At 35.8% G+C, this 144,179-nt stretch overlaps 3 protein-coding genes across 6 annotated transcripts in view; all 3 read right to left on the bottom strand.

The window, feature by feature from the left end:
• Positions 1 to 17,899, bottom strand: part of LOC131435661 (LIM/homeobox protein lim-6) — an 18,284-nt gene extending 385 nt beyond the window's left edge. The window contains exons 1-5 of one of the 2 annotated variants that reach the window (XM_058603784.1): positions 17,352 to 17,899; positions 7,236 to 7,440; positions 518 to 1,218; positions 290 to 460; positions 1 to 231 (exon numbers count right to left, since the gene is read on the bottom strand). The exon at positions 1 to 231 is cut by the window's left edge and continues 385 nt beyond it. In XM_058603784.1, the coding sequence (XP_058459767.1) occupies positions 203 to 231; positions 290 to 460; positions 518 to 1,218; positions 7,236 to 7,440; positions 17,352 to 17,457 (1,212 nt within the window). In that variant the 5' untranslated portion in view covers positions 17,458 to 17,899 and the 3' untranslated portion in view covers positions 1 to 202. Of the gene's footprint in view, positions 461 to 517; positions 1,219 to 7,235; positions 7,441 to 17,351 lie in introns of both variants that reach the window. The other variant, XM_058603783.1, reaches the window with a different exon arrangement.
• Positions 17,900 to 68,653: 50,754 nt separating this feature from the next.
• Positions 68,654 to 126,418, bottom strand: LOC131435659 (LIM/homeobox protein lim-6). 3 transcript variants are annotated; one of them, XM_058603781.1, is made up of 8 exons: positions 126,151 to 126,418; positions 125,698 to 126,046; positions 101,727 to 102,259; positions 88,948 to 89,168; positions 88,702 to 88,892; positions 88,465 to 88,630; positions 86,848 to 87,036; positions 68,654 to 69,668 (listed from the first exon to the last, which is right to left on the bottom strand). In XM_058603781.1, exons 3-8 carry the CDS (start codon positions 102,020 to 102,022, stop codon positions 69,247 to 69,249), a joined length of 1,485 nt encoding a protein of 494 aa, XP_058459764.1. In that variant the 5' UTR covers positions 102,023 to 102,259; positions 125,698 to 126,046; positions 126,151 to 126,418; the 3' UTR covers positions 68,654 to 69,246. The 3 variants fall into 3 exon arrangements, with proteins under 3 accessions (XP_058459764.1, XP_058459763.1, XP_058459765.1); XM_058603780.1 differs by having other exon boundaries at positions 125,698 to 126,418; XM_058603782.1 differs by having other exon boundaries at positions 125,959 to 126,418.
• A 13,875-nt stretch (positions 126,419 to 140,293) lies between these two features.
• The window catches only part of LOC131435560 (inositol polyphosphate 5-phosphatase E), a 17,657-nt gene continuing 13,771 nt past the window's right edge, over positions 140,294 to 144,179 (bottom strand). The window contains exon 5 of the mRNA XM_058603577.1: positions 140,294 to 141,488. Coding sequence (XP_058459560.1) covers positions 141,380 to 141,488 — 109 coding nt within the window. The 3' untranslated portion in view covers positions 140,294 to 141,379. The remainder of the gene's footprint in view (positions 141,489 to 144,179) is intronic.

Below are 144,179 nucleotides of genomic sequence, written 5' to 3'. Positions count from 1 at the left end.
TTGCTGGCGTGTTGATCGTGATCGTCGTATAATTCTAGATTAACTAAATTAAAACGAAAAAATCAATGCCTTAACGCAGTTTGTTGTTGGAGTACGTTCAACTAGATAGAGATGGAACATCGAGAGGGCCGCATACTACTGCCTCGTCACCCGTAGATAAATCATTGCTCGATGGACGTGGCATTAAAATATGAGTTCTGCATCAGATACAGCTTGTCGATGTGCGTAATGCTAGTCCCGGATATCAACCCATTAATGTTATTGTTATTGTGATTGACTAAAGTAGTACCGGTATTGGTGCTGGCACTGGTGTTACTATTACTGCTGCCGTTAAGGTTAGTTTGAAGGTCTAAGTTTTGTAGAGACATAGTGTCCGAAGTGCCTTCATCCAAATTGTCAAAGCTTTCGTCCAATGAAATATCACTGCTGCACATGCTAGCATCAGAGTTTTCAGGAAAATCTGGAATAAATTTGATCAATATTGTTCATTCACGTTGTTTCTGATCAGAAAACGTACCTGGTGAATATGGGAGGTTAGGATTAAGAGGCTGAGTGGACGATCCGTACGACCCATCAACGCCTAGGTAATGACCATGATCACTGCTAGGTGATTCCAATTTGATTGATTTTTCGTCCTTATCAGAGTTATTCTTATCATTATCACTATTATTGTTCTGTCCCGTTTTGTTTTTTCGAGAAATTTTCTTCATTTTCGCTCGCTGGTTTTGAAACCATACCTGTACAACCCGTACTGACAATCCGGTGTCTTTGGCCAATGCTTCTCTAACCTTTCGACATGGCTTTGGAGACACATCAAATGACGCCTTGAATTGACGTCTTTGAGCAGAGGTTAAAATTGTTCGAGGTCGTTTGGGCCCTCGACGCCCATCACGGGAACGTATTCCTTCTTCCAGCAGGTAATCATCCTCACCGTACGGGTGATGAGGGTTATGATGTGGATTAATTGTGTGCAAATTGTTGTATATGTCTTTCTCTAGGTCATGTTGACAGATGAGCTTGCCCGCCCGCAAAGAGAATGGTTCGCCCTTTTGTAGCGGTCTGTTGCAGGTAAAACAGAGAAAACAGTTCAGGTGATAGACTAGATTTTTTGCTCGCATCACCATTTCATTCGGCGCTATTCGTTCGCCACAGCCATAACATTCGCGGGACATGGTTTGGTGGTGGTGTTGTTGTTGCAGTTGAGGGAGACCGTAGATTCTGAAATTAGAAAATATGAACAATGTATGAGTAACCGGTTTGGTTTGCATGTCTGTCGGAAAGTTGGTAAACTACTGCGGCAAGTATATATTGATGATCACATTGAGAACATTCAACATGTAAAGTTGATTCCGACTTGATAAGCAGGGTGGTTTCTTATGGAATATGAACTTGACTTCCTAGGTGTAGGATTTTTAGAGATATTATCGTGTGCTTTGAAGTGAAACCGAAGTCACGAAGCAAAATTAGAAAAACACCCTTCGGTGATGTACCTTCAACAAACTTCCAAAGCTATGTTCTTCCAGTCTGCGTGCTTAGTAGCATGTGATTTGTATTGAATCGATTGTTCGATTCTGAGTAAACGGTAAGGTAATAGAACTAGGGATTATGAATCAAGCTGAAATCAATTCCATTAATAGGTACAGTTTTCCATAAACAGACTTATAAATTTCTTAATTGTTATCTATTTATGTTTATAATTATTTGCTTTACGTGTTTCATCAATAGTTTGTAATGTGAAAACGCCTTAGTTTTTTCTTGTGATTTCATCACGACAAAAATGTGGGCGAGGATGCGATAATTTCGGATCCGGATACATTAAAAAATGAATTCACCTCACAAATTTTATTGTTCCAGTCGGGAAACCATCTTTTAAAACTTACTTCGATGAAGATTGTTCGGAGAACCATCAGGTATCAAGAGTGTACCTGAACGAAAGGGAAATCAATTTCATTTTGATTGAGGAAAAAATATAACTTGTATTTCCTAGACATAAGAACTACGAGTCATTAGAATCGCAAATATACCTTATGATAAAAAAGAACCGGAATTTTATTAAAAAACGCAAAATTTCAATTTTTAATAAATTTCTTTATTATCATTTATAAATTTATTTATTATTCCTCCTGCGGCAATACATGCATGCCAACGCTTGATCCAATTTTCCATACAAGTTTTATAGGCCGCCGAAGGTATGGCCTTTAGTTCACACAGCGAATTCTCTTTTATGGTCTCAAAACGCGTTCCCCGCAAAGGCAATTTGAGTCTGGGGAAGAGGAAAAAGTCACACGGGGCCATATCTGGAGAGTACGGTGCTTGGTTGATGATATTGGTTGAGTTTTTGGCCAAAACTGCGACACAACCAACGCTGTGTTTTTGAATGAAATTCAGCTTTTTTGGCACCAGCCGAGAAGCGAACCGTTTCAAACCCAAAACATCAGTTAAAATGTGTTCGGCTGCTCCATAAGAGATGCCCAACAACACAGCAATCTCGCTAATCGGTACAGAACGATTTTGCAACACGATTTGCTTCACCGATTCAATGTTTTCTTCAGTAACAGATGTTGTTGGGCGGCCAGGGATCTCATCATGATCCAAGCTTGTACGACCACCTTTGAAGCGTTTATACCACTCGTATGCCTGTGTTTTTCCTAGACACGATTCACCAAAGGCCTTTTCTAACATTTTCAACGTTTCGGAACACTTAAATCCATTTGCAACACAAAATTTGATGCACGCACGTTGTTCTAAATTTTCATCCATTATAAAAATCGCCACACGAAAATTTTTCAACTTCTTTGTATAGACGCCAAACAAAAACTAATCGTACGATATGCGTTAAAATTTGACAGAATGTGTATAAAAGTTTTGCCAACGTTTAGAGAATAAAAGTTTACCGATTGGACAAGCGCGGGAATTTTAAAATGAAAATTCCGGTTCTTTTTTGATCATAAGATATGTGATGTGATTAGTTTTTAGTAAGGATTGGTTTATGCTGAAAATATCTACAAAATGTTTTTTAACAGTTGAAATATTTAAAAACAAGTTTTAAATTGAATTGCAGAAGAAAATTTATTATATTACAAAATGATCATAAAACTAACCGATTGAATTCACTCTAATATTTTTGTGAATTTCAAAAGACCATCTTATGAATATTTGAAGTGAAATATTAAAGCATATTGATTATCGTTATGTCTGAAAGCTATAATTTGTTATTTTGTCTGAGTGTATACATTGGCGGCTCAGCGACGCTGGGTAGTCCAGTGAAGAAAAAGTCCACGAAAATTAACTGACAACTGATGTACTATCAATCGGCGTTATCTCATATGAGGTGATTCCAACATGCAGTAATTGATTCTAAAAGAAAAATTGCGGCAAAACTCTTTTTCATTCAAAATAATTAAACTAGAGAACGTGTATCTTAATTTCTATGAAGCGTTTTGGTAAAACTGTGTTGTTGATTTTACAGTTTAGTTCAAATCTATCTTTTTACTATCTTTTTTTGCAAAGTGAGAAACTGCTATCATGAACAGTTTCTCTTATATAAATTGAAAGCAGTTCGAACCGTACGAAAAATATACTTATAATGTATATAATAGCAAAAAGACACATTTTTCATCTCAGCCCCAGCAGTAATCTCATTTTAGGTTTTGCAAGATGACATCACAAATGCACTTGTAATGAATAAAGTTCATGTTTGACGTGTACGAACACGTAAATAAACCACCGATAGCTGTCAAATGATGTTCGTTCAGTGAATTTGGTGTGGTTATCTCATGTAAGATGAAAATAGGTTTTTTTCTGACTTTCTGACATATCAGAGACTCGGATGACTCGTATCGCTAAGATGCCTAAGTTCGACTCCTCTGGTAGACGGTAAAAAGTTTAGATGCGAGTAGCCTTCTGCTTACTTAAATGACCCATGTCACGTCTCACTTTTCCGCACTTTATTCTTCATATCCTTGCTCTTCATTGACTACTATGGCTCTATAATTTCATATTCTTTCTCTACTTATAATCTCTAGTTAGTTTGATATCGTTAAAAACCGAAAAAAGTAAAAATTACTGACTGACCAGAAGTCATAAATAAAAAAGTAAAAAGATGAAAATAGGTGCGTTTAATTCGAGTTTTGGTGTCGCTATAACAGCAGTATTGCACAATTTTCGAACTATTTTTTCGGTGGTATTGGTTCTTAAAGGTTTTTTTCACAATTGATTGAAAGTCGAGTAATCGACAAAATAACATAGCGACTCTACTAATGAGATGACTTTTGGTACAATAGCCCTATATAATTTCATTTTTAACTGGGCCACTGATGGAAATAGATATAAAAACAAAATATCAGATATACTAACTTTAGGTTTCTAGCTATAATGCGTTGTACGAAAATCTTAAAACTGACCGCATTTAATCACTTCTAAAGCTGGAAATGGTACTCGACTTAATTTGAACTTTTAACCAACATTCAAAAATAATTCTTTTATCAACAAAATAAACTGCTATCGATTGAAAGAATAAACAATAAGCAAAATACAGTGTGTGAAGAAACCAGGGGAGGGGGAGGTGTTTCAAAATGCTATGAAAAATTTTGACAAGGGAGGAGGGAGGACGTTACATCACGGAAGTTTAATTTGGAGTACTAAAGTATGTGTTTTTATTCAAATTTCCGGCTCTAATGTGCGACATAGTTTTCGAAAACCTTGAGTTAAGGGAACGGTTATGCTATCTCTTACGAAATTAAATTTTCCTTCTACTACAATTATCCAATCCAATTATTACAATAATCCAATCAAAATATGTCTATTATAGTCATAGCGAAAATAATCGAAAATAACTTTGAATTTTAATCATATTGTTCAGTTCTATGCGTTCAATGCAAAATAGATTGGATTCAATGCTTGTAGCAGCTTTTAGAAGAAAGTAAGTTTTTATGTACGAAATTATCTTTGAAAACCCGATGATTCCATCATGTTACTAGTCTCCGGTTGAAATTCACATTGATTTCTCGGAGATAACCGAACCAATTTTATCAAACTTAGGTTCAAATTGCAGGTAGTCTGGGATAGTATAATAACTGCTATTGACCCAATTTAAATCCTAATAATTTAATTTTAACTCATATTCCAATAAATAGTTATTAAAAAAAAAAAAAAAAAAAAAAAAAAAAAAAAAAAAAACTGCTATTGCATTTTAAAAAAATTTGGCTACGGATTCCGAAGATTCCGATCTGCTAGAAATACCAATTTGATACTCAAAACCTGGTGTGTATACAGAGAGGGTCTTAGGGATTATGTCTTATTGACGAAAACGTTGCTTAAGATCAGAGTAATCATTAAATTAGGTAACTGTGACACTGAACGTAACTCATCCAAACCAAATATCTGCATGCAGTCAATAGTAATAGTTTTACTAACAGATTTTTTTCCATAATTTATGTGAATGAGCATTCGTATTTGTAGTATTTTTGAACATGTTTTGAAATTGACCACATAACGTATCGCTATACATTTTGACAATGAACGATAAACTTTAGAAAGCTTTACAATGTACAACTTGTTGAACGCTTCATTCATAAAATTTCCTTCAATACGTCCTTAGACAAGGTCGAAACATTGGAAAGTAAATAATTTATATTATAAGACTGAGACAGCCGCTTTTTCTGAAAAATTATTGTATCATTTGTTTAACCTTGGTTAGGTTAAAAACGGGGTTTAATAAATTATATAAAAGTCAGCACAATCATCATTATCAATCGAAAATAATCATAATTTCATTCCGAAACATCTGATAATCTAAACTAATCTCGTTTCGTTGACGACTAACCAATGTGTCATTGGTAACTTTGATTTTCACCAAACAAACATAACCTAACAAAGAAGGTTATATGTTTATAAATTGGGATACTTCTGGATTTTTTTGTGTGCCCATACAAATTTTCACAGTTATTTTACGTTTCGTCTTTGACTCATCAGTGCGTAGCAGCTTATGTTACACCGAATTGTAATGTCCAAACTGACTCCTCGGATGAAACAGATTTCGGCTACGCGCTGATGAGTCAAAGACGAAACATAAAATAACTGTGAAATGGGTATGTGCACCTTGCATAAATTTGGCAGTTACAAAATAAGCTTTTTCCCCTTCAAATTATCAAAATCTGTACGGTTAGATAGCCGAAATCTATTTCGTCTGTAGTATAATTGAAACCATAAAATGATTGAAGTATTATTATCACTCAAATGTTCGAAAACTCGAAGATTTTTCTAATGTATCATCGATTACGAGACAGCACATAGCTTGAGTAAATTTTACTCCAAACCTTGGTATTACATTCCTGTAGTGGAATTTAACCTTCTGTTTCAACAGATTTCGCAGCCGATTCAGAGTGTACACCACCCATACTCAAATTTTGTCATATTTTTACAGTTTACGAATTTAAGTAGCCGTAACTTAAAGCATGTCAGTTATTTTATAACATCACCGTTTCCTAAAAAATTACTGAACTTCTGAAGCAAATGATATCTTAATGGTAATAACCAAATCATTGATTGTACATTAATACATATTGATTTCAATTAATACATATTGCTAATATGTCGGAACTCGTTACATTTTATATTTATTTAATTCATGCGCGTATAGTAGTTTAAAAGTAGCGTATTTAAAACAAATGGCATGTTTTAAAATGATCAATCATTTCACTTATTCAAATATGACTATCAATTATTTGGTACCGATATCGTAATGGTAGGCGTTTGAAATGATTCTTGTTCTTAGCAGAATGTTTTTCTATTTAAATTAATATGCCCGCAAACTCGCACCGAAGGCGTGGCTGACGGTGAAAATTACGGTCCAAAAAAAAAACCCGTTCTCCCAACTTCCATTTCTCTCACTGTTCGGTATTCAACTTTTTTACGCTCCCCTCCTATCGCATCGCTAGGCGTGATGTGGTTTTCTTTCACGTTCTTTGGAATGGTGGCGATGTATCTCGACAATAAGGATAATCCATGCTGAGAAACTTTCCGTCTTTCGTTTTTGTGTAACATTTTCCATTGGCATTTTTTTTTTGCTACACAAAAGTTGATGTAAAGATTCACGGAGATTGGTTTTCACCAGAAAGTTAATGTAAACACGTCTTTGTTCCGCCAGAAACTTTTCGGTGTTCGGAACGGTCTGAGAATACGATGTGGATTTTCTTACGTAAAACATTAATTTCACGACGGATTAGTTAGCTTACCGGTAGTAATCATCTTTGCAGTACACTTTGGTGTGTTTTGTGAAGCAGGATTGATTCAGCTGGATGTGGCAGATGCAGCAAAGTAAGCATTGCTCGTGCCAGTACTGATCCGGAGAAATCCTCATAAAGTACCGGTCTTTGATTTTTTGGCCACATCCTTCGCAAATCTCTTGCGTTCTTTCGCTCTTGACTGTCCCGACAATATCTGTAAAAGGGTATGAATTCTTGTTAAAGAAGTACAGAACTATGCCATTATATTTTGTGTGAAGTAAATCAAAATAAAACGAATATTCAATAAACAATAGAGCCGAAGAAATCAAGTCATAAAATTATTGCACAATTTCATAGTATTGAGTATTGTTAAGAATGTGCGGTCACTATAAAAAAGAGTGTTCTAGAGAATAATTCATCTTTTGATCTTCTGATTTAATTTTTAGCCGTTCGGTAACGTATTTATACACAGAAAAAAATAATGAATTTTACATTTGACAGAATTCTACTAACGATACAATTCACAACTACTTAATTTTTCAAATGACGCAATATTCCACTCACATAGAATTTTATATGCTCCAAGTGTAATTTACACTCGGCTACCAAGTGCTGCTGTATGGATTTATATTTATCAATTATTCAATGAACAGATATGAGCTCTGCGGTTCAGTCGAGTAACCGATGTGCTTGTGACCTAATGTTTCTCGGTTCAAGTCGCGTTGCTGCTATCGATCTTTTATTTTTTATTTCATTCGAATTCAAGACATGTAATTTTCAAATCACACAATTTTATTTGTTCTTTAATATAAATTTGTATGAAATACGACGCTGCATTTATGTGCATCTTATACGATGTAAAATCACAAGATTTTTTCGAACTGTGTAATAATACGGTATTAGTATGTAATACAAGGAGGAATTGAACTGATTATATCAATGTTCCAATCAAGAATTCTTACATCATGTACAATTCAATGAAAATTAAAGCTAGAATCCTATCAACTTTTATCGACAAATGGTCATATTTTCTTTTTCGTGATAAGGAAAATTGAAGTGCTGAAAACAGTACCAATATTACGCCAATTTCGACATCCAACTTTTCCAATGTAACTGAAACATTCTCATTTCAAATATTTGAACTGAAAACACTCATTTCCTGTGACAAAGAGCTTTGGCCGCAAAAGAACACTGACTACCATCACGTTTAGGGCGTTGTTCCTCTCCATCACCTCCGCGGTTATCTCCTTCTATTTCAGTTTATCAGCTTGTCGTCGGTTGACAAACACCTTCAGCAGCATGGATGACTACCGTTCTACTCTTCGCACTGAAGTAAACTTGAATTTTAATCACTCCATCTCAGCAGCACTCGATGTACTAGCGAAATCTACCATCTCTAAGGAAAAAATAATCCTTGAACGAACATTCCAAACTTTAATCTAACTTCTCAAGTGTCGTTTCCTTCCAAATATTGAAAATCGGCTGTGTCGGGTTAGTTCTAGTGACAACCAGCAAGAGAACCTAGAGGAGGTGGAATCGATCCTGCTAAAACGATGCAATACCAAAGCGTTCATGGTTCAGACCGATAAACATATAGTTTGATTGCATTTGGAATTCACGATTATTGCAAGAAAGCGATTGAAGTATTTTTACTACTTCCTAGCATTAGATGGTTTTCCACTGATGTTCCTAGTGAGTAACAACCATCACCATTTCAGTGTTGTTGGTTACATCATTTACGTTCTCTTTGTAAATAATCGTGGGTAGAGTATCTATCAAAGATGAGCTGCGAATATTTTTGTTATCGATATCGATACGATGTGTTGGAGGGTTCAACACGCGCGGGAAAACAAACAGATGATATGCATGATAAGGTTCAGGGAAATTAATTATGATTTATGAGCGACATCGGTGGCAGTACGAGTTGAACGGCTTGACTACTGTTGAATGGTACGATGCTCATGAAATTTGGTAAAATTACATATGGAAGGGCTAGTGTTTTGGAATTCTCGTAATTCGTTTTGAATTTGAACATTAATATAAAATGTAGGGTCAACTAAAACGTTACGTTTATCAACCAGATTCACAACACTTGTAACTCCTTTTAAATTAAAAAAAAATATAAATATATTCGTGATAAAAAATCAACGGACACGAACCTAACAATTCCCGTTACAACCTTTCTCTTATAGAAAGGTTATGCATTCACTTTTAAAACCAACTTTTGAGTGTCATATACAATTTGAATCAGTTGTTGAGAATTCAAAATGTTTTGTTCCGGCGAACGACCGCAACTAGATTAAAGCCGGTATAAATAAACAACATTAAAATGTTTTGTGCACTCACTTTACTTGGCGATGACTGAACCGATTATCATTATAGTATTATGGATCCATACAAAAATTCTGAATTTTATTCGGATTAGACTTCTGGTGTCTGAGTTACAAGATAATGATGTTATAAACTTTCAAACTGTTATTTAGAGTAGCGATGCAAAAACGCAAAAATCTTCTAAATTGGGTTCAAACTTAATCCTATTTATGGGTCATACTAGCCATGAAATCTTAATTAAGCTTTACCGATCCACGCATTCCGATTCCGGAAGTACCAGAAATAATGGTCACATACTCTAAAATGAAACTCACGCATTTTTTCAGATGGCTGAACCGATTTTCACAAACTCAAATTTATATGAAAAATCTAGTGGTGTCTGGTGGAATCACAGATTGATGAATGCTTATATTTTCAAACCGTCGTTAAGATCGACGATGCAAAAACTTAAAAAAGGTTTTCAAGTGGTCTCAAAACAAATTCGATGCGTAGATTATGCCAGTTGATGGCCACACGTTGACTGTGACTATAACGGGCTCTGGATTCCGGTTCCAGAATTACCAGAAATTCTCACAGATAGCTTAACTGATCTGAGAACTACTTTTGTTTGTATTTTATGCTAGTTAATACCCAAACAAACGTTTTTGTTTTCTTTCAAGAGTCGGAGATAAGTGCTCTGAATAATACAGCAGTATTATATATGAAAATATAAGTGTCTTGAAAACGACATCATTACAGGGTCCGGCACTCGAAGTGTAACCAATTAAAAAGGCCATAAATTCAGTTTGGAAAATTACTTTTACTTAATTCAAAGTACAAAATGTGTAAAAATAATACAAAATTCAGAATCAATTCACTTTTGCTCGATATGACCACCTTTTGCCTTGACTATGGCCTTGAGACGGTCAAAAAATGAATCGCAAGCTGCCCGAATGTGATTTGCAGGTATTTTGGCCCACTCGCGGACAATAAGTTTTTTCAGCGCCTCGAGACTGGTGTATCTTTTAGTTCGGACTTTGCTCTCCAAAATGGCCCAAAGAGAATAATCCATTTGATTCGCATCTGGTGAATTCGAGAGCCATTGTGTGGACGTGATGATTTTCGAAACGTTGTTTTTCAGCCATTCTTGGTTCACTCGAACTTTGTGAGACGGTGCCGAGTCCTGCTGAAACGTCCATGGTCTGCCACCGAAATGTTTGTCTGCCCACGGCTTCAAAGCAACCTCCAGAATACTTTCCCGATAATATGTCGCATTTACCTTGACGCCAGGCTCGAAGGTCTGAAGTTGGTTACACTTCGAGTGCCGGACCCTGTATAACGCTAGGTGAATTAAAACAGGTTTTTGTTTTATACTCAACTGAGAACATTGTATACCATGAAATGTAGACCTAGAAAGGATACAGGACTGAAACCTACACGGATAAAAATCCATTGCCAGTACCATGATAAAAAATCATGAAATCATGATACATGCTTCTCATGGAATTTCATGAGCAAAATGATATCATGAAAATTCTCAGTCATGTTACTAATGAAATCATAAATAATAAGGCATGATATCATGAGAATACATGTTTCAATATTTCATGATTCTTAAGCATGGTATCGGCAAGGGATTTATATCCTTGTACATCCTTGAACTATTCAGGATGTGGTAAAACACAACCCGAATAAACAATATTCCCTAAATGTTCAGACTTCTCAAAACAAGTGTGATTCAAATTCAAGTTCGTCATCTATATAATTTTTCATTATACTTCCTGCTGATTTTTGTTGTTTTTCGTCGCTTGGTTCTAAAAGAGATACAAACATCTTTTATCAAATATTATACATACTTATATTTGCATATAGAGTAACCGGTTCAGATATACTTTGATATTGGATTCGTTGGTCACCCACCTTGCAATTGTGTCACTCGTCTTGGACTACAAAACTTTAGAGCCCTTTCTCTCATGTTATTAACATTTACTACCCCGTCTGTTTATTAATACATTTATGATAATCTCAGAGTCGCAAGAAATATCTTATCTCTGTTAGGAATAGTATTCACATCCACCTCCTGGAAAATATCATTAGATTTCCACCTCTTCAGCGAAAGAGTTCCAAGTTTCTGTTGCAAGTTTGGTGAAAGACCATCCAACTAATCAAAAGTTCGGATAAAAGGAACTGAGCTAAGCAGCCCGTTTTAAGTAATTATTCACGCTTGAAAGTTCGCGTGACGCAACTGAACGAACTTCTAAGTTACTTCTTGAGTACATTGTTCGGTTTCTATGTAGCGAGAAAATTCACACGGAACTTGTTCTGTACTTCCCAGTTGATAACAAGAATCACGTGTTCACGCGGAACTTGTTCTGTACTTCCCAGTTGTCGAATGTTTCGCGTGTACTTTAAGCAGCAAGAAAGTGGATATTTTCAGTAAATGTGGAACTTTTGGTTGCTTGGGCGCTAAGTTGATTCGGAGTTAGTTTTCATCATTCCCGGATTGGCAATTCAATGCATAGGGCACTGGTTTTTCAAATCAGTTGTCGTATGTTCGAGCCCCGACCTGGAAGGATTCGTAGTGTCAGTAGAATCGTAGCACCAGCCATGCAATGGTTCTGTACACTGTGAATCGGTTGCGAAGTCTATTGAAACAGAAGGTCAAATTCCACTACAGGAAAGTAATGCCAAGGCTTTTTCAACAGTTTTTTTTTCATTTTTTTAAATGTTACTGCGGTTTTAGCTATATTAGTCGATCGCCAAACGCCCTATATCTTAATATTCAGGAAAATGAGCTATCTTGATATTCGGTGTAATATGTTTAATCATAAAACTATGGTTCTTTCCAATTAAGAATTCCGTTACTATCGAGCAAAAGCTGTAGGATGACGGAGGTATTTTGACCACTCTAATATATTTTGGTCTGGCCTGCATATTTTTAGATGTAATTAAAATAAAGTACATCGTGTCTTAGAGTTTAATAGACTATTCTATTCATTACCATATTAGGTATGAATATGTATATCATTTTAATTACAACCAAAAATATTAATATGTTAGAGTGGCGAAAATATCTCCGTTATCCATCCAAATACGTTGTATCGTTGGTCTAACCAACGTCCCATTAATTGTTCAACGGGAGGCCAACACGGGACCTTCGTTTGCTGACTTTGAAACAGACCGTTGAACCGAGTGCCATTTTTTCGTTCAACAAACCCGGCAGACAGAGGTCTATTGTTGAACCATTTTTAATGTGAAGAGTTGGACTAGTTCTACTGAAGAATTTCCGAAGTTTTTTCCACTTATTTTTTTTTAAATTAGCACTACATACCTGTACAATGCTTCCACTTCACGTAAAATAACAACAAGTTTTCTTTCTATATTCTTCCCAAGAAGTGCTCTTATCACCATTTTTGATATAATAAGTATTCATATGGTTCACAGTTATGCTGAACCCTGAAAACATACACAGTATGTATGCACAGGGGCGTTGTAAGCTCCATTGGGAGTATACTGAACTCCACACATGAACAATGTTTGGGTGTGGAATCCAACAGCCAACTTACCACCAACACATTTTCAATTCTCACCTGAGTGAAATCAGTTACACCGCTTCTGTGTATGCACATTACCTTAAAAGATATTGATGATCTTAATTTTAAATAATGCCAATCATCATCAAATTTATTACTATCATCTTTGATCGGTTCTTTTATTATCATTTTAAATTAGCGAAATTGCCAAAAAATGTGTGTGTAAAAACATACCGCGTGGAATATACAGTGTAAATGGTGAACCTAAATCTATCAATGCTCAGGAAAATGCAGTGTGGATGATATTTATACAATAGTTTCATTATCCTTTAAATGATTGCGGTGTACATCACTTAGTGATTAACAAAATAATCACATCAGGCATTAAGGATCAAGAGTAAACCAAGTTAACTTGTGTTGGTAATTTATGTATTACGTACATTTTATTTGGTACGTATACCATAGATCTGTGTATTCATATATGCAGTGCACCGAGTTTATCAAAGTGGATTGCACAATTGAGATTCGAACAATCTTTTTTCACAATAATTTATTCCCAAATGAATGTTAAGCCTTACATCTCGGATGAAATATCAGTTTTGATCAATTTTTCACCAACGTTTGATGGAAAATTGCTTACATTTTATGAATGTAGATTTAATTCCCTAAAAAGTTAGCAACACTGCTTCAATGCATTTGTATTAGATTGCGCTACACAAAATAAACAAAACTAAATATTTTCTGTTACAAAAGCAGTTTGCCGGAAAAATAAATAGTTTTACGACGACATTCCATATCCATTGCTTTTCGCGTGTTAAATTTACGGTTCCTTTTTTGCCGGATTACTAATAGAAGGTACGTAAATCTTTATATCGCAATAATTTCTGCAAGAGGAAATCCATATAGGAATGTGTTTGTTGCTAATAAAATGTGTCAGTGGGAGTAAGCTGATACTGAAATAATTTTTTTCGAGCAGTTTTAAGGAAAACGAAAGAGTTTTAAACTAAGATTTTCGCTGTTCTTGAATTGCAATTTTAAGCAGTATGAACCGATTGGTTTATTTTTCAACCATATGGAAAATTTAATGAGCAAAATCTGGAAAAGAAGCGCCGGAATTTGTTTTTACGCACACATTGTTGGCATTACTCATACGCTTGCAAAGAGTCTTGCTTCTTAAGTGTCCGAAACTGGTCAGTATACTGCATATTCGAAATTGACTCAATAGAACTTCAATTATTCAACCAAATTACATTTTCAATTTCAATAAGTAAAATAGTACGTAATAATAAAGTAATAAAAACATTCTCACTACTATTCAACATAAAATTTTATATAAACTTCGGCGCGTTATCTTGGGCCAGAGATTCCTTTAGCTACACTACAAAAAAGATGCCGTCGGCTCGAATTCAAAGTATTCGTAATTATCTCTGAATGTTTAAATATCCATTCATCAGCATAATTTTAACAATCCAATATGCTGATGAGCGTGGTACACTTGTTGTGCAGCAGTAATGAATAAACTTCGGCTTAACTTTTTAGATACAGTTTTCACTACCCAGAGAACCACAAATCGCATAAGGTTGCAAGAATTAGATCGCTCAAAACACTTTTCATAATCACTATCGTATAATCATATGACTGAAGTTCATATTTTCCCCTATATGATGTTATCGCACAATTCCGACTTTACTGGCTGAATATTTAAAATATTTGGTCGCATTCTAATACGAAGCGTTTTACTGAAAATTCAAAAACACTTGTTTGAAAAATTATCAGTATCATGGAGTATTTATGTAAACAACAAACTTGTACGTGAAATGATACGAAGTTCCTCGTAATAAGGAATTCTATAAACCTTCTCTTCTACGATATACTGTGAATACATATGTGTGAATGTGAATGATAGTTTACATCATGAAACGTAATGAGTTATTTCGCACTGTAAGATCTTACATATGCTCAGATATGCGATGTGACTCAGTCATCTCTAAGATAAAAGAAGAATGTATTCGTCTGGAATTGGGCTTAACAACTGGAAACGATCCACAAGTTTCTGGTTCGAGCCTGGATTCCTTAAAAACTCGTCATTATTTTTGCGTATTAATAGGATGTATGGTTAGAATCGCATAGATTCTTGAATAAACTCTCAATAAATATACTTACGATCGCATACATTTCAAAAGAAAATCACTGAAACTGTTAAACTGAATCACAATAAATGCTTTACTACATCGCATCTAGGTTTTGATTATCCGAAATTGCATGTATATCGCCTCCACTTTTGAACGCATAGGCCTCATTTGCAGTATGCTCTGCGATTTGATTATAACAGATCGGCTGAAAAGTTCGTATCGTTTCTATGAGAGGGCACCACTAGAATTAAATCCATACCATTCTCAGTTAGTACCAACCTTCAAAAGATACATGTATGAATTTGACAGCTGTCTGATTATTAGTTTGTGAGATATTGCATTTTGAGTGAAGCTACTTTTGTTATTGTGAAAAAAATGGAAAAAAAGGAATTTCGTGTGTTGATGAAACACTACTTTTTGATGAAAAAAAGTGTCGCCGTTGCCAAAAAATGGCTTGATGAGTGTTATCCAGACTCTGCACCGGGCGAAGCAACAATTCGTAAGTGGTTTGCAAAATTTCGTACTGGTCATATGAACACCGAAGACGATGAACGCAGTGGACGTCCAAAAGAGGCTGTTACTGATGAAAACGTGAAAAAAATCCACAAAATGATTTTCAATGACCGTAAAGTGAAGTTGATCGAGATAGCTGACACCCTAAAGATATCAAAGGAACGTGTTGGACATATTATTAACGAATATTTGGATATAAGAAAGCTTTGTGCAAAATGGGTGCCGCGTGAGCTCACAATCGATCAAAAACAACAACGAATTTATAATTCTGAGCAGTGTTTGGAGCTGTTATATCGAAATAAAACCATTTTTTTTTGTCGATATATAACAATGGACGAAACATGGCTCCATCACTTCCCTTCGGAGTCCAATCGACAGTCAGCTGAGTGGACTGCATGCGATGAACCGAACCCAAAGCGTGGAAAGACTCAACAATCGGCCGGTAAGGTTATGGCGTCTGTATTTTGGGATTCGCATGGTATAATTTTCATCGACTACCTTGAAAAAGAGAAAAACCATCAACAGTGACTATTATATAGCGTTATTAGAGCGTTTGAAGGACGAAATTTCAAAAAAACGGCCTCATTTGAAAAAGAAAAAAGTTTTGTTTCATCAAGACAATGCACCGTGTCACAAGTCGATGAAAACCATGCTGAAATTGAACGAATTGGGCTTCGAATTGCTCCTTCATCCACCGTATTCTCCAGATTTGGCCCCCAGTGACTTTTCCCTGTTCTCAGACCTCAAGAGGATGCTCACTGGTAAAAAATTTAGAAGCAATGAAGAGGTAATCGCTTATGTAAAAATCGCTTATGGAAACTTATGTATTTGGCTTTCGTAAAATAATAAAATTTCGAAAAGAAATTAAACGGAAGTATTGGAATTTGCTCCATTTTAGAAATGCATATTTCACAAAGTCGTAAACAACACGTTACATTATGAAATGTTACAAAGTACACACTTTTTTTTTTTTTTCGATTATAGAGGTTCTAACCTTGAGGTCATTCACCTCTTCGGGCCAGAAAAACCTTCTGACCCTATGTGCGGGGTTGGGAATCGAACCCAGGTGGGCTGCGTGAAAGGCATTGACTTACCCATCACGCTATACCCGTCCCCTAAAGTACACACTCTTTTCGAATTGAAATTAACAGAAATCCGAAGAATGTGAAGTAATTTCTTTTGAGTTTTATTGAACGCGAGAATAAATGCAATTTGTAATGTCGATTAAATATATGTTCTGATCAATTCAGACTACTGAGTTAAATCACTTGAATAAAAATCTTTATTATTTATATTTTAGTCTTTCATCCTTTCTTCGTGGATGTAATACATCCAGTATATAGGTTTTATACAGGTACAGCAGAACTATCAAACATTCATAACTCATGTATATAATATTCAATTTGAACAGGAAGGTTTTGTGTGTATAACTATGCGTTGAATACTCAATTCTAGGAAGCGTTGCTTGAAAATTACGCACAAGGAACTCATTTGTAGTGTTTTTGTCTACATACGGAAATAGCACCAATGCATTAAACTATTAATAGTTAGTTGGTTAATAGGTCATAGCCTTCAATCAACTATTGATTTGTTTGCACATTATTAAAGCCGATGTTAATTTAGCCTTTTTTCATTACCTGTCCGTTCGCAACCGTCAATTGAACTATCCCGCAAACTAGTATCCGCTGTTTGACCCTGTGTTATTCCAGTGTTGAGGTTTAAGTTATGATAAAATTCCAACATGTTTGGGAACTTATATTTTGTTTTTTTTCTTCTGCCTGGAACACTAACAAAACACTTTGAATTGTTACATTCACCGTTAGCACATATTTTTCCTGTTGTGGGTTTGTTTACAGAAGAAGCACTTTAATCCTTGTTGTTTATTTTTGTTGACAAGTACGAGATTTTTGCCAAACCACCGATTATGCGTGCGCGATCCATATGATGCGTACCAAACACGTCCGAACGCCGCGAAAGGCAAAACACATGTGGGCTATCCGCAGGCGAAATGCTGACTATGCGACTGATCAGCAGATAAAGAATAAAAGAAAAATAAAACATAGAGAATGAATATGTGGAAACGGAGAGTGTCAACAGTCATTGCAGAAGGGAAAGAGGAAGGCCTTGCCGACATCTGCAACGATTCCCTGCCACGTTTTACAGATCGGCCAATATTTACTAGACGAAGCGGGGAAACTGAGTGAAGGGGTAGAATACAGTCACAAATACAAAAAGCGCAACCTGTTACAACAGTGGTGCATCAAAAACCGGGTGTCGCGAGTGTAGCGCTCGATACCAATTCCAAACATTCGTCGTTCCGACGGACACAGGAAGAGACGAAATGATTTAACCATACCATCACCTAACTGACAGAAGTTCGAGAGAATGGGCGCAATGGATTTGAGAGAAGTGTTATGAAAATCGATAAGACTTATACCACGCCACTTCAACACATACCAGCATTTGTTATGTTGTATGATGCAAGTCAACTCAGCATCACGCATGCACCAACGATTAACAAGCTAGCGCCGAGAGGGAAGGAAACGCTTCACTGAAAGAAGACAACGGTAACAAACTGCACGGCCCCGCCTACTTTGTTTGAATCCACAACAATGATTTGAGTATAGTGGGGAAACAGAATCCTGCATGCACTAATACAAGTATAACGACTGAAAACATCGAAAACGGAAAGTCTCATGTACCGCGAAGACATCATTGCACCTCAATTTTGATCTGATTCGTATCGTATGATCATTGTTCATTTGCTATCCTTTTGATGTGTCAACTTTAAATTTATACTAACTAGACCAGATGTGATGTATATCAAGTATTTTCAATTACATTCAGATTTAGCTTCAATCATTTTATTGACACGATTATAAAACTTAGTTCTTGGTTTTACTTAGTTCAATATGTGAAAGCTATATCTACATGTAGTCGTAGTTATATTCTGTTACTACAAGTAATATTCAGGTTTTCCGTTTTTACTACAACATGCTGCGGAATCATACAGTTGCGATGAGATTGGCGCGCTGGGCGCTTCTCCAGTAACTCGACGAAAGAACTTCTTGTGCAACATGGAAGATATGAGCATAATTTTTAATTGAACAGTGGTAGACAATTTGAACACCATCTCCAATACGCAGATAGAACTTCTGAACTCCATTTGATCATCCGTTACTATTGCTGTGCAGCATTACCTAGCAAATGTCTCATCTTTTTCGTTGCAACGATATGGCATTAACGTTAACTTTTGAATAAAATCTGTGAATTAAGTTTTGCAGTAGAAAGATTTTAAGAGACAATTTATCAAGAATTTAATGTTTTTTGGGCTGAAGCAATATTGACAACATTAGCAATGTTTTATATCTCGGTTGATTTTTCATTAAGGCGTATAAGCAAGTGACAGTTTCTCTTTGTTTACTTTCTCTTCTATAAATTACCAAACGGTTTCCACGTTTATCACTCAACTCTTTGCATAAAATGATTTTCGAAACTTTCAACTTTCAAACAGAGTAGTGAAATCAAAGAAAATCTTTTTCATCCCATCACAATAATCGAAAGAGAGAGTGATTGAAGAGAAACTGTCACTTGCTTATACGCCCTAATGAACAATCAACCGAGATATGTGCGAAAAAGTCCTACAATCAGAGGTCGTTGCGTAGATCTGGCAACGAAATGAACAAAACAAAAAACAAGCCTGCTTTTGTATTTGTGCGCGAGGGACTTTTTGAATTTCCGAGTTTGTTTGCTTTCAAAGTATCACACTTGTTGCAAAAAATTAATTGTATCTATACGTTTTGCTCAAATTCAGTGAGAAAGCAGCATGTTTTAACATTTGTAAATAATTTCACGTTTCTTTCAAATGACATATACTCACTTTTTGATATCAATACTCCCCACTGATGGTGAACAACGAGCAACATTATCGCTTACAGTGAAGGATAAATCTGTATAAAATGTTCAAAACGATCAATGTAACAATGAGAGATTCTCTTTGTTTACTTTCTCTTTCGATTATTACGGTATTCTTAGCAATCCATCTCTCCAATTATTTACCGATAATAATAATCAAAGCTATCATCTTTTAATCTGCACTGAAGCAATTACTGAAAAATGCAGGAATATTTTGCTATAATCGAAAGAGAAAGTAAACAAAGAGAATCTGTCATTTTTACATTCGTCGTTTTGAACATTTTATACAAAAATGATAAGGAGAAGAGGGAATGCTTCACTTACTTTACAGATGGACGATGACTATGAGGTGCGCGGAGTGGGTGATTTAGACAGTTATGAGGTTTTGTACTCGCTCTAGGCAAGCGACGCGATCATAGGAAACCTGATGTCTTTCTCATATTACCCACAATGTCATAAGTATTACTGTGGTATTCTTCACAAAACATTTAATTAAATCTTGAATTAGAAACAAAGTTTTTAGAGCGTAAGTTATGCTAATAACTTGCAAATTTAGTAGAAATTTCCTGAATCTCGTTTTGAAATTTTAAACACGTTTCACCCGATAATTCCAGAATCGGAAGTCCGATCCGGATGAAATTATTTAACAGTATATGTAAATTCCATTTTGGTGTTGTTGATAACTACCTCCGGTATTTCCGAAACCGAAAACTGGAAATCGGTATAGTTCGTTTGACCAGCAACTAACATAAAAAAAGAATTGAATAACTAAACAAAACTATCACACTGAAGAAGAATATAAATTGTATTCGAAATGTGCATATGTGATGTGACGTTTATTATACAAGATTTATAGTGTCGTGAGATACATAGTGAATTTGTATAGTGACGTGATATACTTATAACAGAATTAAATGGTAATATTTAAAAAAAAATTATCCTTGTAAAATCATTCTGTTCAAACACTCAAACGAAAAGTTAATTGAAACAGTTTTTAGCAATATTAAGTAGAATTTTTATTTGTTTTTTAAATTTGCTTCACCCTGTAATTCCGGAATCGGAAGTCGAACCCGGATGAAATTCTATAGCAGTTTAGAAAACTATTAGAATTAAGAAAAATCGGTTTGAGACATCTCTGAGAAAATGCTCTGTTTTGGAGTCTATGACTACTATTTCACAATATAAGAATTAACACATCAAGCAATAAGTCGTGTGACTGACATATAGATGGCGCTATCATAGTCAAATCCATATCATGTTTATAAAGTACCGTCTTTCAAAAGACTATGTGTGAAATTTCCTGACATATCGATTAGAAAGTGAAAGCCTTTTAAGAGAACTATTTTTGTCCTTTTCAAAACAATGGAAAATTTCCTGTGTTAATTTATCAGTAAATCATTGCTTCTAGGCGAAAAAAACACTTAACAAGCTCAACAGTGGCTTCAAATATGTTATCCGGACTCTGCTCCATCGAAAACAATGATCAACACTATGGGTCTCCGAGGCTCCATTCGAAAGCCGGTTATTACAGAAACTCTATTACCTTTTTATAGAGAAAATCTGGAAAAGCACTGGGTTCTGCTCAAAGTAAATCATAAACGTGGTCGTGCATTTCATCGTTATGGAAGATCGAAAACTGATCACAAACAACTTATCGTTACGTGTGTCGAAATTTGAATGGCTAACGCGTCCTCCGTATTCGCCAGATTCAGCCACCAGCAACTATTTACTTAGATTAAAAAAAATCGTATCAAGTGATGTGGCCATATCTGAAACTGAAGCGTTTTTAGAGCTATTCTTTAGCGCAGTGATTCTCAAACTGGTCCCTACACCCCACCAGAGAGCGACAATGCATGGGACCCAGCCGCATTGGCTGGGTGAGTTTGAGAACCACTGGCTTAGAGGAAGTAGAAGTAGAATTACGTAGAATTAAGTAGAATACCAATGTATTCTACTTAAAGAGCAATACGATTGTTTGAAATTTGAAAAAAAGTTGTTTTCTTTGACTTTTTGACCGACGGGTTAAATGTTAATAGTTTCGTTCCGATGTCATTTGAAGACAAACACGAGATAAGGTCCTAAGTGCAAAAGAGAGTTTCTTTTTGGATACTTTCTCTTTCGAGTATTACGGCTCAATCAGCAATCTTTCCATCTAACACTTCACATAGGACAATAGCAAAAACCATCTACTTTCGATAGAAACTGTAGAATTTGCTGGAAATTACTGGAATTTACCGTAATAATTGAAAGAGAAAGTAAACCAAGAGAAACTGTCATTTGCACTTGGGACCTTTTCTAATGTTAATCGAGATTTATGATATCTTATTATGCGTGCCAGTTACAGCACATTCACATTTTAACTCAAACACTTCTCGGACTAGTGGAAACTGCATTCTTTCGGAAAGGTACTTCCTTTTTTATTTACTTTTGCGGAACATCTGCACTATTTAGTGGACCATGCAAAGCAAATACCAAATCATCTTTTGCAATACCCGAAACTCAAGTGGCTTCCCGTCGACCCGAAGGAACTATTATAAAATTAATTTTCCATTTCATCTGCTGCAACACGTCCCTTCTTCAAATAGGCTTGCAATTGGAAAAGGCAGCTCGACGGTCTCAATTTCCTTTGTTCAAAGGGTAATCCCTCAACCCTTATTAATTTGTTAACACATCAGCCATTCATGCGGTAAAAAATATGTGTATTGCCTTTGCGCTATAATTACGATTAGCTCACTTTTTATAACGATGGAATATCCCTTTCTACTTTTCAAGTGTATCCTCACGTCAAGAGCCCATGGATGCTGTGTGTGTGGATGAAGTTTTGTTTACGCCATGCTAGCTATTGTTGGACTTTGAAAGTGGCACTACAAATCCTTGAGCAAACAATTGTTATGACTCCTCTTGTTTTGTATGATCTATATGGGTACACGCAATGTCCTGGTGACAGCATCTGATGTACGTATTTTTACATTCATCATTTGAGCATCACATTTCACAATGACGCTAATTATTTTAGGAACTGCGGTAGAACGAGAACAGTCGTTAGAGAGCTGAACCCCATTGACACACTTGACTGGTTGTGTTGTGGTTAGTTATGTTGAATTTCTAGTTGGTTGAGTATTTAGAGTGACACCGTCGAATGAGCTTCCGGCAACTCCACAGTGATTTTAACGTTAACGGTAATTCTCACGAGAACAATTTTTCATTTAGAACAATGTTAGTACACATCGTTTGTTTTTTTTTTCAGCTGTAGCAAAGTCTTTTTCCCGTTCTTTTCTTAGCGAACAAATTCATGTCAATACTATACACTGAGATAAAATCATGTAAACTTTCATTGGAATTCACTAAAAATTTTATCCAAAGTATGGGAAGATGAATAATCCACTCCAAAAATAATATACAACGATTTCGTTTTTCATTGCAATTACTGGAGTTCTCGAAGATCCTCATTTTCTACTTGGTGATCAGTTTTCAACAAGACAGTTAAATTTCCTACACATTCTTCTTTTGGTGGATTTTTGTTGTTGTGATAGCCAGATACGCAGTAGAGTATCAAGACTTACGCCTGTTCAATACTAAATTCATATGGAATATTGACGAACAGATTGAAACGGAGATAACTTCGATGTTCAGATAAATTAACAATTGAATTAAGAGAAATAATTATGGAAACATAAAGTTATGAACGAAGCTCATTCTTTGAATGAATGTGTTCTCAAATTTTGATGTCATCGGACTGGTTATAAATGCGAAGTAAGTCCCATTCAAATTCATTCATTTTCGAAACGGTGTTCTCTTTGGTCACGATATATTTAACGATTTTCATATGAAATAGAAAATAGATAGGTACTGCATTCTGAAGCGTAGCTTAAGGAGAAAGACTCCTTGTAAGTGTATAGGTAATGTCAATAATGTGTGCGTTAAAACAAGTTCCATAATCTTTTTTCCGGATTTGATCAGATAAAACTATCATATAGTAGAAAATGAAACAAATCAGTCGTTTCTGCTTATAATGGCAATTCCAGAAAAGTAGAAACCTTGAACGAAACCTTTTCCATTTTGCAGAAAACTGCCAGTGAAAAATAATTTGGTTTCAGTTTCCTTGCACTACAATGTGTGGTAGTCAGTAACTAACACATTACTGTATGGATTTTTTCTCGCAGATTTTGTTTCAAAATAAAGATTCATATACCTTTTATAAAAATTCCAGTGAAATAGAAACCTTTGCTCGAAGAAGCCGAAGGCAATAAATACGGTATGTATTAGCGATGAACAATCTGACTGCGCTTGTCATAGATTTAAATGAATAGCGTGGAACGGGAATGATTCAAAGCAGGGGCTTTACATAAAAATTCTAGAATTCGCAATTTAATGTTATTGGCAAGGTGAACATTGAAAAAAATTTATCAGTATTTTTTCCAAGAAATAATCTACAATATTCTTTTTTCTTTAGAATAAGATCTACGGCTATTGTTACCTATAACCTTCAACTTCATCACTTAAAAATTTACTTTGATTGTATTCATTGATATCCATAGTACCCATTGTAAGTGCAAGGAATTGTACCATCTTCATTTTTGTGGTGTGGGGTGTAGATCTAGGATATGTATGTAATATACAAATTTCTAAAAATTAAATTAAATTAAATTTATTGAAACAAAAAAAAAATTTCTAACACCAGGAAACTTGGTTTACTCTTGATAGCCTGTTCGCACTATACCGGGACAACCGGGACGGCCCAAGTAGCAATCCGCAACTAGTTCTGATACGACAAAGTCCAAATTATGTTGCAACAAGAGCACGAATAAGTTTTTTATGTTATGCTGTTTAAAACATGGTGACAGCAATGTTTCATCGTAACATAACTAATTACGAAATAGTTATTTAGGTTTCAGGTAGCTACCCGTAACTAGTTTTTAACCACTTAATCCAATTGTGTTGTAACAAGAGCACGAACATGTTTTTTATGTTATACTGGTTAAAACAAGGTGACAGCAGTGTTTCTTTATAACGTAAACATTGAACTAACTATCATTTGTAAATTATCGTTACTTGATTCTAACATATCTTTAGTCACAGCTATGCTTTTAGCTACTAGTTGAAAAAAGGTTTATTTTCCGTTGCGAAACCATTATAAATACGTTAGCGTATATGTGAATCGTTACTGTGAATTGATATGGCAATAACATAGGGTAAGAGCTCCCTATTTCATCTCATTTGTAAGGACGTCGCCTTCAAACCCCGATTTAGCAACTAAAATCACTATAACTATTTCATATTACTGCTTCATTCGCCTTGCTCCATGTTGAGAATTGATTCACATTTCTTGAAAATTTACCTAATATTCATAAAACAGCTAAAAACACTTATGATGTGTTCACTACTCTGCTCCTAATTCCATCTCAATGGATTTTTATCCATCCTATCGTTGATCCTTTATTCATCCTATAAATTAGCAATGGCGACAGCAATCAAAACAAAATATTCCACTATTACACTCTCAGGTTCAAAATGTCAGAATTCTTCTTAAAAACGGCCTAATGCAAACTATGAGACAACACACGATATTTTTAGAACCAGTTTGAAATCATTTCAACGTTTAAAAATTTTTCGGTCGTTTCCGTTACCTTTCGCTTTGAATTTAAAACTTTACTGTAAAGTTAATTTGGTGAACTTTAAACCAAAATGTAATTGTTACTATTTATTCATTAGCCCTTCTTAAAACAAAGTGTAGAGCCAGAGATGCCATTTATACAGATTTATTTGTATTGTATAGATTTTTGCGTTCGCATACTGATTTAAATCAAAGTAATCAACGTAATCAATTTAATCAACGGACAAATCACATGTTAAAGTGGAAATCTTTTATGTAGATAATTGATTATGAACACTGACAAACATTGATATTAAAATTTTGAACCAATTTGAACTGATATATATATATATATATATATATATATATATATATATATATACATATATATATATATATATATATATATATATATATATATTTTTTTTTTTTTTTGTGTATATATTAACTCGTTCAATATTCTCGTGAGCGGGGCAATGACTTACGGAGATATAAAGAACTATCTGTTGACATCATTTCATTAGTGAAAACAGATAGAGCAGATATCGACTTTCTATGCAACGGAATACATATTTTCTATGAAAATATCTGGCATCTCTGTGCACAGCCGATGAAACACACACTTCACAGCGTTATGTTGACGTATAGCGGAATGGAACCAGTGCTACTAGATTTGCCACAATGGTTATTTCATTAGTATTTAACACGCTCTTTCTGGTAATATTCGAAGCAAAAACAATTTTATTGAAGTATTAATATAAATAATATAATTAAACTAATGTCACGGATACCAAAAACATATTTTTTGATAATAATTTGAAGAAGAAAAACAATTTATTTTTTGTTACATTATGAGAAAACTTGGCAACTTTGCGAAACCAAATGAGACGAAAACAAAGCGCAATCAAGTAAACTAAGTGAAAAACTTTCATCTCATATTTTTAAAGACTTTTATTGTTTGTCGGGTAGTTTATGAAGTTTTAAATCGTTAATTAAACAAGTGGCAAGTGAACATTACTAATTATGAAGTCATCCAGCATTCAATGGTAGTGTAATTGTGCGAAAAAGTGATCATGTTTTGAGACGAATCGATTAGTAGATAATCAGAAACATGACAAACTGTAATCTTGAGACGAAAATGTGTCCTAAATTGAAAAGTGAGTTTATTTTAAATGAAAAAAAACGATAAACGAAGAACTTAAAACCATTTCTTTTAATAGGAAAGTGTGACAATAGCTTTTAGATTCATTTTAAAACATTTCACAGTTTGGTTCAGGTAGGTTGTATAATATTACTCATGTTCAAAGTAATGAAATGAAGGGATGAGATGGAAATAGGAGCTCAGATGAAATAGGGAGCCGTTACCCTAGATATTATAAGATTATAACATATAATTTCTTCATTATTTTAGGTAGTTATCGTTAAGTTTTCCTAACGTTATGAAAACTAAAATGCAATCAAAACAACCTTTGTTGGCTTGAATATGACGAGCACAATATGGAGTCTCAAGAAGTGTATGAAACATAAATAAAACCAGGATATTACTTTTTTCAAAACTTCTTTTTGCCGAAAATAGTGAAAGGCAGAATAGTCATTTTTGTTCTATGCACTGTCATAAACACGAAGAAAATAATATAGGGATTGAACATCGATTGTGATAATATTATAATTCTCATGATATATGAATTTAAAATGATGAGAAATCACGCTACTTGGAATAATTTAAAGCATTCTGAACATAGGGTTATTTTGTTGTTTATTTTTATATCTTTATAAACAGATTTTGATTGAACGCGCATGAAAGAACAGTTAAGTAAAATTGAATTCCGTTCGACAGTTTTAGAATCGTTGTGAAATTTGTACCTTGTATCAAGTTTGTGATTTAAAGTACTCTTCTACCTTTTTATTGATGATAGAAAAGTATGCTGGATTTATTCAATGTTTATAATGTCGATGGTGACTAAGTTTGAACTAGTTTACTTGAAAACAAGTTATTTTCAAGTTATGGAAAGATAAGTTATTTCAGTATGGCATTACAACGTAACGACAACTTATCTCCCGGTATAGTGCGAACAGGCTATGATCCTTAATTAGTGCTCAAGAATGACCGAACCAGCTCCTTTATCTCAAACTGTATAAACTAATCGTATGATTGCGTTTAAACTCTTCAATGTGGTTTTAAGTTGTCTTTATTGTATTCAGACTGTTTTTATAACAACCGTCTGTAACATTCCGTGCAATATTCATAGATTAGCATTTTTCATATGATCCTCAATGAATTCGACGTTTAAAATAAAATTGGTCTTATGAGTAAAAGTAACTGTTTAGGTATAAACAACCTTATTCTATTCTTATTATGTAGGAAAGGAAGAGGAAAAAGAAAGAAAAATATAGCTCATTTAAAAGTAATATGCATTGGATACAAATTGGAAAGATAGGAAACCCACTAACATCAGCGGATATGTTCTCCAGCGATTAATACATGTTTGCAGGCCTCACAAAGTACTGCAAGGAGGGATTTTCTAATCCAAGGAAGTCATCGCTGAAATAAACGCATATTATGAGACAAAAGATAAATTGTTCTACGAGAAAGGTACTAAAATGTTAGATAAGCTGGAACGCGCTGTGTTGCTCTTGAAGGAGACTATGTGAGTTTTACCAAAAATGTATATTTCGTTAGTCTCGAGACTTACTGATCCACGTGTTATACCTACCGATTAAGCAAAACAGAAGACGGGTGGGCAATATCAGAGATGTGATTGATCAAAGCAACGATGGATAGAGTGATGTGCTACGTCCGAGTATCTGAGACGCTCTCGAGTCCTTTCGAATCTCGGAGAGGGCTACGTCAAGGTGATGGACTCTCTTGTATCTTGTTCAATATTGCCATGGAAGGTGAGATTCGAAGAGCGAGGATCAACACGAGTGGCACAATCTTCCGAAAGTCCGTACAACTTGTTGGTTTCGCTGACGATATTGATATTGTGTCACGTAACCTGACGGAAACCTACATCGGACTGGTAACTGAAGCTAGGTGTATCGGGTTGGCCATAAATGCGTCAAAAACAAAATACATGAGAGGAAAAGGCTCTAGTGAAGAAACACTGCGCCTCCCACCACGAATATTGATAGACGGTGACGATATCGAGGTGGTTGACGAGTTCGTGTATTTAGGCTCATTGGTGACCGCCGATAATGACACCAGCACATAAAGTCAGAGACGTATTTTGGCAGGGAATCGTGCGTACTATGGACTCAGCAAAACCCTTAGATTGAGAAAAGTCCACCATCGCATAAAATTGACCATTTAGAAAACGCTCAATAGACCGGTTGTTCTCTATGGTCACGAGACCTGAACTATGTTGGCAGAGGACTAAAGCGCTCTCAGTGTTTTCGAAAAAAAGGTACTGAGGACCATCTATGGCGGAGTGCAGATGGAAGACGGAACGTGGAGACGGCGTATGAATCACGAATTGCAACAGCTGCTAGGAGAACCATCCATCGTATGGACAGCTAAAATTGGACGTCTACGATGGGCTGGACATGTCATAAGGATGTCGGACGACAGCCCAGTGAAAATGGTTCTTGAATCTAATCCGACTGGTACAAGAAGAAAAGGAGCGCAGCGAGCAAGGTGGATCGATGAAATGGAGGGTGATCTCAGAAGCATCCGTGCCTTGAGTGGCTGGCGACGAGCAGTCATGGACCGAGTTACGTGGAGACGTATGTTTGATACAGCAAAGGACACCCCAGGACTATAGCTGTTAGGTAAGGTAAGTAACGTCTCAAAACTACACAAATCGATACCAATTACATCGATTAGTAGAGTTTGTACATCATGTTAGCTGGTGACCATATGAACCAACTTCGATTATACCGGTTCTCGGGTTTTGGTGTTGGAAGTACATATAATAGTGAACCAAATTCGTTGTTTAATGGAGGGCCTAACCGATCAGAGAACTGTTTCATTCTCTATGTTATACTAGTTAATGCACAAACATCCCTTGGTTTCTTTCCAAAATCGAAAAGAAACATTTTGAATAGAATAACACAGTATTATTTATGAGAAAGGCATCATTACACCACTAGGTGGATTAAAACAGTTTTTTTTCGTTTTTTGTTTCGCCCCTCTAAGTTACGGTATACAATTATTAACATACATTATCCTATAATTCTGGAATCGGAGGCCGGTCCTGATGAAACTCAGAAGTTTTGCTAAGAACCATAAGTCCATTTATTTGAACTGAAGTTTGTAAAAATTGGTCATGTCATCTCTGAGAAAATTTAAAATTTGAATTTTTACGCTGATCACCATATAATTCGCGAACCGGAAGTTCAGCAGCTTCGCAAAGGACCACAGGACCATTCATTTGAATCTAAGTTTATGGAATTCGGTCCTATCATCTCTGAGAAAAATTAGTACACATATTCTTATTTTTTCGCACATTTTACCCCTTAACTTCGGAACCGGAGGTCAGATCCAAACAAAATTCAAGAATTCAGTATGGGACCTGAAGAGCTATCATTTTAAACTAATTTTGATAAAATCTGTTCAGCCATCTCCAGCAAAAGTTGGTGCACTTATTTTAACATTTTTTTGCACATAATTTCGGAACCGGAAGTCGGATCCGAATATTATTCAGGAATTTGGCATGGGACCACAAGACCTTTCATTTGAATCTAAGTTCGTGAAAATCGGCTCAGCCATCTCCGATAAAAGTTATGCAAAAAAACCTGTTTTAATCCACCTAGTGGTGTAATGATGACTTTCGCATATCAATCATACTATCATATATAATACTGTGGTATTCTTCAAAATAATTTTCTTCAATTCTTAAAAGAATAACCGAAATCGGTTTGTTTGACCGTCTACTGATAAAAACTATCAATTGGAAAATATTTGAGGTCGATTTAGAAATTTTTTAAAGGTTTTTCCCCATTTTCTGTGATGGCATACAATTTTTAACCCACTTTACCCTATATTTCCGGATCCGGAAGTCGGATTCGCATGAAATTTAGGAATCACGTATGGGACCATAGGACCTTTCATTTGAATCTAAGTTTGTGAAAATCGGTCGCGCCATCTATCAGAAAAGTTAGAACACATATTTTCATTTTTTTGCACATTTTACCACATAACTCCCGAACCGGAAGTCGGATCCAAATAACATTCAGGAATGTTGTATGGGACCACAAGACCTTTCATTTGAATCTAAGTTTGTGAAAATCGGTTCAGCCATCTCCGAGAAAACTTAGTGCAAAAAACGTTACATACACACATACGCACATACACACACACAGACATTTTGCGTAATCGACGAACTGAGTCGATTGATATATAACACGCGGCCCTCCGGGCCTCGGTTCAAAAGTCGGTTTTCACAGTGATTGCATAACCTTTCTATATGAGAAAGGCAAAAAAAGCATTTTATGAGATTCATAATAATTAATTGGATTTGTCAACTCATAAAGTTGTAGTGTTATTGTTATGAAATACTCGTATTGTCTATGGGAACTACCATGTATCTCAACATTAAAGAGTTTTTAGGGAATTACATTGATGTTGGAGAACTACTGAAAACTGCAACACTTGGAATGGCATACCTCTACCTGTTCATCGAATATCTCAACTTTCGAGGCTTATATCATAACTCTACCGCGACGAAGTCTAGATAATTTAGTTTAGATACGATTAGCACTAGCATTCTTATATTTTTCTGTGAAACACAGTTTCAATGCGCCCTGCTATCCACGTTAATTTTCTGATAGCGTTCATAAAAATCGTTATAGATTCTTCAATTACTATTAAATCGACATTTTTTTACTGAATGTTAAAGAAAACTTATTTCCAAGGCGACAAATGTGTTTCTAAACAAATAAGTAAAAAGAACTATCAATCTTTATTGCACTAAAAAAGTTTGTGCAAAACGACGTATAGAAAATAGAACACATAATAAATGTGTTATGTGCAACGTCCACAAGGACCTGAAATCGTTTCGTAGAATGCCATAACTAACTATTTATTTTACTATTCTGATAATTAAAGCAATAAATTAAATTACGATATACTAAACCCAACTCTTCTTTTATTTATTTCTAAGAATCATAGGGAAATATATTTCCCATGAAATTATAGGAAACTTAGGCACCCTGCTATGTTTTTCTGGTGATATTCTCTTAATTGGGGGTGCAATAGGTAAAATATTGTCTTGTACTGACATTTTTCGTCCTGCACATCTTATGGTCGTGAAGGGGTTAAACAACATGCACAAATATGTCTCCCTCATATTAGTCGATTAAAAATACTCATAGTTAGTTCCTGTCTTACTAGCAAACAAAACGTGTCGTAAGTCTAGAGAACTAAATCACTGAAAATATTCTGTGTCGGATTCGCTTAGTACGCTTTTTGAGATGATTCGTTCCATTCATGTGTTTGGAATTCCCCGCTCCTCATGTTGGCACTAAACTTAATCCTAACGCTCGTTCACACCAAACATTTCCGAAAACTTTAACTTTTAGTTTAGAAATCTCATACTATTGAAAATTTCACCATAAATTGCTGAACATATTTCCGATTATATGGAAAAGAATCTATGTTGCTGTCTTAAATACTACAAAAGATATTCTTGATTCAGTTTTACACATTCTTGTACAGGATAAATTTTGTAAAGTAAATCGTATTGACGACAAAAAAGTGTTTTTGAAACCGTTCAATAAAGTGTTCTCCTTAAAAAGACGATGCTAAACACGCAAACAATCTCCTAGGCCGAGCTCAAAACTTTGTGGGTCTTGTTAGTTGATGGTCAAATAAATTATCTTTGATTATACCGGTTCCAAAAATTACCGGTAATATACACGCAGAGAAATGGATCATATTTAAAATAACAAAACTGTTAGTAGAATTTTAAATTTAATTTATGATGATTCTAATTTCTCCCTTGAACATCAACCCTGTTCCCTGTTAATTTGAATCAAAATTTTGATCTAGTCAAATGAAACGAAACTTGACTTGATGCTATCGGCAATGTCTATGTTGATTCAATCCTATACCTTTGCATTTAAAAAAATTTTGGTGTAATGATACAACTAAGTTTACTGTTTAAATGAAGCATATTAGCTCCATTTCTTATAAACCAGAGCGCGAAAAAATCAGAGCTTTTTTTTCTCCCGCGGATAAAGTTTGTGCGCTTTTCATAGGTGAAATTTTATCTGCTTCTTTCATTCCCTAGAGAGTTTCCAACAATTAAAGTGTATGTATTTATAATAAATATTATTTATGAACATTGCATAATAATTTAGAATACATTTTCTTTACGAAAAATATTTGTTGCAGAGATCTTGACCGGACTGAAGCAGCGCCAAATCATAGAATACTAATTAAAATACGAGAGCTTGATTGTGGTATGTGAATAATTCGATCGCCTCGTGACAAAGGGGCTAAATATCTTGAAAATTAGAATTTTCAAAAGCTTGGTTTTTAAGAATAATAATACGAATATAAATCGAAACAATAGTAGCTTCAAAAATTACCTTTCAATTTGATTTGAAAGAAATTATTTCATTCTTAAAAATAAATTAAATGTTGTAACAAACAAAAGTGTTAGTTGTAAAAACTGAATCTAAGGTCATTTATTTTAACTAAAAAGTTTGTAAATTTAAAGGGTTACGATTATCAACTTCAATCAACTTGAATGTACTGTGAAATTGTTTGTCAAGAAACTGACAGGAACGTACAAACAAAATATTTGTTATTTTTATCAAAATATTGATTGAAACAAACTAATCCACTAATACAAATCAATTATCATGTTTTGTAGTTGAAAGCAGTGAGATTTGTTATTCTAAGATTTACTTTTGTCACTTTTTCAATTGCGAAACCCAAATTTAGTTATCTTTACTTTTTTATCTGCGTGTAGCTAAAAAAGAATTCCAAATGAAACTTACATCGATATCTCATATAAACGGCAATGAGAAAGGCATCTTTACACCACTAGGTAGATTAAAATAGGTCCATTTTTTCATAGATCTGTGAAAACTACAATTTCAATTTCTCAAAAATATGACAGATCATTTTTGATGAGTTTCCAAAACAGAGCAAAACGTTTATGCTGTTCAAGCCAAGCGAACCAATCACGTGTCAATAAGCCTTGTAGAACTCATCGGCACGTGTCAAAGCTGTTTCGCCACTGACCGTATTTGTTTTCCATGAATAAAACCATGACGATTCACCAGTTTTAAAAAGCAATTCTCTAGCCATTTTATTATCTTTAATCTTTTACCGGTGCTGCTGTCAAGAGGTATTCGCGTTTCCCCCGAACCATTAACTGTGGCTTGGTTTAGAGGAACTCAGTGAATACGTTTTTGTTTAGCGAAACGAACAAAGATGTTTGTTGAACCTTAGGGTTGAGCAGATGAGTTTCGACCGATATGGAAATATCCCTTTTCAGAAATCTTTCCGGAATCCTGATACTGTTATAAAAATATGCTACACATCAAAAGCAAAGCGAAGAATGGAAAAATAGCCGGTGCGCTACTGTGGCGAAAAGGGGCGGAAATCGGTTCCTATTATAAGCCATTTGAGATTTTCTCGGGCTGATACGAGCGGGATGTTTGTAAATTCTGTTCAACCGTTAAACTGTTTGTAGTTTAATATATTAATTCTACTGTTTACAGCAGAGCGGGAAGTCACGTGTCGGCGGAGGTAGTTGGCAAATTGTTGATTCTTGCACCCCGAAGCGACGTGCCGTCAGGTTCGCTTTTATTGATTTGATCGAAGCGCTTGCAGTGGGTGCCCTGTAACATTTATTATATGGGAAAATGCAGGATGCTAAATCTGTCCAGCAGGGTGGAGATCGGTATCAATGCACCGTTTGAGAACGCTAATAGCCGCCAGCCGACTGACGAGTGATATATTATGCCTATGCCTCACAGCCAAAGGAGGTGCTACTCTAGACGGGTGCCGGCTTAGGAAGATGAATATTAAATAATGAAGTCATGAATGTGTGAAATTAAAAATGCGGAGCGTGCCAATGTTTACGATTTTTATCGCTTGCTTTGGTATGTTTGGTTCTTTCCTTATCCGAGATGCACAATTTATATAGCTATGGAAGCATTTAAAAATAATGAAGGTGTAAAACCGTGAGAACAACCAGTGTATTTTCAATTAATGTTAGAATTCTATATTGAACTGAAACATGCTCTGAGTAATGGATCCCCTTGGAACAAGCCTTCCTCATCTTATGAGAATAACCTGTTTTAATCCACCTAGTGGTGTTCCTAGTGGATGATAATGCTTTTCTTGTATTATTTATTTTCTTCTATATAGTACAGCAAGAATTCATCAAAATACTACAACAAAAAGTTTAAGAAATAGTTTGAAGATTTCTGTAATATTATACTACTACATTTGAGTTTGAGTTAGTGAAAATCTATTCAATCATAAGTCCGAAAGTGGAATTTGTTAGGTGAAAAAGGAAATTGTTAATGGTATGGTAACATAATTCTCGGTGCACTTTTTACCGTTTTTTTTTCAATATACACTGGAACTATTCTTTATTGAGTATTAATTAAAATAAATTTGTAACTGTGATCGGGAGAAGGTTATTGTGTTACATTTTTTAACGTTTGCTATCATGCCATTTCAGTCGCACATGTCCAAAATCTTCTAAATGTTCATTTCTAGAGCACGAAAATCCACGAGATTTGTGAAAAGTTTCGAGAGGTGGTCCGAGATGGCTCCCTTACTCCGATTAGTGGAGAACGGAAACATCTTCTAAATTTGTAGGTCATATCAGTTGATGGCCATACAAACTTACTCTGGCTATACAGGTTTCGGTATCAGGTCCAGGAAGTAGCGGTCTAAAATTCCAAAACGAAACATACATCGATTTCTCATAAATGACTTAAGGTTTGAGAACATGACGGTTTAAGCACTGGTGAGCCGAAGGCGAATCGCGATGAAATCGAAACTTAATATGTACTTTACGTACAAACCAAAAACTCCTAAATGTTCAAATTGTGCGGCGGCCAGTAGTCGGTCGTCACTCGTTTTCGTCCGAGACGTTAGATAGGATATGGCACCTAGTGTCATATCCTTAAAGGGTCACATAAATAGTATGGACTTTGCGTCTGCTTAGCGGTTCAAATTGAACTGTTAGGCGGAGATAGCGGTTCAATTTGAACTGCTTTAAGCACTGATGAGCCGAAGACGAAACGCGAAGAAATCGAAACAGATAATAGTACGAAGAGGCCAAATCTGGTGATCAAGGTGGATGGGCAAGTAACTAGTGCCCTAAACCGTTGATTCTAACCGTAGTAGCGATGCTCATGTACTTCATGTAATCCTCCAAAAGTATACCATGACAATAACAGAAACCCAGCCTTTCATGCACTCGTGCCGCTTCGTAGCACGACTTCAGTCCATTGTCGAGTAATCATTTTGTTCTCTAGCGTATAATAATGAATCCATCCAAACATGTACTTTTGAAAAGCACTGTTGAACTGGAACTGCTAGAAAAATTTCCTGATCAATCCCCTATGGCAATTGAGTAAACAGCTAGGTAAATAAAACAAAAAAAAATCATTGGAATATAATTTCTCCTAAATATTGTTTAATTTTTTGTGGACTGTTCAGCTGTTAATACAGAAACATGTTCTATTTGCATAACAAGAAAACACATCCTATCTTGATAAATTAGTGTAACTTCGGAAATCCGCGTAAAAAAACCGTGTAAGAAAATAGCATAAAAAACCGCGTAAAAAAATCTCAGTGTACACTCATTTCGAGAATGGTGCGCTCCTAATTGAAAAAGTAAACTTTTTAAATTGAAAGGAATTACCTTTTTTTTAGAGTGCACATTTTCTGCCAACGAGAGAACCAATGAAGAACCAACATTGATACTTTTACATAGATGTCTATTCTCTGTGACTCGATAAAATTATTCAAATATTACTGAATCAGAAAGTTCATCTGAAACAAAAAGTATACGATCATACGGTTAATGCGTATGACATATGTAGCTTTTACGCCTATGTAAAACAAAATCGAAATTGACGTTGTATTTTTTATATGTTGTACGTCCAATGTATCTCAAAACAAAAATTATAAATCATGACTAACTCACTCTTGGGTTTGATCGTTACGTACAAAGATATTGATTCATATCTGAGGATATTGATTCACATCTAACTGTAGGTTTCAACTATTTTCGAAATATATATTTTCGTAATAATCAGTTTGTGTAATTTGTTTCGAATTTTAATGAATACGTTTTAAAATTATGTGTTTAAATACGTTATATGAAAATTTTAAATTAATAGAATCGAATTTAAAAATATTAGTAATTACTAAAATCGACGAATACAAAGGAATAAGCAGTGCTAGTTATATACATTAATTAATCAAAGGATCTAGAGACACATTTACTCGCTTGGTAGCCGATGCAGTTGATCCGATTTACACGCTTATCACTCTCCCTCTACCGCATCATCGTTTTGCTGTTAAATCGTTTGTATCGAACAATATGCTACTCCTCTTAGCAGAAGTTATGCCTTGTCACCATTTACCAATGTATTTAGGTAAGTCGTGGAACCCCTCTGGATGGACGTACTACCAGAGTGACTCCTCGTACGATTCCGTAAAAACATAATCACTCCAAATGGTTATTTGAGTAGCATAAAATTTACCGGGACCAATTGCTGTACTCGTATCTACAATGTTCACTTTTCGCTAGTCTCTAGTTAAAACATCCGGATTTTGGCGCCTGTATGAACATAGACGGTCCAGGAATTGCGACTAGCGTGCTCAGGTTTTTTTTTCGTGTATTGAGTTTTTCGCTCTACAATTCAGTTAGCGTTTTAAAAGAAAAAGCGTGAGGGATGTCAGATTATGCACGTATAGTTTATATTTTACGATCCGTGCCCTAGCAGACACTTGCTACAATACTTTCCCTTCTGACTTTTACGCTCCTGTGCTATAGAGTCTTAGTTGGGGTGTTGCTGTTCGTCGTTTACCGTAGCATGTGGACATACTGGACAACATAGACCATAGATTTTTGCAATCGATACAAATGTTCTGAAAATCTGAAAAAGATGAAAAACACAAAAAATTTAAAAAAAAAGTCTGTCAGTATGCTTATAATGGAATAAATTCAATTAATGGAAGGAACATTATATTGACATTATTATACTGACTTGAAAATCTGCTGCTCACATATAACAAATACGGTTGAATAGACAATAGTAGACAATCATTTTGTTTTGACATACTCTGATCTCTCTTCAATCGTCGAATAAATTTTGTTTTGACAGTAAATGGAGGCATACGATATATTAGTTAAGCATCAAAAATACATCGTAAGATCATGACGCAAGAACTAACTTATCTTATTATTTCAAATCGATGGTCATGAATATTGTGTCTTGAGTCAATATTGCTATATTGCTTTATAATCTTGAAACAACGTTAGTGATTCTAATCTATAATCGAATACAATGTTCCCTCCCAATACGGTTACAAACAAGAATGTACAACAGAAACGATTCTGTTTGTTTCTGAAAAATTTAGGTTCTGGGCTAGTATCTACACTTGATGTTTGGCAGCTTATAGGGCCGATTGCAACACCGTAGGACGTGGATAAAATTTTATAAGGTCGTAATAAATTCGCTCCGCCATATTACCGTAGAAGACCGTATCCTTGGGTGACGCAAAGGCACCGGAATCGTATCCCATTTCGATGACACGCGAAATTCCGGATTCGTCTCAGCAAAAACAGGTGACGCTGCTGATGCTGATGCTGGGTGGTTGCATGATTTTGCTATTCAGATGTGTATTTGTATACTTCGCTATAGTGAATGCCGGTCCGAATTGCTCACTCTTTGGTATAAAACCTTCGATCGCAAGTGGTTGGTTTGTCCAATGGGACTGTGCTCGGATCCGACATGGTGGTAACACGTGCAAGCAATTGATATGACCCTTCCTGTAGTTTGAACGCCCTGATATGCATTTCTATTCTGGCACAATTATGTCATCAGGCAAACAAGATCAGGACTTGCTATGAGCTATGACACTTACGAGCAAAAAAAAACCTCTCCGTTGAATACGGTTGAAATTAATTGATTTCATACCTTTAATACTTCTCATTCAAAAAATCTTCAGTTGCTGAATTTAGGAGTAAAAAACTGTTCTCCCCTATTCATACAAATGTTACACTCAGATAGTTTCTGTTTAACAGTATAGTTTTCTTTCATCGGTTGTTCAAATTGTGTGCTACCGAATAGTTATTGGTACATTTTCTCCTTCTGAGCGTGTTAATGAGAAATGTGAATAGCCGCAAAATAGCATAATGGGAAACTTCTGACCATCTTCATAAATAAATTCTTAAGAACTTTCATTGAAACAGTTCATCATCTAGCAGATCGTAGGCCCTTAAAAAGAAGCAGAAACAATTAATAAAGTATGCAAATTCTTGACCAATAAAGAATTCCCCTTTTCTAACCGGGAATCTCGTTATCTTTCATACTAAGTAATCCAAAACGTTTAATTGATTTTTTTCGGGCATATCGAATGCGACATCTTGTCTCAATGGACATCTCTCACATCTTTCTCATTACTTCGTATCAATCGGTAGGCATATTCCAAGATATCGCTACTGACTGTCACTATTGGTGTGTGTAAAAATTAATTAAAAAAGAAGTCACCCAAAGCAACTAATAGCAACCAAAATGACACATTAAAATTCTATCTTCTTATTGAGCGCCTTGGTCACGAAAAGGCGTTCTGAGCCAAAGTATTGACACCCCATGAATATTTATAGATGTTTGACACATTTGACTGGGAAGTTAGCATCAAGAGATGTTGAAGGAGACTGGATTTCATTCTATTTCTCCACTGTTCAATTGGAAACAGACTGGGTGGAGAGTTCGTAGATTTTTTTTTCAAATTAATGAAAATTTATACAATTTACGAGGAAAATTCTCCTTGTCTTCATTCTCCTGATTTCAAATACGAAAAAAAATCTATCGAACGTGATTTGCATGAAATTTGACTTTTTTTTCTGAAAGAGCTAATATATATCCAAGAATGGTATTAGGCAAGGAGTAGTTACTCTAGTATCGCTGGAAATTCCGAGTAGCTGTGGCATTAAATTAGTCTAGGTTCAATTAAACATAATGATGATATTTCAATCAATGAATCCGGCGTCGTCGATCTTGCTGTTCAGATTATCAGAAATCAACAAAAAAAACCTGTTTTAATCCACCTAGTGGTGTAAAGATACTTTTAGAAAATAGTTTTGAAGATTTCTGTTGCATAATACTTCTACATTGATATACTAAATTTGAATTTAAGTTAGTGAAAATCTATTCAATAATGTGTGAAGTGAAGTTACTTTTTATTACATTTAATTACTATTGTTGGTACTTCCGTAACCAAAAGCTGGATATCGGCATGGTTACATTCGGTTAATTCAACCACACACTAATATGACCTACCAATTTATTTACGATTCTCTATGAAGATTTGAATTTTGGAAAAAAATGTACTAGTAGTCGAACTTGAATAAAATTCAGCAGATCTTTTATAGGATTATAAATGGTTGGTTTATTTAGTTACAGATCCTCATGGTCGGCAAACTAGAGAAATTAACTAGCAAATATAAAGAGGTAGCTCATGAAAAAAAATTCTTGAAACTGTCATTTTTACACTAAGAACCCTACCTTCGAAAGCATGGGTTTAAGCCGAATGAAAATTGGAAGTTTGAGGAAATCGGTTCGGTTATCTCCAAGAAAAGTGAGTGACATTATATTCACATTTTTTGGTGCATATCACCCTGTAGTTCCGGAACCGGAAGTCGGATCTAAATGAAATTCAGGAACTTTATATGAGGCCATGAACCCTTTCATTTGAATCTAAGTTTGTGAAAATCCACTCAAACCATCTTCGAGAAAAGTGAGTGTCATTTTGTTCACATTTTTAATGCATTATTCCCACATTTTTGGTGCATATCACTCTGTAACTATTGAACCGGAAATTGGATCCAAATGAAATTGTGAAACTTTGTATGAAATCATGAACTCTTTAATTTGAATTTAAGTTTGTGAAAATCGGTTTTGCCATCTCCGAGAAAAGTGAGTGACATTATTTTCACAATTTTGGTACATATCACCCTGTAGTTCCGAAACAGGAAGTCGGATTCAAATGAAATTCAGGAACTTTGTATGGGGCCATGAGACTTTTCATTTGAATCTAAGTTTGTGAAAATCGGTTGCGCCATCTCGTAGAAAAGTGAGTGACAATATTTGTCACACACACAAAGTCGGTTTTTGCATTGATTGTATAGCCTTTCTATATGAGAAAGGCAAAAACATACGCTTTTGAAAAAAGTAATTGATTTTTTAACGCTTCAGAGATCAGGGATCTTGGAAGTGCAAAAAAAAAATAACGCCAAAATTTTGTTTGTTTTAATTCATTTTTATATTATATATGAGCTAAAAATATGCTGTTTAATACCATTTTCGTTTATTAACCTACACGCGGGCAACGCTGACTCCGAGTAAAACGAACACGTGGTACGCGCCCTAAACAACAACTCATATAAAAAAGAAAAAATAAACAAACTCGCATGGATGTGTGGTGCGACCCGAGAAAATTTTCAGAGCGAAACTACGCGATTTGAGTCCGATCTAGAGCGACCCCAGGTTGCTAAAACAAACTCATCAAAAGTTGTTTTGGCGACTCTGGGTCAGCTCTCGGGCTGCTCTGATCAATAAACGAAAACGGTATAAATTTGATTAGAATCAATCCAATTGTATTTAAGAAGAGATTTGAGAAAAACCCGTTTAAAGATTGAATAGACCAGTATGATCCGTTACGCGTGCAACTCATTCGAAAAATCAAAAACTTTTTTGCCTTAAATTCAAATAGAATATTTATTTTACATACATGAAATCGAATTAAAAAATGATAGCTTAAAACAGTTATTCATGCGTTGTGATTGGAGAACGAAGAAGAAAAAAGCATATAAGAAACTATGAATCGGAAAATTTTTGCTACGCTGTAGAATGAAGTTATTTACTGCTATAGGTATGAATACAAATTTGTACAGTAATTTAGTATATTAATTAATTACAGTTTACAAATGTCGGCTAATTTTTATAACAAGTTTGAGTAAAACACTCGACATTTCTGATTGGCGCTCTCAATTATTGTCTGTTGTACATTTTCTCAGTTTTTATTTACACTTTCTCTTCGTTTTCTATTCTTCTTTACTTCTGCTTTGACCCTTGCGTTTCGTCATGACCAAGATATTTTGATCGGACTCAGAACAGTTCAGTGGGTTCTTGATTATGCTAGAGGGTTTATGTTTGTGATTTTTTTTCGTTATATGTGGAAGATTTTAGAATATACGGCCCCTGCCACAAAACGCTTATTATTTTCTAATCATTTGCGGTGAGCACAAGATTACAAATTTAGTGAATCGATTATTTCCAAATGTTCAGGTGTTTAGAAAAAAATACAAATCAATATTTGTATTTTTTTAGGTAAAAAACATTGCCAATCATTCATAAAATGTTTTTTCGCGAAATTCTTTGTTCACGAACTAGCTATAGCTATGACCAGAGGTCAGAACCAAACATAATTCAGGAACCTTGTTTGGGAGTATACGACTTTTCATATGAATCTGAGTTTGTAGAAAACGGTTGAACCATCTCCGAGAAAATCGAGTGAAATTATTTGTCACACACGCATTTGCTGATCTCGACAAACTGATTCGAATGGTGTATGGGTGTTATGTTCTTCCAGCATGTATTGCTGTAAGTAGTTTAAATCAATATAATTATGGAATAGCTTTCAACTCGAAAATTCTGCCATCATCTGGTTTACATGTCATACTCGAACGATTATGTTGCCAAAAACGAACCGTGCTAAAATCGGTCCAAGGCAAAATATCATGCCGCACACAGTCTTTCGGGTACTTAGAAACAAATGTATGTAACAGTATAAAAAATCGTGTTTTATGTTGCTCCCGAGCATTTCTTTGCCAGACAGCGCTCAAAACTTCTACTGCTGGAATAGAGGAAAAAGTCGCTGACACAAAAATTTCGATATCTCCGTTAAAAATGGACGGATTTCAACAATCTATGGCTTGTTGGATAGGTATTACCGTGCGGAATCTAAGTCTGAAAATATATTCTATTTTCAAGGTCAATTGTGACAGATACTGTCACTTTTGAAAATTTTGACATAAAACTTTGTATAACTCAAAAAGTAAACATCCGATCTCAAAACCATTCAATAGCGTTCAGGGCGACGGGGAGACCTTTCATTTGCGACTAGTTTGATCGAAATCAGTCCAGCCATCTATGAGATCTCGACTTCTTAGTTGACAACACACATACAGACACACACGGACATTTGCTCAATTCGAAGAGCTGAATCGATTGGTTCAGCCTCCGGGCCTCGGAAAATTTTTCTAAAGTTTGTGCGAATTTTATACCTATTTTTGCCTTTCTCATATAGAAAGGTTATACAATCACTGTGAAAACCGACTATACAATTCGACTCAGCTCGACGAACTGAGCATATGTCTGTGTGTGTATGTATGTATGTATGTATGTGTGTATGCAGAGATGGCATTTCACTAGAGTGATACACCAGGGCGTAGGTTTCAATTATACACTGCGGATACATTTGCTCCGCTCCACACAAAGAGGAAAGCGCACTTCTTCTCAGTGTCCAGACAGACAGACTTTGAGTGCGTGCTTATGTTGAAAGAAGCTAGTGCGAGAGAATAACATTCTCTTCGCACGAATTGCTCTCACGTGCTCTCGATTAAATACACCCAAGTGATCAAGTGCGCGTGATGGTGAGAGAACACTTAATTGAACTTCAATTATTAGAGAGTAGATCTTGCCTCGCTATGAAAAATTAGCAATGAAACCCGAAAATTTAACGATAAATTGTTTTATTTTGCTTGTCCCACGCTTCTTCTACGCAAACCATACACCAGAGTGCTCACCGGCGTGTACACCTCTGTGAAAGTATCTGCATCCACCTCAGAGAATTTATTAGCTCTGCTCTAGCATTTTGGTGCGATTCAGTGGAGGAGGTAAAAGGAAATAAACAAATGCACTAGAGATGCGTGCACACTTTATACAACAGTGGTGTATATATGTGAAAGAGAAGAGCTCTCGTTGAAGTTGTCAGTGCGAGAGGAGAAATTTTGCTTGCTCTTCGTCACACAGAGGAGATGGACATCTCTGTGTGTATGTGACAAATAATGTCACTCGATTTTCTCAGTGATGGCTGAACCGATTTCCACAAACTCAGATTCAAATGAAATGTCTTACGATCCCATAGATCGCTATTGAATTTTATCCCCATCCGACTTCCGGTTCCAGAATTACAGGGTGACATGCACCAAAAAAATGAAAAAAAATCACTCACTTTTCTCAGTAATGGCGTAACCGATTTTTACAAACTTAGATTCAAACGAAAGGTCTTATGGTCCCATAGATCGCTATTGAATTTTGTCTCGATCCGACTTCCGGTTTCGGAATTACAAGGCCATATGTGCAAATCTATGAGAATATGCGCATTCAATTTTGTCGGAAATTTATCAACCGATTTTTATAAACTAAGATGCAAATGAAAGGTCTTGAAATTCTTTGAAAAGTTTCCGAAAAGTTGATCCAAAGGTGCACCATTTTATAAAATTTACTGGTAAATTCATCTAGTTGGCAGATTTTGTTAGTTGGTGGATATATAAATCTACTTTGGGACTACTAGTGTTCTAGTAAAGAAAAACTCAAAAACTTACTTCGATTTCTCAGCAACGGTTGAACCGATTTTCCGAAATCATGATTCAAATTAAAGCTCTCAGTGTCTTTAATTAGATTAGATTCAATTAGATTCTACTTCCGGTTCCGAAATTATAGGGCAATGAGTATCAAAACTTTCAAACTGTCGTACAAAATGATGGCAAATCGGTGCACATCGGTATGTGCTGGTATGGAAGAAGAAAAAGAAGAAGAAAACGCACCCACCCAGCGTGCTTTGATCAATTTTGTATAGCGTGCAGGCATAAATAAAATGTTTGATTTATGGTGCAGGGTTGCCACATTTAAATCTATATTAACTTGACATAACTGTTTACAAATTGAAAAAGTGATGTCGAGTTTCAAAATTTCCAAGTAATTTCAAAATGGAAAACCAAGTTTGTATGGGACCATAAGTTTATTTTAAGTTTAATTTTTGTTTTGTAAATTCGTGTTTGCCTTCTTTTAGCTTTTCTATTCCCGATACCTTCGAAAACGGAATTAGGGAATCGGTGTAGCCGAAGTCAGGTTAATTCGCCTAACGAATTGTAAACCATTTCATTCGATTCGAAGTTTTTTTAAAATCAGTGTAGCCATCTTAGATAAATCGCAGTGCGTTCCAAATATAATTTTTGGGTACCTTCCGAGATCGAAAACCGAATACCGGTGAAACTGAAATAAGTTTATTTGGTCATCGACTATCAAAATCGGCAAACCGGATAAACCCGATAAATTTATGTGAAATGTTTACACTAATCACCCTGTATCTCTTGAACCGAAAGTCGGATCTGCTTAAAAACAAGCAGTTTTTATGGGACCTTAAGATCTTAAGATTCATTTTCTATCATCTACTAGCAAAATGAGTGACATAACTTTAATTTCATTACATATATCATCCTGCAGTTCCGGAACCAGAAGTCGGATCCAAATGAAATTCAGAAACCTTAATGGAATCACAGGACTGTTTATATGAGTCTAAGTTTGTAGAAATCAGTTAAGCCATCTCCGAGAAAAATGAATGAAATTATTTTCCACATACAAATTTGCTTATCTCGATCAACTTCTTCGAATGGTATAAGGATGTAAGAAGTTGTGTCCTTCCAGCATTTATTGCTGCAAGCAGTATAAACCAATATAAATATGGCATTCTTTTGAATTTGAAAATATTACCATCTTTCTAATACATATGTCATGTTTGAACGATTATGTTGCCAAAAACGAACCGTGCTAAAATCTAAACGTCATGAAAAAGGGTGCTGTGCAGTCTTTTAGGTGTTAAAAACAATTGCATTAAACAGTATTGAAAATTGTGTTTTACTTTGTTCCGTAACATCGTTTATTCGTCAAGCGCGTAAAACTTCTACTACTGGATTAAGGGGAGAAGTCGCTTACAATGACAAGTCGATTTTAACAACCTAAAGTTTGTTGGATAGCTATTACCATGAGGAATCTAAGTCTAAAAACATATTCTGTTTTCAAGTTTCTTTTTCCCAAAAAGTAAACACTCGATCTCAAAAACATTCAGGAGCGTTCAGGGCGACGGGGAGAGCTTTCATTAGTGACAAGTTCGACCAAAATCGGACCAGTCATATGATACTCGACCCTCTGGGCCTTGCAAAACTTTTCTAAAGTTCGAACTCTATAATTACTTTTTGAATTTATAAAAAGGGTAAAAATATATAAGTAAAGTTTAAAATAGAACTCCATCGACAATAGAAAAAATAACAACAATCTGGATGAACGGATTACCTTCTGAGTTTGAAGCACATCTCAGGATCGTTTAATTGGTAGAACATTTTCAGCGATCGCAGAAGGTTAGCAGAATCGAGTATTGTCTCTGCTGTAAATTTTCTCATTTCATCATCTAGCGTTTTCCAATCTGGTTGTCACTGGGTATTCATCAATGGTTAGGCTAAGTGAGTGATGGAAAAAAAGGCGTCGTTGGTTGCACTGTGGTCTAACCCTAAACCTTCAAAAAGTGACTTTAGACTTGGAAATAGATGCTTTCAGAGGCATTTCTTTGTGCATACCTGCTTGTTGATAGTCCCGGTTGTCACGAATGAAGTACTCCGCTTTCCACATGAACAAATTGCTGGCCAAATTATGTATTTTTTATGGCAAACTTTGACTTCTTCTGAAACATTAAATTATTATGAGCAGTGAAAAACAGGTGTCTTGGAAGCTTTTGGAAGTTTGCTTTCACGTACATCTCGTCATCCAGATTGCGACAATGCGGTTTTGTCAACAGCTTCAATGCACGTAATTTTATCACCGTATTCTACCGTTCATTGCGACTCGGTGCCTTTTGAACTTTGTTTTCGCCACATCTCTTACAGAACTGTTTGGATTCCTCTTGAACTATCCGTTTGTGAGTCTTTAGCTATGTGGAAATCCATTTCGGCTACTTTTTCCAACAACAATTGATCAACAATTGATAGTACCGATTTAAGGCAGGAGTTACCGTAGATTACAATATTCTCAGATTCCTGCCGATGGCTTGATGAGAGATCCGGATTTTCGAGATACGTGCACAACATTATTTTACGCCGCTGCTGCCGTCTTCGCAACGATTACAAAACTACTACTGTCACTTATACAATGTAAACATTACACATTGAATTAGTTTCACCCAAAATTTTAAATGAAAATACCCAATGAATAAAAGATCACAGCCATTTGAAAGTGATGCAATTTGATTCTGTAAATCCTTTATCATTTGTGAACTGGAAGCTATAAAAATTACGATAAATCTTCTGTCAAACTCTAATCGATTGCTGGTGCGACGCATACCAACATCATACGAAATCTCAGTTCGGGTTTACATCTCATCCAAGTCAGTCGACAAACAAAACCGCTTGCGTTGGGGACAGAAGAAACCAAGTACAGTATTGTGTAGTGAACAATAGACCTCGAAAGTGAACCAAACGAACAAAAGCTACCGTCGGTACGAAAGAATACAATTATTGTTGACTTCAGACAGTGCAAAATTCGACCTTCGATACGAGAACTTGAAGGTTTGCTTAAGGAGCAAATGCATCTTGACATTAAACGTGTGCATTTGCTTCAATGCAATAAGACCAATAATGTTGTTTATATCCAGTTCTATAAAGAGTTGCATGCAATTCAATTCGCTAAAGACAATAATAATGTGCACTATGTGGAGCATGAAAACATCAAGTACAACATTCCAGTATATATGGAAGATAGTGCTATAGAAGTGCGTGTGCATGATCTTCCCTCAAGCGTCATCGAAAACCATGTCCCAATACGGAGAGGTTCTCTCTATCGAAAAAGAAAAGTGGAAGAATTTTTTCCCCGGTATTCTAAATGGCGTACGTTTGTTACGCATGCGCTTGAGGAGGCCTATACCTTCTTATGTGACATTCGGTCAGGATACAAGAATACCGTGCAAATCACTTGTTACCTATGACAATCAGATGGCCACATGTCAATATTGCCAAAAAGCTGTTCACTACGGTAAGCCATGTGATAAACCGGACAAGGAGACAACTATACCAAAGGACAACGGTGCTTCCTTCACATCAACCCCAAGCAACCCCAGTACACCTGTGACAGTCACCAACAACAGTGAAGCATCCTCTTCAACGAAACCATCCAACGTATCCCCTATAGAAAAAAGTACACCAGCTGCAGTTAACAGCTTACCATCCAACCAACCAGCAACTGCAAACAATGTACAACAAAGCGCATCTACAGCAACTAGCAACGAAATCAACAACAATACCACCGATGCGGCAATGGATGACGAGACGAACCACGAACGAAGTGCCCCTCAATCTTCGCAGGAGGAAAATGGAAGCTCCTCTACCCCTAGAAAAAGGGTGATAACGAGATCCAATACAAAAAAAAAATCTTTTATTTAAAAACTCAGCTAAATCGGCCACCTAAAGCTTGTACGCAAAAAGGCCTGAATAAAATATCTTTTAAATAAAAAAAATCATAAAAAATCTATCTGAGGAGCTCTTATGATATGATGAAGGGACGAAAATTGAGACCAGCTCAAAATTTTCGATTAGAGAAAGAATGAAAAAATGAAGTGACTCTCACTACATAAGCGTAAAACAAATCAGTAGCAAAATATTATAAATCAATCTATAACTAAGAAACGTAATAAGTGGGGTGCAACTGTCTTTGTCGGAATCTTTCACGCGGTACAAAAATCATTCTCCCGAAATAAAAAAAAGATGCATAACTATGAATTACATACAAAGCCGTGATTCCAATAGCTATTTGAATGCAAAGCATTTTATCGTATATTGGATATTTAAGCTCTCCAATTAAACTATAGTGTTTTGAACTTTCGGTAGACAGTCATCGACAAAAGTAAAACAATCGCTATCCGGCTGCAACCAAGCATCTGCAAAAAGTATACGAATCTATAACGATATTATTGCTTCCCAACGGAATGAGACAGACAGCATGCGGCACATACTCATTCCTACTACTGCATATTGTAGGAATACAGACTACAGGGGAATATTGCACAAAATACCTACCACCTAGTGCGTATACAGAATGCGCGCATCTCGACAGTCTTGTCGGGGATTAGAAGCTTATACCTGTGGCGGCGGTAGCATATTAGAGGGGGTGAAACAGACAATAAAACATCGTGATGTTCGCTTTTCGAACTGACTTCAGAGTTGTATCAACAGTGCCAGGGGATGAAGTAAAGCTGATGCAGTATTAAAGGTAGCACCACGTGGAACATTCAGTTCGGTGGTAGCAGTTTAATATAACAGCGCCGGCAAAATAATGCCACGAGGCGGAAAAACGCCATGACACCACTTGAAATTGGATGTTTTTACTCGTTTCAGCACATGTCGTACGATTGCTGACTTGAAGCTCAATTTTTTGACGTACGGTGCCATAAGGTCAGACGAGCTGAATAAAGTGATCTCTGAATTATTTCGGATAATCCGTATCATCGCTAGTCATCGACAATATGCGCATGTTTTCGATTTATTCTGTAAAGGGTACGGACAATACAAAAACATTACTTGAATACAACAGCACGTGTTGTCTTTTTATAATGCTTGTTGCATGATCATTCGACATGGGAATTGGAATATTTTCGAAAGATACTTTACAACAGTTCTGTTTTGCATAAAACAGTAGATTCTTTTAGATTTAATGCATGGCACAAGACTATATACTTACAATTATTAAGTACAGTTTTACTTAAAAGCTTTACCATATTACATGAATTTGGTTCGATTACAACTGCAATTGAAATTTCATGATGGTCAAGTAGATGCGTAAATCATTGTTGGATATACAAGTCGAACATCAAGAATATCAAATGAACTCCTAACATAGCGAAAGAAAGTTGAGAGTTAAATAATTTATGCTTCAAACTCCCGATTCCAGAATCACAGGGTAAAATGTTTAATAAAAATAGAAAATAATTTCATTCAATTTTCCCTGAAATGTCTTAACCGATTTTCACATCTTGATTCCAAATGATAGTTCTTATGATTGCATTAGATTCAATTAAATTGGTCGAACTCATGACCGGAATTGGTAATAAGTGTGAAAACTGTTTTCTAGAGTGCGTTTTATAATTGACACTATTTTTTAGAAAAAAATGGTTTCTCATTTCGGCTATACCGATCACCAATTACCAGTTCCCGCAGCACCAGAAGTAGTGGATAATAGACTCTGGAACATAACTCACAACGATTTCTAAGAGATGACTGGACTGATTAGCACAAGATCAAAATAAAATTTATCATCTTCTCATGGGCTGCCATTCAAGAGCAATACAATCATTCCAATGCTTGTCCATCTTCTTGATGCTGTGCTTGCAGAAGGATTTGTCTTCTGCTTCGAAATAGGCTTCACATTCAGAAACAGCTTCTTCATATGAGTTGATTTTCTTAACGGCGAGCATTTTTTTGATATCAGCGAACAGCGAACAGTGGATGAGGAAGAAATTCGATGTGTAATTTGTTCAATCGAACCATCATCATTTGAGGTCATTTTTTCTGGATTTTTGCAATCTAACAATGCTATGCAGTATTCGGTATTGATTGTTTCTCCTTTCTCAAGATAGTAGATGAAGGTTATACCACGTGCTTCCAAAAATACTAAAGTCATAACCTCACAGCAAAAAATAATGAAATTTACCAGTGATGCAAATCCGAATATGACTCCAATTATAAGAACGTAATTCGAAAAATAACTGAATTCTACAAGAATAATTTACATATGTGTCGAAGATGCACTACTTTTAAAGCTGTAGTCCACTCATATGATGATCGTTTTGATTCCGGAGTGAAGTAATAGATCCACGTTTCATCCATTGTCATTTATCGACGCAAAAAATATGATTTATTCCTTGAGCCAAACACAGCTCAGAATCATCAACATGTTGTTGTTTTTTTTCGACTGCGAGAAAACACGGAACCCACATTGAAAAGAGCTTTCTCATGGTCAAATGATCATGCATAATTGTAAACGCAAATAATCATCGTTCGCTTCCCTTCGTCTTTGTTCGATAATCGCTCTGATATTCGGACTTGTCCGTATATTCGGATGCGAACGAAGTCGACGCTGCTTCGTTGTTCGCATGAAGATCTATTTCTTGCGTTTGTTATTCCCATTGAACATACACGAATGACTTAACGCGAATGTACATGCAGCGATCATCGTCAAAACCTAATTCGCGATGATCACTCGTGCTGTTTTTGAACTATATTAGTACCATAGTCTTATGTGTGTGTGATGAACCATATCCCAGCACTTCCCCATTGCTGCTACCTCACGAGATATGATGAATTTATTAGATGAAGAATGCTTCACAAAGAATGGAATCAAACAATGATCGTAGTGACGCTATTCGAACCAATTCGAAGAGTGAAGTAATGAGCGAATGACAAACGAATGTATTAAACGAACATGCACGATGTATACCAGTAGCGAAGAATATATTAGTAGATTCGGGTTATCTATGATTATTGATTATTCATTTTCACCCATCTCTCTTTCGTGTAGTGAATAGTTCAACGTTGTTCGAGACAGGCGTAAGTAATATAAGGATAGTCGCATCGAAGATGGATTAATGAATTAGTTACACGAAGAATATGTGCAACATTGGTAATTATTTCGATTGGACGACCAGAACGTTCATCATCATCGGTGTCTATACGACCACGTTTAAATTCAGCAAACTAATAACAAATCGTTCTATTATTATCAATTCGCTCTCAGTTTCGCGAAAAAATTGTTGTAGTAGATATTACGCTTCAGGTTGGTCCAGAAATTCTCGATGGGGCGCAGCTGGGGGACGGTGGGCCGGTTCGCCGACTTGGGTATCACAGCGATATTCAGTCGCTGCAACTCCTCCAACGATCGCTTAGTTGGCCGACACCAAATCCGGCCAGAACACCGACTCTTCGCCTTTATGGTATTCCTTGATGAACGACGCAACTTCGGGCAAGCATTTCGTACTATAAATTTCCCCGTTCACGGCCAGTCCGGAGCGAAAGAAGAGCGGCTTTAACATCCCCTTCTGACTGATTGTCAGCCACAGTAGCAAGTTCTTGGAGAGCTTGGTGTGTGAAATGAGTTTCACCTCGGAGCTTACGTTCTTCGTGAGGGAAGTAAAAAACGAAGTACCCTGGCAACTTTTCTCACGATATTCCTCTTTAGCTTCCTTTTAAGCTTCTTATCGCTCATGGTCGTCGGCCGTCCTGAACCGGGCTTTCTTTCCGTCCTCTTATTGCTGTCTGATAGTGCCAAAATGTTGTAGAACGGGCATATCCTACATCCACAAAGTGTCATTTTAGATTTTGAAATTAATAAACATAGAACTAAAACAATGTCATGTCCTGAACCGACGAAGGAATCGAACCAATTTGATGAGACATATTCCGAAAAGAGCACTCTGCATGATTAAAACAAGTGGTAGTCATATGGTGCCAATTCTGAACTTCATAGCGAGTAAAGTGAAATTTCCTATCAAATTTGATCAAAATAGGACCGGGACCCGCCACATGTAACCGAACGTTACCGTTATAAAAATTGCCTCCTGGTTTCATATTCCGCCCGTATTTTATTTAAAATCTGCTTTAGACGATTTTTTGGGTTCGATCTTCTGAAAATTGACCACACGAAATCAACTTGTAATAAAGATTAGAAACAGTACTTTATGCGAATGAGGAGTAAATGGTCAAAACTTAACATTAACTTAATTAACATCTTTTAACGATTTCCCTGGAAAAAATCGTGGCACCTAAAAATATAATACTAGAAATCCTTAAATATAATGTTGTTATCAGAAGATGCCCAAGCTTACAAAAATCACACTTGAAACTCGACATTCTTGCCCAAACAATAATGGATGCACCTTTAGACTTAATATGTCCCGGGTTGGCGGGCACTGGTCTTACAAACCAGTTGTCGTATATTCGAGCCCCGACCTGGAAGGATTCGTAGTGTCAGTAGAATCGTAGCACCAGTCATGCAATGATACACTCTGAATCGGCTGCGAAGTCTGTTGAACTAGAAAGTCAAATTCCACTACAGCAATGTAATACCAAGGTTTTGCTTTTTTTAGACGTAATATAAAAACCATAATAACCATTTTTAGCTGAAACAGTGCCGTTGATATGAAGTATTCTGTCTAAAGACACAGAACTGTAATAATTTGTTTTGGTTCGAATTTGCATAACGTGCGTCCAATAAGGGAAATATTTTCATTTGTCAATATTTTAAAATATTACTATACAAGTAGTTATTCAGTAATTGATATATAGGAAAATCCAAGTGACAACTATGATAAATTCTTTTTAACTTTTCAACAGATAGAATTACCCTTGGGAACGAGATTCATCGTCGTTAAATTAGTACCCCTACCCAGCCCATATACTTCGCTTTGCAAATAAAAAATAATGACACACGCGCACCCAGGAACTTTTATGCGGTGACAATATTTAGTTATAGGCATCCGTTTTCGCAGTACTATCTGCGGCTTGTCCAAAATAAAGCTTTCGGCTGCTCGGTTGTCAGGGAGAGCGGGATGGTTTGTATCATGCACACACGCGACTCACGCCACGCTGTAATCCCGTAGCGATTAACTTTCTTAACCATCTCCCGCCACATGATAAAGGGGCGTCAACACGATTTATGGCACGCTTCCCGAACTTATTAAATATTTATGATTCAGCAATAGCTCAAAATGGGTGGATTAAAGTAGTCAGTAAATTAGACATCAACGATAATGTTTTAATGTGAAATATATGCAAATAGTACCATTATCAATCAGTTACTTTGCATAGCTGTTTTTAAGTTGAGCACGACCGAAAAGCTAGTTTGAAAATTTTACACGTGAGAAAACCTCACGCAGTCATGAATAATTCGTTTATTGCCCATAGGAATCGACTACTGTAGACAAGCGTCGATTTAAACGATACCGCATTTCGAGGGAGAAATTCCCATCGTGTTGAATCGTTGGGTATTTAAAAAAAACTTCGAGTGCAGCAGGTTTGATGTTGCCGTATTTTAACGCAGAAGATTCAGTAAATACAGCGTTTCAATGTATGATTCGTCCGTGGTTAGCTCCTCGTTTCCCAGCAAACGAAAAAATACAAATAGAGATTCAAACGAGAGCAAGAACGTGGTACCGGTTTCTGGCAGCTTGAGTACTCTACCCTTTGAACGGTTTTGATGAACAGCAGCATGGCATTGAAAACCCTTAATGAATCGCAGAATGTGCCTTTTCAGACTCTCTTCAGAGCATTAATATTAGACCGGCTTTTATTGGTTCTGCTCTTCTAAGTACGATCTGGTTCATGTATGTGCAGCATATGAATATTTCGAATGGTGGGATAATAGATGCAGAAGCAAAACCACTTTCAGTACTAATTTAAGATATGCAATAGCAAAATAAATGAGGCTCGGAATATGTAGTTTACTTGGACTATCATTTTGTAAATTGAGAACATTCTTGGCTTAAGTGAAATAGAGGTTTGGTCATTGATTAGCGTGAATCAGTTTTATACTCAGTTGCAACGAAATTCTGATTTTATCGTAAATTCCTGAAAACTCTGTGAAAATTATCTCGAATACCGAAATTGTATTACGAATTTGCTTACTTTGTGATTTGATTGCAACACATTTTTCGATTTTCCTGAAAAATACATACGATATAAACGCTTTAAGAGAAATTAAATTCCATTTAATTACATTATACTAAAAAATCTTTACTATCTTACCACTAATTTCACGAGACATTAACAGACAAAGATACTAGTATTCCGGTGTGCTCTGTGTTTCTTTTTTTCTCATAAAGTTTATAATATTCGGCTCCTTTGCACTTCAGCTTAACGCAGCCTGTTTTTTTTTTGCTAAATCTCGTCGTTATTTTCTTCCTTGGAGGACAGGCGCTTTCATTGCTTGCCAGCGAATGAAGGGGGAACAGTGGTTCGTTATTCACGCTCCAGTCCATTGGTTCGCCATCACTGACGGATTAATCGTTACTTTTTGCTCAGGTGTTGGGTAAGTTGTTAACTGCAGCTGTTGTACATTGTTCTATATGGGATACTGATGGTTTCGTTGAGAAGCATGCTTCATTGTTGTTGATGACTGTCTCCGACTGTACTGGGGTTTTTTTGGGGTTGCTGTGGAGGGAGCGCTGTTGTCCTTTGGTGCAGACGTCTTCTTGTCCAGTTTTTCACATGGCTTACCATAGTGAACAGCTTTTTGGCAATATTTACATGTGGCTATCTGATTGTCATAGGTAACATTGACAGCGATTTTGTTTTATCGTCAGACTTGGATGAGATGTGAAAGGAAACTGACTGTATTTATTTTAAAGCGATTTAGCTCATTCCACTAACCGCTCAAGAAAAATAATTTTTTGACAAATATCACATTTGTGGCCAAATTGGGTGCAATTTTGAAGAGCTTCAATTTTGAATGTCACCTATTACTAAACATAGAAGATAAAAACAATGTTTCGTTTAATTGTTAATTGAAATAATTTCTGGTATTTGGACGGTTAATAAAACTTTAATATTTTCAAGCAACTCTCAACTAAATTATTTTGTAAAACTGGCAAATTAACGATTTCTTATTTGATTTTAAAAGTTAGATCATAAAACAGTCGATGACAGCTCGAACTAATTTTATCACAATGTAAAAAGTTTATTTCATCTTCAGGGTATCTTTGACGTTCTTGGATTTTCGGGAGAATTCGAATCTTCACCGAATTGTACTTTGTTACACAGTTATGATAGTTGTTTGGGCATTAAAAATGCTTTGCTCGTCACTATATAAGAAGCGGTTGTTAATTAAAAATTCATAACTATCTGCGTTAAACTTTTCTGTCATAGTTTTAAAAACTCAGTGTATCGGATTTTTTAAACTTTAGTTCGTATTGTAACTGCGTTAATGTGTTTCGCTAGTACGTTATTGTGAAAGATGTTTAAATTGACCAATGTTTTTACCAATCACTGCACGACTCAAAGAAAAATCTACATTGTACCTTAACATGACTTGTGAATTAGACCACCAGGTCACCTATCCTGCGAGAGGATTGTGAAGTAAAAAGAAATTTTCACAAATTTTCACATTGAATAGGCTCTGATTGCGATGCATGCATGCCAAAATATATTATTTCTTGTCTGGTGCAACTCATGTTCAAGTACACCGGTTCGTTAATACCGGTTGATAGATCATAGAAATAGAAATTTTACGTAACATATTTTCTTTTTGACTAGAACTTAATATTTAACTTAAATGTGTATAAAAACAGCATTTATAACTTTCAAAAGATGTAGTCTCAAAAATTGAATTGTATTAATTTATGTAGTGGGTGTGGAGCCCGGGTTGGCTTTAGTTCAGTTTAAGCCACTATTTAAGCTATTTACTTATTGTACTAACCAAAGAACCCCCAAATGTTCAAATTCTGCGGCGATTAGTAGTGGGTCGTTATTCGTTTACGCCCAAGACGTCAGAAAGGATATGGTACCTCGTGAAATATCCTTTTAGAGGCTGAAATTGAACTGCTAGACGGAGATGACGGTTCAATTTGAACTGCTTTAAGCACTGGTGAGACGAACGCAAAATGCGAAGAAATCGAAAAGCTAATATAAGGGTTTTCAATATTCTTCAAATACTACAATCTGAAAGTGTTAGAATTGGGTTTGATGAGTAGGTCTCAGAAACAGTAATAATAAGTTAAAATTCGATATGCGGTTTCTGGTTTTCAGATATTGGAACAAAAACCTTAAAAAAAGTTAATTTTATGATTAAGTTTCACGAAAAGGTTTTAGAAATGTTTAAGATATTTTTAAAGCATAGGATGGCGACGCCATCTGATATTTGTAGTTCTGGGATGGGTGTGAAGAATTTGCTTCAAAAATCATGATTATTAATCTCGTTCCTTTTATCACAATGTTTGAACTATTTGGACATCACCTAGTAGTGTAATGATGCCTTTCTAATATTACTGATATTGTCATTAATATAATTAGAGGGTTTTTAAACAAAAATAATATGAAACTTGAATAAAAACTCACAGGTTTGTTTGGGAATAAACTAATACAACCTCAATTTTTAAACATCTTCGCTCAAAGTGACGGTTTGAAATTTTAAACACACTCCACTCTCTAAGCAAAGTCTCAGACTGTGAAACTTGAGAAAATTAAATGATTTCAATTTTGGATTTTTGATCACTACTTTTGGTATTTTCGGAACCGGGACTGATATAGGTGAGGTCGATTCGTGTGGCTAGCAATTAACTTTAGGGTCAGACTGACTGTTTTTATGTTTTGTTCAAGTGTGTATAACTCGGTTCCATTTGATCATTAAAATGGCTTTCCAAAAGAAAGAATGAAAAAAAAATTAAAGTAATTGGAAAAGGTTAAATTGTCGTCTCTTTTTTAATAAAATATCGGAATTGGAACGTTGGATGATCTTCCCAGAGCTACTAGCTGAGATCCGACGCACAGTGGGGAAAAATAATAAATATTGTAAATATTTTCAAAGCAGATTTTTCTTATGCAAAAATGACCGTAGAATCAATTGATGATTATTAGAACAGCCGCAAAACTCACTATCATGTTCATGTCGCCCCGAATTTCTCCTTTTTATTACTTTATTTTGAAAAAACTGAGTGTAAAACTTTGAGAAAAGTAATCTAATCTTATCGAGTAATCAAAAAGTATTCTTGACATTTTCATAAATTCTATAAATAGGTTACTGTTAATCAGAACAACCTCAAATAACTGTATTCTATTTTATCTTTTTTCTTCCATAAATTTACAGAAAAAATAAGTTCTGCTGATCGGTATTTGGGTCAATTATATAAAATCAAGAGAGCTATATGTTACACATATCTCCCCACAAACTAATTACCTGATAGTTTCCATGATCCCATGAATTGTGCAACATCGTTTGATCCCAATTTTCCCTCAAACAATATTTTAAGTTAAATTCTGCTCTAAAATCCTGAAGCAGAATCAATACGACCTATCAATAGTAGTCCATATCACGTAGAAAACTTATGTGATCGAAGAACTTACAATGAGAATGACAGTACTAGCTCGTTTAACCCGTTTTACCTCAATTAATTTCATAAATCGTATCATTAGTGAAACTTTCTTTCGCATTCGGAAAGGGCGCTGATTACGGGTAATTAAAATCGACTGATATTACGTAAAATGTCCTAAAAGTAGATTACAAATAGATCCAATGACCACATGAATCATGTTATTCCGTTTTACCCCAATTTTTTCATAAATCTTATCTTTGGTTAAATTTTCTTTTTCGACGTTTCGATATTCACTACATTTCCTAACAATATGATCAATATCTAAACAAGTGCAAAGTTTACCCTCTGCAAGCCCAATGTGTTGGACATTCACACGAATAAAATCCCTACTTACATTCAAATCCTTGAACCAAGCTGTTGTTGAAGCTTTTGCGACTTGTTGAGTGTAGCTACCGATTCAGATCATAGGATTCCTTGAGGTTTGTCAACTGACTATTGTTCTTCGACGCGAAGTGCTGTAGAACTCATTGAAGACTACCCAAACAATGATAAACTGATGTTTTCTTTGTGTTAGAGTACTGTGATATTTTTTAATCTCTACTAAAACGAACAACCAATGCTTATCAATTCTCGATGATCTGATATTTTCAAATGTGTTGAGAATATTACTGCAAAAGGAAGTAATGTTCTTGGGATAAATATTCAATGATAATTAGGAAGTGATTGATTAGGTAAAAATCCATGGTGAAGAAGCTTTTCCGAAAGAACATCTATGGAAACTGAATTTAAAGATCCTTTTATGACTAAAATACGAAAGCCATTTACTCTTTTCGTGCAATTTGAATATCGGACGACAGCAATGTAAGGCAATCATCAGTTCCTTGTCATTTGCAGAAGCCGAGCATACTCCACGATTAAGTCCAGCATTCTTCACTCTTAATAACAATGTTTTGGTTTCTCATTCGTTCGGCAGTTTTCCAATGAGTGTGCATCGGGGTGTCCCTAGACAGTAGAGATGGTCGAGTAAGCAATTTCTTGGCCCGGACCGAACCCGACAAACAATTTTTTTCTGTACCCAAACCCGAGCGGTACCCATCGGGTTCGGGTTCGGGCCGGGTTTTCGATAAAAATACCCGAAACCCGACCATCACTACCGATCTGACTTCCGATCCTGGAATTGCACCAAAAAATTGTCACTCACTTTTCTCAGATGCGTGACCGATTTTCACAAACTTTTTTCATTATCCGACTTCCGGTTCCGGAATTACAAGGCAATATGTGCAAATCTATGAGAAAATGAGCACTCAATTTTCTCGCAAATTTCTTAACCGAGTTTTACAAACTAAGATTCAAATGAAAGGTCTTGAAATTCTTCAAAAAGTCCCAGATCCCAGACCCAGAATACCGGAACCAAAAGTCGGTTCCGATATTACAGCGCGATTAGTGGAAAAATCTCGATTTCATGAGGATTTTTTCAAAAGTTATGGCGAAACGAGGTGCAATTTTTTATAAAACTTACTTGTAAATTCATCTTGTTCGTAGACCATGTTAGTTAGTGGATATATAAATCAACTTTGGTACTACTAGTCCCCGGTTTCCGCTTCCGAACGTACCGGTAATAGTGATGAAAAGCTCCAAGAACGGAGCACACTTGGATTTCTCAGCAACGTTTTCAAATCATGATTCAAATTAAAGCTCTCTGTTTCTTTAAAGATATTGTACTATTTCATCCAGATCCGACTTCCAGTCCTAAATTTATAGGGCAATGAGTATCAAAACGTTCAAACTGTTTTACAAAATGATGCAAAATCGGTACGGAACAGGAAAACGCCACCGCCTAGCACACAGCGTACTTACCTTACCTAACAGCTATAGGCCTGGGGTGTCCTTTGCTGTATCAAGCATACGTCTCCACATAACTCGGTCCATGGCTGCTCGTCGCCAGCCACTCAAGGCACGGATACTTCTGAGATCACCCTCCACTTGATCGATCCACCTTGCTCGCTGCGCTCCTCTTCTTCTTGTACCAGTCGGATTAGATTCAAGAACCATTTTCACTGTGCTGTCGTCCGACATCCTTATGATATGCCCAGCCCACCGTAGACGTCCGATTTTAGCTGTCCGTACGATAGGTGGTTCTCCTAGCAGCTGTTGCAATTCGTGATTCATACACCGTCTCCACGATCCGTCTTCCATCTGCACTCCGCCATAAATGATTCTCAGTACCTTTCTTTCGAAAACACTGAGGGCGCGTTGGTCCTCTGCCAACATAGTCCAGGTCTCTTGGCCATAGAGAACAACCGGTCTAATGAGGGTTTTGTAGATGGTCAATTTCGTGAGATGGCGGACTTTTCTTGATCGAAGGGTTTTTCTGAGTCCAAAGTACGCACGATTCCCTGCCAAAGTACGTCTCTGAGTTTTTCTGCTGGTGTCATTATCGGCGGTCACCAGTGAGCCCAAATACACGAACTCGTCATCCACCTCGATATCGTCACCGTCTATCAATATTCGTGGTGGGAGGCATAGTGTTTCTTCTCTAGAGCCTCTTCCTCTCATGTATTTTGTTTTCGACGCATTTATGGCCAGTCCGATACTCTTAGCTTTAGCTTTCAGTCCGATGTAGGTTTCCATCATCTTCTCAAGGTTACGTATCACAATATCACTATCGTCAGCGAAGCCAAAAAGTTGTACGGACTTTCGGAAGATCGTGCCATTCGTGTCGATCCTCGCTCTTCGAATCACACCTTCCAGGGCAATATTGAACAAGATACAAGAAAGTCCATCACCTTGACGTAGCCCTCTCCGAGATTCGAAGGGACTCGAGAGCGTCCCAGATACTCGGACGTAGCACATCACTCTATCCATCGTTTGCTTTGACCAATCGGGTCAGTTTATCCGGGAAACCGTATTCGTGCATTATCTGCATAGCTGTTCTCGATCGATTGTGTCGTATGCTGCTTTGAAGTCAATGAATAGGTGATGCGTGAGTACGTTGTATTCACGACACTTCTGGAGTACTTGTCTTATCGCGAATATGTGATCCGTAGTGGCGCGGGCTCCAGTAAATCCCGCTTGGTACGGCCCTACGAGTTCCTTAGCTATTGGTGATAGACGACGGCAAAGGATTTGGGAGAGTACCTTGTAGGCGGTGTTGAGCAATGTGATTGCGCGGTAATTGCAACAGCTTATCGCCCTTTTCGTAGGCGAGATATATGGACATATACCACTCCATCCATCCATTCCTGCGGTAGAATCTCCTCCTCCCAAATCCTAGAAATCATCCAGTGCAGCGCTCTAGACAGTGCCTCTCTTCCATGTTTGAGCAGCAAGAAAGTTGATGTTTTGAGTAATTGTGGATGTTCCGGTTACTGGAAAACACTTCTCCGTAAAGAGTCATATTAGATGTTACTCATGTTTCGCATTAGACAAACTTGTCAAATTGCTGGTTATGTAGTAAAATTTTAACAGAATCCAGTTGGGATATTATTAAAAATCAAACACATCTAAATCCCTCAGGGTAGTAGTAATAAAATTGAACAGCCCTTGACACCAAAAGCGTTGTCTGTGCATTTCACACAACCACATTATGTATTGGAAAAACCAGAAGCGCTGTCTCCGTAATGTGAGAAATGTAGGGTTACTTCATTTGTGGTATTATATTTCTACAATTTCAAAGTAACACAGTGATTGACTCTTTTGAATTTGATAATGAATTATCCATCGAAAGATACAATCGAAGCAATTCAAAAATATTCGAACTGCTTCTGAGGTCTTCTGATCGAATGTTCAAAGCATTGGTATTCGAATCTATTATTTCGGAAAATTTAAATTTATAGACTGTCCCAGAAAGTATGGACGCACTTTGATTTAGCTGTAAATAATTCACAAGTGTTAGATATTCAAATTTCATTCGATATACTGATAATATTAGACTGCAATAACATAATATTATTCTCAACATTTGCTACTTAGCCATTGTAGACTAGCTGGCGCACCTTCTTGCGAACGTTCCTCATTAAATTCCGTACAGACTTCTTGGCGATAAGTTTTGACACTTCTTTCCAATCTTATTCGAACTGTTGGATGGTTTCGGCTGCCGAGACATGTTTCCTAAGATGTGCCTTCGTTAATGCCCAAAATTCCTCAATTGGTCAATGTTGTGGGCAATTTGGTGGATTCAGTCTTTTGGGACGAAAGTGACATTTTTGGTAGTATACCATTCTACCGTTGCTTTCGAGTAGTGGCAAGAAGCAAGATGGTTTAACACTTGCCCTTCTCGCACCGTTTAATATTGTGGTCTTGGCAAGGGTTTCTAATTGAGTTTCACGTAGGTTTCGTCGTCCATGATTATGCAGTTCAAATTTCCAGCAAGAATCGTATTGTACAGCTTTCGAACGCTCGGCCTAATCGATGCTTCTTGTTTCGGATTACGTTTTGGTTGTTTCTGCTTCTTATAGGTTCGAAAATTCAAACGTTCTTTAGCACGAAGAACATTTGACTTCGAAGTGCCCACTTTTTTGGCCACATCCTGAACTGAAACCTCCTTCTTTTGCTCGAACACCTTCAGTATACGTTTATCCAACTGAGGGTTAGCAGGACCTTTTTCGACCCGTTTTCGGTTTATCCTCAAAGGTGTTATCCTCACTGAACTTCCTAATTGCATTTCGCACGGCTTTTTCACTTACTCCTTCCATTTTTGCTATCTTTCTCAGTGACAGTCCGCGTTCTGTGCACCATTTGTACACAATTTTTCGACGTTGTTCTGCTGAAAGTCCATGCATTTCGAAACAAACTAAAGAAAACGAATAAACAACTGCACAAGTGGTTAGAGAATAGTGTAAACAACAGGACGTAGCCATAAAAATTGACAGATTCTGAACCATTGCGAAATGGCAGCGGTTTTTGGTTTCGTCCATACTTTCTGGGACAGTCTTCAAAGGTCCTAAGAAGGGGTGACAATTGATTTGATTTCTCTGAAGCTTCCCAAATAATCATGTTTTTCTCTTTTCTAATTCCATATAGAGTCTCAAGTATTGCGAATAAATGGCGCATGATTTTTAAATAACCAGAACAGTCGGAATCATGGCAGCAGTTTAGCACCTATTCTTTTATATTTGTTTCTGTTGATTGGTGTACCTCCAAAAATATTATGTGCAATGGCTTCAAAAAATTTCCGGAGTATGTTATGTATTCAAAAAAGATTAGAAATTAAAAAATTATTTGATTTTAATAGCTTTCCAAAACAAAATTTTCTTTAAATTTCAGAAGAAAAAATACGAATTATTATCTTTCAACCTATTGAACAGTTTCCGGAATAATTATAAAATATAGTCATTTCCTAATTTAAAAAAAAAAACAGTCTTTATTCACAATATACGAGTCCTCATCTATTCAAACTTTCCCAAACCAGGGATAAAAGTTTAATCATACATTATAGACCACAACCTATATGGTTTAATGCTTGTGGTATACCTCCGATGCGAAATTTCCTTGTACTGCCCATTTGTTACAAATGCTTCCAGGCAGCAATCAAAAACCAGTGACACCTCACACGTGACTCCGATTTAGTGAAAACCTCTGAGATTTGTTTCGTTACCCTCGAAGCGCAAGGAAAACAATTTATCCCGTTCGTGTAGCTAGTATTGGAACAACAATAAGCAACCCAACCATTGGCTTTGGCAGGAAAATGCAACAAAGGCAACCTCACTTTATTTGTTCTGTCCCGATTTATCTGGGATTCATTTTTATGGGCGCATGTAGTTCTCCCAGTGCCGAGCATACATAAATAAACATTGAAAGGACATCTCACTCTCCTGCAGATTCACATCGGTCTGTTGGGATGGCGACAGTCAGTGCAGCAATTTCAGAATCGTAAGTAAACAAGTCAACCAACAACCTTTGTTCTCATCTGACTGGGTGCATGGGTCGCGGGATGGCATCCGATCACCCGCTTGTGGCCATGTAGGCATAAACACGCAGCTCACAAATGCTCAAACGACAAAAGTGAGCAAACAGTCAAGTACCGTAAGTAAAATAAATATTGGCGACAGTTTCCAATGCAAACAGTTGTAAATAAAAGATCGTACTTTTTTCTCGTGTGACAAACATTGTCCCTATCAAATAGGGAGTGCCAGGGAGAGCAGATTCGGCTGATACAGTGTATAAGTTTTAAACTGTATTACGTGATGGATTGAAATCAAACAGAGTCGGGTGAGATTTTGATCGTTCATTCATGTTATCTTTACGTTAATAGTTACTTCATTCGTATCTGAATTTTTCAGCTGAATGTTTACTACGGTTCAACGATTATTAAAGATTGATTTAAACCACTTATTAGTGTAACGATACCTTCCTCATAAGCGTGAATATCATTACAGTAAATAATTTTTAAATTTACATTTGACTCTTGTAATGAAACGTGCACAAGAGCTGAATGAAAATTGACAGTTCATTGCATAATACAGCACATCGTAACATACTAACATACAGTTCGTGACTCTAAACCATATGCATTCAACGCCCCGCAATTGCATTTTGCAACACGTTCAAACAAATACTACAATTGGTAAAAGGCGAATTCAGTTTGTTGGTCCTATCAAATTCAATGCACCTCCCCTTCCTTTTCTTTACACGTCGGTTAAAAAGTCACCGAACAAAAATTTTCGCTGAGGGCTAAAACTAGCGAATATGGTGGATGCAATTCGAATTTCAATTTATGAAATTTAGCCAAAGGCAAAAATAAATTGTTTTAGATCAGCTTTGAGAAAACGAGACACCCACTTTTTAAACAAGTTTGTCACATTGAAGTGCTCATGCAAAATTGTGCATACACTTTCTTATGGTATCTTTACGATGTTAGCTATCGCTTAAAACTTCACTTTTCGATTTTACATAACGATGAAAAGATCTTTTGGAACGATTTCCGGAACAACAGTCTCATTTGAACGACCAGAGCATGGTGCATTATCGTTATTCATACGACCACGTTAAAATTCAGCATATCTTAGATTCGCTTGGAGCAGAGTCCGGATAATGCCTATCATACAATTTCTTTGCTTACTCAATAAGAAAAACAGTGTGTTGATAACACGTAGTTTTTTTCTTCCATTGATTAAAATTTTCCAAAAGTAGAGTCACTGACAGCATAATAATTAATACACTTATGAACCGATTGTCATGAAACTTTGACCCGCACGTCAGACCGGGGTATATTTGATTACATATTTGGTTTTAGTTACTCAGAAAGTAATTTCATTTCATTTCATTTAACAGTGTTCCTTTTTCTTCATTGGGTCTAGGCAGGGTTTGTAAACTAAGATTAGTTGCGTACACTACTAAGAAGCTCTTTGAGAAGCTTTTTGGTGTGGAAGAGTGTGATGGTTAATTAAAAAACGTGCTTAATACACCAAGCAGTGAGATGATACCTTTTTTCAAACAATCCACATGTGGTTTTATTACGAAAATTTTTGTCAATAGAGGCCGTATTCTTGGACCTGTGCACCGAGCTCTTGCCTCTTTGTAATATGAGATGAGAAAAAATAGCGGCCCATAACTTCCAGAGTTTTGTTCCGATAAGCTTGACAAAGTATTCTTAAAATGTTTTATTATAGGAAAATACCAATAAAAACCTGTTTTAATCCACCTAGTAGTGTAATGATGCCTTTCTCATATCAATTATTCTATCATATATAATACTGTGGTATTCTTCAAAATAATTTTCTTCGATTCTTAAAAAAATAACCGACCGTGTTTGACTGTCCACTGATAAAAACTATCAATTGGAAAGGATTTGAGGTCGATTCAGAATTTTTTTCAAGGTTTTTCCCCATTTTAAGTGATGGTATACAATTTTTAACACACTTTATCCTATATCCCCGGATCCGGAAGTCGGATCCGCATGAAATTCTGGAATTACGCATGGAAACACATTTGACCCTCCCGAACCGGAAGTCGGATCCAAATAATATTCAGGAATTTTCTATGAGACCTCAAGACCTTTCATTTGAATCTAAGTTTGTGAAAATCGGTTCAGGCATATCCGAGAAAAGTTAGTGCAAAAAACGTTACATACACACATACGCACATACACACACATACATTTTGCGTACTCGACGAACTGAGTCGAATGGTATATGACACTCGGCCTCGATTCAAAAGTCGGTTTTCACAGTGATTGCATAACCTTTCTTATGAGAAAGGCAAAAATGAATGATTTTTCGAAAGTATTAGACCCTGCCCGGCTCCTAAGAAGAATTTTCTCGATATTTTCAGCTTCGCTGAAATTTTAAGCCCATTTCACATTTCATTAAGCCCATTTCACATTTCACTCTGATTCGAATGATATATGACGCTCGGAAATCCGGAACTGTTGTAGTCGAAGTAAGTTTCTATGGCCATCAACTAGTAAGTCCTACGTATTAAAACAGTAATGAAGATTTGTTTCTTTTTAGAATCGAATGTAGGAATTGAATCTTTACAAGAGAGTTGGCATCACTGGGAGTGCGATGCGGTGCCCTGGTGCTGCTCTCAAAAAAGTATGTCAATGTGTTGTTTGATATGTATAGTTAAAAATTTTGTTGAAATAGTTATTTTGAGCGATAACGCAGGTGTGACAAGTATGTGTTTAGTAGTGAGAGTGCTATTTATTGAATAATATTGATCCGCGAAACAAAAAATGCTCAACCGGCGGATACTGTGAATTTGCCGCCCCAAAATTCAACGATGTTAACCTGTTAACCGATGGAAGCGCCGTCTGCATGTCATTGTCGGTGTTGTCGGTTTTCTATGGAATGTGTGAAAGTTTACAAGATGATCGTGTCATTCAGACTAAAGGTCTAAGGTTTGTTCTGCAAAGGGCCCATTCGCGTGTGTTTTTATTTTATTCTCTCAGAGATCGTGTTTCATCTCGCGTTGCTGACAGCAGAGCGAGCAGGAGAAAAGGGATACTAGTGAGATCGTTCCTTGGTGATATTTTATATTTTTCTTACTTATTATATTTCTCATGAGTATCGAAAATCAGGTTTTGTTGAGATCATGTTGTTTACCAAAACATATCCGGATCTCTTTCCCTCCCTACTAACAAATCTCCTACCCCGTGATGCTCGGGAGATACAGTGCTACCCGCGGTCTCTAGAAACAACGAGTATCGGACTTACATTCCTGCCTTTCCATCAGTAGCACAGCCTAGCTCGTAGCCAGCGTCGTTATTGATCATTTAATAAAAAGTTAGGAGTGAGTGGGTATGTACAGTGAAAATGATTTGCTTCTTCCAAGCTTCGTTTTCTTGGTTCATTGTACATTTCCACTCATTCGTTCAATCACGAATTGCAACTATGTGCGATCTACTTAAGCTCAGCTCGAATGAAGGAATTGAATCTTTACCACTTATCCACCACCCTATAATATCAAAACGATAAACGGGCCTAGAGAAAAATAAATAGCAACTTATGGGACTACGAAATTTTTCATTAGAATCTAAGTTTATGAATCTCGGTTCAGCCATCTCTGAGAAACCGAAATGAATTCCATTTTGGCGATTTTGACCACTGTTTTCGATACATAAGGGACCGGAAACTTGTATAGATAAATTCGGTTTGTTTGGATTCAATTTTCGAACGATGGTTTGAAATTACACACACATAAACACACTTCACGAACAGCAGTCTACATAATTATAAAAACCTTCATTTGAGCCAAAGTTTGAGAAAATCCGTTAAGCCATCACTGAGAAAATGGAAAAAGTCCTCTTTCCAGATTTTGACAACTATTTTCGGTACTTCAGCAACCGGAAATTGGTAACTATAATAGCCGAAGTCGGTTTGTACTTAACCAACAAGTCGACCCAGTTTTGAACCAAATTTAGAATACATTTCAAAATTTTCTGGAATTCTGGAACCGGAAGTCGTACCCGGCTAATTGACCAATGGCCCGATAGTAGCTTTCAAACGAGCCCAAGTTTGTTAAAATCGGTTCAGCCATCTCTGAGAAAATTGAGCGCGTTCAAATATCTTCGAAAAGTGCACACAAATACACACACAGACATTTTCCGATCTCGTCGAACTGAGTCGAATGGTATATAACACTATGGGTCTCCGAGGCTCCGTTCAAAAGTCGGGTTTTCCAGCAATTCTAATACCTTTCTTTAGAGAAAGGCAAAACGGTTCGATTTGAATCTGGTAAAAATCGGCTCAGCCATTTTGGGGAAAAATGAGTGCATATTTTTTCAGATATTTTGTGATCTCGACGAACTGACATGAAACTCTGCCCTCTGGACCTCGGTTAAAAAGTCAGTTGTCACAGTGATTGCATATTCTTTCTATTTTTTTTTATTCAAGAATATAATGTTTAAGGCACACTGCTTAAGCTCTAAGATGCCAAAGGGCTTTTACTAATTTAAAATTTACGACTAACTTAAAACTAGGGTTGTATCATTAAGTAATGTCATATTTGGGTCGCAGTGGTTGACTTTGGCAGATCCAGCCTTCATGTGGTGATCGGCCGGTGATCTGAATATTTCATGAGAGTCTTCCATATGGCGTTGGTGAATATTCATGTTGGCCGCATTCTTCGGTCCGTGTGGGTCCGCGGGAAACACCCCCAGGTTACGAATACCCGGCGGGTGGCCCGCATGCTGTTGATAAGTTTCCGTGGGCGATGATGGTGTTGTTACAGAAGAAAATGAAAAAAAAAGATAGCGAAGTAAATATTGCGGAAAACGAAGTAAAATGGGGATATGGGAATGAAATGACTAAAACGACAGAGATCTAATTAGTTGACATCGAGATGGTGAAAAGACGGGGAGGGGGGAAGCGAAGGTTAGTGACAGCAAAAAGATCTTGTTAGTTCCGATGAAGATGGTGGACAGATGAGGAATCGGGATAATCGGCGGAAGTTAGTGTCGAACCTGCAGTTGAGAAATAATTCTTAGCCACAGTTGAAACAACGTCGATAAATAGGAGGAACTTTCTAAGCCAGATGTAACAGATTACACTTGTATATTAATGTGTTCACATTCTTTCTATATAAAAAGCCAAGAAGGAATGTTCTTTCAACGTTACCTAGTCAAAGTGGCTGAAATATTTACAACTGTGGTTTTATTTTTTAATTAGTTTTCATAATTGAACTACACGAATATAACTCACACCAATAACAATATACATTTTGCGTTTCAAGAAAAGCTCTTACAGTGTGTATATTAATACATATTTACAGTTGAAGCTTCATTAGACATTACTTACTTACCTAATAATTCAATTTGAGTATCCACCAGGCATACTTGCTAAGTGAACCTCCAAATGGCATGCTCGAAAATCAAAGTCATGTGAACAATATTGCTATTTACACCCAAATGGTAATAAATCAGTCACCAATCTCAATTGTCAATCACGTCTTCAATTCGTTTGACTAATTTGACTTTCCCTCTCCCCGTCTGAACACAATGTCCATGAAATTAGCAGATTGTTAGCTATAGAATTCCTATTTGCATCGAAATGTTCACTGATTAAAAAGAGAGTATTTATAATCGATTATTATCACTAAAACAATTCACTTCATAATATGTAGTATTAATTTGATTACAATGTTTGTTAATTCCTTTTAGACTGTAATTCTTGCTCCTTCTTTATCGCCTTGAATTTCACTGCTAAATCACATGTTTATATTTTGAAAAGTACTAATTGATTCACGATTGTTGCTACTGATGCTGCTGATGATGATGATGAGCATGCTGTTGAAGGGGATGTAACGGATGACCGTGATTTCCGTGGTGTGCTGGTGGTGGCTGGAGATTCAATCCGGTAACGGGTGCTGTTCCGGTGTTTCCCGGAGGTCCCTGATGGTGATGAAGAGTGCTTGACAGTAGATGATGCGGATGATGGAGATGGTTGGGTGGCAGCTCAGTCGCGGTATTGTTTCCAGCATTCACGTTACCACCCGGACTACTGCCATCTGGGTTGCAAAAGTATGAGTTTTGCATTGAATATAGCCGGTCAATCGGGTTCAACAACTGAGAGTGGGGTGGAGTCATCGACGTTGTCAGTTGTTGCAGCGAAGAGTACTCCATGCCCATCATCGCACTGAGTGGAATATTTTCGCTTTTCACGATTGTTGATGGGTCTGCAAACAAGAGGGAAACATTTTTCATAAATACCAATGTTAGAAATATGTGGATATGTAAATGCGCAACGTTTACAGTGTGTTGATGCTAAAACAGAACAAAATGCTATGCACGAAATAACTTTTATCTTAAGGGGGTCAGCTAGTGTGTCAGAAAAAAAAGATTTATTTTATTTTTACATAAATGACGTCAACATGTATACGAAATGTTAGTGAAAAGTGCAGGTATACGGAGCGCAGCGCTGCCAACTATACCGATTTTTGGACTCGATACACGAATACTCTCAATATACCGATATTTCAATTTTCATACAGATAAATACCGATTTTTCGTTTTTTGTGTTTGAGTCCATAGGGGTAAACCAGGTCGAGCGACCTTTTTTTTGGTCGCAAAATCAGTTTCCTCACTAAATCGATGTTTGATTTTTCGAGATACACAGATAAAAATATTTTGCGAATTTACATCTATTTTCATGCACATATTTGGAGCAGGTAATTAAACATAAAGTTACTTAACAATTCTGTACGTTTCAATATAATTCAATCGTAATACTAAGCGCTAATTGAAAAATACAGTTCCATTTATTGAAAATTCAATGCAATCCAATCTAGTTTCGCATCGATGATGGTTTTCAATCAATCTTTCGATTCATTTTATGTCTATTACAAGTTACTGATGATTCACATGTCGTTTAAATTTCATTATTTCTTTCTGTGTAGATTTTGTATTTTTCCGCCAAATACAGATTTTTTAAGAAAAAAAACAGTTGGCAGCTCTGACGGAGCGTTCTTAGCTAGCTCAACTTTTGAACGCGTTATACTCTACAAGTCGTCACGTTATTTGGCCGATTACCCGACTTTCAATCAACGAACTTAAAGTTAATCCTGCGAACAGAGACAGCCGATCTCATTCTTACTAATGGTGTTCGTATATGAGATGACTACTGTTGCCATATTCCATTCGACTCAATCAATCGTGTACGTAAAATATCGGTGTATATGTGCGTATGTTCGAATATAACGATTCTTGCTTTAACTTTTCTCGGAGATGGCAGAACCGATTTTCGAAAACTTGGATTCAAATGAAAGGCCTTGTGGTCTTATTCAAAATTCCGGAATATTGTTGAATCCCACTTCCGGTTTCACAGATATGCGGTAAAATGTGCAAGAAAAAAGTGAAAATAAGTGCCCCCGAGGAGCCGCCGCCACGGTCAATGGCGAGCGCTACCGCGCCATGATTAGCGATTGATTCTTCCCGTTACTTGAAGAGGAAGACTTGGACACCATTTGGTTCCAACAAGACGGCGCTCCGTGCCACACAGCCAACGCTACGATCGATCTTCTGCGCACAGGCTTTGAAGATCGAATTATCAGTCGAAATTCGGATGTCGTTTGGCCGCCTCGGAGCTGTGATTCGACGCCGTTAGACTATTATCTTTGGGGGGCTGTCAAAGATAAGTGTTATGTGGACAAGCCAGAGACAATTCAAGCCTTGAAGGACAACATTCGTGCAGCCATAGCTGAAAAAAAAAAGGTAGACTATCCAGTGTCCCAGTTCGAGACATTCTTGCTTGTCGTGACCTTTCATACATGAAACTTATTTATCATTTCATAAAGAAAATTGGAGTTTCAATTTAATAAAGGCCCCTTTTAAGACTTAGTTCTGATCCCAGCTGCGTCCATGAGTTCAACCAATAGCTAAATTAGAATAAAAATTATGTAATGATACAAACAAACTCGAAACAGTTTATGAAATTATCAACAAAATGTCTGAAAATAACAGCTTATTTTATAATTATAGAAGTTAATCGTTTGGTTCAAATAATATTTCCGAGTAGATTTCATAATTAATGACGAGTTACCTAAGATGATATTTAAGTAATAAGAGAATATGTTTTAATAAATTCAAAACGTTGTGACTATGTTAGAATTAAATTAGGATAAGAATATTATGTAAAAGTGATGCTACGGCGAAGAAAAACTTATGTAAACTGCCTTAAGAAATAAACGTATTTATGGAAAAAAAAATAGCTGAAAAAAAGCTGCATACAATCGAAAATGTACTAAAAAACTGGACCGACCGTATGGCGTACTGCAAGGCCAGCCGAGGCAGCCATTTGAATGAAATTATATTCCACAATTAACCGGAAGGATTGTACTTTAATATGAACAAATAAATTTTGAAATCAGATGAACCGTTTGTGTTTTTTTGCATGTTTAAAAAAAGTTACATGGCGGACCCTGTATTGTTAGTGCGTTTTAAAAATGGAACCAATTCCCTAAGACTAGCTAGTAAATTCTTCAAGCATGCAAGTCTTATTATCTTATAACCAAACAAACTAACCGGCCATACAATCTACAATCTTCAACATATAACGTTAAAAGCAAATTCACAAACATAACAAAACATGTACTACTCGATATTTTTCTATTCACTGAAATTAATATAAGCTTGTTTTCTTGCGCCGGAGGTTGATTCTCTCGATGAAAATAATCAAATACTTATAAGCTCAGAACTTAACAAATAGTATAACTTTAACAATCGCTTGCTCGTCGAATTGTAAACCAATATTGTAATTTTCTGATATTTATGTTAATTTCATATATTACGTTAGCAGATGCAAAACCACTGTATTAAAATAATAATATACAGTTTGATTTATAGAACACGAAAAGAACTATTAAAAATGCTGCAGAACGATAATTATAACTCATTATTATGGGCACGAGGTTATATCGAAGCAAATTGAAACGACAATTCGCGCGAAACACTTATTTTTGAATTCCGATGTCCGAAAAAAAATGTACGACAGAAATACTCAACTCAAACACAAAAGCTGTTCAATTAGTTGAAGCAAAATTTCCTTCGGTTGCGACAAACAACGTGAAATAAAAAATGTGATTTTTTTCTGCAATAAAGGATATGTTTTGTTCCAGCTCGCTGCACGGATATGCGTATGATTGTGTAAACGAGGGTAGTTTTTGCGACTGATCGCTCATAAATATTTATTTTTATGGTGCACATATGATCCCTCCCCCGGTGAAAGCAAAAAGTTGGCCGCAGAGTTTGTGCTGCTTCCGGCCGCCCGCAGACTACCTTTGGTATGTGTGAACAGGTGGCTAATCCATTACATGATTCAGTAATCCACACAAGCCGCACATATTTATTTGCTATTCTCTTACTTCGGCTATGGTGGTCTGTTTGTTGCAGAAACTTTTCATGTTCCAATTTTTTCAGTTGACAGGTTTAGCTTAGCTTTGGAATGTCTAGAATATTTACTTTAGAGGTTGATCTCGTCTAATATCGTCAGCACATTAAGAACTAGGAATCAATCGTTATTCTCAATAAAGGTGAATTGCTCTTCAATAAAATGAATGAAATATACAAATTTGTGTTGGATTATACTGCAATTAGTATGATATAATAATGTTAAGCCGAATGTAATATCTAGTGAGAATTTAAAAAAGGAGCGAAGGTGCGAAATTAGCTGTGATTAGTTCGGATTAGAAGAGTTTATTTGCCTCAGTTAGTTCAGAATTAAAAATGATTTACCCTTGTATTGTACCGAAAACCTCCAAACCTTTGGACGTCAATCCGCAGTCACATCAGAAAAAATTTTGAACAAATTTCAAACGGAGGATCTACTTCAAAAATTTCAAGGCCTAAACGTAATGGGCGAGCCTGAATGTTGATTCTGAACCAAAAAAATGTCTCATCTGTCCAATGTCCAAGAAGGAATTGAAACATGTTTCTGCTTAATCAAGACAAATGATAGTCAGGCGACACCAAGTCTGTACTATGAGGCGTATTATCCAAACAGCTTTTGAGCTTAGTCGCAACATGTGACTGAGCCTTGTCGTAATGAAAAATAATGTACTCATAAGCCTTAATACTTTGGTTTCAATTGTCCAAGTATTAAAAAAAATTAAAGTTGACAGTTTAAAGGGGGTGCCATATCACACTGTAAATTTACTTCTAGTGCAAATGTTTTATGATTCATTTTCATTTTCGAACATATATCCTCTGAGCACTTTTTTTACAAAAATATAATGAATCTTTATGTATACTTTTGATGGGTAGGCCAGTATCGTAGTGAGGGTGAGGCGAGTAAGGCGACCGCTTCGGGCGCCAACAGCTGGGGGGCGCCAAAACAAGATGGAATTGAAAAAAATGTACAATTGTTTTATGAAAAATTAATCGCATGAAGTTTTTTTCGGAAAAATTATTTAAACTAGATTAAGTTTCAGATTGGTACTATACTGCTACAAAAATCCGATGAGATGCTGCCATAAGCATTATCATTGATAAACATGAAAATGCAATTTCATAGTCATTTAGAATACAGAACCGCCATTCAGTGACGACCGTAAAAATTATTTTTCATGAGCAAGAGACGCACTCTTCTCGATTGTGGCTGTGAACTTGGACCTACCAAAGATCTAATTCTCAGAGAGAATACCTCCGAATCTTTTAAATTAGATTTTTTAAAAGGTTCCCTGAAAGGGATTACCATTCCGGAAAATTGACTATTAATCAAATGTGCAAGTGCGTAGATATCTGTACTACTAGGATTGAATCGACTTGTATTCTGTGCGGTTCGTTTGTGTCGTGAAAAAGAATTCTATGTTAATCAGTTTTCTGTGGGTTTTAATGCGCTGTTCGTCTTTCATGAGAGGCAATGTTTTTTGTAGGAGTTCTGATGATTTTTTTCATTCGAAATCCTGAGTGCTGGGAATTTTGAGATTTCCGAAATAGTAAATCTATTTTTGATGCTAAATATCTTAAAATTGCCTCAAACGTCGAGGTAACACTAGATCTTAACATTTTATGTAATTCTAAGACATTCAGTAAAAAAAATCGATTTCTGAATTTTAAAGTCGATTTTTTTCCAAAAAAATAAATAACACTAGAACTAGAAGTTTAAGATATTTTAAATACATTGGCATCAAGAATAAAACAATTTTCGATTTCGGAAATCTCAAAAATTTCCAGAGAAGTTCCAGAGAATCGATTTTAAAAATTATTTTATTTTATATGACACTAGATCATGCAATTCTATTACATTTGGCATAAAAATTTCTTCAACCGCAAAATTTTCCTGAGTTTTAGAGTCGAGTTTTTTTAAAAATAAATTTTGAAATTTTAGATCTCGATTTAGGAGAAAAAAAACTTTTTTTTTAATTTTAGTTCCCGAGGTTTTAAATTCTAAGACATTCGGCATGAAAAATACCATACCGTTCTAGGATAAAATTCGTAAAAACTTTAGTGAACAGTCGAGGAAACAATTAAATGTTTTAGTCCTTATAAACATCGCACGACTTTCATAGCGACAGCGGAAGTGATTTTTGTTGGGAAACGTGTTATTTTGCTCTGGTTCGCCTTTCCAGAATGAAAATCATTTTAACTCTATACCATCGGAAATAGGTTTAGCTATTTTCGATCAAATTTCCAGTAGTATGAGAATCGCATATAAAAAAAAAATTTCTAAAACTTTGGGCCCTGGAACAGATTTCAGCTCTGGAACACAGGTTCAGAATCCAGTTCCAAAATCTTTTAGAATCTAGGTTCCAGATTTCATTCCCAGAACCCAGGTTTAGATTCTATATGCAGAATTCAGGTTCATACTCCACGTCCAAAATTCATATCCAGAATCCTAGTACTGGTCGGGAATCAAGAATTCATGTTCAAAATCCAGTTCTATTATTCAGGTCCAGAACCCAGGTCCCTCTAGATTCAAGGTTCAAAATCCAAGTCCAGAAATCGGATGCAGAATCCAGGTTCTGAATTAAAGTTCAGAACTCTGGATTCCAGAACCAGAATCCAAGCTCAAAATCCAGTTCCTAATTCAGAATCCAGGCCCAAAATTTATTTACAAAATCCTATTCCAGAACAGATTTAGAATTCATTTCCAGGGCTCAGATACATAGTCCAGTTGTAAAACTCTGGTCAAGAATCCAGATACCGAAACCAGATCCAGATTTATGTTTAAGATCTAGAATTTAAGTCCAGAATCCAGATTTCTGGTCCAAAATCCAGGTCCAGAATCAAAATTCAGGATCCAGGACCAGAGTTCTACTCCGAAGTTTTGTTAAGAATATAGGCCTATCAGGCAGATCCAAAGTGTACGTGTAGAATTCAGACCCAAAATTCAGATCCAGAATTAATGTTAAGAATTTAGATCCAGAATTCATTTCCAGAATTCAAGAGCAGAGTCCAACTTCATAATTCATGTCCGAAATCCAATTCCAGAATTCTGGTTCAAAATACATTTCCAGAATTCAAGTACTGGTGCAGAATCTAAAATTCGTGTCCAAAATTCAGGTCTCCATTACAGGTCCAGAAATCAGATGCAGAATCCAGGTCCTGAATAAAAGCTCAGAACTAAGGTCCAGAATTCATTCTTAGAACCAGAATACAAATTCATAATTCAGATACAGAATCAAATTCTATAATTCTAGTGCAGAATCTAAACTTCAGGTCCAAAATTCATTTCCAGAATCAAGATTCAGAATTTAGGAACAGAATTCTGTTTCAAAGCTCAGTTTAGAATTCAGCTCCAGAATCCAAGCCCAAAATTCAAGTCCAGAATCCAGAAGTAAGTTGATAGTTCAAAATTAGGGCTCAGGTTCATAATTCATTTCCAGAATTCCGCTTTAAAAATTCAGACCGACAATTCAATTCCTACATTCATTTTCAGGATCCAGGTTCAACTCCTGGATTCAGATCTAGAATTCATTTTCAGAATCCAGGTCCTTAATCCAAATTCAGAATTCGTGTTTAAAATCCAGTTCATGACTTCAGGTTCAGTCGTAAAAAAATCTTATATTTTATTACTATGGTTGATCGTAAAACAGGTTTTGTAACTTTCTTGAATTTTGAACCAATTCGAAATAAATTTAACGCTGGGCTATACTGCCCATACTTGCATATCAGTCCCATATGGAAAATCGGCATGTCGAGAAAAAGACGATTAAAATTTTATTTTCAAATTTTTTGATTTATTGTGCTACCTAATGCTAAATCATAGTATTATTACATGAAATATCGGTAATACACCTTTGCTATTCCAGTATTGCAACAAAAGAAATTATTGAAATTTGCACTGAATGGGACTGATATACGGGTATTTTGCATATGGGACAGACATGAGTTAATATTTTTTTCACATTGAGAGTATATTGAGGATGGATTGCATTCCTCAAGCTAACTCAATATTTTCGAAAATCGATATGGGACTGATATGCGAGTATGGGCAGTATACTGGATCTTCTTTTCGCTTCATATTGTAAACCTTATGAAGAACTGTTTTTTTTTCTATTTAACAGTATATTTTTATTGAAGCACACTGTTTTAGCTCTAAGATGCCAAGAGTATTTCTTAACTGTACTTAAGACTAGGATAATTTCATGAATTGTAACGTTGTTTTTTTTGGTTCACATTGTCGTATGCTGACAACCGAATCTCTGAGAGATTCAGTCGCCAGTTTTAGTCGGCAGTGGCTGATGGGATGAATCTTACATAGGGAATGTCCAGATGACGTGGGTACTTGTCGATAGTGGTCGTATTCTTTTGTTCCTGTGGGAACAGTTCACTTGGTTGCAACATGATCTTAAAATGGTTTTCAGAATGCTCTTGTGGCATTTACGTTTGAAAATGTTACTTGAGATAACCTTACTTTATGTCTTCATGGTGTTTGTTAAAAAATTTTAAGGGGGTGATTATTTTTGAGTTTGCCTCGGGCGCCAGAAATGTTCACTACGGCTCTGGGGGAGGCCATTCATGTTTTGGTGAACCGTCTTACTCCTCCTACAAATTATGCAAAAAAAAAATCGAGAACGATCAAAGCAACAGTACCACAGATAAATCTTATGCTCAATTTGTAGTTTTATTATGTTCTGTTGTTCATGAATCGTTTTATATGATTATAGTTTACGTCATCCACACAATTTTCCAAGTAATTGCATGCGATAAAATCAAAAATGTCATGAGGTGCGTAATTTACATGTCTTTCGAGGTTTGTTAACACTCCTGGCCTATTTGTTGCGGCAAAGATGGACGATTTTTTTCTGATTTTTTACCCCAACGCTCTATAAGATCACCGCTTGTGGAATTTGACGCTTGGTCTTTTTTTGTGAATAAGTAAATTGTTTATTTTTTTGTGAATAAGTAAACAGTTTCTCCGTTAGACTAAACTTCGAGCTGAACTGACCGATGAAAACAACGAACTTTACTCCTCACAAAAATGGTTCACCGTTCGAAAAGAATCCCCTTCTCCAGCTAGGCAATTTTTTCCTCCTGTTCCCTGGAATTTTTTATCGAAAGCGGTGGTAGTAGTCGAACCATGTTTAAATGCAAAGAGGGTACGGAAAATCAATATTCACAGTTTTCTTGCTTCGTTGTGCTTCTTTGAAATACCTTCTCATAAGCTCCGACGGTTTAATAGTCGATGTAAGCATACTGTGGATACTGCCTGAGGAAGAAAAGTACTTTTCGGATTCACACAACACAAATTCAGGCTGCATTTAAAGAGAAGAAACCCCTGATGTAAAATACACGAGCTCAACGGCTGTGCTAGATTGTACAGGTGTTAAGAACAGTACACATTCGAAGCGTATTGCTTTTCGAGGATTGACGGTGGTGTTACTATAGGTAACAAAAGGAATATGCTTCAATGTCCCCCATCAGATTTCAAGGCAAGCAGATCTTCATTGGAATTATCAACAAGAATTTTTTGGCGTCTGTCGTGCTTTTAGATGCTACCTTAAATATGTCTATCTATGTATATATTTGGTTATATTTTCAGCGACTAAATTATAACATCGATTGTGATGCTTTTGACATTCGTGCAAGATATGTCGTGAATAGGCTAAAACGAAATGTGAATTCAGTATCGTTGTTTGCGTATAGCTTTGGGATGCATGTAAAGCTTGCTTCAAATAGAATTGGAACAAAGACAATTGCCTGTATTTCAGTTATTTATTATTGTATTCAAGATCTTTTTTTATACAAATGTAGCGTTTTCTTCATACTTTTAAGAAAAAATACGGATAAAATTATTCGTCACGGTTTTGAAGGAATTCTCGAATTTTTCCTGTAACACGGCTCAGTAGGCGGCGCACACCTTCTTCGTCCATCGTTTTAGCTATCTTATTCCACCAGGTCGTCATCTGATTGATGTCTTTGACAACGTTTCCCTTTGCCTTGAGTCTCCTCTTCATGATTGCCCAGTATTTCTCAATAGGGCGGAGCTGGGGGCAATTGAGTGGGTTAAGGTTTTTCGGAACAAACTGGACCACTTTCTCTGCATACCATTCTTAAACGGCTTTGCTGTAATGACAGCTTGCCAAATCTGGCCAAAACATTACAGGATGGTCGTGGGATCGAATGAACGGCAAAATTCGTTTTTGGAGACACTCTTTTTGGTATAGTTCAGATGTCATTGTCTTATTTGTAACGAAAACTTTCGTTTTTTTGCCGCAGCTGCAAATGCCCGGCCAAATCATAAATTTTCTTGCAAATTTGTCGGCAAAAACAAATTTAAATTTGGCTGGAACATCCCCCCGAGCCGTTGCCAAGTAAAATTTTTGACCTGGGATTTGACCGAAGTCAGCCTTGACACAGGTTTCATCGTCCATCAGAAGACACCCGTTGAACTTGGTCAGCACCTGGTCATATAGTTTCCGAGCACGAATTTTGACCACACTATTCTGTTTCATGGTCCGATTTGGCTGTTTGCTAGCTCGATACGACTTGATTCCTTCCCGGAGTCGAGTTCTCCTCACGGTACTATGGGCAGCACCGAATTTTCTAACCAAATCACGGTCCGACAGATTAGGATTCCTCTTAATCGTCTTCAAAATCTTACTACGCAATTTCCGGTCGTCGGCTTGAGGCTTCCGAAGCGTCGTCAATGTTTTCTTATACCGTTTGATAACGCGCCATACGGTATTTCTGGGCAATTTCAGCTGTTTAGCTAGCCTAGATGCAGACCACAATGGATTTTCCAAATAATTGTGCACAATTTTTTTTCCTTCTTTCGGCTTCCATGTTGATTGTTTACAAAGTACAGTCGATTTTCGGAATGTCAAAAATCATACGTGAAGCTGACAAAATTCCCGACACGTGGGCGCCAAGAGCTTCCAAATCCGTCCACCAGGAGCGCCACAATATGAGCAAAAGTTTGTTCCAATTCTAAATGAAGCAAGATTTGGTCGATTCATACGATGAGTTTCGAAGTGCTGTCGGGTGTCCTTCCGGCGAAGTGCTGTCGGGTGTCCTTCCGATTCTTGGTTCTCTCGATTCAGTGATTCTGGGATTGCTATTCCGGTGCGATATTTTGAATTCGATGGTGATTAGAAACTTCGAATTGTTAAGCTCAATTCTCAGACCCATTTTATGTCCCTGTATTTTGATTACATGGCTCAAAATTTTTTGCCTGCTTTCGATTCTACTGTGTTTTTCGACACATCCAAGAGAGAAATGACTCGTGGAATTCCGGATCACGTACGCCTTTAAGTGGCCACTAATATTTGCACAAACCCATTTGAAAGTTATGTTTTACAATGACGGATCAAACATCAACGGGTCCACAGGCTTCAACATCTTCAATCAGAACATCCCCGCTTCGTACAAACTCAATGATCCGGCTTCAGTTGGCGTCGCAGAATTAGCTGCTTTTCAGTATACACACTTAAAACAGATTCTTGAGCTCGGCATAATGAAATACCGAATTAGGCAACACGAGATTTTACTGATTGTTCAGTAATCCATATGCTCTTTTCCGAAATTAGTTAATGTACTATTCTGATATCTCGGTGAAGCGTGTTCTTTTGCTGAAGTTTGGAAAATATTAAGCTGAGCTTGTCAGTAAACAACAAATATACCGAAATCAGCAAATCCGTTTGCCGAGATTTCGAACAGTGTGTTAGCTTTTACTGAGACTCGGTGAAACACTTGTCAGTTAATGTCTCTTGTCGAATGTGCCTAACACCACGTAGCCATTGCTGGTGGCGCGGGAAAATAACATGTATTGGATGAAGGTAAGAGATTCTTATATTTATTGAAAATATAAGTGAAATAAAAAACTCTTCTTTTCATATATACTCACAAAAGTCTTCTTATTTTCAGATAGATGCGTTGAGGAGCACTTGAACTAATTGTCTTTAACCTTGATGTTGTCTTTTGAGGTTTTCTTTGCTGTATACTACATTAAAATTGACATTAATAAAACACCCTTTTTCCCCAATCTTAGCTTTTGTGATATTTATTTCATACCATATTAAAGAAAAATCCTTTCTACGTTCGATTACTGATGACTCGGCAATTCATTATTCGATCATAATCGCTTTTGCCGAGCTAACAGCAAAATTGATGCTGAGAAGTTCGGCAATAATGGACAGGTAATGAATTCGGTTTTGGTTTTTTTTGTGCAAATCTCGGCATTTTTTTGCCGAGATTCAGCAATAAAATTTAAGTGTGTACCCTTGGGATCGTTGAAACCTTGCCCAAAGACCTTTACTTCATCGTCACAAACAGTCTAAGTTTAATAGAGGCTCGATTCATGTCAAATCACTATACTTGCAACGCACATCTCCAGTGTGTGTGTGTGTGTGTGTGTGTGTGTGTGTGTGTTTGATTTACATTTTAAGTGATTTGGCCCTTTTTCCCTACATCTTTGATGAAATTAAGTATATGGTGTTTGTAGTTTTGTCTGGTCGTGAAAATTAAGTCTCGTGTCTTAACACATTGTTAATGGAAAATTATTTAAATTGAAATTTCCTACCTACTTATATCTAACCTAATCTAACCTAAACCTAAAACATTCAATCTTTGAATGATTGGTATTCGGTGTGTGGGGCTCGCAACGGTCTCTGCACCCAAGTGACGGTTATCAGGACATCGAGCATGTGGTGTGGTCGTACGTATTCACTTAAAACCGATTCTCGAGCTCGGTAACACGACATTTTGCTGATTGTTCAGTAATCACACTTGTTCTTTTCCGAAATTCGTTAAAGTAATATGCTGACATCTCAGTAAAGTGAGTACTTTTGCCGAAGTTTGGCATAATATTATGCTGAACTTTTCAGTAATTAACAAATATACCGAAACCAATAAATCCGTTTGCCGAGATTTCGAACAGTGAGATAGTTTTTACTGAAACTGGGTGAGACACTTGTCATCTAATGTCTCTTTTCGATTTTTCTATGCACCGCATCAGCATTGCTCGTGGTGCTGAAAAACATTGGAAGACGACAAGATAAATGAAATAAGAAAACTATCTGATTTGTAAATATAATTATTAATTATGGGGAGCACAACAAAAAATTGACCATAGGCGTGATGTTTTCTTGTTTGTCCATTGACCATAGGCGTGATGTTTTCTTGTTTGCCGAGATTCAGCAATAATATTTAAATGTGTTGCTATTGAAATCGCTCAGAGCCTGAGGTAGACCGCCTGAGGTTCCGGTTCGGAATGTGTTCGTGAGTCAGGGTAACTTTTATACTTGGACCTCACTATAAGTACCCCAAAACATCAATCTATAAGTCATCTTCAGACAGTTTGCCACGATGGTGTTTGGTAGTAACATCCACTCGATCCTCCTCATACCTCGATTGTCCACCACTTTCATCGGAACTAACTTGATTTTCATGATGTGACTAATCTTCTCGCTGCCCCTATCAACCGTCTTTTCACAATCTCTACTATTTGCAGTTATTCTCAGTGTATCAGTAACAGTGTAACAGAATACAAAACTGATGCATTGAGGATGAGTACAAATAGCATTCAAAATACAAGTATCTGTCTTTCACTATTAAGTTAGTATTATTAAATATTTACTTATTAAGTGCTAAGAACGAAGGAAATATTAAGAAGAAATAAATATTTCTACAAGTGTTGAAGAACGCAACAACCGCAACGCTCAAAATGATGCCATAATTACATCCAAATTGGAGCGAGTATAGTCGGAGTTTCAATACACCAAGGCAGCTGTAGAAAATTTCCAATTCAATAGAAAACAAATTTTGGATTTTTTTCACACTTTCACCGGATTAATTTTTCATATTATTTTTAGGTCATTCTGGAGGAAATTTAAACGGACAACATAACAAAAGAATAGTGTAAATCCATCATACCAATCTTCAGATGTTAGGGTCATAAGTACGTTAACAAAGTGTTATACAGGGTCCGTCATGTAACTTTTTTTTAAACATGCAATAAAACACAAACGGTTCATCCGATTTCAAAATATATTTTTTCATACTTAAGTACACTCCTTCAGGTTAATTGTGGGATATAATTCCATTCAAATGGCTGCCTCGGCTGGCCTTGCAGTACGCCATACGGTCGATCCAGTGTTTTAGTACATTCTCGATTGTATGCAGGTTTATTTCAGCTATGGCTGCACGAATGTTATCCTTCAAGGCTTGAATTGTCTCTGGCTTGTCCACAAAACACTTATCTTTGACAGCCCCCCAAAGATAATAGTCTAAAGGCGTCAAATCACAGCTCCGAGGCGGTCAAACGACATCCGAATTTCGACTGATAATTCGATCTCCGAAGACTGTGCGCAGTAGATCGATCGTAGCGTTGGCTGTGTGGCACGGAGCGCCGTCTTGTTGGAACCAAATGGTGTCCAAGTTTTCCTCTTCAAGAACCAATCGGTAATCATGGCGCGGTAGCGCTCGCCATTGACCGTGGCGGCGGTTCCTGCCTCATTTTCGAAGAAAAATGGTCCAATAATGCCGCCAGACCAAAATCCACACCAAACCGTCACTCTCTGAAGATACATCGGCTTCTCCATGGTAACGTGCGGGTTTTCCGTCCCCCAGATGCGACAATTTTGCTTATTAACATACCCGCCGAGATGAAAATGTGCCGAGAAGATGATTTTTTGGCACACATTCCGCAACATTACCATGATTTTCAAAGTTAAACTGCACTATTTTCACGCGTTCCTCAAGCGTATACGCAACCATATTCGTTCGGAGGAAGGATAAAACTAAGTTTTTGTCGTATCAGAATTGTCATTAAGGTTAAGGGGCTGGGGTCCACTAGGAGATTGATAGTACCTATTAGCTCTCACCGGACAGTACCAGCCTAGATGCCGTGTGGAATCCGGCGGAAAAAAATGAACCAAGAATAGATCCACTGGGTTCCTGCTTCCATGTCGTAAAAGGCGATAATTGCAGGAGTTTCTTTTTCCTTTCAGTTATAAGATATTTTCAATGTTTTACTTCTGATTACTCTATTTTTCTAAATCATCTCTTTATTCAACCTATCAATTTCCGTCTAGCTTCGGAGAAAAGTTTTATTAGGAATGATTTCTTCTTCCATGTTATTGATTGTCTTTCAGGATTATAAAATGAATCATAAAAATCAATCCGTTTATATTACAAAGTTAATTAAGTTTATATTACAAAGTTAATAACAGAGATAACATATATCGGTATATTGAATACATAGTAAAAAACACTTGATATTAATATTGCAAACAGTAAATTAATATTTTTCTCGGTAGCCCAGATCAACTAATATAACCAATTAATAATTTCAATAAACAATTCAAATAATAAAAATAATAAAGAATCGGAAATAATAAAGAATCAAGACGCGTGTGAAATCTGTTGACCTTTGTTTGGTGATTTAAAATGATTTTATAATATCTGTTTAGAATATTTCAATGCAATGAATCAACTTTTTTGTCTAAATCCTATTCGCTCGATTATTTTGTATCACGTAGTTTCATTTATAAAAACGTGCTTAATCCACCTAGCAGTGAGATGATACCTTTTTTTTATCAATCGGAATGTGTTTCTTTTGCATGACTAAAAAAAAACGCGAAAGGTAGATGCATAAACGAGTGACTACATACTCGACAGCCGGCTGTCCGGAGTTTTGTCAATTTCGGAGATTGACTGTTTCGTGCATTATATTGCCAGCACAAAGTAACACATAAAACGATAATACTTTAAAACATTCTTGGTAGCCGGCTACCCAGAGCAATAAACACATGATAACATTATTAAAACATTTACTAACAAAGTATCCTCTCCTGTGATGCATGTGGGAATGCAGAGGATTCCTCGGTTCTTAGTAGCAACATGCATCGAACTAACAATCCTTTCCCTCCCATGTAGATCTGCATTCGGACGTGGCCGGCGTCGGTATTTATCAGCATGCATGGTTCAATACAGTTTGCACAGTGTGAAACAATGTGTTATTCCCAAACATGTTACTTCAAAAAATCATTTTGCAATCTCAATTGGTCCAGATCAATAACGGAGTAGCAACACACGGGCGGTCTCTAATGCTAATGCTAATGCTAATGCTATCAGAATTGTCATTAAGGTTACCAATGTCGAAATAACCGCTAGTTAAAAAAATGTTAGATGGCGGACCCTGTATGTATAGATAGAAATAAATCCAAAAATGATCATAAGTTATTTGTTTGATTCGAAGTCTTTATTCATTGCAACGTCGTGATATAAGATGCTGTTATAAAAACGATCTTAATCCACCTAGCAGTGAGATGATACCTTTTTTTTTATCAATCCGCATGTGTTTTTTGCATGAATATTCTTCGGTGTTTTCATGACATTATTTTAATGACCGTAGTTTTAAGCGACAATTTGAGATTTTAATCACTTATTACTCTGTAATGTCGAAACTGCAAATCGGATCGAATTTGAATCTAGAAGTGTGATAATCGATTAAACATGCCATGATATGTAAGTTCCACTTTAGAGTTTACGGTAATTTAAGGTACTTCCAGAGCCGGTATTCAGGAACCAGCATAACCCAAACCGATTCGTATGGCCATAAGACGAATAAATTACAACAGTTTTGAGTCCAACTTTGAATCTTTTCGGGATTGTCATCTTCTATATCGGTTTGAATTCTAAAAATTCATCATCATGTAATTCGAGAACCGGAAGTCACAATTGGATAAAATTAATTAATTTTTGTATATAAGTTTATTTTAATTTGAATTTTTGTTTCTGAAATTTAATTGGGTTCTTTTTTTTTTGAGAAAACGATTGAGCTTTGAGAAACGATTTTATTCTGGAACCGGTATTCTAAAATCGGTATGGCCGAAGTCAGATAAATTTCTGTAGTTCCGGAACCAGAGGTCGGAACCAAACATAATTCAGGAACTTTGTTTGGGAGCATACGACTTTTCGTATGAATCTGAGTTTGTAGAAAACGGTTGAGTCGTCTCCGAAAAAAATTGAGTGAAATTATTTGTCACACACGCATTTGCTGATCTCGACGAACTGATTCGAATGGTATATGGGTGTTATGTTCTTCCAGCATTTATTGCTGTAAGTAGTTTAAAACAATATAATTATAAAAAAAATCTGCCATCATCTGGTTTATATATGTCATATTCGAACGATTATGTTGCCAAAAACGAGCCGTGCTAAAATCGGTCCGAGGCTGAATTTCATGAAAAAAGATGCTGTACACAGTCTTTTTGGTACTTAGAAACAATTGTATGTAACAGTATAAAAAAAACGTGTTTTCCGTTGCTCCCAAGCATTTCTTCGTCATACAGCGCTCAAAACTCCTACTGCTGGAATAGGGGGAAAAATCGTTTACACAAAAATTTCGATATCTCCTTTAAAAATGGACGGATTTTAACAATCTATGGCTTGTTGGATAGGTATTGCCGTGCAGAATCTAAGTCTGAAAACATATTCTGTTTTCAAGGTCAATTGTGACAGATACTGTCAAAAAACTAAAAATTTTGACATAAAACTTCGTATAACTCAAAAAGTAAACATCCGATCTCAAAACCATTCAATAGCGTTTTGGGTGACGGGGAGACCTTTCATTTGCGACTAGTTTGATCAAAATAGGTCCAGCCATCTCTGAGATCTCGACCTCTTAGTTGACAACACACATACAGACACACACACATACACACACACACACACACACACACACACACACACACACACACACACAGACATTTGCTCAGTTCGTCGAGCTGAATCGATTGGTATATGTCATTCGGCCCTCCGGGCCTCGGAAAAATTTTCGAAAGTTTGAGCGAATTCTATACCTATTTTTTATATATATAAAAAGGTGTATTGTTTATAGTAAATAAATTCAAATTGCTTCGATGATCAGACAAAAGATTTTTTTTCATTCCAATTATGACAGTGAATACCAACCTTCAAAGCCTTTTGCTCCGAATCGAGCAGCAGTGTTCATCATCCGAAAATACTCCTCATCCATGTCGAGTTCTTCCTTGACCGGCTTGAATGCCTCTGCACCGGAGCTGATACGCGAGCCAAAGGAATCATTGTCGTTAATTCCTCCTTCAGTGTCACTACAACTGTCGTGAAGATAATTGTTTGATCCTATATTGAAAGAAAAACGTGGAAAAAAGATTTCTAGATGAAACGTCCACCATCATCATATTGGTAACGAAAAAAATCCAGCATAATGTACAATGGCGTCTTCCACCCGACCAAGAACTTCTGCAGAAAAACTTTTCCCGTTGGACATACGCACAGGCGCACACCCCCTTTTGTCAATCGCCATTATCGGTATCTGAAGTTTGCCGACTATTCCTTCCAAAGTTATTCGGGCTACAGCAAAAATGTTAGGGTAACGTCGAGAAAAGATGTGTTTATCAGCCATAATAGTATGTGTGTGTGCGAATTTTGAAGGAACAGCATGTTTGTAGTCAAACACGTACGGAGTTTTTCCCGCTTTAGAAGGCATTATTTTCTATTTCAACCAATTCAACATACGCCATGGAGCCAAAGCAAAATGAGTCCTTTCGGCATGTTCGCTTGGGGATAGGCAACTAGAACCGCCAACGATATGACGATATACGACTGACTGACTGTGTAATAGAAACGCAATCAAACAGAACGTAGCACTTTCACACAATTGGTCATTGTTTCGACATATTTCACGAGTTTTTGACTTTTATGTAACTTTATGAACCCTAGCTTTCAGCATTGGGTGATATTTTAACCCAGTTTACCACTTTCCACCACATAATGTCAGACGGAAATGATGGTCTAAATGTAAACTGTAAATTACGTGACTTTTGCCAATAATTTGTGTCAATATAGATATTCGAATTAGTTTTTGAAAACAGTACATTCGGATGAGCATTTAAAGTACCATATGTATATTTTAGGCTTTTTTTAACTGGTTTCAAAATCTTATCGTATTCCCGAATAATACAAGTATTTTGGTCACCATTTTGAATTAAATAATTAATCAATCAATATTCGGTTTCAAGCAGAAGTCTATTTGAGTGTAAATCTAAAAAAATTTACATTCCGTCGGTAAAATATAAATATGGAAACAGAAGCTTTCTCTCGACCTGTGGCACTGTTTTTTCCACTCCACACTTCACTCCTACACTCTGGTGACGAGAGGGAGATTTTTCATAGTGAGTATGCGATGGTAAGTGGGTTAGAGGTATGTGTTCCTACCTGACAAAGAGTAATAGAGTTCCGAGTGTCAAAAATATGTTTCCAGGAACAAAAGTATGTTGAAATTCAAATGAAAAGTTCCTTTACACCTTTGACACCACGCTATGCGATGGTGTTGAAACGTTGGTTGTCAAGGGTTTTTGAATGGAAGTGTTAAGCAGTTCCTTCCTGAGCGGATAGATTTTGACTATGCGGAAGCTGGAATGATGAGGCGGGAGGTGTTTTATTTATAAGGTTCATTCTTTGTGGTGAAAACGGATTACCGAAATAAATTCCAGTTTTTGAATTTAGACAACCCCAGGATAACTGATTCTACATACCCATTTTACTTACTTGAGTTTTCGTCCTTAATTTTTAGTGATAACTTAGTTTCATTTTCGGATAATTCGTCCTGAGATTCATTCCCCTTGCTACCGTTGTTATGGTTACCTTTGCCACCCTCCTTAAGCTGCTTCTTCTGAATTTTCTTCATTTTGGCTCGCTGATTTTGAAACCATACCTGATAGATTAACGAATAGAACAGAAAATATAGAGATACGAACATTACGACTAATATGCATCATAACACACCTGCACTATCCGTATACTTAGTCCGGTATCCTTTGCCAAACCTTCTCGAATCTTTCTGCACGGTTTCGGCGAAACTTCGAATGAAGCCTTAAATGCCCTTCGCTGCTGCGTTGTGAGAATAGTCCTAGGACGCTTAGGACCACGCCGTCCGTCGATTCTCGTTTGAAAAATATCATCACAGCAATAATCATCTGCCGAATGGCCCGCGCATTAAACAGAAGCATCAAATCGAAATAATGAACTTACCATAGCTATATCCTTGGAACATTTCTACTTCCTTCTCGTAGTCAGGCCGACAAAACAGCTGGCTCTGCTTGATGACGTATTGATCGCCTTTTTGCAGTCGAACACCGCATACCACACAGATGAAGCATTTAAGATGAAATACATTATCGAGTGCTCGCATTACCAGCTCGTCTGCGCTAATCTTTTCACCACATCCGAGGCATCTGTTGCGACCGTACAATCTAAGGAAGAGAAGGTAGTAACAAAAATTAAGTATTGGAATTTCGGCAGTTTGCGTTTTTGAAATCAACGCTGTAGGGTAAAGTAGTATAAAGCGGCCCAACAGTAGAATGTATCTTTTTTATTGATTCTAAGTTCTATCAAAAACACTTATCTTTTAAAATTTTCTTTCTAGTATGCAAGCCGAATAATCGGTTGATATTTTGTAGTTTTTTTTATTATTGCTATTATTTACATACAAAAAAGCACAGACTTACAAAACTTTGTTACACTGATAATGATTACCTATAACAATCGAAATACGTATCTGTATTGCATCGTTAGTTGTACTCACTGCAAGTGTAATAATGTAACAGTGAAATAGTAGAATTTGATGGTGTAGCTATGAATACATTCTCCTAACCATTCTAACTGAAAAGTAGTGATAGAACAATATATTTCTCAACATCAATGCCAAGAACTACTTACAGTTTTAGGAAATATATTTCAATAGGGGAATGGGTGGCAAAACGGGATAAGCTTGATATCTCTTCTGGATTATGGAACCGAAAAAAATTAGTATTTCGTTTCGAACCATTCTCAAACTTCACCAAGCGTTTTCGTCAGTTTTATCACAGAAATATTATTTTTAATACATGAATCTTTTGTTCCGGTGTGTCATTATAATCGTGAAAAATTTTCAATCGCACAAGAGTTATCTCAACCTTTATTTAAAAAAAACTGATGTTTCGTAGTATTCCATAGTGCTCCCTTTTGCGCTTTTATGATGTATTATGTTTTTTTCCGAACATTATTGTGTTTTCTACGGGGCAGGGTAAAGCGCAGTATTGCACAGCTCCGAGCAAACCAATCAGATACCCTAATTTCGACTTCTTCGTAGGAATCGAAGTGCTGCGTTTCGGAATTACAGGATAAAGAGTGTTGAACATTTCAAGCAGTTATACAGAGCAGTGATGCAAAACACGAAAAATTGGGGTTTCTGGGGGCTCAAATCTGTTCCAATCGATAGGCCTTGTCAGCTGACGTATCCATACCGGTTCCGGAAGCACCGAATATAGTGGCCACAAACTCTAAAATGGATCGAACTCCTTTTTCTCAGCGATGGCTTGGCTGATTTTAACCAACTTAAAATCAAATGAAAGGTCTTATGATTCTATACATAACTCTTGAATTTCATCCGGATCTGTCTTCCGGTTTCGGAATCACAATTCTGATTTTGAAAACACAAGCGAGTCCAACGGCACCGAGCATACATGAGTCCGAGTTTTCAACAGTTTTGTAGAAAACTGGAACAAAGTACGATATTTTCGAAACAGATTCTATTTAATTTGTCCTGAAAACTTACTGCAACTTCGACAATCTCCCGATTCCTGAAACAGTTATTCAAATGTCCAATATGAAACTGGGATCGATTTCTCGAGGAATGTTAATGAAAAAGGTACCAACAGTTTTTTTAACTCATAACTTGGTAACCATTGAAACGATTTTTTTTTCAATTTTAGGATATGTTGTCTAGAATAGTTTCTGCGTAGAATTTTTGAAGTTTTTTGGTTGATAACGTCAATTGTTTTTAGTTATTTCCATAGTTTGCGGAAGTAATGTTTTTTTTTGAACATTTTAAGTCGTGCATTTATAAACAATGGCCATCAAAAACATTACTTTCGAACGACTTAGTCGATTTTTAAAAATTTTGGATGTGTTTTGCAAAAATGCTCACATTGTGTGGAAAAAATATGAGAATTGGATTTTTGTGTTTGAAAACTCTAATTGTAAAAGTTTTTAACGGTTTTCACTGTATGTGGACGAGAATAAATTTAGTTTGAAATTTAACAAGAAATCATTTATTTAACAATTCACGCGTGTCTTAACTGCGATTCAAAAAAATGTTGGTTGGTGATGATTTAATCCCTGTACTAAATTTCTCGACACACCGCGTTCGCTCTATTGTGGTAGAGGAGAGTCGGCATCCTTGGATGATTTTTTACTTGACATATGTTTACAACTGTTAAAGCAAAGTATTTCAAAATTCCGCACTCTAGCATTTTAGTATAAGTCCTTATCTTCATTATGCATTTTTTGTGAGCAGATTTTTTTAAATTTATACATTTGAATGGAACTAGAAAATTTGTTGACATACGGCTCAAGGCACCTTCCATGGCGGGTGCCTTGTGTCACAACTATCAAAATTCAGCTTTAAATCAACAGTAGAGGTGATCGGATGCGTGTTTACGTTCTCTAAACATTTGTCCAGTTGAGCGATAACCTGTTTCAATAAATTTTCTAGGTAATTTTGCTCACTCATTCGTTTTTTGCCTTTCTTATATAGAAAGGCTATGCAATCACTGTGAAACCCGACTTTAGAACCGAGACCCAGAGGGCCGAATGTCATATACGATTCGACTCAGTTCGTCAAAATCACAGAATGTCTGTGTGTGTATGTGATAAATAATGTCACTTGATTTTCTCAGAGATAGAGGAAGAGATTTTCACAAACTCAGATTCAAATGAAAGGTCTTATGGTCCCATACAATGATCCTGAGTTTCATTTGGATCCGACTTCCGGTTCAGGAATTATAAAGAAATATGTGCATACTCAGTTTTCTCGGAAATTTTTTAACCGACTTTCACAAATTAAGAAGCAAATGAAAGGTCTTGAAATTCTTTAAAAAGTCCCCGAAAAATTCATTCAGATCCGACTTCCGGTTCCGGTATTACAATGCGTTTAGCGAATATTTTCAACTTTATGAGCATTTTTTCAAAAGCGATGGAAAACGAGGTGCACATTTTTATAACTTACTGGTAAATTCATCTAGTTAGCAAATCTTGTTAGTTAGTTAATATATAAAACTACTTTGGGACTGGCTTCTGCTTCCAAAAGCACCGGTAATAGTGAAGAAAAGGTCCAAAAACGGAAGTCACTTCGATTTCTCAGCAACAGTTAAACCGATTTTCACGAATCATGATTCAAATTAAAGCTCTCGTTGTCTCAACATGTACTGTGCAATTTCACCCAGATCCGACTACCGGTTCCGAAATTATAGGGCGATGAATGTCAAAACATTCAAAATGACGATGTAAAATTTGTACGTGCTGGTACTAAAGAAGAAGAAAACTCCACACGCTTTGATCCGTTCGCAGCGTGCTTTGTTCAATTTCGTGTAGCGTGCAGAATTGCCACATTTAAATCTATATTTTTCAGGTGAAAAATATGTAAATTTGTAAATCGTTTATTCAATTTGTCCCTACTTGTTAGCGTTATTACAAAACGATGCTTTTCTATAAAAGTACACTTATTGCCTTTCTCATATAGAAAGTTGACTCACTTGAAAAATTGACTAGTGAAAGGAGGGTTGAGTGTTCTATATCATTCGACACAGATCATCGAGTTGAGCATTGTCTGTGTGTGTATGTATGTGTATGAGTATGTGTGTGAGTATGTATCACAGGTTGCTATTGGATTTCATCATGCTTTCGTAGGGTACACGCAGAGAAATAGAACACATTAGACTCTAATATATCTATATATCTAATATATCTTCAAGTCAACTTCAAACAATTGTTTGAATCAAATAAAACTATTTTTGAAATAAAATTTGAATCAAATAAAACTCTTTTTGAATCAAATTTAGTTGAAAAACAAAAAATTTTGTCTTTGAATCCAATGCCAGAAATTATTGATTCTAGAATATTTTCATTGAATCAAACATTTGTAGAACTTTTGCTGAGATTTCATTTTGTTGCATCATTCAAAAGGAAAACGTCGTTCGAGGAAGTAATAATTTTCGAAGCAGTTGACGAATTTAAACTATCTGCACTATTGAAATCGTTCGAATTGTGCGATACCATAGTGAGTGCTTTCATGGAATAGGTAGGTTATGAATTATGTATAGACAGGGAACTTAAACTTTATAATCATTCCAGAGAACGGTATCACAGTAGAGCTTTTGGAAATTATTTAACGAAAGGAAGTTAGAGGAGTCAATACCGCAACCGCACTTAGCTGAACGCACAAAATGCATTCAATAAGAAATAAACACCTTTCGCAGTCTGCTCTGGAGTCCCTCAAGGCAGTCACTTGAGACCATTTTTATTCTTGCTCTACCTCAACTATCTCAATTTTATATTGAAATGCCACAAACTATCTTTCGCAGATGATTTTAAACTATATTATCCAATAAAATCACCTGACGACACCATATTTTTGCAGTCACAGCTTGATATATTCGTGAACTGGTGTATTAGCAATAAAATGGTTTTAAATGCCTCGAAATGTACCGTTATGTCGTTTACTCGCAAACACTCGTTAATTAGGCACGACTATAACATTTCGTAGAATATACTTAAACGTGAGTCTATCGTTAAAGATCTAGGTATCATTATTGATATCAAGCTGGATTTCAAATGTCATATCGACTATGTTATTTCTAAGGTATCCAAGCTTTTAGGTTTTGTTTTCCGCATCACCAAGAGTTTTGTCAATGTACATTGCCTAAAAGCATTATATTGTTCTTTAGTCCGCTCGACACTTGAATATTCAGCTGTTGTCTGGTCACCTCATTATCAAATAGACATAGAGCGGATTGAAGCCATTCATCATAAATTTGTTAGCTTCGCCCTGCGTAACCTACCATGGAATGATCCTACTAATCTACCTAATTTCATAGATCGCTGTAAGCTTATTGACTTGGATCGGTTATTCGTTCGTCGAAATATCTCCAAGACAACTTTCGTTGCTGATTTACTTCAATCACATATCGACTGTCCCGAGCTTTTGCAGTTGATTAATCTCGACATTCATCGACGTAATCTACGTTCCCACCCCTTTCTCAGATTACCTTTTGCAAGAACAAATTATGGTTATAATGAACCATTCTCCAGTATGTGCCGAATTTTCAACAACTGTTCGACTTTCATTTATATCGAAGTATGATTAAACGATTGTTTCGTAGACACTTGTCAAATTAGCATTACAATCAGTATTTGTTTTGTAACCGACAATATTGTTTTTTCGTTGAACTCCCACTTCGCCTCTCCTCCATCTTGATTGGAAACTATCAAGATTTGCTCGCAGAAATTAACCCGGTCGTCCCTTCCTATCTTTCTCTTTCTTCCACCATGCTTTCTTCGATCACTAATTAGATCTACATGCCGATTCTAACATCGTCGTTAGCCCACGCTCGTTTACCACCTCCTCCACCAACCCTCGTACTCCATTCGCCTACCCACTTTTTTCTTTTTTTTCACATTTTAAGAAAGAGCACTATTACTGCCATGTAATGCTTAGTGTCATCAACTAGTTATAGAGTTATAGTTTTAGCTTCAATTGTTAGTTTTGATTGTTAGTTTTAATTGTTAATGTTAAGTCCAAATGTATCTGTTGGATCATTGTAATCTGTTGATACAAATGATGAGGAGGTTTTATGCCTGCTGGAGAGAGATTGCCAAATTTCATCTCCATAGGGCTTTTCCCTGCTTCCAAATATATAAATAAATAAATTAGTCAAAAATTCTTTTTAAATAACAATTCATTGAATTTTGAAAAAAAAACTAAATTGAATCTACACACGAGTCACACGAAAGTCTGATTTTAGAAACAAAACTAATTTGCTTTGAATCAAATAACAATTGTATTTTAATCCAAGTGAAATGAAATATATTTGAATTCAAAGCACAATATATTTGAATTTAATGCTCATTATAATTATTTCTGTGCGCGTAGAAATAAAAATTGTTTGCTTCCACAACTATAGGGTAAAGTGTGTTTAATCATTCAGTGCGACGATGCAAAATAAAGAAATATTCTTATTAACTTGACATAACTACTTACACGTTGAGAAGGTTATGTTAGAAAGTTTTTTACTTTATTCAAAATTGAAAAAAAATCCTAATGATATATTTGAAAATATAAGTAATATTAAAAAGGCATCATTACACCACTAGGTGGATTAATGATTATGATAGAAAGTCCAGTCCAGTAAACATTCGAGAAATCATCTCATTCCGATTGGTACACGAAGGTAAAAAAATGTAAAAATAAACATATTCCGGGCAATTCTAACGTATATGTTGATACAGTAACAACAACAACTATGGTTTGATTCATTCAAGGTTATTAGTTTGAAACAAGTATATTTTGTTTGGATCTGCGATATCTCGGATTGAAACAACTGTTTTTTGGTTTAATGGGCAACAATCGGTATTTTTCTGCGTGTATGAGGTTTTAGAGTAGACGTTATTACCTTGTAACTCTGTAAACAAGTACTTAGGATTAGGATTATTAGTAACAAAAGTTATCTTTGAAAATGTTTATTCAATGTTCAAACGTTCAAGTTTATTGATACAAAATTCTTTCAAGATGCATGCATTAATATTTTTGTTTGGAAGAAATCAGCCTCCAAAATTCCGATGGGATCAAGTATTAACGACGTCAACGAATGTTGACACAGCATTATCCGCAGCCCCCGATGGCGATCTCTACTCATAAAATTGTTTCGAAATGATCCATGAATGATGTCGCCGCATATTGGCAATAGCATTCCCCGTAGAAAAGAAACACCAGAAGACAACGATGCATGGACAAACGAGTCACAATATTCCGAAGACAAATAACTGTCATCCGTTTTATTACCATTTCTGGTTGAATCGTCGGCCAAGTGGTCAGGCGATTCTGGCCCTATTGAACGTATAGCTATCCTTCCATTTTCAAGGGTTGATGGTGGCAGCCGGAGAAATGTTTCATCGGGGTTTCGGCAAATAAAAATAAAAATTGCACTAGAAGACTGCCAGTCCCATCCATTCACGTCACGTAAAACACCAAAGCGTCGGCTTCAGATCCTAACGAGGGTGAAAATCTCCTCACCCCTACCATCAGTTTCAACCTTTCAAACATCAGATTTTATCTTACGACCTATTTTATTTCCGCAGTTGGTCGTTAAGATGACATAAACATATTTACTTTGGTCGTAAGGATGAACTTTTCAAATTTTAAGGAAAAGTCACTTTAAGGTCCCTTTATAATAAAATGGTCGGGCAAGTGTACGTATGATGAATTCGCTTGCAAAAATGTGTTTTGAATTAATTTCTAAATCAATCAAAAACTAGGTATCAATTCCATGAAATGTGACTCCTAAAGGGGTAGAACGCATCCACCTCGTCGTTACATCAGCACTAACTTGATTTACGCTCCTAACACAATTAATATGGAATGTAGAAAGCGACAGCATGTTTCCTGTTTTACTCGACGAGGGTAAAAAAATATGTTTCCTCTATTTCCTCGGAGGGACCACAATGATTTCTACGTGGTTGTGAATTGCGCAGTCCACAATACAAATGCTCGTTGCGCGGTATATAGCAACAGAAGCATTGTTTGAACGGATGATAAATTGAAATTTAATGACAATCAGAATATGCGGTGCAAAATAAATCATATACAATTTGTCATTCTTGGTTCCACACGTGGGCAACTTTACTGCAGAAATTCATTGACAAAACCCTGATGCATTCAGGCCCGAACGGAAACGAATAACAAAATCATAACATAGAGTTGTTTTGGTCACAATTTTAATTTTGATATTTAAATTATATTTGATCAGTATCCCAAACTTCCGAGTGCTAACTGTCATATAGCATTCGACTCGGTTCATCGTGATATGGTATTATATGTATGTCAAATAATCTCTTCTTAAAAATTTAGCACTGGTTTTGGAGGAAATGCCAATGGACACCCAACTCAATTTAGAAAAGTAAACTTTTCCCATACCTCTGCTATTCTCTGGTGCCCTTCATGGAATGGGGGCAGTACTGTAGTGAGGGTAGGCGAGTGAGGTGACCGCTTCGAGCGCCAACAGCCGGAGGGCGCTAAGTCATGATGGAATTGAGAAAAAACGTACAATTATTTTATGATGATGATGATGATGATGATGATGATGATGATGATGATGGTCCCACCTCATACCCCTACAAAGGTGTGAGCAGAACGAGTTATCTAAATGATAATTAATATTTTTGCACATATCTTAACCAGTAAACAAAAGAAAACGATCTGATTAACTGACCACAATATATATAAACAAAAAGAAAAAGAAAATACAATCTTCGTAATACGTAAAATAAAATAAAAAATCTAAAAAATTTGAACTAACTAACTAAATATTTGCTTACAAAGCGGACTTTATGTGTGAAATACATGATGAATACATGAAAAATTAATTTTATGAGGTTTTTCTCGGGAAATCTAAACTAGATTAAGTTTCAGATTAGTACTAAACTGCAACAAAAATCCAATGAGATGCCGCCATGATCATTATCATTCATAAACATGAAAATGCAATTCTACAGTCATTTAGAATACAGAACCGCCATTCAGCGACGACCGTAACAATTATTTTTCATGAGCAAGAGACGCTCTCTTCTTGATTGTGGTTGTGAACTTGGACCTACCAAAGATCTAATTCTCAGAGAGCAAAGCTGCGAACCCCTTAACAAGCAAAAATTAGATTTTCTGAAAGTTTCCCTGAAAGGGATTACCATTCCCGAAAATTGACTATTAATCAAATGTGCAAGTCCGTAGATATCTATACTGCTGTTCACTGAACTGATATCGCACGTTTTGACGTAGGACTACTCTTTGAATTCTATATAGGAATGCGAGACAGCGATCAGGTCGTATCGAATCGAAGAGATAAAACTATATATTTGAGATAATTGGTTGTCGAAACTTCAATAAATAATGAACAATGTATAATTTTCCATCTTTACCAAGCCGTAGTCATAGCTTCCTCTAAATAAGACGGCAATTTCGTATGCATTAAATCTCTTTGCAGTTCGCGTAGAACAGACGCGATCATTTAAACTGAGCCTCTTCCCACAATCGAAATTAGTATTGAATCGATTTGCATTCTGTGCGATTCGTTTGTGCCGCGGAAAAGGATTCTATGCTCATCAGGTTTTTGTGGATTTTAATGCGCGTTTTGTTCTTCATGAGAGGCAATGATTTTTGTAGGAGTTCTGCTGATTTTTTTCCATTCGAGATGCTGAACTCTGGGTATTTTGAGGCCTCCGAGATCGTAAATGTATTTTTGATGCAAAATATCTTAAAATTGCCAGATCTCGACATTTTATGCAATTCTAAGACATTCAACAAACAAAATTCCGGAGTTCCAGAGTTGTTTATTTTTCCAACAAATTTTTTTGAGGTAACAATAGTTCTTGAAGTTTAAAATATTTAAAAGACATTGGCATCAAAAAAGAGAATTTTGAAAATTTCAAAATTCCAGTTCGAAAATCTAAAAATTTCAGTTTTGGAAATCTCAAAATTTCAGTTATAGTAATCTCAATATTCAAAGTTCCAGAAAATCGATTTTAAAAATATTTTTTATATGACACTAGATCTCAACGTTTCAGGCGTTAATGAGCACTAGCAATTGTGTTTGGCCGTGATGTTATCCATTGGAGTTTGTTTGTCTTTTATGTATGCGAGATCAGCATTAATAAAACACCCTCTTTCTTCCATCTTAGCTTTTATGATATTTATTTTATACAATAAAGAAGAGCAATTCTTTCTTCGTTCAATTACTGATGACTTGGCAATTCATGATCGCTTTTGAGAACTAAATGCGAAATTTCTACTGGCTAGTCCGGCAATAATTCATAGTTCACTAATTTAGGATTGCCGAGATTCTCAGTAATTACACATTTTGCTGAGACGATTACCGAGCACTGAGCTGTGCAAATGTCGGCATTTTTTGTGCCAATATTCAGTAATAAAATTTAAGTGCGCAGAATCAAGATTCAGGATCCAGAGCTCTACTCCGAAGTTTAGTTAGGAATATAGGCCCAGAAAGCAGGTCCAAAGTGTACTGTAGAATTCAGACCCAAAATTCAGATCCAGAGTTAATGTTCATAATTGAGATCCAGAATTCATTTCCAAAATCCAAGTGCAGAGTATTAAATTCATAATTCATGTTCAAAATACATTTCCAGAATCCAAGTTCATGTCCAGAATCTAGTTCTATAATACCTTTCCAGAACTCTAGTCTCAATTACAGGTCCAGAAATCAGATGGAGAATCCAGGTCCTGAATAAAAGCTGTGAACCCAGGTCCAGAATTCATTCCCAGACGCTAGAACCAGAATCCATGTCTGAACTTCAGTTCCTGATCCAGAATTCATTTACAGAATCCTACTCCAGAATACAAAACTAAAATTCATGTCCAGAATTCAGATACAGAATACAGTCCTAGAATTCTGGTCCAAAACCTAGACTCCCAGTTCAGGTCCATAATTCAAGTCCAGAAATCGGATGCAGAATCCAGGTCCTGAATAAAAGCGCAGATCCAAGGTCCAGAATTCATTCCCATAACCAGAATACAGCTCCAGCATACAAATTTATAATTCAGATATAGAATCAAATTCTATAATTCTAGTGCGGAATCTAAAATTCAGGTCCAGCATCCAAGTCCAGAATGCAGGAGTAAGTCGGCTCAGGTTCATAATTCATTTTCAGAATTCAGCTTTCCATTCTGGATTTCTGATGTAACACTCAAAAGAGCTACAAGTATTTTACTAAAATTGAAAATGTTACTTGAGATAACCTTACAGGAAAATGAAATAATGTGTGTTTATGGTGTTTGTTAAAAAATTATAGGGGCGATTATTTTTCAGTTCGCCTCGGGCGCCAGAAATGTTCACTACGGCTCTGAATGGGGGCCAGGCCGCCGAGAGAAAACACGGGCCTGGGGGATTGCAATATTACGGGACCCATTTAGTGAGCAGAAAAAAAGACTTCACTCCATCTCCGGATATGGAATGAGTTGATTATGAAAAATAAGCCACATTTTTAAATCTTCGAATTTTCGGGCCCTCTGAAAAAGCCCAGGTGATGTGGTGATGTCACATTGGGGTAACGGTGGGTTGAAACTTATCTGACACATATCGACGCTGACTCATATCGATGGTGGACGTATCATTCGGTCCGTGTTGGGTCCACTGGAAACAGATTTGTCTTTCAAAAATCTCACCTTCTAATGCGTCCACCTAAGCCAGCTCTGCCTTTTAATTGCCCGGAATGGAAGAATGCGATGGGATCCAGACTAAACTCTCAACTATTCCCGAATTTTCCCCAGGAAATACGGGGGATACTTTCCTAGCTTCATCCGTGACAATAAAGTAATGGTCGTTGGACAAGGTCTCAAAGATTTACTGAATAGCAACTAACTCTGCGACGTAAACTGAAGCCGAATCACTGAGTTTTTACGAAGCGGTGATGTGCTGATTGAAGATACCGAAGCCTGTTGACTCGTTTATTTTTGTAAAACAGCTTTTCATTGTTGACTGTTCTACGTTTTTTATAAAAACCCTTATTAATCCATCTAGTGTTATGATAATACCTTTCGTAATATAATTACTCTCAGCCAATAGTATTCTGTCATTGTCATATACATATACAAGTAAAGTGCAGTTAGTCGATTCCGTCACTCATGCCATTATATTTCCAGAACTGAAAGTGGCAGCTTTTAGATCTTCGAACATAATCAATGGCTCAATAGTAACTTTCAAACGAGCCTAAGCTTGTTGAAATCGGTTCAGCCAATTTAAGCAATTTGAGCGGTAAAAAATAACGCGTTTTGTCGGTTAAGTCACTTATACAATCATATCACCGGAACTGTTAGTGACAGCTATTTGATCTTTAAACTTGATCAATGACCCAACAGTAGCGTTCAAACGAGCCTGTACTTGTTAGAAGCGATACAGCCATTGAGCGGTAAAAAATAACGCGTTTTGTCGATTACTTCACTTATACCATTATATCTCCGGAACCAAAAGTGACAGCCATTTGATCTTCGAACTTGATCGATGGCTCAATAGTAGCTTGCAAATGAGCCTAAATTTGTTAAAATCGGTGTTAAGCCATCTCTAAGCAATATGAGTGGTAAAAATATTTATGAAAAGTTCACATACATAAATACACATTTTTCGATCGCGTCGAGTTGAGTATATAACACTTACCGCCTTATCCTCGATCTCGCCCGATCGTAAAATTTTAACCAATCACTAAGTGACTCATAATTTTTCATAGATGAAGACTAAAATAACCACTGAAGTTGACAATGTGAGGTGAGTTCAACTGTTTTATTTCGTCGAAACAATCACGAGATAGAGCTGATTGCTTAAGTCCGGATAATAATGAATCAAGTTTCATAATAGACTCAAACTGTAATTGTTTTTAATCGAAGTATTTATTTTTTTAAATCAAACAGAATCATATTGAAATATTCATATGCTTGAAAAATTCATACTTTTTGTCTATGTGCTTATTTGTGATTTTTTAGGTGTTGAGGTATTATTACAATCACTAAATACTTCAACGGAAACATTTACTACCAATGCCTTCAATTCGATGAGAATCGATTCCATAGGTTTTTCTTTCATGTTTATGAAGTTAAAAGAACAAACTCAAAATGTATTGATAGTTGTTTTTAGTATTAGGCTACTATTTGCACAAACTAATGAAATGTACTTCAATTGATATCCAAAAGATTAGCACGACAGGAGCTCGCTTACCTTTCATAGTCGAACCGGCAGTATAGTTTGCCGTCACGCATAAAACAGGAGTGCATCAGTCGGATGGAGCAGGATGTGCACTGTAAACAGCGTTCATGGTATGAAATGTCTACCACTTTCATTATGTATCGATCGCAGATGGGGTTGCAACACTGACCACATAACGTGGGGACCGTATTTGCCGATCCCACTGACGTTGTCGTCGTTGTCATAGTAGATGCAGGCATGGAAAGGGCTTCTGCGGCTGCCCCCACGCCTACAGCGGCAACTAACCGCTCCGCAAGAGATGCACCCATTATTGTCGGCAAGCCGGAGGTTGCTAGTGGTGTAATCACAGCTGTGGTCGATTGCACCGGTGGTGAACAGGTTGCTTGTAGAGAGAATGTTTTACTAGCACTACAACTGCTATTGCTGTTGGCACTAGCATTGAGTCCGGCGTTTCCGGTATTGTTATTGATGATGTTGTTTAAACTGTTGTTTTCATTTGAGGACACTGAATCTGTTTGCCACTGGACATTTTATTTTCATGGAACCTGCGAAAATACACACTTTTTAATAATATGTCACTACACTACGAAGCGTTATACTTTAATATGAAAGTTCATTGGGTTTGTAATAGGTGATAGATTAGAGGGGTGAATCTACAGCAACAGCGACTTCATGTGGCTTACGTCTTTTGTCACGTTGATGCGATTATCATAAAAATAACACGATCTGATCAATATGTGCAGGCATAATTGTGACATTCCCCTTTGACTAAACTTTTACTTTTGATGCTGGCATAGAAAAGCATCCTGGTCAGAGGTATTAGCTTCATCCGACTATTCGGAGGGTAGAGTTGAAAGGAATGAACTACCAGTGAAGGAGGAACCAGATTATGATTGATTGAACTCACTACCGATCTATTCTCGCTTTTAAAAATAATTCAGGAAATAATCGGATGGAACTAACGGGTCACATTTCGAAGCGTGGAAAGTATTAAAATGATAGGATTATGTATTTAATGTTTGTAAACAATTAGACTCAGCAAGTGACACTAAACAGGTGTCAATAGAGAGGATTTCACTTGCCTATGCATATGGTGTATGTATAAATTTTAAAGTAGAGATAAAAATTTATAAAATGAATCAAATTATTTTCAAATGCACTATCTCAGTACTTTTGTTTTGGCGCTAAAAAAAATCTGCTTGATGATATTTTTCATAATTTACAAGATTATCAATTTAAAAAATAGCGAATGATTATGCCCTTAATTTTTTCTGGTACACTTAGCTTAAAAAATATGAGCGTGATGGATAAAACTATCGTCTTTCACGCAGCCTACCTCGGTTCAATTCTCAAGGTTATTGCCTATTACATAAGGTTGAAACCTCTATAATCGAAAAAAATGGGAATGATTCAAACAGGCAGTTCGACTACAGAAAATGCTCCAAAAGTTTATAACATGTAAGTTGGTGGTGTTGCAATATGACCTCCTTGAAATATTGAGATATTTCTAAATGTATTTTTCTTATTATCGTTCACTTGACATTGTTTTTATAACTATGAATGAAAGTTGTTTAAAAATTTCTCACTCTGACATTATAGTATACCTTCCTATCTTCATTGTGTAGATAGATTCTTTTGAAATTTATACATAAAAATTGAACTTGAAAATTTGTTGACATTCGACCCAAGGCACCCTCCGTGGGGGATCATAATTGAATTTATAATTGTTTCAATTGATAAAACTTTGAATAATACTGTTCCTTGTAAAGATGATTAAGGTGGTTTTCGCTCACAAATTCATTTTTTACTAGAAGTAATATCTTAGATTATGATGTATAACTTCATGCAAGTAAAACCTTTTTCAATCCACCTAGTGGTGTAATGATGCCTTTCTCATATTACTCATATTTTCAAAAATATCACTAGTAGATTCTGCGAAGAAATTTTTTTATCTTGAATAAAATAATATACTTTGTTTGGGTATGAACTAACATAACCTTTTCAATTTGTAAACAGTTATGTCAAGTTAATAATTTATTTTGCATCGTCGCATTAAATGATTAAACACACTTTATCCGATAGCTCTGGAACCAGATATCGAACCCGGAAATTAAACAGTAACCTATGAGACTATAGGAACTTTTATCTAAGCCTGTTTGTGGAAATCGATCAAATCACCTTTGAGAAAATTGTGTGAGTCTCATTTTATCTTTTTGACTATTTCCGGTACTTCTGGAACCGGGAACTTGGAACCAGTATAGCCGGAATCGGTTCGTTTAGTAAGTAACTAATATAGCCTACAAATTGAATCAGTTTAAAGTCAAATCTAGAAGAATTTTACCCTTTTTTGCATCATCGCTCTAAATGACGGTGTGAAACTCAATAGCAACCTATGGGACTATGAGATTTTTTATTTTATGAGTGACATTATTTGACACATACTCATGTATGTATGTATGTATGTATGTATGTGTGAAGCCACCATCAGTTCAAGGCATTACCAATGTATGCGGGTAGACTTACAGTAGATCCGAATTTGATTATCAGATAGCTTTCATATAATTGCTGTTAAGAAGGCCAAAATAGGTTTTGAAGACCAGGCGCCTTCCAGCAAGAACATCCGGCCATATAATAAAGAATTTCGCTGTACCAGCTTAAACCCGCCTGATGGTTTGTTTGTTAGAGGGGTGCGTCTTACTCATTTCAGACCTTCAGGGAGAAACACAAAGCTTCCCCCGCGTGACTCAGGTTGGCAATCCACTCCATCATCCAGTCATTCACTTGTAAGATACCCTGATGCACTCCCTGCCCCTCCCCGTTGTCGATATACCTGAGCATAATACAATATAATATAATATAATATTATATAATATAATAAAAAATAATATAATATAATATAAGATGATATAACACAGCATAATATAATATAATTTGGCACAATATAACATAACATAATACAATATAATATGATATAATGCAATGCAGTATAATACCATACAACATAACAAAATATAATATAATAAGATAATATATGAAATAATATGCTATGATACAATCTATAACAGTTGCTTTCGCAGTGTAAGTTATGCTCTTCTTTCGTCGCAGTTTTGCAGGAAATATAATATTTCTTTTTTAATAATAATAATAACAACAACAACAATATATAATACAATGTAATATAATTCAATTCAATTTATAACAAATAATGCAACAAACAACATGTTGCAATATACTATGATATAGCACTTTAGGATGGGCTTCAAACTACAATCAATTTCGCACCCGTCGACGCCGTTCTCTTGACCAAATGTCATCATAGACACTCGGGGAGGCATAAGATAGGAACTTGTGAGGACTTTGTTATCTTACCATTTGACGACCACATTATTTGACACATACTTATACACATAAACGCACAGACACATACATTGTTCAGCTCGATGAACTGTGTCTAATGATGTAGAACACTTAGCCCTCTGGGCCAATTTTCACTAGTCAATTTTTCAAGCGATTGCATAAACTTTCTATATGAGAAAGACAATAGTGTACTTTTATAGAAAAGCATCGTTATCATGATCTTGTAATAACACTAACAAGTAGGTACAAATCGAATAAAAGTAAATGTATAATGTATGGAGAATATAAATTTTAATGTGGCAACCCTGCACGCTATACAAAATCGAACAAACCACACTGCCAACGAGGCGAAGTCGCACGTACCTTCACGTACTAGTTTTGCATCGTCATTTTGAACGACGATGTGAATGTTTTGACACTCATCGCCCTATAATTTCGGAACCGGAAGTCGGATCAGGATGAAATTGCACAGTATATTTAAAGACAAAGAGAGCTTTAATTTGAATCATGATTCGTGAAAATCGGCGTAACCGATGCTAAGAAATCGAAGTGAATTCCTTTTCTGGAGATTTTCTTCACTATTATCGGTGCATTCGGAAGCAAAAACCGGGGACTAGTAGTCTCAAAATAGTTTTATATATTCACTAACTAACAATATCTGCCAACTAAATGAATTTAGCAGTATGTTTTATAAAAATGTGCGCCTCGTTTCGCTATCGCTTGTGAAAAAATACTCATGAAATTGAACATTTTCACTAATCGCACTGTAATTTTTCGCGGACTTTCTAAACAATTTCAAGACCTTTTATTTGCTTCTTAGTTTGTGAAAATCGGTTAAAAAATTTCAGAGAAAATAGAGTGCGCATTTTTTAATAAGTTTGCACATATTTCCGTGTAATTCCGGAACCGGAAGTTATATGAGGCCATAATACCTTTCATTTGAATCTAAAATTATGAAAATCGGTTCAGCCATCTCTGAGAAACCTGTGTGACTATTTTTTTCCTTTTTTTGTTGCATATCACCCTGTAATTCCGGAACCGGACGATGGCTCCAAATGAAACTCAGGAGCTTTGTATGGGACCTTAACACTCCAAATACCAAGCCTCAAAAAAAGTTGGAACGGTAACTTTGAGCTGTCATAGCTCAGCTGTTTTTCAACGAATCTCAATAAATTTTACACCCTCGAATTTTGTGAAGTTCGTAGATTGATTCCAAAACTTTGTAGCAGACGATTGGTAAAGGAAAACCAATGAAAATTTGATTTTTCCCGTTCCAAGTTTTTTTCACGCGCCCAATATGCCCTATCTGCTTTCAATTTTCTTTCCTTTGGCATAAACGTCGCATAGAAAATATTGACTACTTCAACTTTACCGAGTCATAACTTTATTGTTAGTCAACCGATCTTCAAAATTTGTTCACCATTGGAAAGGTACTACTTCCACAAATAAAATGCACTGAAAAAAACTAAAAATAGGGTTGTCTACCCAAAGTTATAATGAAAACTGTAGATAGATGACCTAAGAAAAGATGAGACTTTTTACAATGATCGTAAATATCTCGAAATTCAAAGCGATGACCTATATATTTATATACATCTTTCGATTGCTAGTGATACCAGCTACAATTTTCGCTCAACTACCATTCCTACACAATCAGAAGAAAACATTGAGAAATCGATCAATTTATAAATATATATGAATTTTTCATTTTTTTTCACATGTTTGTATATAACTCAAAAATTAAAGCGATGACATGTACATTTTTTTGATTCAAAATATTGAAATCATTACCAGAAACAATGTATTGATGATCAGAGTTATATATTCGTTCAAAAAATCTCAAGAAATTTGGTACAAATACAGAGAATTTCTATTATTGGGAAAATTTTGCCAAAAAAAAAAACAATTCAAAACTTTGAAATTTTATGACATATATTTTTTTATTATTTTAGTTGGAAATTTATTATGAACAAAATTTACAAAAAAAACTGAAACTTGGATTTCACTGAAAATTTTGGTAAATATACCCAAACTCTAAAAATAATAATGTTTTTGTATTGGACAAAAGATCTAAATAATTTTTATGCACAACCCAAACGGAATTGATAACTACTAAAATTAATTTTTTTTTGTTTTAGGTTTTCCGTAAAATCTCAAAAAATCGGTAGAAGATCGGAAATTTCAAAATTTCTGATATATATTGCGTTCCAACGTTCCTGCAAATCAAAGTGAAAATATTGGAATCCGTTTTGATATCATCTGTTTCAAAGAGACGTAGAATTTGTTTTTATTAATAAAATAAATTTTGTGACAACACGAAAATTTTAAATTATTTCAATGGTTCTGTACAAAAAGAAATAGAACGTAAATTTATATGAATTCCATATACTAACCCATGGCCAAAGAAACAAACTACAATTTAAAAAAAAATTATTGCTTGATTTTTGTTTTACAAGCAATTAAGAACAAAAACATATATCTTAAACTTTCCGCTATCCTAAACGACATCAATTATAGTCGATTGAATATTAGAATTCAAATATCACAAACTTAGAATTATTTCGGAATGTATAGAATTCGAAAATTATTTGAATTTTCTATTAGTAAACAATTCAGAAAAAGTAGAATTCTGAATTTAGCACAAAAAATCATACGAAATTAAGTAAAACTTGTTTTTATCCACCTAGTTGTGTAATGATGCCTTTCTCATATCTCTCTTATTCTCATATAAAAAATGTATTCTTCAAACAGTTTTGTTTGATTTTTGAAAAACATGAAAGCAGTGCATGAACTAGTGTAACCTACAAATTGAAACAGTTCTCAAATCGGTTAGGTCATCTTTCTCAGTGAAGTGAGTTCCACTATTTCAGGAACTTATGAAACTGGAATCGCCCCGAATATTGGCTTTGCAGCAGCCTTTGCGATTAGCACCAACCAACCAATCTATTTGCAACTTACAGTTGTCTTCGTCTCGAAAAACAAAGTCTTCGTTTGAATGCTTTTTACTGAATGAAACTCTGCACCTATGTTATCAGAACTAATTGGCTCAAGTGGCATGTTCCCCTGGTTATTTGGAGATTCGTGCCTTGCGTAGCTTCTCATCAACTTCCTGATGGGAAGGGAAGGATAAAAGGAACATGGAAGTTAATTGAGAATTGGGGGAGGTGGGAAAACAGCACAAAACATAAAGAAATAAGTCGTCCTGCATCCCCGAAAGGATGCTGAACGATCTGCAGGTGCCAAAATGCACGGTTGATAAAACCTCCAACCACCGAGAGGCGTTAGAGATTTTACAAAAGCGACACCATTCTGCATTCCCCGAAGAATGCAGAACGATTTCTTCCCGAATATGCACTTGAATTAATTTGATACTTTAGAAGACAAAAACACCATATATAGCTAATAAATGACTGATACGAATATTTTTCAATGAAAAAATCCAATGTATGAACATAATTTAAATTTTTTTAAAAATATCTCCACCGCCTTTTTTTTTATAAACATGCTCGAAAATATTTTCTTTCAAATACAAGAAACGGATTTTTTTTTCGTTTTCCTCAATGTTAGATATAGCAGTTTAAAAATAACCTGTTTTTGAACTAGTTTTGCTCATAACTTCGGTTCAGAAAACGCTACCTGAACACGCCAGTCATTAAAAAATTGGTTTTAACAAACTCTAAAAGATGTTCAAAGATACCTATACGAAAAAAGAAAAATATAAATGCTAGAGCAAAAAATCTGATTTTTTGAGGAACACCCTAAGTTGCTCTTTAAAAATAGCTGTAACACTAAAACCGTTGCAGATACTACTATGGTGTCCTCAGCAAAGCTGCTCGATATAAGTTTATCTACAATGTTGCCGAAAATGCAGTCCTCTATCTCAATACATCCGGAAAATAAGTTTTGGATCACCTTAATAATAAGAGCCACCCTAATACCATGTACATTGACATATGGCTTATCTTCACTGATCATTTGTTTTGAAGACATCATAGCTCTAAAGTATAAGGTTAAGCCACAAATGTTTTTGTCCCCCTAAATTGTGAATCCGGACCACTGTGCAATGCAATTTAACTCGGAAATTTTAAAATTTCCGATCTTTTACCTATTTTTTTAGATTCTACGGCAAACCTACAACAAAATCAGAATTTTAGTAGTTATCAAATGCGTTTGGGTTGTGCATAAAAATTGTTTAGATCGTTTGTCCAATACAAAAATATTTTAAGAATTTTAGGTTATTTACTAAAAATTTTAAAATTTTCAGTGAAATCCAAGTTTCAGTTTTTTTTGTAAATTGTGTTCATAATAAATTTCCAACTAAAATAATAAAAAAATATATGTCACACAATTTCAAAGTTTTGATTTCATGTTGTTTGGCAAAATTTTAACAATAACATAAATTCTCTGTATTTGTACCAAATTTCTTGAGATTCTTTGAATCGATATATAATTTTGATCATCAGTACATTGTTTCTGGTAATGATTTCAATATTTTGAATTAAAAAAATGTACATGTCATCGCTTTAATTTTTGAGTTATATACAAACATGTGAAAAAAAATGAAAAATTCATATATATTTATAAATTGATCGATTTCTCAATGTTTTCTTCTGATTGTGTAGGAATGGTAGTTGAGCGAAAATTGTAGCTGGTATCACTAGCAATCGAATGATGTATAAAAATATATAGGTCATCGCTTTGAATTTAGAGATATTTACGATCATTGTAAAAAGTCTCATCTTTTCTTAGGTCATCTATCTACAGTTTTCATTATAACCTTGGGTAGACAACCCTATTTTTAGTTTTTTTCAGTGCATTTTATTTCTGGAAGTTCCAATGGTGAACAAATTTTGAAGATCGGTTGACTAACAACATAGTTATGACTCGGTAAAGTTGAAGTTCTCAATATCCGATTCGCGATGCAGGTGCCGCATGAATGCAGATAGGGCACGTTTTGTGCTCGAAAAAAAACTTGGAACGGGAAAAATCTGATTTTCATTAGTTTTTCCTAAAAGATTGCCAATAATGATATACTTAAAATAATCTACAAACTTCACAAAATTCGAGAGTGAAAAATTTATCGAAATTGGTCAAGTAACAACTGAGCTATGATAGCTCAAAGTTACCGTTCCAACTTTTTTTGAGGCTTGGTGCTTCGCGTAACTTTTTTAGGCTTGGTATTAGGAGTGTTAAGGCCTTTCATTTGAAGCTAAGTTTGTGAAAATCGGTTCAGCCATCTTTGAGAGAATTTAGTGACTTTATTTGTCACATACACACATACATACATAAATTTTGTGATCTCGACGAACTGAGTCGAATGGTATATGACACTCGGCCATCCGGACCTCGGTTGTAGAGTCGGTTTTCACAGCGATTGCATAGCCTTTCTATATGAGAAAGGCAAAAATGGAAAAAAAATATTTGAAGCGAAATTGGTTTTTACACTTAATGATTCTTCCTCTATTTTTTTCTCTGTTCATGCGCAGTGTCCCCTTGGTGCCTACAGCTCTGTGGCCAAGGTACCCAATTGTGCATTCTAGGATCTTTACTTATGAAACATTTCTGGCAACATTTGAATTGTAAAAAAATCCATGAAATCATTTTCTCTGATTTTTCACTGCAAAATTGAAGAAAAAACTTATATTCTGTGAATTGAATGATAAAAAATCACGAACCCAAAAATTTACATTGTCGTCTCAAATGTAGGTTATTTTGTTTTCTTTTAAAGTAATCAAACATTGTTGATGAAATTTGGATGTAGGTCACAGAAATTGCTCACTTTACTTTACTATGGCCCAAGGCATACGCCGGCCCAAAGTTGCCAACTCTCACCTATCATATTTCATAGTATTTCATTTTTAGTCGACGCAAAATCTTACATCGAAAAGCTGCCTAATGATATTTTCAGTTTATTCAGCAGACGACGACTATCAAACTTGCATGACAGAAAGATCCTACGAAAAGATCGTGTTAATGATAAAACTTTTGTTTTGAATAGTCTTGAGTGATTTAAAAAGGAATCATCCGGTTAGAATCAACATACACCGATAGAAATATGGGTCCTTTCGTTTCTGTCTATGTTGATGGATATCGTTGAGAAATCGATGTTTGTTCCGCATAGGAGTTTTGATCGCCACCTGAGCTTACAGGACCGGTGATAAGTGAGTTTGTGTGTCTAGCTTATAGCAAGTCAAAAAATTGAAGTTTTTGAATCAGCTTTGAAGATTTCGCCATTTAACATTGTCAGTTATATAAATCATTCATTACCCATTGAACATAATCAGCTAGACACTGAATGAAGGAGCAAAAAGGGGCTATATGGTTGCAGTGATTCTCTTGATATTTGTTTCTATTCTTGTTTTGTTGTGGAGAGAAGAATCCTTTTTTGTCCGCGTGCCTAAGGTATTAGAATTGTTGGAAAACCCGACTATCGAACGGAGCCTCGGAGACCCATAGTGTTATATACCAATTGACTCAGCTCGACGAGATCGGAAAGTGTCTGGGTGTGTATATGCACCTTTTAACAAATTGTTTAACGCACAATTTTCTCAGAGATGGCCTAAACGATTTCAACAAACCTAGACCTGAAACCTGAAAACTATTGTTGGGCCATTGATCAAGTTCGATGATCAAATGGTTGTGACTTCTGGTTCCGGAGATATGATGATATAAGTGACGTAACCGACAAAAAACGAATAATTTGGGATCCCCTTCTAATTTCGTAAGGCGGTGGTGCTCAAATGTTTGAGCACTTCGAAAAAAGTCCACAAACAAAAATTTGAGCTGAATCGGATATGGGTAAAGGGTGCTGCCCGACGGTTAATGTTTGAAAATTTTCGATCTTGAAAAATCACCACCATGTACTTCCCATGAAATTTCCGAAATCGAACATTTTTTTTGATGCCAAACGTCTTAGAACTGCATGAAACATCGAGATTTAGTATTATCTCAAAAAAAATTTTTTTCAGAAATTCTTATAGTGTCAGAAATTATTTTATAAAAAGATAAAAAAATCACGTGACTATTTTGAAGGAAGAGAAAGGCATTATCACACCACTACCCGAGTAAAGTCTAACATCAAAATTATAACAAATTGATATTTGATTATGATAGCAACATCAGATTGAAATCCTAATATGATATCGACTCATCAAATTTTCAATTAATATCACATTTTGTTATCATTTTGCTGTTTAAAGGCAAAAGTTTTGTGAAACTCATAAATGAAAATAATAATATCAACAACTTAGTGAATACATTAAAATTGAGCAAATTTCAAATGGCAGCACAAAAATACAAAGTTAAGTTTCAATGGAAGAATTATTTCTTCAATTCTTTGTTGCCTTTTACAAAAATGCTTTGACATTCTGCCGAGATCCTGCAGTTGACCGCAACCATAACCGCGAAGAAACGATTGTTTTAACATTTTTTCAACTTTTACGCAAATAATGCTCTATCTTTTTAACCACGAGAATATTAGTTTCAAACCACACGTCTGTGAGGCATTAGATAAATTGGCGATCATCGGTACCACGGTTGTCTGAAGCAGGTCAATCTGAATAGTGGCTTTGGCATCCCCATCTCGCTGATGGTCTGCCGTAGAAGGAGCTTATTTCAGAATTTGATACGAGAAATATATTTGACGTCATCTATTTCCTTCTAGATACGTTAAGTATCCGATCCTGTAACAATTTTTGTGTTCAGTTTTAAAAAAATGTTTCGATATTTGTAATCATACGACGTCGCGAAGTTCATTCCAAAGTTTTTAGACCATTATTCTCAGTGCATCAAGAAATCGGGGATCTGGATGGCGAAAATAATCTACTCGCCAAATCCGTTCTGAAAATGTCCATAACTTTATATCCAGCAGTATGGAAAAATTCATTGTTTACGAAGTTCGAACATCGAACATTGATGGTCTCAGATTTCAGAACCTAGAGCTAATTCTTAATAATACTTTAGTGGCTTAGAGGAGCCACCAAGAAAATATATGTTTAATTTGTATATTCCTAAGTAGTCCACAAACTGTGTCGAAGAACCTCTTCAAAACAATTCTTATTCCTAGTTATAAATGCTTAGAACTTCATATTCTCACTAACGCTAGATGCTATGAGAAGTATTTTATCAATCATCTAATAGATCTTGAAACTTTAATACACTTTTCTAAAGAACCCGACTAACTAAATCTTCATAATTTTGAGTCACAGGACTAATTCTGCATCAAATGATCGTAAATTATAAGTCTACACAAGAACTGAAGAGATTCTAGTTCTATCTGTGGTCAGAAGCGAGATAATCGTTCATTGTCCCAATTAGCCGAAAAAGCAAATGATCTGGGATACCTTATTGCCGGATTCCTAATTCACGTTCCCTGTGTTGTAAAAGACTTCACTGTCGGTTCGGTTCGGTCTTCAGAGCCTCTAAATTCGTATTTCAAAGTGATTACATATGCGAGTTATATGCGATCAAGTAGATAACTCTATTTGATGTTATAATGTTTGAATGCTACAGCTTTGGATATGAGAAGGACATAGAGAACGTTTTTATACTGTACTCAAATAGCCACACTGCTATTCACGGTGGATGCGGGATGGAAGCGACGCAACGAGTGTGCACTGACAGAAACCACCTGTATACAACTTTGTGAAACAACACTGCTTGTCATATAACCGAACATTTTCCATCTCCTGATAGCTAGCGCTTACAGTCCATAGCAATCGCCTAAAATTCACATTCCAAAACACCTAAGTTCGAAACCGGATTCTCTCCGCGGTAGTGTGGAGATTGCATGAAATCTTTTTTCTAACTTCCGACTAATATGGAAATTGCATAAAATCTTTTTTCTTGCTTGCGAGTAATATCGCCTAAATGTATACTATCCCGGACCTTTTTTGGCTGTTCTATTTTTAGATTATGCTCGTGACGTGTCATTTCGAGAAAATCTACATCATATTAAGTTTTCAATGTGCTTTCAGTGAGAGCAAAACTAGTTTCCAGTTTGATGTCACACAGCATTTTTTTTGCTTTCAATTTTGATATTTTAACCGTTAAAACGACCAAAACAATAGCAAATTAAGTAATCGATATATACGAACAGCACAACATCAAATTGAGTTTTCTTTTTAATCTCACACTCTACTCGGGTAGGTGGATTAAGAAGGGTTTTTATTGATTCCTCTACCCAATACGTTTCTTTTGAATGTCGTTATGGATTCCCCTGATTTTCGGGATTTAAAGTAAATGTAAAAATTACGAATAACAAGTGTACAACTTGTTTAATATTTTGACAACGAAATGTCCGACAATCTGTGAATTTTGCTTGAGAGAAATTGAATATTCAACATCCTGAGTTACACATAAATGTTTTACGAACCATCATGTGAGTTTAAAGAAATGAATTTTGAAACTTTCTAAAATAATAACCAGAATAAAGTTATGTTAGGTCATACAAACACTAAGTATATCAACCTTAATTGGTTAAAAATAAATTCCACTTAAAAATTACTATTTTGGAACGTAAGTTTTCGAACTTCTCATGCAGGAGAATGACATTTGACACATTGCAAAATTTGACCAAAAATTGTTCCATCATGTAGATCATATTAGTTGATGGCCAAACGAAGCTAGTTTGGTAACAAAGATTCCCGGTCTCCAATTCTGGAAGTACAGGAAATAGTTATTGAAAACTATAGAAGAAAAGGAATTCACTTCGATTGCTCTGGGATAGTTTGACAAAACCTAGGTTCGAATGGAAGGTTTCATGGTTTCATAGATTGCTAGAACGTTTTAGATGAATTCGAATTCCGGTTGGGAATTATAAGGTAAATAGTGATAAAAATTCAAACCTTCGTTCAAATTGGCGAAATAAAATAGATAAAAAAAATTTAAAACTAGTGTCTTGTTAGTTTATGGTCATACAAATTTTCTTGCTTATTTAAATACCGGAAATAGCGATTAAAAAATTTGAAATTGATCTTGCATCTTGATAGAGGCTTGAAATCTTGTTTTTATCCGTCTTGTGCTATGATCAAGATGGATTAAAACAAGATTTCAAGTAACTATCCACACTTAATGTTTACACAACGCAACTGAACGAACTTGTAAGCTACCTCTGGAAATACATTATTCAGCAGCTGGTGATCGCTTGGTAATTGTTCTTCGCTTTCATTTATCTTAGCCGAAAAATTAGTAAAATATCGCTTTTAAGTGTGTATAATCTCCATCAAAAGCAATAGAACAGACCCACCGGTCCTCCAGCATTTTGATATTTCTACAATGACCTCAGCATTCGACGAAAACCTTTTCAGATTTGGAAATAGATAATAGTCGCTGGGGGTCAGGTTTGGAGAATACCAATGGTTGACCAATCCGTACCGCAAATCTTTCAATTTCACCATTGCACAGTGGTTCAAAACTGCAATTTTATGCCTTTAATTATTTGGCGGCCTTACCATAAACTTTTCCTTGTTGGTGTCTTCTGCAAAGTTGTAGAGGTTATTTACGCGGTCTTATGTGAATGATCGACCATGTTCTAGCATGCGTATAAAGACAAATAGAAAAATTAACATTTTGCTGGAGCCAAATAGACAGTTTTCGCCTTCGACAATATTGTAGCCATTGCAGTTTCTGGTAACAATAAATATTTCGCTAACTATAACAATTAACTCATTATTCGGTAATATTACTGAAAGGTTTTGAAAAATCAGTTTTTTGTTCTAACTTTTTTCACATTAATTCTAAAGAAATAATTTGTTCAATAAAATGTTAGATTTTGTAAAAATATGTACACTTGTAGAAAACTTCACAGCTCTATGACAGTTTTGGAAATAGTTATGGAATGTTTTATATAAAAAATGGTCATATTTCGCACTTAATTATTTCAGAAGGTTGCAAAAAGTTGCAGATCAAACTACCCTAGTTTAAAAGTACTTTTTAGTTACATCAAAACCTTGAAGAAATGGTTTGTATCCTGAGATTCTATGAGTGAATGTATTATCTGATTTATGGACTTTTCGTATTTAAACATTTTCTTAAACATAAATAAAATGAACATAATATAAGATATATAAGTTCAACAAACTCTACTCTAATTCATCTTCTGAATCTTTCAAACTAACACTTATCATTGTAACTCAAAAACATTCTTGCATCCGGTGAAAGGAACTTCATGGCGTATTCGATACTTTCCTCTAGTTAGTTACTACGGAATCGGTAGACAAAAGAAGTCGCATGAATGCATCTTTGTTAAGGGTTTGTTTGTTAAATCATGAAGGATGATTTTTTTGTATGATTTTTTGTATGATTTCTAAAATAAAGAGCTGCTACGAGACTTTGAAGTTACGAGGCTTTGAAGTTTTCTACAATTTTACGTATTTTTACAAAATCTAAAACTTTGTTGAACGAATCAGTTCTCTAGAATTAATGTGAAAAAAAAGATCGAAAAAACTGATTTTTCAAAACCTTTTAGTAATATTACCGAATAATGAGTTAATGGTTATAGTTAGCGACATATTTTCTTAGTTACCAGAAACTGCAATGGCTACAATATTATCGAAGACGAAAACTGTCGATTTGGCTCCAGTCAAAAGTTAATTTTTCTATTTCTCTTTATATGCGTGCTGGAACATGGTCGATCATTCACATTAGACCGCGTAAATAACCCCTAAAACTTTGCAAAAGACACCAACAAGGAAAAATTTATAGTAAGACCGCCAAATAATTAGAGGTATAAAATTGCTGTTTTGGACCACTGTACGTTGCTTTTATGCATGAAAGCGTTGGTGCGTCTTTTTCCACAACTTGATGAAAACTAGAACTCGTCAGACACGAGCAGCTGTTTTTGAAACACTAGTAGATAGAGTCTCATGAAATTTGGTATTGGGCCACCTAGAGGCTTGTACTCCACAAAAATACACACGGTTCGAAACAATTCACGTCTTTTCTGTGTGAGACCCGGGACTTGTCATTCTATGTAGTAAACATGACACAAAGCATCAATACAACTTTTTTAGTGCGATAATATGTGGGCTCTATTGATACGACATAAAATATGCATTTGCATAACGCATTATAACATAATTTAAGCTCAATCAAGTATAAACTTATGAAAAATGATAATACTGACAAATTGCCATGTTGATAAAGAACGAGGACGAAGAGAGCTCACAACCACCAGTAACATTCTGTTTTTATTTTTAATTAACTCCGAATTTAATAGTGGGGAACCGATATAGACAAAGTAGTCGAATTAAATATTTTTGCCCTCAACTAATAAATTCTGTAAGCTGGTATACTTTTTAATCAGTTTTAGGAAAATCATATACTTTTTGGTTTTTAGGAAAATCATTCTTTTTTTCCTTTACAAAAACGTATTTTTGAAATTGAAATCAAACAATCAATCAAGTTAACTTTTTGGGTTTATCTCTTTTCCACTAATCATCTTTTGATTGCTTTCAAACATAAATCAAACTTTAGTACAAACAGTAGCAATCCTAAATCACGTGCAAGAATTTGTATTCGTAATACCAAACATGTGAATGCCATAAAATACCATGAGACTGACTATGTTATAGTGGTCATTATTCATGATTTTATAGGCCTGCTCTTTAATCTACATAATATCATGGATAAGATTACATGTACCGAATTCTACACCTCATCCAATTATGGAATATTATATTAACAAACTTTTGAACATTTTACATGAGCAAATACGCCTTATTTCTTAGGAATTATTCACAGCTCATAACAGTACACTAATAATAAATTTGTGACTGATTCAAGGAGAGTGGTTTGGCTCGAAGATTTTCAAGCCATGATTAAAAAATGTGCAACCAACAAATGGCTACAACGAATAACTTGACGCTCAAACCGACTGATAGATTTGTGTTGTTCACTTATTCATTAGTCTGTCCTGCTAACAAATTAAGCATTTTGAAATTTCCCCTCGTGCCGTCAGGCAACTATACGAAGAACAAAGCGATGACAGCATTTGAAAAGTTACGTAATGCGAAGCAAAATTGTTATTTAACTATACCCGCCAAACATCTCCGTCAACACTTCCGACAGAACGGCAGGAGCGTTTTATGATTTTAAAGAGTTTTGTGTCATTCATCCGTTGGCAGACGAAACACGAGTGGCACATGCCTCGAGACACCGATATGGCGAGACATTCGAAGGCAGGAATGAGCCGAGGAAAGTGCGAAAAGTTGAAGGAAAGGGTTTAACACTCGGTCTGGCTGGTGCGGAAGGCGAGAGCTGATATTCACGTTTATGGTCCCTAATTATTTCAGGGCCGCCGAAAGCGTAAACACCGAAAGCGATAAATTAGACAGCGAAAGAGTTCTGTTAGTAAAATACAGATCTCATACGTTAAAAGGATGGTGTGTGAATGAAAAGGGCATATTGTATTGCCAAGACACAAATCAAACACGCATCGCATGTTATACTGAGCCCAAAGCTTTGCCGGCACCGCGAGTGTTCGCTCAGTATTTGTCACCTTGCGTAGGAGTACGAGTCAAATTTTACAACCGATGAATTGTAAATGATCTGTGATCGAGCCAAAGAAATAGCTGTACTTAGATTAATTCTAGAACGAATTTGTAGGGTACATCTGTAACCCTGTGCCACTAGAACGATAGTTTCCGATATGCTCTATCAGCAAACAGTCAATACAATGACTGATCAACATTCGGTTTGTCCTAGGATACGAAAACATCTTCACAAAACCGTGTTCGTCGTAATATATGAGTCCAAATTCCCTAACTTTAATTTTCACGAAATAGAGTTGGGTTCGCACTTAGCAAACGGGGATATCAGCCAAACCGATTCTGACTCGAATTTCAGTTTATTTATGTTGAAACTAGATTTTAAACTGACTTTAAACAAACGGTTCGACAGCAATTAGGGCGAATACTACACACTTCGAAAAAAAAACATATGATTTGAACTGGAGCGTCGCAGTTCACGCAAATTTTAATATTGAGTCTAAAATTCCATGACTTGAAATTTACTGAAAAAAATGAATCCTGATAGCAACGACTTGAACCAAGAATCATAGGATCACAAAGTACGACTGAGACACAGAAGCACACATCTGCTTGGCTGATATAAGGTGCATTTGAATGCATACAAACGCACCTGCTAGCAGAATGCAAGTTACAATCGAAACCAGTAAAATTCATGCTAATCTAACATAAAATCATTATAAATGAATTTTTCCGTCATTTGACAAATTAGGTCTTTATGAATTACATAGTATGAGGGATTAAGTCACCTGTAATATTCAATTTTTTTGGTGTGTAGGTTAAGTTGAGTATCAATCGAAAGTGACATCAAACTCTAAACTTATTTGAATAAATTGTATTATCGTAAAATTGCGAAAAACTTCAGAAATGTTTACACATTAGTAAATTTTGTTTAATGAAGAAAATACTTGCCGCGTTGAACAGCGTTTGAAAGCCGTGTTGGTTTCTGAAACTGCGCAAAAGAACCCGATTAGAAAAAACTGTTTAAGTAATTCACTTTGTGGTATAATTACAGCAGAATTCTTCCAAATACACAAAAAATACAAATACATAAGTAGAGTAAAGTGTTATAATATGCCTTCCTTCAGAAAACATTGAGATATTTATAAGCGTAATTCTATATTTGCTTCGAGAATGAGGGTATTTCATAGCACTATGCGTGAGGAACATAATTTTCAATGATTCTGGTAGAAGTGATGAGAATTGATTGATACAAACACATTTTCCAAAATGACCACATTCTCAGTGTTTTCACTTGCTGTAGAAATAATTCCAAATCAGTTGTGTGCCCCACGACAAGAAACATTACGCCCCACAACAATGATGCAATATGCCCCTTGAAATGTCGATATAGAAGAAAAGCAGATAAAGAATCCTAAGAATCCTTCCAAGGTCGGGGCTCGAACATACGACAACTGGCTTGTAAGACCAGCGTCCTATGCATTGAACCGCCAACCTGGGACTCGGATAAATTGTACTGACGTTATATACGATTTTTGAATCTACAAGTTCGTAAAAATCGCTTTAGTAGTCATCTCTAAGAAAATCTAGTGCATATTTGTAATTCAGAACCCGGAATTCAGGATTCGGAGAAAAAACTCAATACAACCTTTATATGATCGATGCGTTGATTGTAGGCCGAGTCATAAACGTTAACTTAACTCATAGTCATCTTATGAGTTAAGTTAGCGGTACAACTGCTTTGGAAACAAAAAAAACGGTCAATTTTGTTATCAAATCCAAAACAGTAACCCGCGGTTTTATCTTTAAAAAAACAATTTGAAATATGAATATTTTCAGAACAAATTGAGCTTCCCAAGAAATCAAAAGTTCTGATAAAAAAATGATTAGTGTCGATTAGTTCTAACTTTTTAGATGATGCTCCTAATTGCCTTTGCTAGTTCGTAAATGCAGGATTTTACATAAACAAATATTTTTTATGTGATTGGCAATGTTTTGTTCCAAAACACGATATTCGGTTACCGACCTTACAAAGAGTTATAATTGACATAACTGGGGAATCGGAAGAGTTTTTAAAATACTACGTACTGTTCCACTTAACACTGTTTATTCGAAGTTTTCAACTCATTACTTTCGAAAAAAGATGTCCTCAACCAAGTACTCCAATGTGCAAGCGCACATGATTCGATTGTAACATTTCTGGGCAGAACTTGAAGATAAGCGGACTTTTTGTTCTGTCTCATTTATCGATCGACTCTACATTGACTTAGATCGGTGTCAATAATTAATAACATTATCTATTGATATCTCGTTCGAAGAAGAAGGTCCATCGCCATAGTTACTGCATTTCAATGGAGAACTTTTTTAAGTAGACATTTTATATACCTCACTAAATACTTCAACTAATGAATCATACTGACCTAAAAAAACCGATATTTATTTTTCATTCGTTATCGCAAATTACCACTACTTTTCTTTTCTTCAGACGTGCGTGATATTTTTAAAAAGATTTCAATACTTGAATAGATTGTTTACTTTTAGTTACCTTGGCAATTCTTCGTGGAAAATTATTGCAGTGGATGGTGAATATTTTACTCAAGAACAATCGATAAAAGTTTTGCGAAGTATATTTATATCAGTAAATGACCAAAGTGTGCTATCTTTTTGCACAATTTTAGCGTTAGAGATAATGTTTTGTTGAACACACTGTTCTAAACGATGATTGAGCATGTTGCTCAATTGCAGTAGAAATTTGAAGAAAAATCTTGGAGGCTCGTGTTTAGAAAATTGTTTTTTTATTCATTAGTGTTGTTTCCTTTGTTTGCATAAAGTGGAAGGCAAAGCAGAGGAAGGAGGAGAAAGGAAAGTATACGGCAGTCAGTGGCTATTTTATGAATCACTTGTATAATGTCGTTAAAGCAATACAAAACCGATTTTCAAACCCCCTTTAAATCTTCAACAACGTCAATCAATAGGATTAGAAACCACTAAAGAAAATGTCAATAGACTTATCTTTCACCAGTACTTAGTTAATACTATACGTACCATTTTTATTATTTCAATAAATGTAGGAGAATTCGAACACTAAATGTCCTATCCCATCCGCTAAACCCTCTATACATGGGCCCGAGCACTAGCTATAATTGGGTTATGTTTATTTGACATGCCATTCACACAGTTGAACCTCAGTAGTCGATGAATGCGAACTTATCTATTTGTTCATCAAAAGTAAAATTTTCTAGTTTAAGAATTTCTAGATTGTAGAATATATTCCCAGGAGCAAATCATATTCGATGAGTGTTTAAAGCGAATTCAAATGCGCTGAATCGAATGGTGAGCGAAGTCAGGTCGGAGCTCAAACATACGACAACTGGCTTGTAATACCAGCGCCCTATACATTGAACCGCCAACCCGGGCAAGAGAACAAAATTCCATTTTATTCAATTTTTTTATTTGCTATCTATTTTTTATAATTATATTTCATTTACACACAATAATGGGTTATGTCTTATTGTGTTCTACGTCAAAATGTAAGTGGCCATTTTCGCCCCACCCATTGTGAGATTTCCGATTTCGAGGTTGGTGCATTCCTAGCCAAATTGCACTCGTATAAGTGGAAATATGTACCTTAAATCATTCCGAGTGAAAATATTACTTTTCACGCCATTTTTTGCGCAAGACCATAAGTAACCATTTTCGCCCCGGTCTCTCCTACTCTGGAAATTATAAAACTTGATTTTTTTTTGGATTTTCATCAAGTGCTTTCTTTTTTTAATAGAAATGTAATAGAATTACTGGAGAGACCGACTTTTGATCGGAGCTTCGGAGACTATGTTATATACCATTCAACTCAACTCGACGAGATCGGAAAACGCCTGTGTGTGCGTGTATATGTGTTCCTTTTTGCGTTTTTTCTATAAGTTCACAAGTTCGAAGAACAAATTGTTGACACTTCCGGTTCCGGATAATTGATCCTAGAAGTGAAGTAAACGACCAAACGCATTTTTCCTCTGCTCTATTTTCTCGGACACGGCTAAACCGATTTTCAGAAGTTCGAGCTCATTCGAAGGATAATTTTGGGATGTGAATCAAGTGACTGTCACGTAAGTTGTCGGAGTTATAATGGTATAGTTGACGTAACCGACAAAACACTTTTTTCTCTCCACACAATTTTCTCGGAGATGACTGAACTGATTTTAACAAGCTCAGGCTCGTTTGAAAGCTACTTTTTCAAGTTCGTAGAACAAGTAGCATTTACTTCCGGTTCCGTTAAACCATTCGACTCAGCTTAACAAGATGATAAAATGTCTGTGTGTGTGAATGCAGCTTTCATAAAATGTTTACTGAACTATGAATGATGCTTTTAAAACCCTTTCGAGAATTAGCCGAATAATTTTATGCCCGTTTTTTAGATAAATTTTTGTCAAAATGGAATATTAAACCACTAGGTGGATTAGGGAAGGTTTTTTGTTTTAGCGTTTTCGCTCATTTTATCGTTGATTTAGGTTGGATCTACCCAAAATATTGATTCGGAACAGAATTTGATATGAAACAACCAACTATACTTTCTTTTGTTGAATTCTTATATATAACAAACTTAATTATTAATTTATACTCGTATTTCGTTGGTACCAGGACAATACAACAAATTGCTGAATTGACTTTGTGCCAGGCTGGTATCAAAAAATATTTTTTCTGGATGGTACATTTCAATAGATGATTTTAAAATACAACCCTTTATCAGAGTTTTTCGTCATGCAATTTTTAATTCGTTATTTGAATCCTTTCTTTCGAATAAACAAAGTTCATGCTATCCCGATTATGATTATTAACGGAGTAATCCGATTATGAATTTATGAGGAAGTGAGAAGCTCTTTGCGTATAATGATACATTTTGGAAAGCAGATTTTTTAAGTATAGTAAGTTCAACATTGAAAGATTCAAAAACAATGTGACAAGACCATCGGTATAGCAATCTTCTTAAAATCTAGGTTTATGAAACCCAAGTAAGTATGATCTTCAGTTGAAGGCATTTTACCTTTTTACCTTTTTTATAAATAGTTATAGAATTCGCTCAAACTTTAGAAAAATTGGGGCCGAATGTTATATACCAATCGATTCAGCTCGACGAACTGAGCAAATGTCCGTATGTGTGTGTGTATGTGTGTGTGTGTGTGTATGTGTGTTGTCAACTAAGAGGTCGAGATCTCAGAGATGGTTGGACCGATTTTGATCAAACTAGTCGGATGTTTACTTTTTGAGTTATACGAAGTTTTATGTCAAAATTTTCAGTTTTTTGACAGTATCTGTCACAATTGACCTTGAAAACATAATTTATTTTCAGACTTAGATTCCGCACGGTAATACCTATCCAACAAGCCATAGATTGTTAAAATCCGTCCATTTTTAACGGAGATATCAAAATTTTTGTGTAAGCGTCTTTTTTCCCTATTCCAGCAGTAGAAGTTTTGAGCGCTGTCTGGCAAAGAAATGCTTGGGAGCAACATAAAACACGATTTTTTATACTGTCACATACATTTGTTTCTAAGCACCCAAAAGACTGTGTACAGTATCCTTTTTCATGACATTTTGTCTCGGACCGATTTTAGCACGGTTCGTTTTTGGCAACATAATTGTTCGAATATGACATATGTAAACCAAATGATGGCAGCATTTTCCAGTTGAAAGCAATTCCATAATTATATTGATTTAAACTACTTACAGCAATAAATGCTGGAAGAACATAACAACCATATACCATTCGAATCAGTTCGTCGAGATCGGCAAATGCGTGTGTGACAAATAATTTCACTCAATTTTTTTTCGGAGATGACTCAACCGTTTTCTACAAACTCAGATTTATACTAAAAGTCGTATGCTCCTAAACAAGGTTCCTGAATTATGTTTGGATCCGATTTCTGGTTCCGGAGCTACAGGATGATATGTGAAACGAAATTAAAATTGTGGACGACATTTTTCACGTACAGCCATCTACAATCTAAAATTCAAATGAAAAGCTTTAAGATCCTGTAAAACATATTGCTCCTCAGTCAGATCCAATTTCTGGTTCAGAGGATACATGATGATTAGTATAAAAATGTCTATTTCACATAAATTAATCAGGTTTATTGGGTTTACAGATTTGGATAGTCGATAACCAAATAAACTTATTTCAGTTTTAGTGGTATTCAGTTTTCGATTCGGAAGGCACCCAAAAATTTAATTCGATTTCTCAAAGATGTTTATACCGATTTTCAAACATTTTGAAACAAATGTAAACTAAACAGCTACTCAGGTGAATTTATCTGACTTCGGCTACGCCGATTTTCGAATTCCGGTTCCAGTATCGAATCGTTTCTCAAAGCTCAATCGTTTTCTAAAAAAAGCCAGATCTACAAAGACAAAATTAATTAATATTATCCAATTCTGACTTCCGATTCTGGAAATACAGAATGATGAATTTTGAAAATTCAATCTGGTATAGAAAACGACAATCTCGATAAGCTTAAAAGTTGGACTTAAAACTATTTCAAATACCGGCCCTGGAAGTACCTTAAATTACCGTAAACTCTAAAGTGGAACTTACTCCGACATATCATGGAATGTTCAATTGATTGTCACACTTTTAGATTCAAATTCGATCCGATTTGCAGTTTCGATATTACAGAGTAATGAGTGAATAAAATCTCAAATTGCCGCTTAAAACGACGGTCATTAAAATAATGTCATGAGAACTGAAACACCGAAAAATATTCATGCAAAAAAACACAGGCGGATTGATGAAAAAAGGTATCATCTCACTGCTAGGTGGATTAATCACGTTTTTAGTTTTAGGCTTCATAACCTATGAAAATATACAAAAACTACAATTTCTATAACTTTAATTGTTCTATGTATAATTAGGAAAAAAAAAACAAATTCACGCAATTTACAAATGACGAAAATTCACAAAAAATTTTTTTTTGAAATAACTCCACTTAAAAGAAACGAAGTAGTAGTTTGTAACTAAGAATTTTTTAAAAACAATGCCCACTGGAGTTTTGAACCGTAGTTATTACTTTGAATGAACGATCTGTCGCTATGTGACGGCTCAAATAAATACATTTTTCATCAACTACCGCTGATTTGTAACAACTTACTTCACTTACTACCGCAACGTTTAAAACATGCTTTGCAAATGCTTCGGATACGGAACACTGTAAATGTTAAGTAGTTTTCTATTTCACTATCTACCGTCATAACATTTAATAACTAAAATAGTAACAAAATAATCTTGATTCCATAACATTGTCACTTTCACTTTAATCCTATGACATACAAAAAGTTCAACATAGTTCACTACGATTAAGGCAATCTAATATCGTTCAGTTACTTGCAGTCAGTTTCAGGAGTACTCTTACACATGATTCACATTCGTTTTAATAACAGACCATATAATCCACGAGGGTTCCGTCAGAGTTCAGCCTACGACGCTTTAACAATTAAGACCTATAAATGGATGGCAGCAATAAATCTTCAGAAAAAATAAAACGGCGCCACATTATCACTAGAGATTGAAAAATACGCGAAGCACAACTGGACAGAAATCGCACCGATAACGAAGGAAGGAAGCCCGCATCTTTAGCTGCTGAGACGCACATAAAAGATGACGGCTTTTGATCAACGTTGAAAAAATTGAGATTTTCATCCGTCCCACAACGGTCGGCAGTCATGGCACGTCCGAAGACACGGGATGCTTGCATCCGAGATACAAATACGCGGGCAATTGAAAGAATCATCGAGTGATATCAAGAGAAGGGGAAATATCGTGTCCATCCCATAAGAGCTCCACCATGGCTAAACCATGGGTATCGCACTTTACACAGCATGCAGGCAGGGTAGAAAAAAGACATTTTCTTCAGTCATGGAATTGTACACGACTTTTGGTTGGCACAAAACTCTGGGATGTCTGTCTTCTGTTGCGCATGCATTTTCCTTTTTCTCTCTCTCTGCAATCAATGAATTGTGTCTCACAATCTAGTTCCCCTTCTTTGAGTGTTTTGACATATACTGGAACCGCCCAGTGCTGGTTTCGATCCCACCAATACATCGTTGTTTTTATTCATCGCATATTCTATGTTATTATGCGTTGTGAAAATTACTTACCCTGGGTGAATATTCTGTTTATCTACAACTGAGATTGTTGCAACTGGTACCATAGTGTAGTATCATGCGTGTCTGTCAACATTCGCTGAGATCACAACATATAACAGAAGTACAATGTGTTCAAATAATTCCTCTCAAATAAAAACAATAAAATATAAGACATTTCAGTGTACAGTTTTTTTTAATGAGCTGAAACCGAAAAGAATGTAGTGAATAGTTAGAGAAAAAAAAATTGTAATTAAATTTGGGTTTAAAACAAAGATTTCTTCTATACATTGAGAAAAAAGAAAATCAGGCTTGATACTACAGATATTGTTGCTTGAAAACACAAAACAAGGTGTGGGTTTTACCTTTCTCACATATACAATCACTGTAAAAAGCGATTTATTAACCGAGGCCCGGAAAGCCTAGTGCCCTATACCATACTACTCAGTTAGTCGAGAACGTAAAATATCTGTATGGGTGTGCATGTGTATTTGTGTGTGCGTATTTATGTATGTGACATTGCACTCACATTTCTCGGAGATGGCAGAACCGATTTTAATGAACTTAGATTTAAATGAAAGGTCTTGTAGTCCCACACAAATTTCCTGAATTTTATTCGAATACGACTTCCGGTTCCGGAATTATAGGGTGATGTAAAATGAATGAAAATAGGTGCACTAACTTTCCTCACAGATTGCTGAACCGACTCACACAAATTCAGATTCAAATGAAAGGTACAGTTGCCCCACACAAAGTTCCTGAATGTTATTTCAATCCGACTTCCGGTTCCGGAATTACAGGGTGGTTAGTGTAAAAATTCATATTTCAAATTACTTCCTCACTTTTCTCAGAAATGGCGCGACCGGTTTCAACAAATTCAGGTTCAAATTAAAGGTCCTATATAAAACTTCCAAATTTCATCCGGATCCGACTTCCGGTTCCGGAAATATAGGATAAAGTGTGGTAAAAAATTGACTTTTTTCGTCGATATATAACAATGGACGAAACATGGCTCCATCACTTCACTCCGGAGTCCAATCGACAGTCAGCTGAGTGGACTGCACGCGATGAACCGAACCAAAAGCGTGGAAAGACTCAACAATCGGCCGGTAAGGTTATGGCGTCTGTATTTTGGGATTCGCATTGTATAATTTTCATCGACTACCTTGAAAAGGGAAAAACCATCAACAGTGACTATTATATAGCGTTATTAGAGCGTTTGAAGGACGAAATTTCAAAAAAACGGCCTCATTTGAAGAAGAAAAAAGTTTTGTTTCATCAAGACAATGCACCGTGTCACAAGTCAATGAAAACCATGCTGAAATTGACCGAATTGGGCTTCGAATTGCTCCCTCATCCACCGTATTCTCCAGATTTGGCCCCCAGTGACTTTTTCCTGTTCTCAGACCTCAAGAGAATGCTCGCTGGTAAAAAATTTAGAAGCAATGAAGAGGTAATCGCTGAAACTGAGGCCTATTTTGAGGCAAAGGACAAATCATACTACAAAAATGTTATCGAAAAGTTGGAAGATAGCTATAATCGCTGTATTGCCTCTGATGGCAATTATGTTGAATAATAAAAACGAATTTTGGCAAAAAATGTGTGTTTCTATTGAACGATACGAACTTTTCAGCCGAACTGTTATAAGTTGATTCAGAAAGTTTTACGATCGAATATTTTATAACTTGACTGATATATTCATTAAGACTTATTATATTGTCAGATGAATAAATGGAATAAATAAATAAATTTCTGAATTTCATCCTGGTCCGAAATCTGGTTCCGGAATTACAGTGTGAAGATTGTTCAAATATTTATACCGTCACTAAAAGCGTAAAAAAAACCTAAACTTGCCTCAAAACTATTCCAATCGGTAGTCATTGTCAGTAGACGGTCAAACAAATTAAGTCGATTTTTACAGAAAATATCGGCAAAACAGCAAGCACTTCGTAAATATAAAATTATTTCGAATCCATTTACGATAACAGATAGATACGATGACAGCAGATGTTTACGTTCGGGAATGTTTTCAGGGGCACCCATGATCCGAAAACATCATAATCCACAGTACTGTATTATGATGTTTTCGAATCATGGGGTCAGATTTGCACCAGTGCATTACACGAAGAACACGGTAGTCTTCGTACTCAATTTGAGGAAACGCACTTACAATTTTGCTACCACTCTAGATTTTACATCAAAAATAAGTCATTTATGAGTACATTACGCTGTATTTTTTCCGAATATAAATAAAATAAAATCATTCGGAATAGCATGCGTCTCTATCAAATTATCATCATGGTATTTAGTTCTAAAATCATATATCACATGCCCTTTGAACTAAATACCATGCGTTTCCATCTACAATTTGAGCTCAAGGCTTGAGTATCGACGTAATTAATAATGATAAAAGAATTTTATTCCTTATGTTATTCACACACGACGAATTTTGGCAAAAAATGTGTGTTTCTATTGAACGATACGAACTTTTCAGCCGAACTGTTATAAGTTGATTCAGAAAGTTTTACGATCGAATATTTTATAACTTGACTGATATATTCATTAAGACTTATTATATTGTCAGATGAATAAATGGAATAAATAAATAAATTTCTGAATTTCATCCTGGTCCGAAATCTGGTTCCGGAATTACAGTGTGAAGATTGTTCAAATATTTATACCGTCACTAAAAGCGTAAAAAAAACCTAAACTTGCCTCAAAACTATTCCAATCGGTAGTCATTGTCAGTAGACGGTCAAACAAATTAAGTCGATTTTTACAGAAAATATCGGCAAAACAGCAAGCACTTCGTAAATATAAAATTATTTCGAATCCATTTACGATAACAGATAGATACGATGACAGCAGATGTTTACGTTCGGGAATGTTTTCAGGGGCACCCATGATCCGAAAACATCATAATCCACAGTACTGTATTATGATGTTTTCGAATCATGGGGTCAGATTTGCACCAGTGCATTACACGAAGAACACGGTAGTCTTCGTACTCAATTTGAGGAAACGCACTTACAATTTTGCTACCACTCTAGATTTTACATCAAAAATAAGTCATTTATGAGTACATTACGCTGTATTTTTTCCGAATATAAATAAAATAAAATCATTCGGAATAGCATGCGTCTCTATCAAATTATCATCATGGTATTTAGTTCTAAAATCATATATCACATGCCCTTTGAACTAAATACCATGCGTTTCCATCTACAATTTGAGCTCAAGGCTTGAGTATCGACGTAATTAATAATGATAAAAGAATTTTATTCCTTATGTTATTCACACACGACCGCATGCCTGGCTCGATTTACCGAACAATGATGTAGGGAATGCATTAGTGAACATGTGTGCCAGTGGACGGTTGTAATTCGTTTCTAACTTCAACATCTTGCGGGATAGTCTGGAGGTTTCGAGGTTAGCTATTAGCAGTCCTAAGAAATACTATAAACCAGAAAGAAATCAAGTCGAAGCGCCTGAAGCAAGTCCCGAAGACCCAAAAAGAACGTATTAATTCGCATCATAAATTTTCTATACAAACAAAATGTTCTTTTGAACTTAATATTTTCAGTTTTGTGCTATTTCCTGAAGCTTTAATCAAAATATGTATTAACTAAGAATGAATGAGAAACTAAGCTAAGTGTAAAAATTGAATTTTAAACGCTTTCTCTAATATTTTGCTTGAACTTAGTGGTCTTTTTCTGGTGTTTCGTGGAGTACTTTTCTCACTTATCAGCTCAATCCCGTTTATTATGTATCTCTTTTTCTTGCGCCTTCTGAATCACATTCAAGAACCATTTTCAAATGTTTGCCGTCTGTTATCCTGATGACATGCCCTGCCAATCGTTGCTGTCCAATTTCAGCGCTACGTATGATAGGTGGATCTCCAAGCAGCTGTTGAAAACCTAAAATATTATACGCCGTTAATTATTTGTTGACGGTGACGTATTACTTTACTTACTTATCCGGGGCCATTAATGAATGAATACATGAATTCATTAACCACCACGATATCGTCGCCACGGACCATTATTCGAGTAGGAAAGTGTTATACGAGGTCTGTTCAAAAAGTACCCGGAATTCTCATTTTTCTAAAAAAATATTTATTCATTCGTCTACATCTATATGGTCCCTTCAATCGATCGATCGGTTTATCTCTTCAATCGATGAAAAACGCGGTCCTTTCATGGGTCTCTTCAACTTTGGGAACAGGAAAAAATCACACGGAGCGATATCTGGTGAATAAGGAGGTTGGGGCATGATTAAAGTCTTATAATGCGTTTGTTTTTTTGATCAAAATTCAGCAGTTTTGGAACGAATTTTGCTGCCACTCGTTTCATGCCCAAAACATTAGAAAAAATATGATGGCATGAGCCAACTGATATGCCAACTTCATCAGCAACTTCTCTAATAGTGATTCGGCGATCATCCATAATCATTTTTTTCCACTTTTCCCACATTTTCATCGATTATTGACGTGCTGGGTCGACCAAAGCGTTCGTCGTCTTCAACGTCTTCGCGGCCATCTTGGAAACGCTTATACCACTCGTAAACACTTGTTTTTTTCATAGCAGACTCACCGTAGGCTCTCTGTAACATTTCGCACACTTTATTTCATTTTTCACGCAAAATTTAATACAAATTCTTTGACTCTTCAATTCTTCTATTGTTTAAACTAACAAAAATCACCGAGCTCAAAAAAACACGTCTACACCAGCCGTTACAAGACAGAATGTAAACAATGAATACAGCTGAAAATTTCACCATACATTAGGGACATATGTACCAACACAATAAAAAAAAATTTTTGACCACCGGACTCTCCAGACGCGCGCAATTAAAAAATTCCGGGAACTTTTTGAACAGACCTCGTATTTTAAAGCCTTTCCCTCTCATACATTTTGTTCCGACGGATTTACTGTCAGTTTCATTAATCCGTCTTTATGAGCTTAAGCCGTTTGACTTTAGTTGTCTTGTTGAGAAATTTCAGGCAACTTGGCTATTCATACCATGTGATACAGAACGTCGACGAACATTTTACCTTAAAACTGATAGTTTTTCAGATTTCGCTTGGTTTCGAATTTTTCTTGATTTTGCGCTTTGTATCTAAGTATACACTGAGTTAAATTTTCTTTTTCACATTATATGATATTCTAATGATTTTGCACTATTAGCATTTCCAATAATAGTTACAAGATGTGTGCAACATCATGTCAAATATATGAGATAATCTTATGAAACATAAAACTGTTCTTAACATTATTTTTACAGGATTTCCATATAACGAATGAAATTTCCAGTCTTATAACACAATACATTGGAACAATTTATGAAGCGCATATTATATTCACTTCGAATTTATTTAGATAGGTTCATATATACCATATGACTAGTTTTATAAAATTTATATATATATATATATATATATATATATATATATATATATATATATATATATATATATATATATATATATATATATATATATATATATATATATATATATATATATATATATATATATATATATATATATATATATATATATATATATATATATATATATATATATACTTTCAATGGAGGTCATACGAATAGCAGATAATTGCCAACTACTTTTCTTTGAGGATTCAAGCTTTACTAGTATTCCATTCGGTAAGGGAGCACCTCATGATATTTGCGAAAGAGAAGTGAGATCCCGAGACTGAAAATAAAAAAATTAGTCTTACTAGACAGATAGAGTAATGAAATGTACCGGATATATATTTCATGGTCCGTTAACGCATATCCTTGAACGAAGTTGGATGAACTGTCTTGTCAGCGATTTAAAATTACATTGAGATGCGGAACTTCCTGAAAAAAATGGTCTGGAGAAGTTAATGAATGTCGAGGACACAACTATTCACGACTTTCATCGGATTTCCATATAAATTATATGGGATATTTCTATAACTTTCATTATGATAACGTCCATTTAGATTTGACGTACACATTAAATAAAGATTATAAGTTTCCATATAATTTCTATGAATTATATTCTGCATATGATTCATATGACAAATCTAATGAATATAAATAAGATTTTCATTTCAGTGTACTTCTTTCTACGAAAGAACTATAATTTAATCGGCTTTAGAATTTTTTAAATATAGTTATTATTTGATTTGAATACAATAACTGTAAAATAAACGTAAAATGACTTATCAGTTCATAAAAATGTGATTAATCCACCTAGCAGTGAGATGATACCTTTTTTTTATCAATCCGCATGTGTTTTTTGCATGAATATTCTTCGCTCTTTTAGTTCTTATGACAATATTTTAATGACCGTTATTTCAAGCGGAAATTCCAGATTTTAATCACTCATTATCCTGTAATGTCGAAACTGCAAATCGGATCGAATTTGAATCTAAACGTGTAATAATCGATTGAACATTCCATGATATGTCGAAGTAAGTTCCATTTTAGAGTTTACGGTTATTTGCGGTACATCCAGAGCCGGTATTTAGGAACCAGCATAACCCGGAACGATTTGTATGGCCTTAAATTAATATGACGAATAAATAGTTTTGAGTCCAACTGTCATCTTCTATATTGGTTTGAATTTTAAAAACTCCTCACCCTGTAATTCCACAATCGGAAGTCAGAATTGGATAGAATTAATTAATTTTGTATGGGACCATAAATTGTTTAATTTCAATTTTCGTTTTTGAAATTCGATTTGACCTTTTACAGACCCTGTCAGCTTGGAGCGAAATCAATCTTCAGTTCAACAACGCCATCGCACGGCATCACATTCAACATATCATGTCGATTGTATGGGTGCGCAGCCCTGCTATTTTGGCGCGCACGAATTTGACATTTCTCTTCCCTACTTCTATGTATGAGATTCGATGCGGACTCACCTGAGGGCGACATGCTCGCAAAAAAGGATGTTGCCAATGATTTGTTCGGGAAATGTGAGAGCTGGATATCTTGTTAATATCATGTCTTTGCCTTTTTTGAGAAAACTATTGAGCTTTGAGGAACGATTCGATACTGGAACCGGAATTCGAAAATCGGTGTAACAGAAGTCAGTTAAATTCACCCCAGGAGCTGTATAGTTTACATTTGTTTCAAAATGTCTGAAAATCAGTGTAGATCTTTGAGAAACCGTAGTGCGAATTAAATCCGGAAACTGAATACCCCTAAAACTGAAATAAGTTTATTTAATTATCGATTATCCAAATCTGATTAATTTATGTAAAATAGACATTTTTATACTAATCACCATGTATCCCGTAAACCGTAAGTTAGATCTGACTGAAAAGGAAGATGTTTTTTAGAATCTTAAGACTATTCATTTGAATCTTAGATAATTCTTAGACTTCATTTGAATCTTAGATCGGTTCAGCCATCTACGAGAAAAATGAGTTACACAATTTTAATTTCGTTTCACATGTCATCCTGTAGCTCCGGAGCCAGAGGTCGGAACCAAACGTAATTCAGGAACCTTGTTTGAGAGCATACGACTTTTCATATGAATCTGAGTTTGTAGAAAACGGTTGAGTCATCTCCGAGAAAAATGAGTGAAATTATTTGTCACACACACATTTGCTGATCTCGACGAACTGCTTCGAATGGTATATGGGAGTTATGTATTTCCAGCATTTATTGCTGTAAGTAGTTTAAATCAATATAATTATGGAATTGCTTTCAACTCGAAAATGCTGCCATCATCTGGTTTACATATGCCAATTCAAACGATTATGTTGCCAAAAACGAACCGTGCTAAAATCGGTCCAAGCAAATGAAAAAGGATGCTGTAGACAGTATTTTTGGTACTTAGAAACAATTGTATGTAACAATATAAAATATCGTGTTTCACGTTGCTCCCAAGCATTGCTTTGTCATACAGCGCTCAAAACTCCTACTGGAATTGGGGGAATAGTCGCTAACATAAGAATGTCGATATCTCCGTTAAAAATGGACGGATTTTAACAATCTATGGCTTGTTGGATAGCTATTGCGGAATCAAAGTCTGGAAACATATTCTGTTTTCAAGGTCAAGTGTGACAGATATTGTCAAAAAACTGAAAATTTTTACATAAAACTTTGTATAACTCAAAAAGTAAACATCCATTCAATAGCGTTATGGGTGACGGGAAAACCTTTCATTTGCGACTAGTTTGATCAAAATCGGTCCAGCCATCTCTGAGATCTCGTCCTCTATGTTGACAACACACATACAGACATACACATACACACAAACGGAGATTTGCTCAGTTGGTGTATGACACTCGGCCTTCGGAAAATTTTTCTAAAGTTTGAGCGAATTCTATGCCTATTTTTTATTTTTATAAAAAAAGGTAAAACATTAAATCACACCAGATCTGGACGTTTCATGCAATTCTTTAGTTTTGCGTTTTTCACGCGGATTTCCGAAGTTACGCGGTACGTATATCCCGTTCTTTTCTGATTTTTTCCATCATTTTTTTCGGCGCTTCCGAATTTGGGAACGAATGTTGCCCGCAAATTGCAATCGTATCTGCAAATTGAAACAGTTTTGAGCCAAATTTAGACAAATGTTTATGCTTTTTTGCATCGTTGCTTCATATGACAGTTTGACATTTCAACCACACTTCACCCCGTAAATCCAGAACCAGAAGTCAAATCCAGATAAAATTCAATTCCAGTCTATTGGACAATAAGACATTCCATTTTAGTCAAAGTTGATAAAAATCAGAACGGCAATCTTGGAGAAAAATTAGTGACATTATTTGACCCATATACACACATGAAAACTGCAATGACAGAACGCAATAGAAATCCTCCGAAAGCAACTAAGAAGGGATATACATTTTGTTGGAGATCGGTGTCACGTCTCGACAGGTTCCAGAAACAGACAGAAACAAGGGTTAGATACGAGAACGGAGTAGAAATTCTGTCGGTGGCGACACGAGTACAAATGCTAAAACATTGCCCCTCCTGAAGTAATACTTTATGGTGTTTCCCCCCTTGGATTACATGGGTACTGAAAGGAGTTGAAGTGGGTTTGACTCTCACATACTGAGCTCTACTATATGGTTTTAGCTTGACCTATCCAAACACATACACAGCCATTGCTCAACTCGACGAACTGAATAGAATAGTATATGGCCAATTCTTATTAGCCGAATTGTCAAGTGATTGCCTAACCTCCCAATATCATAAAGGCAAAAACGAACTGACGTTACAGCCATTGCGAAACCAAGAAAAAAAATTACAAGGATCAGCCCCATGAGGTTGTTCGAGCCGTTGATGTGGAACAAGGCAACCAAAATTTCCAATGATTGACATTTTCAATTAATCGTCACACTTTGGAATCCGCTAATGCACAAGAGTCTGCTTAGATTGATCCTTATTAGGAATCAACACCGAACACGCGAACCCAGAATATAGACTCTATTTATCGTGATTTGTATTTGTTTCGTAGCCGACGAAATTACATCAGTTCATCTTATATAAATTAGAAATTGGTCTTATGCGCTCAAAATTTACCCTGGAGTAGTTGTCAATTTCTCAGGCGAAACGACATAACATGGGATTTCATCCAATCTTGCATGACACAAGATCAGAGCATACCAATAAAAGCTTCAAATCGTTTATGGCACTTTTTATCTTGCTGTGTAGCAACAACCTACCTCTAGCAAGCTACGCATAAGACTGAAACGTTAGCTATAATTAAACTTCTATTTGTAGTTTCGCGTGCTTCCAACAGCTTTGCTTTTGCTTCGATTGACCAATCAGAGCAATGCTTTCCCTTTGATATATCGTTTACTCCTTCAAAACCGTCGACTATGGCAGGGAAATCCAGTATGCCGGAGATTTTTTGCAGACAAAATAGGACACTGTTAGCTATTAATCAACATTTCAATGATACACAATTAATAATACATGCCTATGAACATTCAAATCAATACGTAGAAATATTTCCAATCAAATAATGACATAATATTAATAATTGATACAAAATTGACTGAGCTGTAAATGTTCAAAACCTGACCACATTTCTACGTGTATTTTTCTTGAGTTTCTAGTTCTAGCACCGCAATATAGAAAACAAAAATGTGTTTAACATTAAAAACTTTTTAAATCCACCTAGTGGTGTAATGATGCCTTTCTCATATTACTTATGTTATGACAAGATTTTTTTCTGAAAAAATTTGGTTTCAAAGTTGAATAAAAACAATAACTTTCTTTGGTAAAAACTACCATCACCTTTTCGATTTGTAAACAGCTATGTTAAGTTAATATAGATTTCAATGTGGCAACCCTGCACGATATACAAAATTGAACAAAGCACACTGTGTGCCAGCCGGATGCGTTTTCTTCTTCTTCCGTACCAGCACATACCGATGCGTACCGATTTTGCATAATTTTGTATGACAGTTTGAAAGTTTTGATACTTATTGCCCTATAATTTCGGAACCGGAAGTCGGATCTGGATGAAATTGCACAGTGGCCCTTATTCTGCGATTAGAGTGACGTGACTCGACAAATCTCACCTCACTGTCACATGACTGTAGTCACCCTATTCTAGGAGTCGACTCGGGTGACGTGACAGGTTCATTCTATGGTGAGTGAGATGGTGAACCTCAAGTGACGAACGATTCATTTTCCCAAACGTCAAAACGAGTGGGAAATGTAGCCGGTTGTGAGGATAATTTTGGAAATGTTGCCGGTTGTGAGGTTTAAATTTTCTCGATATAAATCTTTAGTGTTGAATTTGTTTTCGGATTCCGGTTTGTTTTTTCTTCGAATCACGAGTTCCGTTGCCGTTAGTCAGTATGATTTGCCGTTAGTTGGTATGAATAATTAATGTCGATAATCCTGGAAATCGCTACAAGCTACTGGTCTTAATATATTTCTGAATCGTTTGCAACGATCGGTCTTATTAGCAAAGTACGCTTCTGAGGAGCGAAATATCAACTGTAAGATTTGTTTATTTGATTTAAATTAGGTATTAAGTTAACCTACATTGCAGTCCAGACCACTGTCACTCATTCGAATAAAATGCTTACCGGTGGACAAAGACCCGTTGTAACATTCTTGTTCAAGTTGAAAGGATCGTACAGGATTCCTAATTGTATTCTTCCCAGCTAATCTCTCAACAATATCGAGTAGTTAATAATGGCTGCGGTTTAGGCAAGGACGAGTCCAATTAAAATGTTGGTTTGATTATGGTAAAGTGTGCTGGTATTAGAGTCTTCATGAGGCATGCCCTGAGTATAATTTTCTATCTCGTTATCTGAACATCCTTCCTCTCACAAAATAATCCATACCAAGCCACTGTGCTGAAGATTGAATATTCAGTTTTCGACTGACTGATGATTGGCTTTTAACGGTCAAGTGTTTCTGAGAGTTTCGAATGACTTTGGGCCACATAAACTGTTGCATATCATTTATTTAATTCGTGTCAAATTAATACTGGGTAAGAATGCTTAGTTACACTTAAATATTATATACAGTAGCAGGAGCACAGAATTAGCGATGGCGATTTGGCGATCTCAGAAAATACTGCAAACAAACTAGCACTTTGTCTGCCAGCTACTCGAGAGAAACCAACTCCTGCACTCCTGCTACTTCTACAAAATCTAATTCCTGCTAAATAACTTTTAGTTGGGTTTAATCGAAAAAGTGACTAAATCAACAGTCTGGATGAAAAATAAATATATAATGATTAATATTCAGCATGGAATATTTTGTCATTGAATTTTGAACTGAAAACACTTCCTAAGAAACAGCTGAGTACATTTTTGTAAATTTAGACCTTAATAAAAGGTTTTATGGTCTGCCGTTGACTTTTTTTTTATGTCACTTCGGGTTCCAGAACAACAGGGCAAGTGTGTTTAAAATTTATTCCGCCATGTAGAGCAAAATGCAAAAAAAAGACAAACTTCTGTAAACTTGCCTTAAAGCTTTTTATAAATTATATAGGTTGTGCTATATGCTTAAACAACTTTCCTTGCTTAAGTTTACGTTTCGTCTTCGACTCATCAGTGCTTCAGCAGATTATGTTGAACTGCTGACGCAAACCCCCGGATCAACATAATCCGCTGAGCAGACGTAAAGTTAATGCTATTTGCAAGACACTTTTTTTTGTACACATGAAGTGTAACGTCTAACCTGACGTCTCGAACGAAACAAGTTTCGGCTTAATGGCCGTACAGATTGTGGTAATTTGAAGGGGAAAAAAAGTTTACTTTTACCCCCAAATTTATGGTTAGACGTTACACTTCATGTGTACAAAAAAAGTGTCTTGCAAATAGCATTAACCTTACGTCTGCTCAGCGGATTATGTTGATCCGGGGGTTTGCGTCAGCAGTTCAACATAATCTGCTGACGCACTGTTGAGTCGAAGACGAAACGTAAACTTAAGTGAAAATGGTTATGTGCACCTAGCATAAATTTGGGGGTAAAAGTAAACTTTTTTTCCCCTTCAAATTACAACTTTCCTTGTTCAAAATTCAAAGCTTTTTTTTCCTTAGTAACATTTATGAAAACATGAGTTATATGAGAAAAGCATCATTACACCACATTATGTGGGTTAAAACAGTTTTTTTACAATAATCTGTGCTTTCGCGCATCTCGTGAGTCCTTTCATCCCAAAGTATTATGAGCCTAGTCCATCATGCTCATAAAGTTGTATCTAATAATTTTACAGCTCAATCTCTCTTCTAATTCTCTGGAAGTATACATTTATCCTAATGTATGAGAATTGAATTTTTCATAGGAAATCTAAAAAGTAACAACATAATTGGTACAATCAATTTTATTGTTCAATAACAACATCAAACCATGTTAAAAAATTCAAAGGTTTGAAAATATCTACGATTTTTCGGTTAATATACCTCCTGTCACTTGCTTTACCGGTACCGACTTTGAAACTCACTGCGTAGTGACTCTTGTCACCCAGATTCGATTGCAAGATTACGGTGAGAGTTCATCGAAGTTCATCCTGGTGACTTTTGTCACTTCATTCGACTGTCAGAATCGCGTGACTCGGGTGACTCGGCTTATCTCACTTCACTCGACTCGCAGAATAAGGGCCAGTGTCTCTTAAGACACTCAGAGCTTTATTTTGAATCATGATTTGTGAAAATCGGTTTAACCGTTGCTGAGAAATCGAAGTGAGTTCCGGTTTTGAAGCTTTTCTTCACTATCACCGGTGCGTTTGGAAGCAGAAACCGGGCACTAGTAGTCCCAAAGTAGATTTATATATCCACCAACTAACAAGGTCTGTCAACTAGATGAATATACCAGTAAATTTTATAAAAATGTGCACCTCGTTTCGCCATCGTTTGTTTTCCGTTTTTAAGTTTGTGAAAATCGGTCACGCCATCTCTGAGAAAAGTGAGTGACAATTGTTTTAATTTTTTTATACATATCACTCTGTAATTCCGGAACCGGAAGTCGGATAGGGATAAAATTCAATCGCGATCTATCGGACCGTAAGACCTTTCATTTGAATCAGACAAAAAGAGGATTAGAAAATAGAATTGGAGTGTGATATCTTTATTCGACAAAAACAAATCTAGACTATAAGGAAAATGGAATTTATTTATAGTTGGAACGGTATCAGAGTTGGAACATAAGTGTTTAAGTTTCTTGAGTTGATATAACACATTTTGTCAAACAAAAAAATGAGACCCGTTGAACCAAAATAGAGAACTATCGTCAATAATCGTAATCGAATACTTACTAATATGGAAGAATAAAGGTACCGGACGGAATGAAAATGAGCCAAACAATCGACAATGTATGTTAGCAGAATGTGATACAATTTAGTTGGAAAATGACGTTTGCTTGCTATCTTCGCTACATAAGGCCAACTTTGGAAAGTCTTGTATAGATAGTATTCATCGTTTAAGTATCGAAGAACGATTTCTAAACGAAATCCATACTTCGGTTACTTTCTATCAAGTTGCTAATATAGGTTTGAAAAGGCAATCTGCTTCGAGTAATGTAGCTAACTCCTGTTTTCTAATATTCTATCATTGTTTTCTATAGACTACTGAACAGTTTAATTACAGATTATTTACTCCTCAACGATCTTTGAACAAAGGGAGAATACCAGTCGATTTATATATGCCTGATCACATTCACAACTGCCAAGATATGATGGTTAAAATAGATATGCGATTAAGAGCTAATAAATCACCCAACTAAATTCAGTTCATTATGCGACATATTGCTTAATCTAACCTACTTAATATAAAAATTCATTTGACTAGGATGTTGACTAGAATAATAATTTACTCTCAAACCTTCAAGGCGGCTTATATTGTTATGACATGAGAGCGTAAAACTACGCTTAATTCCTCATACGTTTTATTCCCTATCATTAATAGTATTTCAAATCCCTAGTTTTTTTTGTAAACTTTTTTTAAAATAGTGTTTGCTTCAAAAGGAATCGTTCAATTCAGTTGTCTTTTGCTCTCTTTAGCCGATTAACAATTCGGTATTATAGCTTATACTAATAAATCCGAAACGGGGTTCTGACTACTGACACAAATCTAACAGCATATTGTATGGTACAAAGCAAACTTAATCCGTACTCGCCTTTTTTATCTAAAGCAATTTTTACATCGCATGACTAGAAAACATTACCTGTTTGCTGAAAACGTTAGCATATCACATTACGAATTTCTCCTAGCATCATTGAATACTGCACACAGCCGACGAACTGGATCCGGCGTGATCAAGCCTTCGCTTCATGCCTTCTAAGTAGACCTCCCGATTGAAAAGCCCAGCCGCCAGTGGTATACTTTAACGAGAAAAAATTACAACATTCATGAAAAGATCGCGCAGTGCCTTTTGAGTTCCTGTTGTGGTCTTATAGAACTAAGGTTTAAAATTTGAGAACTGCAAAGAAATTTCACAAATTTGGAATAATGGTTGGATAGATTTATAAAAACAACATCAATTCAAACGAAAGGTCTTATGAGTGCTGGGGAAATGCTTTGTATCTAAGGATGGTATGAGTCAACAAAACGGATCTAAATAGCATTATATTTAATATTTCTGTATTAGAATTCCATTTCCACACAATTTTATGACAATTGTATGATTCGATGAAATGGCATTCGGCGAAATTACCCTTTAAGCGAATTGCCTTCTTACGGAATAAAATGAGACGAATTCACCCTGATCCATAGTAATGACATGCGTTTATATCATTAATCTAATCTAGACTAAGACTAAGCGATAAAAATCTGAGCTGAAGATGTATTGCCTACGAACGTTAAAAATCTGTACAAAAATCGAAAGCTTACAGCGGCTTACGTCAAAAAGAAGTACAAGGAGTTGAGAGCAGATGAGAATCTGTAGACCCACCTAAACTGAACGAAATACGGAAAACATTACGATGTTTTGGAAACGTACTTAATCTAGCAATGAGATGATACCTTGTTTATCACTCCATATGTGTTATTTTTGTACCACTATTAATTGGCGTGTATACGTAATCCCATACAATTTTCAATTTAATGTAAAATACTCAGATTTTCAAATATGAGTATTATTCTGGAAATGTGGAGTGTCATGAAATTTTGTTGCTTATATTGCTGAACATGACTGAGTATTGTCACCTGGATAAGTTTCAAACACCCAGCTACTGCCGTCCACCACCTGGAGGCAGAATCCCCCAGAATAGATCACCGCGACCCAATGTGACATTATCCCAGTTAATGAATAATATTCTAATTTTAACTCATTAATTAAAATTAGGAAATGCCTTAGGTATCTTAGAGTTTAAGTGCTGTGCCTTACTACTGTGGGCAAAAAATAGTAAGACTTTCATTTCAAAATTCTTTATTTATTCTACCAAATCTATCTCGTTCCCTTCAGAGTAATCCCACCCCCCTCACGCCCTTAACACACTTTTGCCAACGCTTTTTCCAATCCTGGAAACAGTTGTTGAAGTCAAAAGTCAGGAATAGCTTTCAATGCGGGTAGCGATTTACGTATGATGTCTTCAATAGACTCAAAACGGTTACCCCGGACCATACGTTTGATTTTACTGAATAGCGAGAAGTCACACGGAGGTAAATCAGGTGAATATGATAGCTGCGGAACGGTATCTTTCAAAACGCTTTTTACTGATCCTTCCGATATTTCAACGATCCCAGTAAGGTCTCTGACTGTTAATCGTCGATTCTCGAGCACAAATTGACGTGATCATCATCAGTTCCAGGGGACGGGTATAGCGTGATGGGATAGTCGATGCCTTTCACGCAGCCCGCCTGGGTTCGATTCCCAACCCCGCACATAGGGTCAGAATGATTTTCTGGTCCGAAGAGGCGAATGACCTAAGATGTTAAAGCCTCTATAAAAAAAAAAAAAAAAAAAAAAAAATCATCATCAGTTGATGTTGATGGCCGTCTTTGACGTGGTTCGTCGTCAACGTGTTGTCGACCCTCTTTTAACAACTTGTACCAACTGAAAACAATTACTCACGACATACAATTATCACCAAAGGCCTTGTGCAACATTCTGAACGTTTCGACATCAGAAATTTGATTCCGCACACAAAATTTCATGGAACTTCTTTGTTGAATAATTTCACTCATTGTAAAAATTGCCGATTGCTCTTTTAATACTTCAGAAAGGCAGATGTATACTAAACACTAATGAATATTTTGACGTGACACTTGGCACATATGTCACTGACAGTCTTACCAACCTAGAAAAACTTATTTCGACGAATGAAGTTTCTGCGCGGATTATAATTCAAAAGTCTACTTTTTTGCCCACGGTAGTATATTATATTATATTGTTGAAAAACAATATGATTGAGTACACTGAGGTCTTTTTTTACGCGGGGGATAAGTACCGCATAAAAAACACTCAAAAAACCGCGTAACTTCGGAAATCCGCGTAACTTCAGAAATCTGATCTCCAGATCTGGTGTAGTCCCAAAAAAAAATTATTTGTGAGGATAGACTTTTTGGACATAGAAAAATTTTGAGCCTTCCAAAATCGAACTTTTTTTTTGATGCCGAAAAAAAAACCACGTAACTTTAGAAATCCGCGTAACTTCGGAAATCGACGTAAAAAACCGCGTAACTTCGGGAATCCCCGTAACTTCGTAAATCCGCGTAAAAAGAAACCGCTTTAAAAAAAACCGCGTAAAAAGAGAATGAAGTTTTGTTCTTCGAGTAATTATAATTATAAACAAATGCAATCGCTTTAACGATCCATTCTGTAAACTGCGTCCATTAGCAGAATCCTTTCTATGGTGAATGCCAATGCGATTTTTGAGATGGACGATCGATGAAAGACCATGCGAGAAATTCTTGATAAATTTCGGGAATACTTTTTGCGGAGTCATAATCTAAGAACTGTACTCGAAGAAATGCAACAAACGAAAATCAATACAAAAATTTCATTTCATATCAGATATTTTAGAAACTCAATGGGAATAAATGAACATATAGTTTGTTTATTCAACCCCCTC

Source organism: Malaya genurostris, chromosome 3, assembly GCF_030247185.1.
Source record: "Malaya genurostris strain Urasoe2022 chromosome 3, Malgen_1.1, whole genome shotgun sequence".
NCBI classification, from domain to species: domain Eukaryota; kingdom Metazoa; phylum Arthropoda; class Insecta; order Diptera; family Culicidae; genus Malaya; species Malaya genurostris.
The sequence above is the reverse complement of the archived record's forward strand: the minus strand, read 5'-3'. Positions and strand labels throughout refer to the sequence as shown.

Coding starts and splice junctions, on each gene's coding strand:
- LOC131435659 (XM_058603780.1), bottom strand. CDS start 102,022: ATGGGTGCATCTCTTGCGGAGCGGTTAGTTGCCGCTGTAGGCGTGGGG. Junction 88,893..88,947: donor GTTCCAAGGATATAGCTATG/GTAAGTTCATTA, acceptor GCCATTCGGCAG/ATGATTATTGCTGTGATGAT. Junction 69,669..86,847: donor CGGAGCAAAAGGCTTTGAAG/GTTGGTATTCAC, acceptor TCTTGTTTGCAG/ACCCATCAACAATCGTGAAA.